This window comes from Miniopterus natalensis, chromosome 12 (assembly GCF_054644295.1).
Source record: "Miniopterus natalensis isolate mMinNat1 chromosome 12, mMinNat1.hap1, whole genome shotgun sequence".
NCBI lineage: Eukaryota > Metazoa > Chordata > Mammalia > Chiroptera > Miniopteridae > Miniopterus > Miniopterus natalensis.
The window spans coordinates 10,286,283-10,430,461 of record NC_142092.1 but is presented as its reverse complement, the minus strand read 5'-3'; the positions used below and the strand labels follow the sequence as shown (position 1 = coordinate 10,430,461).

The 144,179-nt window shown below is 43.9% G+C and overlaps 1 protein-coding gene across 1 annotated transcript; it reads left to right on the top strand.

The window, feature by feature from the left end:
- Nucleotides 1-74,416: 74,416 nt before the first annotated feature.
- ACO1 (aconitase 1) lies at nt 74,417-133,970 on the top strand. The gene is made up of 21 exons (XM_087822627.1): nt 74,417-74,435; nt 94,152-94,270; nt 95,327-95,495; nt 96,525-96,662; nt 108,236-108,305; nt 108,437-108,620; nt 109,116-109,255; nt 111,163-111,334; nt 113,858-113,958; nt 114,913-115,029; nt 115,804-115,963; nt 117,231-117,366; nt 118,129-118,213; nt 119,036-119,192; nt 120,366-120,490; nt 122,217-122,321; nt 123,048-123,190; nt 125,183-125,330; nt 129,049-129,171; nt 132,077-132,262; nt 133,106-133,970. The coding sequence occupies exons 2-21, from the start codon at nt 94,174-94,176 to the stop codon at nt 133,217-133,219; spliced, it is 2,670 nt and encodes an 889-aa protein (XP_087678753.1). The 5' UTR covers nt 74,417-74,435; nt 94,152-94,173; the 3' UTR covers nt 133,220-133,970.
- Nucleotides 133,971-144,179: the final 10,209 nt, after the last annotated feature.

Below are 144,179 nucleotides of genomic sequence, written 5' to 3'. Positions count from 1 at the left end.
TTTATTGCCTCGGTTTTCTCCAGTTTGGGTCACATGCTCACCTGAACCAATCACAGCAAACAAGTGGATGTGACTCTTAGTCACAAGCCTACTCTTAGAACCAAGAATGAGGTCAAACGCCAAGGCAAACTGGGGAGCTGATGGCAGAGGAAGACTGATTCTGGGTTAAAAAAGAAAACCAACAACTGTTCACTAAGGCACCGATCTGCTGAAATCTGCTACTGCTCTTTCTCTACACAGATGTACCCTCTCCAAAAGCAACAGCATGGCCATTCCTTAAAGCAATCGCAGTAAAACTGCAGGGCAAAGAACTGGACCCTCCCCCAAGCGTATTTTCCTTGTCATTTTGGGGTGTTCACAGTTTTATTATAATCTCTACAACATAATAAATTTAAAATACATTTAAAGCTATGTCAATTGGTAGAACTGCTTGCTTACTTTTTCAGAGAGGCAAGGCTTGACCCAACTATCTAATGACTTAAGAAAGGTGAAAATCATCAGCCAGTGAAAATGTAGAAGAAAAGTCATCGTAATGGTGATTAGAGCTCTGGGCAAGGCTGTGACATTTATGCATTTTGTTCCAGTCAGTGTCCAGTACTATCTTCTATGAACTAACACGGTAGGTTTTAGCTTTGGTCAAAGTTCCCAAAGATCTCTAATGCCTCTGGGAAGTGTGATTTTGCGTCAAGGAAACACTGATCACCCTTTGTATCTGAATAGTCTGGATACAGAGCTGTGGGCCTCATTTAGAGATGTTCAATTTTGTTCCCCACTACTCAACTCTCAAGTGAACTATTCTGTACAAATCTACTTTAATTATGTATTAATTTCAATATTATTACATGCAGTACACAACTGCTACTCATTAAAAATTAATCGGGATTCTATCGGTTTTATTTAGTATTCATTATAAGGCAGCGTTCACTTTTCTTTAAAAGGCCTCCAGATAGATGCCTTGCTCTACATAACCACGAGGTGATTTGCTAGAAATAGAAATACCTTAATAAGAATTCTGCCTGCCTTTTCCTTCCCTCCTCTCTTTAGCAGCTTCCTTCACAGCCATCAATAAGGAACTGGCAGCAGGAGGGACGGGCAAGGACCGCTTCGGGCAGCATCTGAGGGCTCTGCTGTTCCAGGTGGTGGCTGGTGCTAGGCTGCCAGGATTCTCTACTCGCTTTGCTAGTAAAAGGAAATATTCTATGTCCTTGTCTTCAACAGCCCTGCTCTGAAGATTCTGCAGCAGGGATGCCTTTGTTTAGGTGTTGAGAAGAAGCCCCCATGCTCTATTTCCCCGTGTCTATTACAGTACTTTTCCACGCAGATAGGTGTGAAGCAAAATAATAATAATGCTTAAATTGTGTGCCACGAGAATCACGTGGGATTAAAAAAAAAAATTTAAATCTCAAGCTGCTTTCTTTTGAATCTGAAAATAATAGCTAACATTTAAGGAGACCTTACTGTGTGCCAGTTACTGAGCACATATCTTATTTAGTCCTGAGGTGAGTACTCTTGTTACTCTCACAGTGAAGTTTGTGTTGTTTTCATAATACACATGTTCACAATTAGTGAGCGATACTTTCACAAAACAATATGCTAACCCTGAACTCACAAAGCCAAACAATTTACAGAGAAAACTAATTTTTGCAGCACAGTTGTGATCTCTTCTGATAGCATCAAATCAACTTTAAAAAAATAAGTTAAAGGATATATACTGGCTTGGACATTCTTGTCTTAATATAGGAATTGATGCCTCACTTTAGGCTATTTCATGAAAATACTGGCTTTAAACTAGAACTGATTCAAAGAGAAGTTTTAAAAAATAATGCTCGTGGCTGTTTCTCAGTGAGCGACACTTGAACAGGTCCCCATGCTACATTTTCTTTGAGTTTCTCCTTGGCTCTAGTTAACAAATGAGTGGAAGAGATAAAAAATGTGCTGGGTGCCCAGCCAGGCATAGGTCAGCAGCTGTGCGTCGACCTAGGATCCAGGAGATCGCAGTTCGATGCCTGGTCAGGGCACATGCCCAGGTTGCGGGCTCGGTCCCCAGTCGGGAGCGTGCAGGAGGCAGCTGATCAATGACTCTCATCATTGATGTTTCTATCTCCCTCTCCCTCTCCCTTCCTCTCTCTAAAATCAATAAAGATATATTTTTTAAAATGTGCTGGGCTAATGCATTAGTTGACTTCAGCCAACATAAGTATAAAATAAAATACCCGGTGAAGGATAGGGAGTCTGATTCAGGACAGTATAAGAAATCAAAGTCAGGGAGCATCCAGGCCCGAAGAAATCATGGGAACAAGAATGGGACGTGGCTCATCTGTGACACTTTCTACCCTGTTTGCAGACCAGTTTTCTCTGCCTCTCGCCCACATAACAGAAAATGGTCCGTCATAACTCCCAAGTCTAAATGGTACATGTTGGCCAAATAGGAAACTATGCTCTCTCCCTCTTTCTCAGGGCCAGTTTTAAATTCTCGAGATAAATAATGTGAAAGGCCCAACTGGAATCCGATGTCCAACTCTGGACTCTTCAACTGTGACTGGTAGTTGGGGTCAAATAGGACATAATGACTATAGGACCCATCGATGCAGGTTGGAAGACCGATGCCAAAAAAGAGGGAGTAGCTGAAATGGGTGGATGCCCTAAAGGATGTTTTGTTAGTCCAAGTTCTACAGAGAAACAGAATCCATAGGATATTGGCTCTAGCTAGATAGGTAGATAAATTATGAGTAATGGGCTTACACAATCATTGAGGCTGAAAAGTCCCAAGATCTGCAGTCAGCAAGCTGGAAACTCAAGAGCCAATGGTTTAGTTCCAGTCCAAGTCTAGATGGTATAAGTTCCCATCCAAGGGCTGGAAAAGCCCAATGACCCAGCTTTAGAGTCAGGCAGGTGAGGGTCCCTCTTATTCAACACTTTTATTCTATGTGGGTATCAGTGGATTGGATGGGCCCCACCCACATTAGGGAAGGCAATCTGCTTTACTCAGTCTACCAGTTCAAAGTGAACCTCATCAAGAAAGTAGCTCATAGTCACACTCAGAATAGTGCTCGGCCAAATATCTGGGCGCCCCATGGCCCAGTCAACTTGACACATGAAATTAATCATCACTGCCAACAACACAGTCTGTTATGGAATCTGACCATATAGACAGAATTAGAATATATATTTGATATTTTAATTTCTTACAATATAAATAATGTCAACAATTAAATTTTGTTAATATAAAATTAATTGCTACTTACTTGGAAGGAAAGTGGGATGTCAAAAAGTATTTCTAGAGTCCAACTGATCACAGATTCCTCTCAAAAAAGAGATTGGCACAAATAACCCCAACCAGTTTCCTCACCAAAGATGATGAAGTAATGACGAAGGAATTCCTCAGATTCAGACACTTTCAGGTCTTTTGGAGATTTCAGGCTTTTTTATGTCATCATAGTCTTCTGACTTAAAGATGTATATGCATGCCCCAACTCCAGATCCAAACTGATAGAAATTAACTTAAGACTTACCACAATGTGAATGTGATGATTTTTTGCAGTATCAAGATTAAGCAGAATTAAAAACACAACGTTTTAATTCTCTAATGTGAAGATAACTTATTAGTCTGTTGCTTGCATTATTAAGCAAGTTTGAAAGGTTAAGTACTCACATTCTAAATTATAAAATAAAGGTTAAGCTCATCCATCTCCTTGTTGCAGAAAGGATGTGTGTTAAGAGGAGGAAATATCAGTAATTTTGGATACTTATACTTTAAATAACTTATAATCATTTATTCACCGAATACTTGAATGCCTACTATGTGGTACAGTTGGCCCTAACTGTAAGAGATTTACTTCAAATGCAAAATATATGTCTTTTTTAGGTTGAGTTATTTGGCTCTATTAAATATTAGTGATATTTAAAGCCTTGTCTTTAAAACAAACCAATAATATTATTTTAAGAATATGTCAACTTTTTAAGTATTGAGCATTTACATACTCAGAATTATTCTGAGAAAATCAGGTTATATCTTACTCATTTTCCAGATGCAGAAAAAAATAAAAGAAAGAGCAAGCTAGAGAGAGAGAAAGAGGCTATGATCGAGCAGATGGGGCAAAATGTGAACAATTGGCAGAATCAGATAAAAGAGTCCAGGGGAGTTCTTTATACAGATGTTTCTCAACTTATGGTGAGGCTGTGTTCTGATAAATCCCCAATAAACCCACCATAAGTTGAAAATATTGGACGATGAAAATGCATTTAACACTGCACTCCAGAGTACCAGCTGTTTGCCCTTGTTATCACGGCCTGCCTGGGAGCTGCCGCCAGCTTCCACTGCCCAGCATCAAGAGAGAGCATCGCACTGCACGTAGCCAGCCCAGAAAAATCAAAATTCAAAATTCAAAGTACAGTTTCTATAGAACGCTTTTGGGCCATCATAAAGTCAAAAAACAGTAAGTTGGAAACTACCTGTACTATTCTTGCAACTTTTCTGGATGTGTTTAAAACTATACCAAAATTAAAGTTACCTTCAAAATAAACATATTTAAAAATAGTACTACCAAACATACAGCAATTGTACTTCTGGGCATATACCCAAAGGAGATGAAGTCACTATTTTGAAGAGATATCTGTACTTCGGTGTCCATTGCAGCATTATTTACAATAGCTAAGGTATATGAACAACATAAGTGTCCCCAAATCATGTATACACACTTTGAATAATTATTCATTCCAATGGGTTAAATCTGAAAAGAAAGAAACATCAGTTGAGCTATCAGCTGTTAAAGTGTGTATTCATTTTTTGAGACGCCCTGTATACATTATATATGTAATCAGATATATATGTGAATATTATGCAGCTATCAAGAGGAAATCCTGCCATTAGTGACAACATGGATGGGCCTTAAGGTCATTATGCTAGGTGAAATAAGTCAGACAGATAGACAAATACTACATGGTCTCACTTATATGTAGAATCTAACAAAACGGGATCACAGAAACAGAGAAGAGACTGGTGGCTGCCAAAGGCAGAGGGAGGAATGGGATTAGATGGTCAAAAGGTTTAAACTTCCAGTAATAAGATAAATAAGTCCTGGGGATGTAACGTACAGCGTGGTGACTACAGTTAACAATAATGTATTGTGTATTTGAAAATTGCTAAGAGAGTAAATCTTGAAAGTCCTCATCACAAGAAAAAAATGTAATTATGTGAAGTGACAGATTTAACTAAACATTGTGGTAATCATTTTGTAATATATACATATATCTTATTATGGTGTACATCTCAAACTAATACAGCGTTATATGGTTATATGTCAGTTACATCTCAATAAAACCGGGAGAGAACCCGGCCGGGCGCATGGCTCAGCGGTTGAGCATCGACCTAGGATCCAGGTGGTTGGTGTTCAATTCCCGGTCAGGGCACATGCCTGGGTTGTGGGCTGCAGCCGATCAATGACTCTCTCATCACTGATGTTTCTGTCTCCCTCTCTCCCTCTCCTTTTCTCTCTCTAAAATCAATAAAGATATATTTAAAAAAAAAAAAAAAAAACTGGGAGAGAAAAAGTTAATAAAGTTGGTAAGTTGATAACTCAGCCTTGAAGTCAGTTTGTGTCAATATAAGGCAGGCCACGATCTGGGAGGCACTGGGTGATTTATGGAATCATGGCATTTGCTTTTACTGAACCTAAATTTTAACTTTCCCCCAATGGGAAATGCATGGTAGCCATTGCTTACTTGTCCTGGACCTCTGGACAGCTTCAGAAGGTTCATAGATGAGCTCTCGGGCTGTGCTGGGCCTGCTCCGCTTGACTCTGTTTCCTCTTGGGGAGTGTCACATCTGGGGGCCTCCCAAGGGACACCAACGAATCTGTCACTGGGGAAGACATCAAGTAGGATCAAAACTGCATTCAAACTAAAAGTTATTCAAGTAAAACTAAGTTGATGAACCACATTTAAAAGCAGAGGCAACAATTTTTTCCCTTTGTCACGCAGAGGGTGGGAGGATTAATTAGCTTGTTTTTGTAAAACACTTTAAAGATAAATTGTGCTGTTCACTTGCCAACTGTCATGCTTATTCTGCTCATTTGCTGTGTCCTACATAAATATTCAGTGGTTTCCCTGGGAAAGTAACTCTTGTTTAATCAGACATCATCCTTTTCTTATTAGTAGATAGCATAAAACAGCCAAATTTCCCCCCTGAACTTATTGTTGTTTTTAAAAATGCCTCCAAGGTAGTTTCTTGTCAGCCAAGCAATAATCCACGAATAACTCATTAATTTTTTATCTCTCTTAGCAATGAGAACCACATAATATGGCAGAACATATACGTTAGTGATGCTCCTTCAAGCTGAAATGGTTGCTGATTTTCCTCTGCACCATTGTGGTCACCGTCACATCGGTCATTGCCAAGGGGAGCTTGTTAATACAGAAGACACCGTAAGATTCTGATTCATTCAGCTGATGCCACTGACCCTAACACATGCCTTATTGCTGGAAACCCGAGTCGCACAAATTAAGAGAAAACACTCTTGGTGTTACCAAAGCGCTAATTCTTAGCTAGCGTGTTTCATGTTCTGCCAATTAATCTATTTGGTGAAAAGGCAGAAGAATGACTACCAACACCTCTTTATATTGTCATTTCTGCTCTTAAGTGCGATCAACGCAGGCCCCAGGCTCTGGCCAGGGCTCTCAGCCCTGCTGCGTGGAGGGCCTGGCTGGCTTTGCTCTTGACCTGCATGTCCTTGGACCTCTTTGAGCAGCCTTGCGGGAGGAGCATCTTGGCCTCACGGGGCAGCAAGGGCAGGCCCAAGCGCACACACAGCACCTGGCACTGGAAGGCGAAAGGGCAGAAAGCTGGCAGATAATCCCTGGCAAGTAAGGTTGGCAGAAAAGTAGCAGGAAGTGAGCAAGGCGGTGATGATTAGGAGAAACCCTGTGTACACAGTCACCTTCATGGGCCACAGGATTATATGCCTGTCACACTTGCTGGAGAATGTGGGAACAGAGAGATGGGAGCCTAAATATGTTTTCAAGTGTTGCCAAGAAAACTCTGTCCCTAGTACACTAGCTCACGGTCCAGCTACTTCAGAACTCCTAACCCAAGGAACATGCAATTAATTCAAAAACACTGGGTAATTTCTTTCCGAGGAGAAGCCCATATTTGGCCAGCTCTGCCTTCATCAGTGGAAAGACCCTGGATGAGAGGTCAGGCTCCAAACACAGAAATGGAGGAAGCTACACTTGGCCCCATCACAGTTGTCTCTATTGCCTCAACCAAACCAGAAAGTCTGACCCAACTTTTCCCTCCAAAATGTCTCACAGCCACAGGCGGCAATATCGAGGTTGCTATCATTGCTTCCCTTCCCCAGGGCCTTGCCCTTTTTCCAGGCTGTGTGGCCTTAAACCTGAGCTCTTCCTTCGAGAAGCAGGCCTCCTTAGGCAGGTTGAAGAGCCAAGTCTGGGCCCTCGTAAGAGTTACGTTCACTCAAAGGGTTGGGATGGTGCAGAGGGTAAGCCTCATGCTTAGAGACCAAGCTGGCATTAGATCCTGGGCTCTTTCACTTAAGAGCCGTGTGGCCTCCAACAAGTTAATCCACATTTCTGAGACTCGGTTTGTTTTCTCACTTGCAAAATAAGGAAATAGTTTTGCAATAATTAAATGCGAGCTATGACCATATTCTTCATCCTAAAATGCAATTATATTTCAATGTGGGAACAGCAAACTTGACGTGAATGAAAAAGTGGCTGACCTTCAGAGTATAGATTTATTCATACAATAACGCATCACTCTGTCCTTGAGCATCATAACAAAAATTTGAGTGAAGCCATCCTTAATTGATAATCTAAAGACGTTTCTAACCCTTTGTAGCCATATTCTGTTACGCATTTTTCTTTTCCAAAACCTGTGCTCCTGAGCTTAACTTTATTGGCCATTTCAGGTTGGCAACGAAATTGCTGAGCATTCGGGGCTGAGCTGCTGTCTCTGGTTGTGCGCTGGTGATGCCCTGGCAGCCGTAGAAAACATCATTCATGTGGACCATAAGGACACGTCTGAAAACACCTCATTTTAGTCAATGAATCAACTAGTGCTGGAAACAAACCTGTTCTTCATGAAAACTGCCGGAACCTGGTGCATATGGACACACTTTCAGTCCCCCTGGGATCAATGTCTGTATGATGTGTAACTAGGTTAAACCAACCTCTTCCCTTCAAAGATTTTGATTTATTTAAGAATGTAGGGCTGGCTGATATTTTTCCTTAGTATGTTTTTATTGATCTCAGAGGGGAAGGAAGAGGGAGAGAGAGAGAGAAACATCAATGAGAGAGAATAATCCATAAGCTGCCTCCTGCACGCCCCCTACTGGGGATCTAGCTCCCAGCCTATGCATGTGCCCTGGCCAGGAATCGAACTGTGACCTCCTGGTTCATGGGTCAACACTCAACCACTGGGCCACACCAGCCAGGCAGGCTGGCTGATATTTTAATGAAATAATTGTTTGTGATCATAAGTATAATTATTTTCACTGCTAAAAGAGACAATGAGAAAGATACTTGGACTTTATTATGGTTTTAAAGAAACATCTGTTCTCTTGGATATTCTATTGCTGTGACCAACAATTAGTGTAAAGCAATTCTAAAACTCAATATTTACTTTCTAAATTATATATATATATATATGTGTATATGTACACATATATATACACATATATATATACATATAATTATTCAAAGTTCAACAGCCTAGAAGAAATATTTTCTGCAAAGTAATATTAAATCACTATTTTTATAAAGTATTTTTAAACATAACACATTTAACTAACCATAAAATATAAAATACACGTTACAAACAATTCTGGAAGGAAAAGTGAGCATATAAAAAAAGACTATTAAAATCACACAATCACATATACTATTACCACCCAGAGATGACCTTTTTAAACATTTTTTCTATTTATTCCCAGCTTTTTTTAAATGATATACATGTGCATATGTAATTTTTCTACAAATTCAAAATTATCCAGTCATATATATAATTTTAATAATATCATTAACATTCTATGAAATGTCTTCAAAATAACACCATTAATGATTGCATGTTAATATATTTTTAACTATTATAAATAGTGTGATGTATATCTTTCACATAAATCTTCGATGAAATATCTCCTGATTTTTATAGGATAAATCCCTAGAATTTTCAGGGATCCATAAAGGACTTTGTCACACACTGTCAGTTTTCCTCCATAAAGTTCATGCCAATATACATTCCCACCAGAAAAGTTAAAAGCATTCATTTATCACATTTTCATCAGCACTGTATATTTAAAAATATTTCTATCAATAAAATCAGTATCTCAAAGAGATGGCTGCACTCCCAGGTTCACTGTGGCACGATTCACAATAGTCAAGACATGGAAACAACCCAATGTCCTTTGAGACGTAAATGAATAAAGAAAATGTGGTAGCCGGGCTGGCATGGCTTAGTGGTTGAGCATTGACCTAGGATCCAGGAGATGGTGGTTCCATTCCCAGTCAGGGCACATGCCCAGGTTGCGGTCTCGATCCCCAGTGGGGGGTGGTGCAAGAGGCAGCCGGTCCATGACCCTCTCATCATTGATGTTTCTATCTTTCCTCCCCCCTCCCTTCCTCTCTTTGAAATCAATAAAGACATATTTTAAAAAAAAGAAAAAGAAAACGTTGTATACCATGGCATATTTTTCAACCATGTATAGAAAGGAAATCCTGCCATCTGTGACAACAGATGTGAGTGAACATGAAGGGTACTATGCTAAGTGAAATAAGCCAGACAGAGAAAGACAAATATCACGTATATGTGGAATCTTTAAAAAAAAAAAAAAAAAAAAAAGCCAGTTTCAAAGAAACAGAACAGAATAATGGTTGCCAGGAGCTGGGGGGAGGAGGAAATGGGGAGATGCAGGTAAAATGGTTCAAACTTTGGTGACTATAGTTAACAATATGGTATTGTTTAATGACAGTTGCTAAAAGTACACCGTGCCTGTTCTTCCAGACATGGAAAGAAGCAGTAAACTATGTGAAGTGGTGCACGTGTTACCTTGGTTTTGGTAACCATCCCAGCATGTGTATGTATATTACATTCATCATGCTGGACACTTTATGTAAACAAAATTACATTTCTCAATTATTCTTCAGTGAAGTTGGGGGAGATATTTCTATCATTCAGTTGATATTTACTGTATACCTACCATGGCCAGATTCTTTACGAAAGGAAGTGTAATGTAAGAAACAAAACACAAATGAGTGAAAGAACTGATGAACAAGGGAATGAATGCAATGTTTTACGGTAGAATATAACGTGTTAAGGTATGCAGAATGAGCTCGGCTAAGGGAAGGTGAGGCAACTGGCTGAGGAGAGAAGGAGCCTAGGTGACAGCAAGCAGCTGTGTAGCTCAGCTGAGAAGACCTTCTTCCGTAAAGATCTTCTAGATATTAAAACGTACTTCTGGCACATAATATTTTACATGTCATCCGCAGATGGGCACAGGCATAGGGCTTCCAAAAGTGGGCCAACCACTGAATGGAGGCCAAGCAACTTTAACCAACACTTTGTGCTAAGCAAGGAAAAGGGTCTTAACACACTGGGCTGTATCCAGACCTTGTGATGAGCGTGTAGAGAGCGAGTTCAAGGATGACCCAGTGGAGCACTTTCTGCTTTTCAGAGCAGCCTTTCGACAGTGTTAGGAGGACTTGCTGGACATTTCTCAGTAAAAGGCACTATCGTTTTTGTAAAGTTTCTAAAATCAGGAAAAACTTATTTAATTTGGAAGTAATGCAGGCAATTTTTAATGCACCTTGGACATTTAATTACAAAATTTTGTTGTAAGTTGAGTAAAGACTTCCTGAAGCTAAAATCAGCAAACCTATCAAGTGTAGAGCAGTACAGGTGACCAAAAGTGTTCAAAGAAAACATCGGGTAAAACCAAATTGAATAAAAAAGAATTAAAACTGCCAAAATGCAAAATTACACTTTCTTGCTCTCTTTTTGCAGCTAGTTGATCCCATTACAATCCTTTGACCTATTATTTACCATCACTTTTCCTCTTGGGATTATAGTTGTTCCTTTAATATGCTCTCAGTCGTGTGTGTGTATATCCCTCATAAGTGACCTCCAAAGCAACAAAAAAAGCCACCGTCAACAATAAATCAACAAACAAGTGGCGAGGGTGCGGAGAAGAGGGAACCCTTGTGCGCTGTTGGTGGGAATGCAGACTGGTGGAAAACAGTACGGAGGTTTCTCAAAAAAATAAAAAGTAGAACTGCTTTCTAACTCAGCAATTCCATTTCTGGGTATACAGCCAAAGAAACACTGATTCAAAAGAAGATGTGCTCCCCTATGTTCACTGCAGCATTATCTACAATAGCGAAGACCTGGAAGCAGCCCAAGTGCCCTCAGGAGATGATGGATAACAAACAAAGCTGGGGACAGTCACACCGTGGAGTACTACTCAGCCGTAAAAAAGAAGGAAACCTTACCTTTTGCAGTAACATGGAAGGACCTGGAGAGCATTATGCTAAGTGAGGTAAGCCACTCAGAGAAAGACAAACTCACATGATCTCACTTATATGTGGAACCCAATGAACAAAATCAACGAACAGAATAGAAGCAGACTCACAGATACAGAGAGCAGGCTGACAGCCGTCAGAGGGGCCGGAGGCTGAGGGGCGGGGCGAAATAGACGAAGGGATTAGGAAAAAACACTCATAGACCCAGACCGCAGTATGGTGACCACCAGGGGGAAAGAGGGTGGGCGAGGCAGAGGGAGGTAAAGGGGGTTAAATGGTGGCAGAAGGAGGCTAGACTAATACAATACGAAGAAGACGTATTATAGAATTGTACGTCCAAAACCTATATAATTTTATTAACCAATGTCACCCTAATATATTCAATAAAAATATTTTTTTTAAAAGCCACCGACCCTAATGCATGCCTGGAACTCTCTGCGATCCCTCCCACATCCAGAAGTGCTTGTGCATAGATAATCCTAACTGGAGTTACTGTCCAGTAACAAGTAGCAAAATCTAGATATTAAAGGGTGAGACACTGAGATGATACATCATTAAGTTTCAACATTGTGTGACTTTAGGAAATCACTTAACCTTTTTTAAACCTACAAAATGCGCACTGCCTAAATAACCCTTGATCTCAAGAACTGTTGATCTCAAGAAATGAGATAATGCACCTAAATATCATAGCAGATAGCACAATATTACTAGTAATACAATATAATCATTATTGTTGCTATGATTACTTAAGTATTATGCTCACAGAACAATTCCTAGTCCTCTTATATTTCACAGCAACTTGTTGAAACATCCGAGGAGTTATAATCATTCAGAGCTTGGTTTGCCCGAATCCAAACCTTGAGAAATGCAATCCTCACCTTGCGTGCGTTAGTTTCTAACGGCACGTGGTATTCGAAGCCTCGCTAACGGTTCTTATTCTCTTAAGTGTGTAAACCTCACTGAGGTCCATGACATGCCAGTGAAGAACATATGGATCTACAGCCTGCAGAAATGCATGCTTCTCAAATTTATTACACAGAATGCTTTGGTTCGGATGAAATTTTTTAAAAGAAGGGGAAAAAATGTGTCAAATACCACATACACCAGGCCATCTCTGAGGAGCGGGCAGGACAGCTTGTTCCAGAAGGATGAGGCCTTTGGCCAGAGACCCTGTCCCAGGTGATGGCTTCCCCAGGTAGACTGTGCTGACAGCTGGGTGAGTGACAGAGAAGTCTCATCAGTCGGAAGGAGACGACACCCTGCCGGCCCTCCCCTGCCGCCCTCAGTGAGGCCGATGCAGCAGGACGCCTGAGATTCCAGAGCCCACAGGGAGGGAATGAGGGGCTCGGGTGAAGCGCCAAGCTGGCAAGTCAGAGTTTACAGAAGACCTTGTAGGAGCTTATACCTAAGAAGCCATAAGCTTCTCGTCCACGATGAGAAAGGCGAGATTTGAAAGGAAATCCAGTAGCCAAATCTGCCTCAATCATGTTTTGAGAAATGATCAAAATGCAGTATTTGTGGAATAATGAAAATTCCTGGAGCAAACCTCTACTTTCTTTGTTTTCCACTCTGTTTTTCCATCTAGATCCTTGACCCACAGAGGTAGGGGAGCCCAGAAAGCCAGAGAGAGTGAAGCTGTTTAAAGGCAGGATCCTATGCTCCCTGGAAGTACAATCTGTGTCTCTTGACAGCAACCCAGCTCCGCTTGGGACAGCCTTCCCTCTAAATCCATCTTGGCAAAGGGATTTAGCCCAAACAAATGCATTCGCCTACTATTTTCTTAAACAAAAAGACTGTTGGTGTACCTTGGCATTCTGGAATAGTAACCCTCAATATTTTTCCTGCTGTGATTCACAAACTTTGACACCTTCCTGCCAGTAGCATTATACATGTAATTCATCAAAGCTTCAGTTCCAACATGAACGCCTCAAACAAACCTCTCTTGTGAAGTATCCTCCCTGGCTTTCTCCTGTTATATCCCTTCTAGTTAACTTCCAGCTGACTGACCTAGATGTGTTTTCCTTTTCTGCAACCATTAATCTTCACTGAAAAGCTGTTTAAATGCCTTCCAACAACTTCAGGGGCAGAACCTCCTGCTGGAGCTGGTAACTCTCATAAATATTACTGGGACCGTGTATGTATTTCAGGGAGAGAATTTTAACCCCAGAGAACATGAAAGAAACACCAGCAGTATCATTCTGTGTGAGTGTGAGTCATGCAACTGAGCACAGCAGAGCATTGGTGCAGAAAATTAGCTCGCAACTGAGAGGTGTTCCACGCAGGCTCTGCTTCTAGGGAGCTGCAAGAATGTCCCATTTTATTGTGTATTACTGTTACTTGTTATTGCCTCTTATCTCCTTCCGTAAATCATAAACTTCCTGCAAGAAGCATCTCTGTAGGGTTCATGAAATATTTGACAGGCATTCAGAAGATGGAATAAATGAAGGGATGAGAGGAGAAATGGGTGGCTAGATGGGTGGATGTGTGAATAGCTTGTGAAATAAAGCTTAGATTATTCATATGCCAAAAAAAATCTCTGGGGAGAACAAGCTCCCCAATATCAAGATGAGCAAAACAGTCCAAGTCTTTTTTAAAAGAACTCTCACATTATTGAGGGGGAGGGGTGTATATGTGTGTATGTGTGTGTGTTTATCCTGCAAAGCCACCCACATAATTTTTGCAGCTGACTTTTTTAGAAATTAAGAACACATCTCTATTTAAAAAAATCTTGATGTTAGCTGTCTGGACATGTGCTGGAGCCTTCGGAGCATTTTCCAAAGAAATATTGCCTGTAGAAATTAGTGAGGGAATTTCTGAGGGGCAAAATTATGATGGGGTAGAAAAAAACATTTTTAAGAAACTGGGTCAAAAAGAATCTATAATATCTTCCTTTAAAATTATACTCAAAATTATATAAATTATTGTTCAGAATATTTATATAAGAGCTAGAGCAGGGATAAAGCTCTTGTGATGAAGAGATTATGAATTTAGAGCTGTGGAATTAGGCTTAGCACATCTGAGTATGTTAGTGAGAATAATATTCTAGCAGAGTGCAGCGTGCTTCTTTTGCTTTATTATTTCAATTTTACTCCCAGCAAGCTGGCCCAGAGAGCTTGCTGGTCTGTCATGGTTCTTTATAAACTTCCATGGTGATAAGCAACTCAGAGCACTGCTTAAAACTATGCAAATTCCAGCTTCTGCCCCAGACATGAACTATTTGACAGAGAATTTAAAATAACTCTAATGAATATGTTGAATGTTTTAGTTGCAAAGATAGAAAGCATCCAAGATCAGAGGAGTAATTGCATAAGAGAGATGATAGAAAGAAATAAGACAGTAACAGAGGTAAAGAATGGCTTCAATTGCTCATTAGTAGATCAGCACAGCCAAGGGAAAAAATAAGCAGACTTGAAGAAATGTCAATAGTAATTACCCAAACTGAAAGCCAACAAAAAAAAAATAGAAAATTAAAAAAAAAAAAAATAGAACATCCAAGAGGGGTGGAACAATATTCCAGAGGAAAAAAACAGAGCAAAAGGGCAGGAGAACATAGTTAAAGAAATAAGGGCCAAGAGTTTTCAAAATTAATGACAGTCACGAAACAGCAGACCCACAAAGCCCAGACGACAGCAAGCAAAATAAATACTAACATATATTTATATATATATATATATGCCCATTATCATCAAAACGCTAAGAACAGAAACTGAGAAATTCTTGAAGACAGTCATATATAAAAGAACCATTATATAAAGAGGAAGAAAGACAAAGATTACAGCAAACTTCCTAACCAGAAACATCCAAGCTGGAAGACAATGCCATCATTAACGTAGTGAAAGAAAAGCTGTCAACCCAGAATTCTATATCAGCACAAATATCATTCAAAAAAGAAAGGGAAAATGAATACTTTTCAGACCATAACTGCAGAAATGTATCATCAGCACACCTACTCTACAAAAAATGTTAGAAGTTGTTCAGGCAGAAATAATATATCAGACTGAAAACTTGTTTTACAAAAAAGAAACAAAAATAAAGGAAATGGAATAAGTGAAAGTACAATTAATCTTATTTTTAATTACTCTAAAGCAAAAATTAGTAGCAATGCATTCTGTGTTTATAGCATATGAAAAAGTTAAAAGTATGAAAACAGCAAAAAGGACAGGAAGAAGGAATCGAGATATTCAGTTGGAAGGTCTTTACACTACACGTGGAGCAATATCGTATCATTGAAGATATTATTAGTTAAACATGTATATTATAAGCCCTAGGTTAAACATTAAAACAAATTTTAAAAGGAGTATGAATAGTAAATCCATAGAAGAGGTAAATTAGAATCATAAAAAATATTTTAAGCAGAAAAGGGGAGAAGCAAAGAACAGATGGAAGAAATGGAAAATAGAAAAATGATACATTCTAATTTAACCATATCAATAATCACACTAAATGTGATCTAAAGAAAATTGTTAAAATACAATAACTTTCAGATTGGACAAAAAAAGCAAGATCCAAATATATTCTATCTATAAGAAATCTACTCCAACTTTAAAGATGCTTATAGATAAAAAGGGAAAAGATGGAGAAAGATATACCATGCAAACATTATACAAATGAAAGCTGGAGTAATCATATTCATATCACACCAATTAAACTTCAAAAAATAATACCGAGGATCAAAAAGGACACTATATTATAAGAAAATCAATCCACCAAGAATGCGTAGCAATCTGTGTACGCACCAAACAGCAGAACTTCCAATACGAGTCCAAAACTGAGGAACTAAAAGAGGAAATGAAACCCACAATCAAAGTTGAAAACTTCACCACTTCCCTCAAAATTGTAGAGTGAGGCACAAAATCATTAAAAAACGAAAGAACTGAACAACACTATCAATCAACTAAGCCTAATTAATATACAGAACACTCCACCCAACAACAGCAAAATATACTTTCTTTTCAAGTGCACATGGAACACACACCAAGATTGATCATATTCTGAGCCATAAACATACTTCAAATGTAGAAGAGCAGAAGTCATACAAAGCCTTATTATCACCAAATGAGGGCAGAAATTTAGGCTCCTCACTCAGTTTTTGCTAACGGGGGTAGCAGGGGACCTGTGTCTTTCTATGTTTGGTTAAAGTAAGGCGATTATTGTTGGAAAGTTTTTTGTCCAGCTAAATTGCCCCTCTCCCAGTTTTTTAGCTAGAAAGAGCAGGATATTCTTTGGGCTTTTAATCTCTGCCCATTGATCTTTCCTGGGTGCAGGTTTCTCCAACACCTAATCTGAGATACATGGGAGGCGAAAATGCTTCTCAGGGGACTCACGACTATGTCATTCCTTGGGCCCTGAGGTTTCTAATCAGTCTGCCTTTTTCTCTCCACCTTTCAGTGTCTTTTTTTAAAAAGATAATTATAGTATGTTATAATATAAAATGTTATATATCATATTGTATTTTATAAAAATGGAAGATAAAGAGACAGAAATGCAGGTATCCACACTTCAAATTGAACTACTAAAATGTTGACACCATTAGACAGTGATACTTTAAATGTGCGTAACTGCAATCACTAAATAATCTATACAAAGAGATACATTATACCTAAATTGAAATGTAATCAAAATTAAAAATTATAAAATATGTTCAAGTAACTCAATAAAAGGCGGGGGGGGGGACACAGAAATAAAAAAACAGAGGAAAAAACAGAAAGCAATTAAATGGCAGGGGCTAAAACACCAACATATCAAAAATTACATTAAATGTAAATAGTCTAAATATATAATTGGAAGACAAGGATTAACAGGAGGATAAAAGTAAAATGGCTCTACTCTGTGCTGGCTAAAAAAACTCACTTTAATTATAACTGATTGAACATAAAATGATGGAAAAAGATATACCAATCATTAATCAAAAAAAGAGTGCATATATTAATATCAGATAAAGTAGGCTTCAGAACAAAGGAAATTACAAGTGACAAAGGTACATTATATAATGGTAAAAGGGTCACTCCACCAAAGAGACACAGCAATCTTAAATATGTATGCACCCAAAAAATAGAACTGCAAAATAAATGAAACAAGAACTGGTAGAACTAAAAGGAGAAATAAACAAATCCACGGTTATAGTTGGAGACTTCAAAACTTCTCTAGACAATTGATAGGACTATTAAACAGAAAATAAACAAGGACATAGAACTTAGCACCATTAACTAACAGAATCTAATTAACATTTATAAAATACTCCGCACAACAACAATTTTTTTTTTCAAGGAAGCCAGTATATAGGAATGCACTGAAGCATCTGCTACATGCTCTATACTTTCTCTATTTGACATTTTTCAAACAAAAATAGTAATAAATACTTGTTCATTGTAACCAGTGAGATAATACAATAAAATGATATATAAAGATCAATCTAATCATGTCAGAACCACTCCTCTACAATTCCACCCACATTGTTACTGTTGGCATGAATAACTGGCAGCCCATGGGGAAGAATAAATGGTCTTGGCACCTCTATAGCAGCAGCGAGAATAAGGGAGTCAGTGCAGCACACAGACCAAGAGTACAGACTTCAGCATCCTACACGCCTGGGCTGAAGCCCCACTCCTGAGACTTACTGGATGCCTCTGATTTACAATTCTCAGATTCTCTGAGCCCTCTTTCCCTAGCCTGTACAGTACAGATACGAATAGCAACTATATTATAGGCATTCTTTTTATCAGTCTCAGAGGCTGCCTGAGAGGCTGTCTCTCACATCTACTTCTCTCTAAATTTGTTCTTTTCTTCCTTCTGCAAACTGAAAAAAACAAAACAAAACGGGGATGACCTTTTCTATACATATGGCAGGTTTGTTGTTGTTTTTTCTGTTTTTGTTTTTTTAAATATAAATTTACTAATTTCAGAGAGAGGAAGGGAGAGGGAGAGAGATAGAAACATCAATGATGAGCGAGTCATTGATCGGCTGCCCTCCTGCACGCCCCCTGCTGGGGACAGAGCCCACAACCCCAGCATGTGCCCTGACCTGGAATCAAACTGCGATCTCCTAGATCATAGGTCAATGCTCAACCACGGAGCCACGCCAGCCAGGCACATATAGCAGTTTTAATGTTCTTACATAAATTTCAGTAAGAAAAAAATGACTATTGCCAATGAACATTAACAAGGAATTCACAAAAGAGCACATTCAAAGGACCAAAAAGGGAATGAGAACCTCAATTTAATTCAAATAAAATTAAAAACACAAGTGGATTAAAATATTTTAACCTAGTGACTAAAGAAATAAAAAGTAAAACTATGATGTCATTTTACTTATAAAATTGACAAAGATAAAATGAAACTAGTATTAAGCATGCAGCATAATTTATATTTGCTTATGCTATTTTTTTCATACCACTATGGTATTTTATTTTATTTTATTTTTTTTAATATGTTTTTATTGATTTCGAAGGGAAGAGAGATAGAAACATCAATGATGAGAGAGGGTCATTGATCGACTGCTTCCTGCACTCCCCCTACTGGGGATTGAGCCCAAAACCCAGGCACGTGTCCTGACGGGGAATCGAACCCTTACCTCCTAGTTCATGGGTTGACCCTCAATCAGTGAGCCACACCCGCCAGGCTGCTCATACCATTGACAGTGTAAATTGATGCAAAATTTCTACAAGAAATTTGGCAACACCTATTACAAATTTTTAGAGAAGTAATCCCTTTTTAGATGTTTATATATCACTTGTACTTACTTTAAAGAGTTATTATACTGCAGAAAACATCAGAGATTCACACAAAAATTTATATTAAGATACCACATTTTAGCTATAGTCTAACGCAGCAATTTGCAATCAGTGTGATACTTGTCTATTTAGTCGAGGGCACTGATCTCTATTCCCTTAGATTATCAAATAAAAAAATGATAACAGCCAGCACAACAATAACCATCCAGTGTGAATGAATCAAAACTATACCTATTTTTTTGTGAGATTTTAAAAATATATATTTTTGGTGTGTTGCAAAATTTTAATAGTTTATGTATGAGATTAAAAGCGTTAAAAATCGCTGGTCTAACAAAAAACTAGAAACCTACATTTACAAGGGAAGTGATGATGAAATGAATTGTGATACATGCATATGATATAATACCAGCCATTAAAATCATGTTTTCTAAAATTATTTAATGATATAAATAAATGAATACAATATAATATGAAGAAAAATGCTGCTTACAAGTCCTATGGAATATATGTTAAAAATACATATGTAAGACAAGATTGGAAGAAAATCTCAAAATCCTGAGGAGTAAGCTACTTCTGAGGGGGTGTGATTTTTCTTTCCTTCTTTATGTTTTTATGTCTCTTACAGCTTTCTCATTTAAAAAAATTATTAATCTGTTCGCTTCTCCATATTTTCTACTAGACTGTGGGCTCCTTGTGGAGGGCCTGTGTTTTCTTCACAGTGGCACCTTCCCTTAGAAACCAGCACAGTGCTGATACACAGTAGGAACCCCCAAAGGCTAAATTAATAAAGGAATTGCTTTTGTAACCAAAGAAAATGCAATGAGTTGTATTCTTAAATTAGTTATAATTTATCCAGGGAATAATTATTTAATTTAATTTAATTAATTTATTTATTATTTATTTATTTATTTATTTTTTAACCCTCACCTGAGGATATGTTTATTGAATTTAAAGAGAGAGGAAGAAAGAGAGAGAGAGATCAGCGTGAGAGAAACATTGATCGGTTGCATCCCATATGGGCCACCACCAAAGATCAAACCTGAAACCTAGGCACGTGCCCTGACCGGGAATTGAACTCCCAACGTTTTTAGTGAACAGGACTATGCTCCAACCAACTGAGCCACCTGGATGGGGTGGGAATAATTATTTTTATGTAAGTGGAATTATAAATGACTGAACCTAGTTTAGTATTTCTCAGTTGTTTCTGGGACTTCATATAAGTGGAAATCATAAAAGAGGAAGATACTATTGACATTACATTATAATAAAATTTAAAAGGTTTTTTTTTTAGTATTCATATTTTATACATTAGCTCTCACTCCAAAAAGAACTTAGGTGGTCTAGATAAGAATGTGTAATAATAGTTGTTTAATATTTATTAAAGGCTTACTAGATGTCAGGTTTTCTTCTAAGTGCTTTAACTCTATTAAGTTTTTTAATGTTCATAACAACCCTATTATTCCAATTTCATAAATGAAGAAACTGAAGCACAGTGTTTAGTGAAATATACATGATCACATATCTAATAAATGGATGAATTAGGATTAAACTCTGACCCTCTGCCTCCAAATGCCACACTCACGGGATCTACAAAACTGCCTCTATTTAAGTAGAGATTCGAGACCATCTGAATCAGCTCTGTTCTGATTTTTAAGCATTATGTGACTTCTTCAAGTTCAATATTCAGTCATTAGGTTCAACAAATTGAAGCATGAACCACACCAACCAAACGCAGAAGTGGACAATGTTCCTCTTTTTAGCTCAACCCTCCTTCAGTCCTTATCCCATCTCGGTGCCGTAGCCTTCGCTTCCCAGAGCACCACCTGTATCCCCATGTTCTCTCTGCCCTCAAGCAGCTTTCCAACGTGTTCATTCTCAAGCATAAGATGACTGACGTGACATTGTTACCCCCTCCAAAGAATTTGGGTTTTAATGATAAACAGATTTTTAAATCAAAAGACCAAATCTAACAGTGAGGGTCTCAAGGACCGACGAGAGTGTGAGAACATAGTTTGAATATACAGACTTTCTGGCACCACTATAATTATATTCACAAAAGACATCGGGCATCTGAAAACACCATAAGCTTTGGAGTCTACCATTTTCTAGCTGTGTGAACATAGAAAATGTAGTTAATTGGACCTCTTTTATTTTTTTATTTTTAAAAGAACACAGTGCCTACTTTCCAGGGATGTGACAAGATTTAGCGATAATTTATATAAATTAGCACCAGAAGTCTCTGGTGTAGGGTTAATACTCCATAAATTATTGGTATGGGTATTTAGTATTCATTTTGTTGTTAGCATAAGCATTAACATTTGTGACATTAACGTTAACATTAATTAATGTTAATGAAAAAGTACTGAAGCTAGTTAGCATCAGAAAAGCAGGATATGGACTTGAGCTCTGCCACTTACTAGCCTTGCAAGCCTGAAAATATCACTTGGCCAGTCCTGACCTTGTTGGGAAAGGCAGTCCCCATGGGCTCTGAACACCTACATGTTCTTGTTGGCTCTGCCAAGAATGTAAGGTCCTGGCGGCTCTTTATGGGAACCATTTCTCAGGATTTCTTTTGCTGCAAGCAACCTCGAAGGCTACGGTAATGTCTCCAGCTGGACAAACAGCAGATTTGCTGAATGCTCGCTGTAAAAACAATGAATTCCTCTTCTGTAACACAGCCCACTGAACGTACAGCCTGGACCTAGGTCCACTCCTGTCACCCCTCAGGAGCTGGAGGCCTTGGGGAAATGGAGCCAGCATCACACTCACACTCTCCGCTGCACTGCCTTCGTCCCTGATCCAGGGGTCTGCCTTCCGCCAGCATGCAGAGAACAGCAACAGGCCAGCCTGCCAGCTTGCACGTAGGGTAAAATCTCAGAGCCTTCAGAGGTTATAACAGACTCTGAATATTCTCCTTTACCCTAGAAGAATGGTACCACCTGCCCTATGTCCCTCACGGAACCATTGGAATAGGTATAAAAATGTATATTCGTGCAGATTATCCATTTTTATGTAAGATGCAAGACTAGTATTAAACACAAGTGACTGCAGACCATAAGGGGAGCCTGTGTCGTAGCATTGAGAGACTCTCAAAATACAGCAATACTTTGGTAATTACAAGTCTATATTTTTTAGGCTCTATCTTAAAAGCGTTCCCTGTGGTTTTGTTATCAAGAGATACCAAATGCCCAGAATAATGGCACGTGAGTGATGTTCTCCTTGGCATGCACAGGTAACTCATCAATTGAAACAGAACCAAAAGTCTCCAAAGCATCAGCTTTCCTCTACTGAAATTACCTCATCCCTTTTCATTGTAGTTTTGATGTAATAGCTTACACACTCATATTTCACTTGCTTAAATGAAATACTCTGTGGGGATCCTGCAATTCTTTCCATAAGTACCTCGTCTTTTCCTCTAAACTAAATTCACAGAGAAAGCTAGATTGACCACATGCGTCAAGGCCAAAGAAAAAACATCTGCTCTGAGCCTTAATGCCAACTACAAAGAACAAATGGAAAACCAGCGCCTTGGAGTGGTGCAAATGCTAGTTACAGTTTGAGTCTATCACATGATTACTGGATACGCACTGAGATGACCCAGAGGGTCCTGCCCAGATTCTGAGAACCATGGAATGTCGTTCAAAATCACTATAACTCGTACCCTTGACATTTACCAAACCATAAACCAAGCCTGGCCCAAGAGAATGGTAAGCGAAAAGTCCTTAACACAGCTTTACTATTTCAGAAGAAACCTCTGATTCAGGGTGGCCTTTGCTTCAACCATCAACCAGAATGATCAGAAATCCGTATGCGTGTGAGCAGGATGAATGTTGTATTAATGACAAATGGTCCAAATTGAGATCCAAACACACCTATCTGCAAATGTCTGCTGGAATAGCGGGAAGCCAAAAGGAAGTAGGCATTTGAATGAATCAGTTTGCAAGTGGATTTTGTTAGGTTGGTTTTGGTTTTGAGGGGAGAAAGAAGGAGGTTTTGTGTGGCACTTTAAAAAACTGAGAAATGGACAAGAGAGTATATATAGTGCAGGCACTGCCCCTTGGTCCCGGACTTGTGAGCACAGGCAGAGCTCAGAGCAGAAAGACTGTAGCTTTAACTCCAAGGGACAGAATGAAACCTTGAAACAGTCTCCCTTGCAATTAGGAATTGTGTTCGATAGCTTTTGTTGCTGCTACACTAACACTTTAACCATGTGTCTGGTCTATTTTCTCTGCTTCAGTGATCCCAGACAATAGACTTCAATGTGAAAAACAAGGAAACAGCTCAGCATTACTGACGAACACTACAATAATTCCTTCAGCGTTTGAGGAGATTCTTTGCAGCCTGCATTTCTCATAATAACCATCACAAGAGTGGAGAAAATGAAAGAAGAAAGGAGAGAGTGGGGGAGGGAGAGAGACAGACAGCAATAACTAAAAATTAAATTCTTAAAGCACTGTTCTTCAGTTAGTCTTCATAAACTCTCCTGTTTACCTTTAATTTTTTAAATATTGATGCTTTGCTACATTATTTTTTTTATTTTTTATTTTTGTAAAATATTGATTTCAGAGAGAGGAAAGGAGAAGGAGAGAGAGATAGAAACATCAATGAGGAGAGAGTCATTGATCGGCAGCCTCCTGCAAGCCCCCGACTAGGGATCGGGCCCACAACCTGGGCATGTGCCCTGACCGGGAATCGAACCCTGATTGCCTGGATCCCAGGTCGATGCTCAACCACTGAGCCAAGCCCGGCTGGGCTGCTACATAATTTTTTATGTAATTAATCTCTTCATAACTATAATATTGCCTATGTTGCTTCTAGTGTGGGACACGACCCCTCAGATAAACCCAATCTCTTCCTTTTCTGGGTCTTTTCCAGCCTCTGGCACTGACCTAGCACCCCGATCCCTCATATACTCAATAGATAAACTGCTCAAAAGTGAGGAGGTCAAGGTCATGCCATTCATGGGCCCTCAGAGAACGTGGACACTGGACTACAACCTACAGTCTGATCAGGTGGCTCAACCCTTCTGATGCAGGACCTTGGAGCTCCTGGATATGATCCTTTGTTCCACAGGAAGTAAATTTGGAATTAAGAGGTCAAAGACTTTTAAGAAGAAAGTGCAGAGAAGAGGGAGACAATTGGACATCCTGAAGGCAGGTTCTGCCTGGTTCTCCACTGGGGCTCTCTGTGTAATGCATGTACACTGCACGTATGTCCATGGACAAGACCAGTAGTGTGGCTGCCTCAGTGAGCTAGCAGAAGTTTGTCGTCATAGACTTGTTGCTCTAATTCTATTGTCTTTTATATCACTCATAGCTAACATGCCAATACAACACCAGACGGTGCTGTAAACCACCACTCCCAAGCCACATCAGCCTGAACACTCAATGAAGACTGTGAAATCTAGTAAGAAATTCGCAGGTCAGCCTCCCCAGCAGAACCAGTTCCCGGCCAAGGTCACTCGTCCCTTCTTAGTGAGGGAGGCTAGAGTTGTCTCCCATGTGCTCTGGTAGAGTCGTCCTCCAGCACCTCCCTGCTTCCTCAGCTGCCTCTGGAGCTCAGGGAGTGCGCTGCTTGATGCCAGTCATGGGATGAATTTTCCATCAAAGTTGAGTAAAAATGACCAGTGTTCTCTATACCTTGTCCTTGCCATGATTCACTGTGTTCTGCTTGATCTACTTTAAAACCACTCTCTGGCATGTCTTCCTAATATGATAGCTTTCGTGCTAGGTTTGTATCTTTTAAAATTTAGTGTCCCTCCTGCCTCTCATATTTTAGTACTATAGTTCCCTTGCGCAAGGGCGGGTCAAAAAGTACGGACAGTGAAATCATAGAAGCTGGGTTCAAGTCTGGGCCCTGCCACTTTCCAGGTGAATGATATTGGGCAATAATTTCTCTCCATCTCAAGTGCTTATCTATATGGGGTAATTATCTATCTACATCAAAGGTAGTTATCAGTTTTGTCTGCTACATTGTCAAATTCCCTCAGACACTGTAGAATTCCTCTTCTATGATGTAATTGAGACCAAATATTTGTGGGTTACTCAAGGAAGCCAGAAATATGGAGAAACCTTCAGAATGAATAATACATATATGATACAGTAAGCAAAACAGTGAGCTCCCAAAGAAGCCCACATCCTAATTCCCAGAACTTGTGAATATGTTATGTTACATGACAAAGAGGAATTAAGATTGCAGATGTGATTAAGTTACTAATCAGATGATATTAACATAGGAATATTATCCTTAATTATCCAGGGGGGAGGGGAGCAATGTAATTGTGAGGGTCCTTAAGAGTGGAAAAGGGGGCAAAAGAGGAACAACCAGAGAGATGAAAGCATGAGAAGAATTCAGTCTGATGTTGTTTTTGAAGAGGGAGGAATGGAGCCACAAGCCAAGGGGTGTAGGATCCCCTAAAAGATGGGAAAGGCAGGGAAATGGATTCCTGTGACCTACAGACCTTGTAAGATAAGAAATCTGTGCTGTTTTAAGTAACTACGTTGTGGACTTTGTCACAGCAGCAATAGGAAACTAAATAAACATATATTCAATATTTCAGATTAAAACATGTAATTCCTTATTCCCCTGCCAATCTTTTCATGGGGGTACAAACCTTTTACTTGAATGTATATCACAGGTTGGAGTTACATAAAGTTCTTTTCATTAAACTACATCCATATATTTGACTATAATTTCCAGTTCAATTTTTTAAAGTGAAGCAGATATCTGCTAAGATACTGCATCCAAATATAAAAATAACTTGCAACTCAAGAAGAAGAAAAACAAACCAACAAAAAATAGGCAAGAGTTAAATAAACATTTCACAAAAGACGTTCTGGGAATGGCCAATGAGCATATGAAGAGATGCTCAACATTATCATTAGTCCAAAAAATGCAAATTAAAATCACAATGAGATACCACCATGTACCCATTAGAATGGCTAAAATTTAAAATACTGACAATACCAAGTGTTGACAGGATTAGACTTTTAGTTATGCAGTGTTGTCTTAGAAGTTTCATCACTAGTTCAACTGACTCTACAATTTATTCAAGAAGCAAACTGATGGGTTTCCCAAGAGAACTTTTACTTCTTTTTTAAGATTTAAATTATTTTAAAACAGGTATTCAAAGAATAAATATATCAGAACAGCATGAGACTTCTTTCCCAAAACAGTATTTCAGAAGACAATGAAGCAACATGAGCAGAATTTTAAGGAGAGATTACTGTGACCTAGAATTCCTGTTCATGTGAGAGGTAAAAATAATAATAATAATAATAATAGTAATAAAGCATTAAAGAAATTCTGGTGAGCCATCTAACAAAGACAGAGGAGGAGTTGAGAGAGGGAGAGGAAGAAAGGAGAGACTGTGGGCGTGAGGGAGCAAGGGAAGGAGGGGACTTATTCCTTCGAACATGTTTAATAAAACAGGATATGTATCAATAATAATCCCTGAAAAAAAAGACAATATAAAATTTTTTAAATTACATAATAATAATGTAGATCTAAAATTATGTTTTAATATCTTAGGATGTAATTACTGATGTGCAAAGAAGAAAGTAAAAGCACACTAAGTTTCTCAGCTTTTACTCTCGGCCATAAATGCAATGTTTGAAATTTTCAAAACTTGAGGACTTTCACACAACTGTTATATAGTCATTAAAAATATGTATTTTTGGTTCAAGATAGCACAATAAATCCATTTCCCCTCAGGCCACATGGACCAGACTTGGTCCCCACCCCCACCCTAGACCTAACATTTGCAAAAAAAAAAATCATGAGTCATCCTGGGTCTGGAGTGAGGCTGATCTTCTGGAGGACAGAAGGTTTTACTAGGCACAGCATCAGATTCTGTCTTCAGTAAAGAATGAATAGAAGGATCAGCTGCTGAGAAACCAGTGAACAGTGTCAGTGTCCTCCAGGCAGATTCCCAGGAACACACCCGTAGGTGAAGGAGCTGGGTCAGCACTCGCCATGGTGCAGGAGAGCTCACGCATGGGAACCGTGCCTGCGGCACCTCAGCACCATTCATTGCAGAAGGTGGGCCTGGGTTAGGGGCTCGGGGTGGGTTAAATAAGCAGGACTTTGCCATGGATTGGATGCTCTCAGGAAACAGTGCTAGGCTGGATATCTTAATAAATCTTATCTGTAAGGCAAAAGGTATGAAGCGAGGCTAGAGTTGTGACCGTCACTCATAGTAGCCACGACAAGAGGATGTTTGGTATTTGTGGGGTTTGCTTTAGTCTGTGCCTAGAAAGGTTACCAAGTTCTCTCATTTTTTCTCTCTCACTTCTCCACAGCCACAGAACGCCCTCGTCCGATGTCCAGGTTCTGTGAGATTGTTTATGTCCAACAGGAGGACACTTTCTCAGGAGCTGCTGTCCTTCGTCATAATGGTTTTATCCAGATGGTGGGGTGAAAACTCTCCCAGCACTGTGATTTTTACCTAATGTTCTTGATGCACACGAAGAGGCACAAATTTGGCAAGATTTCAGTAACATTTTTTTTTAAGAAAACTATGTTTGTATCTAAACTAATGAAAGTTAATTTTCTCTGTGCAGGAGATGATGACCCTCTCCCACTCTTCATTTCCCATAGAGAATCTCCAGGGTGTTTCCGTTTGAAATAAAAGTGGGGCTTTGTTTGTTTACTTGGTCTGCCCTCATACTCACAAATATTGATTTATATCAGTAGACTTATTTAAAGCAAAAAAGAGCTTCCCTAAATAAGCCAAGTTTCTGGTTGGAAGGAATGTGTTTCTTTCAGTTTTAATTCCCTCCAAACAAGGTGCTGTCAGGGGGGCCTAAGAAACACCATGCGCAGCTCAGCTCCCTGTGGCTTACGTCGCATTCCCGCTGGGAAGAGCAGCCAGGTCTCAGTGGGCAACAAAGAGAAAAGAGTGCTTCTCAGAAACAGAAAAGGATGCTCTTCTGTCCCCAGTTTACCTTCAGAGTGTTGCCATTCTGAACTTTCTCACATTTTAACCCTCTTGGCTCAAGGAAACCAAATTAAGAAGAATGAACTGGCAATCACTAAGACAGTTAAACAAATATCCAAAATTGCAGTTTGGTAACGATCTTCTACAACCTCCTGAGTTAGACGGAGACACTATGGCACTAGTGTGCCTCTGGGGTACCCGCGAGCCCAGAATCGGGACAGAGCTGGACCTCAGCTGTGCCAGCCCACCCAGAGGTGCTGAGACAGCCGGTGGCACAGCCAGCCTGCCTGAGGACACGGCCTGCAGTTTGACCACTGGCAGGGCTGGAGAGTTCACTCGCTGCAGTTTCCCACCCTTTTCCATGCCCTGCTCTTGAACTGTCATGGGCATCTTCTCCATCCAATCCATGGTCCGGCGGTCAGAGCAGCCCTTCCTTCTGGTTTCTGTGGCATCACGCCACGACAGAGCCCTCCAGGGAAAGCTTCCCAAGAGGGTGGCCCCTGCCTTGTGTCTCTGATTTTGCCTTCCCCAGCCCCTCCCATCAGGAACACCTGGTGACCCATGTATAGCCCCAGGTCCCCATCTATAGCCCCAGGTCCCCATCTATAGCCCCAGGTCCCCATTTATAGCCCCAGGTCCCCATGTGGCAGGAACAGGAAGTACAGCAGCATCTTCAGATTTCAAGGTGGTGCCTGGACCTATCCTGTGGCCATGAACTTAGGATGTGCCCTGGGCCAACAGGGAAGCCTCTACTCACAGCTCTCCTTTCTGTCCCCCCCACCATCCTGCAGTGTTGATCCAGCCTCTGGGACGTGACTTCTTCGTTGCTGTTCCTGCTTATTACACCCCACTGCTCCCCAGGACCCCCTGAGCCCCAGGAAGCCTGTTTAGGGCCCAAAGGTCATGCCTGCCAGCTATTTCAAATAGCTGCCCTTGGCTGGGATCTCACTCACACTAATCATCTGTCCTGTTCAAAGTCGGGCCTTTCACAGTTATTCTGACCTGACCCAAGGTCTGCAGCCCTCTCTTCTTCCGAACATTCTGCACTGAATGGGAAACAAAAAGAATCAGATCCACAGCCTCTACAAACCTCAAATCGAGGGCTTGGCGTAATCGCGTCCATGCAATTAGAAAGCAGTTTGCTTGAAGGAGGAGTCTGGGCCCCGTTCTGCTCGATGCTGGTGGTTGGAGACGGCCCTCGGTGAGGAGGGAGCACACGGACATGAAACCAAATGCCTGCCTGGGAAATATCCACATGCCTACTTGTGTGATTAATCAGCTCCCCATAAAGGTCACATTATAAATATCACTATGTATGTAAAAGTTCAGATACGTGGTCCCTTCTGCCGCGGAGCCTCTCGCGTGCCCTGCAGGGGGGTAAATCAGGACTCCCAGGGGCTCACCCGTCGTCTCCCGTCTGCTCTTCCCTGGACGGTTTGAGGGCAGTGAGTTTGCCCTTCGGCAGTGATGAATGGGCGTTGTGCTAATTCTGGGAGCCACCATTATTCATGTCCCTGTCCTCTGTCCAGGCCTTTTACTGAAGCATCCTGGAAGTGAAAGAGAAAACTGCAGCAGAGCAAACTTCCATCTTCCTGATTATAATACCTGACAAAGGGCAGGTTTGTCTATTAATCTCAGGCCCCTTCCCTGGGGCAGGGGGTGGGGAGGGGACCCCTCACTCGTGGACTCACGGTGCCCGCGTGGAGCCCACACCCAGGCAGCATCACACAGACTCGGGCTCTGTGGCTCTTGGGATCTATAACTTTAGCCTGAAGAAGCTGAGCTGATAATCACATCACTCCACTGCCACAGCCTTAATCAGCCTATTACAGGGATAAATTAAGAATTTTACTGGAGAGAATCTGCGTCCCAGAATTCCTGACTGCCAGGACCCAGATGAGCTCTGCTGAATATAAAGTATTCCAGCAGATTCTGGCTCTCTCATTGCAGCCTTTTATAGCCCAATTCACGCTTATTTGAAATGCCCCGGATTTGTCAGTCACCTCTCTCTCCTTTTTAGTTCTTAAAGTAATACTCAAAAGAGAGTATTTGGTTACACAAATTATATCCAAAGGATATTGGCCAAAGATTTATTGTTCAATACATATAATTATAGTGATTTTTGTCATAATTAACAAAGAGACAGAACAAGTGACAAGCCCATCAGAGTGCAATAAAAGCATCAATTTGGGTTAGAAGACAGTCCATTACTGTAGCCGACGGTGGTTTCTGTTACTCTTAGTGCTACAAAGGTTGTAACTTTGCCATCTGCTACTTCATCAAATGGCTTACGGGTAGGCCTCTGGCCTGATGAAAAACTATAATGCACTGCAGGCCGCTTGCTCCTCTCTTTTTAAATTGAGACTTTTCAAAAGGCCTAGGATCCAATCCAAACTGCAGGGGAAAGGTAGATGACTTCATGTAGCATGGTGCCCACAAACCCTGGCATTCACCATCGTAAACGTTCGGCTGTGGCTTATTCTGAATCTGCCGTACAGGCGTGGCTCAGTCATGACTCTGCTTGGCTGTGCCTCACAGATGTGCTCTTTCTACAACCCTTGACCAGCAAGAAGACTACAACTCGCCGCTGACTCAGATGATGGTCTATGAAGTGTCTTTTAGCAATAAAGTATTTTTAATTAAGGTACGTACATTGTTCTTTTAGACGTAATGCTATTGCACACTTAATAGACTACAGTACAGTGTAAACATAATTTTTATAGTCACTGGGAATCCAAAAGCACATGGCTCACTGCATCGCAATAGTCACTTTACAGGGGTGGAGCCCAGCATCTCCAAGCTATGCCTGTATATTGGGCACTGTCCCAGCCACCAGAGGAACCTAGATAAAGGAGATACAGTGAGACTTGGGGTGTCTTTACAGTTATCCAGCTGGCAAGGCTTTAAATTGCTCTCTCCACACAGACTCAGCATATCTCCCTCCAGGTTGCCAACCTGGAAGCCACGACCCAGCAGCCTCTTTTTAGCTGCAGAGACGTTCTGAGGGGTGGGTAAGGGTAGGGTCTGCGCTCTTCCGTCTGCCCTGCTGCCCTCGGACCTGCCTTTCCTGAGTTCACAGTAGAGTCCTCTCTAGTCCAAGACCGGCTCTTAGAGCACAGAGAGATAGGAGAGAGTCACGGGGCCGTTCCCAGATTATATACAGACTAGTGTCCCTAAACAGGCGACTTCACGGTTTCTCTAAGTGGCTTAGGTTTTACTAAGTAAAGAGTTTTCATAGCTCTAGGGCTGAAGAGAAAACAACCAACTACAGCTTCAACCGATCTACTTAAAAAAGAGAGTCAGCGTCATACAGCATCAGGGAATTACTTGTTGATAGTGCTAGGAACTGACCATTTTCTGGCAAATGTCCCCCTTTTCTCAAAGGCTAAGGATATCTGGGGCGAAGCTGGCGGCACCGCCTTGTGGTGGGGCACAGGAAGGGCAGAAGAGATTCCCATTTGGTGGAAATGGCCAATGGCCTTTGAACAGTGGCTCCCTAGTCTATCTTTTGATCTCCTTCATAGAAGCTATAGTGTGTGTGAGTTGTGTGTGTAAACAGAGAGAGGGGAGAAGTTAAAACACATTTTAGAGTCTCTATTCCTCCAGGCATTTCACAGTCTAATCGGGGAAGTGGACAAGTAAATGGCAATAATTGCAAAACAGTGAATTATACTTCCCAGCAGAAGTGTTGTGTGGGCCCTGAGGGGGGCATGGGAAACTCTGGTAGGTGAAGGCAGAGAAGGCTTCAAGAAAGAGGCGATGGCTGACTGACTCTTGAAGGGTGAGTAGGAATTTCCAGATACCTTAGGGGGTCAGGGCAGTTCCTGCTCTGCTTAGGTGAGTGGTTCTCAAACTTTAGCATGAAGTCATGGAGAGTTTATTAAAAGCACAGATTGCTGGGCCTCACTCCAGAATTTCTGCCTGAACAGGTCTGAGGTGGGCCCATGAATCTGCATTTCTAAAGAGTTCACAAGTGCTGCTGATGCTGAGGGCTGGAGGCTTAGATGCAGGTTGGGAAGTAGGCAGGGCCTGGAGCCTAAGGGGCCCTGGGGCCCACGAGGAGACCTCTCACTATTTGGACAGCAAGGACCCACAGACAGGTTTTAAGCCACAAAATGCAATAATGATATTTCTGTTTTAAGAGGGCAGCTCTGGTGGGAGTGAAGAGGGAAAGGGCAGCTGGAACGTGGTTCCAGGCAGCAACTCGAGAAAGGAAGTTAGAACAAAGGCCCGGGGAGTGGTGGGAATGTTGAGGACAGATCTGAGGTTATTTACATGAAAATGAGAACAAAAGCCTGGTCTCCTGAGCTATCTTCTCAAAGAGGGGAAATAAATCAGTGGTCTCCTTTGCCTCCTTATTAAAATATGTGTGATGTATCTTCTAGGAAAGGAACACCGATTTTAAGCATCATTTACTTAATAGCTATAGTTTGTTCATTTTTTTAATACAAGAAGGGAAGCATCCTCACTTAGTGAAGTAAGAGTCCCCCCCTGGGTCTTCCACATGCATTTCTGTTATATGCAAAGCCCTGGGTTAAGGGTGCTTGGGAAACGAAAGGAGTAAAGTTGGGGGCAGCCTGTATGTTTGTAGTTTGGGCTAAAACAGACCAGAGGAGGCTGGAGCAGCACAGACTAGTGATGTAGAAAAGGAAAGAGTGGTAGAAATACCAAAAGTTGGTGCACCTTCAGGGACTGGAATGAGGATTCCTAGGAAGCCTGAGAAATATTCAGCAGGTGATTGAATTTCCTGTAGAATATGCTAGATGAGGGTAATATAAAATATTAGCAGTAACATTAATGAAAGCTAATATTTATTGACGGTTACTGTCTTAGCCTGGCTTTCCCAAGAAGCAGAACCTGAGACAAAGGCTCACATGCTGGTTGATTTAGGAATGGGACCCCAGAGAGCAGGAGTGCTGAAGTGGGGAGTGGCTTGGGATCGGGGAAAGCCAACCAATCTCCGGCTGCAGGATAGAAGTGACCACTGCTCACTCCATCCCATAGGACCTAGTTTGTGAAATGCTTCTCAGAACCCCCCACCAAGGGAAAAGAAGGAAACAGGGTTCAGCCACGGACTGCCTTCTCCTAGTGATCAAGGTCTGACCCACTGGGTGTTAAATCTCTTGCACTCCTGAGTTACACACACAGGAGTGTCCTCTGCAGGTGTCAGAGAAGCCCTGGGAAGGCCATGAGAATGCTGAGGAGATTTAGGTTGCACCTGCACAGTCTGTCAGCATCGGAGGTGAGGCCAAGAACACATGTGATGGGAAATGATGTGTCCAGGACACTTTCAATGGATCAGGTCCTGAGCCCATTGCATGCATTTCTTTTATTTAATCCATGCAACGGTCCTCTAAGGCAGGCATTGCTGTACCCCACATTATGGACAAGAAAGTATCAGAGGCCCAAGATGAGACAGCTGGGAAGTGGCAGAGTTAGAACGCAAATCAACTTCTTCTGGCTTCAAAACCCAATCTTAACCACGATATTAGGTTGTCCCCAACACTTCAAACTGGATGGTAGCTTAGAAAGTCAGTTGAGGAAGCCATATCAACAGACTTAAAATACTTATTAAGGTTATTACTATCTTAGAAATCTAACTTAAGGAAATAATCAGAATTGTGCACACATTGATATTTATCACAGTCTTATTTATAATGGATAAGATACACACATACATACATGGGTATAGATAGGTATAGATGGGTAGATAGCCACTATATAAATATACTTGTCTATGTATATGTACTGGAGAATCATGTATTTTTAAATGACTATTAAAAACAATAACATATAAAAATACTTACGATATGAGGTTATGAAAAAATATAGCCTATAGGACATATAAATGAGCTTGACAACACACCAAATATAAATACAGAGAAAAAAAGACTGAAAGGAAAAGTCAAAAACCTTAAAGTGAGTGGCAAGATGATACTAATTTAAAATATTTTTCTTTATACGTCTCAATATTTTTTTAAATAGTCCACAAAAACACATATAACTTTTGTGATCAGTGGCCTTTTCAGGTTAGTTTAGTATGCAGTGAGTGAAGTGACTGCTACCCCCCAGGGGCCCTGCACTAGCGCCCTAGGTCACCTGCCAGCACCAAGCGGGTGGTCTGTCCTGTCCTGTCCTGTACCCAGCACAGCAGCTGCTGTAACTGCTGTCACTGAGGACCCTTCATGGTGAAGGGAAGGCTGTGCGTCCCAGAAAGTCTCTCTCACAACACTGTGCTTGGAGCTGTGTCTCTACTCCTAGGCTCCAGAGACGTCTCTCCAGCCCAAGCTGGCCATCACCGCAGCCTGGCCACTGTGCTCTGTGTCCGCAGCAAGGCTGACGTCCCTGGGATGCTGTGTTTGAGAAGAACGTAGCAGGGAACAGTCCTGGTGCAGGTCTGTAGAGATGAGCATTCTGTCCTGGGTGAGGCTGGAGCTCGGGTACTCCCTGAAGTCCCCGAGTCGTCCTGGGCCCAGAGCAGGTGAGAATGTGGGAGGAAAAAAGTCATGGAATCTATACCTTCCCAACGTTCACTGAAACCCCCAGTGGCAGCTCTACTTTCACACCCTGGCCCAATTTCCTTCACTCCCAACCAAGAGATTCTTTTATCACTAGGATTTCCCACTTCTGAGTCTGCCAATAAGTTTCACCTTGTTTGTGCTTTTTTTAGGGATAGAGGCCGATCTCTCTCCGGTAGTTGCTGTGGGGCCATATCCATCATCAATTTATCTTTGGGATCTATTCTCTCTACTTCCCTTCTGGGAATAATTCCTGAGCACTATGCTCAGAATGGCCATGGCCCAGTGCTTCACAGTAATGCTTTGAAAGGCACACAGTTCCCTTTGGCCCTTTATATAAATGGTCAGAGCTGTTTCAGGGAAAACGGAGTTGCTCAGCGTAGTGTCCAGCGGAAGAGACAAAGCTGTAAATTCTGGCTATAACCTGAAGAATATTTGCCTTTCTGTCTCACTCTACATTATCGGACATCGAAAGAAGGTCATTTGGAGGAAACCTTGAAACCAATAGTTCGCTATCTTAGCAGCTGTACAGCATGTTTTAAACAGCATTCCTGTATACCTACAGAATTTCACACATTGCGAGTTCCACCTTCCCAAAGGAGATGGGAGACCAAAGTACCCAGCATCCTTTGCAATGATGTGATGGTACATGTTTCACAATTAGCTTTCCAGGGGGGGGAAAGAGCCCTGATTTGCAGCATCTGCCAATTTCTATGTTGTAAATACTCTTACTATGCTTATTTCAAGTTACCAATCGTTTTGAAATGGCTCTATAAAACCCCTGAGACTTTACAGTCAGCCCTCATGAACTGACGTGAGCCAGCTTCAGCATACAACTGGGCAGGCATATGACTTAGATCCCATAGCCAGGTGCACCTGCAGGAAACAGGCTTTGAAGAGAGAAGAGAGAAATACGGGTAAGCAAGCTCCACACGGACTCTGTCTTTTCCCAAAGCGGCAGAGGAAGGGTCCTGTTTGGCGTGTAGAAGACGCGATGGTCACAGTGCCCAGTCCTAGCACCAGGTGTCTGAGTTGCTGTGTCTGTTCCTGTAGCAGCGCCGTAGGAGCATCGTTCCTGACCTCAGGAGCTCTTGCCCTCCTGGAGGTTCTGTGAACGTTTTCACTCTCTTTAGTGAATCCTTTTGGTGCAGCGACGGAATAGAGTGGATTCTCTTATTTGCAAATAAGAGCACTAACTGATTCTGTTTGAGGCGGAGATAGATACTTGGAAGCAGAATTTAGTATTGCTTCCATGAAATCTGTCTTTAGAGTCTGATTTTCCCCATGGGGGTGAGTTCAGGTTTCGCTCAATCCTGTGCCCTCCCCATGGATAGCAGTGATGGACGGAAACCACCTCAAACTCAGACTGCTCTGCAGCTCAAGGTGAAGGAAGGGGGCAGCCGGCCTGCACGATGAAGCATCTGACAGGGGTGCCCCGAAGACTCGGGCGAGCAAGGAGCAGCTCACCCCACCTCAGCAGTGCCAGTTCCCACATCTCCAAAAGAGCGTGAAAACTCCTCTGAAGAGCAACACAGAAACAGTACAGGTTATCTGCCATGTACAGTTTGGTAACTCTGACAAATAATTAATTCCTCAAACCTAAGAGATGGTTCCAGCACTCTATGAGCCACCTGCCTTTGAGGTGCCTGAAATCTTGGCAAAAATTATTTCTGCCTTGTCAGATCTCCTGAATCATAATCTCGGGGCAGAGGGGAGACCAGAAATTTACGTTTTCAACTTCTGCTTAAAATGTTTGAGAACCAAACATATTAGATGACCAACATCACAGAAAAGGGAACCCCTCCAAAAAATATACGTTAAAAGGTTTAACAGAAAATACCAGATATATAACACAAATTAGTACTTGGATCATTACTAAAGCCCACATCTCTTTGTCAATCACATGTTCATTCATTCCTTTTACACAAGTCCCTTCAGCAAACAGCTCCGAGGCCTGTGCGTTTGCTTTGTGTGCACACATTCAGCAGGGCACCACTAGACGCAGGCGGTGTGTACGTGTCATCAGGCCTGTGCTCACTTTCTTTTCAAAAGCCGTATCTGGGAGTTGCAGAGGTATCCGCTGCCTAGGGATGGGGGAGTCAAGCCATCTCTTCCTCCAGGGTCTTTATCTTTTTTCTCCAGACAGCAAGAGCATGATTTCCTTCCACATGGGAATAAGTGAATGCAGAAAGTTTCCCTTCCATTTACAGCTTCCCTCCCATCCTTCTGCAATCGGGGCATGGGCCACCTGGCTCTCCTGTCACTCCATATTGTGCTATCTTGAGACTCTGTCAAGAACAGAGAGCAGGAAATCAAGTCCACATCCAGAGCCACACCGAAGAGAAAAGCAAACTCAGATAAAAGACTGTGCCTGTGCTGGTGACCGAGGACCGCCAGCCCCATCCGCTAAGGTAGGACTGACCGATGCGTTTCTAAAGAGACGTTACATGGATCTCATTTCCCAGCTTGCCCCAGTGCCCCGGAGGCTGGCTTTTTTCATGTATTTCTGACACTTATACATAGGAATAAATGGATTGTTTGATCTTTCTGGATTTCCCTTTCAGTGACTAACCAAGGAGAGAGAAAATTTAAATACATAATTTTAAGCCCTCAAACCACCAGTTGCAACTGCAAAGAATAAGAAATGAATAGACTGTTCTCGAACCAACCAACATGTTTACCATTTACTATGTCTTATATGCCTAGCTGCAAGCCCCGCCCTCACATCTCCTGGACGAGGGCAGTGTTTCTCAGTGTCAGCAATACTGGCATTTGGGAGGGATAATTCCTTGTTAGGGGGCTTTTCCTGTCCATTGTACAGTTTTGGTGATACCCATAGCCTCTGCTCACTGGATGCCAGTAGCGTGCCCCACCGCCATGGTGCCAACCAAACATATTTCCAAACATAACCAAACTGCCCACTGGGGTAGACAGGAATGTGAATAATGAAATGGGAATTGGTGGGAGGCAGAAACATATCACATGCTACAGTAAGGAAAACTCACTCCGCCAGGGAAAACGGAAAACAGAAAGATGACAAGTGAGCTAGATTTAAAGCTTTTGTAAGTAACTCCCTGTTTTGAACTCAAATTGGCCTTCTTACACAACTGCTGTTCTTTGCTCCGGACTCTCCCATTTCATCCTTTGCAGTTACTAAATGTGAAAACTAGTCATCTATACGAGTATTTCCCAGCTCACGTACCACTGTCTGACGTCACTGCTCTGGATCTGGCCTTGAAGGAGAGGAGGTGGGGACGGACCCCTGGTGGAGCCTCAGGCGCTGTGGAAGAAGCGGGGGGGGGGGGCAAAGAAGAGAGCAGTCCCCGGAGGGAGCCTGAGGAAGCATAAATGGATGGGGTATCAATCGCTAAGCATGGGCATCCAAGTTTACATTTTTAAAAAGTCTTGCCAAGAACTTTAATGAAACAGAAGTGGGCTGTAGCTATGGAGTGTTCCCATAATTCCAATTCTTTGATCCCGAATAGATGCGTGTTCCCTCTCATTTCAGCTTCTTTACTTCAGGTTAACACACTAAAAGATGCTCTTATGATCCGCATCACTCAGAAAACGACCAGTTTTAGCAGCTCTGTGCTAGGATCTGGGGGCAAAGACCAAATATATATTTTTATTATATCACAGTATCACAGGAACATATCAATTCTTTCAAGGAAAAGAGAGATTAATTCCATGCAGGCAGAAGGGCACTGGCCAGGTCACCCTGACTCTGTGCTCAGGGTCTGGTGCACAGTAGGCACGCAGTGAATGTTTTATATAGATTTACCGATCAATCGACACGGCAACTTTAAGGAGCCTCTGCAAAAACCAAAGCAGAATAACACTGAGTGGCCAAGCTGTTCATCAGTCTCAATGGACATTCAAATAAATGAAGGCAAATATTCCCCATGAAATACATGATTCAAGGCTATAGGCCCTCCCTTCATGTATGGAGGTGTGTTCATTGGTGTTAGCAATAAGTCGTAGAGGAATGAGGGTGGAGAGATCACTTAATACCCAAAATTATCCAACATCCGCTTATTCCTACCATTCGTTTCCCCACCACCACAATACTTTTAAAAATATATATATATATATGTTTTTTATTGATTTCAGAGAGAAGAAGAGAGAGAGGGAGAAAGAGACATCAATGATGAGAGTCATTGATCGGCTGCCTCCTGCACACCCCCTGCTGGGGATTGAGTCAGCAACCCCGGGCATGTGCCCTGACCGGGAATCGAACCGCAATCTTCCAGATCCTAGGTCAACCCTCAACCGCTGAGCCACGCTGGCTGGACAACAATACCTTTTCATAGAACCACTGATAAGGAAGGAGGGAAACCGTGCCCTGACTGCTCTCCCCGCAGGGGGCCCTGAGGGCGGCTGGACCAGCCCCCGGAGAATGCGGAGCACAGGGAGTGGGTAACCCCCCCTCTGCGTTTGCTAGTCACGCACTGTCAATTTCTGACAAAAGATCAGAGCTGCGCCCAGGCTTCAGCAAGCTGGGCGCCGGCATTCGGGGTTCTGCACCCCCAGTCCCGCCCGCGCAGGAGGCTGCCGGATGCGGGCTGCCTGGCCGCCCGAGAGCCAGGCTGCCCTGGGAGGTTGGGCCCAGCTGTCAGACACCCGGACAGCCGCTGAACGCGCCCTGGGCACTGTGGTGCACAAAGCAGCCCACGCTGCACTTTCCTTCGCTGGAAATGTCCTGTTGGTGTGCTCAGGGCAAACTGCCTTTTCTACGAGCCGTCAGTGCCTGTGATGCCTCTATTACATACACAGCCTCTGGCACCACGGGCAGGGCTGAGTCCCTGCCCAACGCGAACCGCGCCAGAGCAGATCAAACTATGAAGCCACGCTTGCGGTGAGCAATCCGCAGGCACAGGCTCCTCCCTCTTACCGCCTGCCTTGCATCTGTCCGTAATGTACTGTAGCGGCCTAACCGGGTGCAACACCACCACCATCCTCCCTGCTCCCCAAAACCAGTATCACCACCAAAACTCACTGGGATCCCACTGCATCATACAGAGCTGTGCTTCAGGTCCTAGCAGAGGGCCAGTGGGAGCACAGCATGACCCCTCCCGTTGCCAAGCAGAGTCCCCTCTGAGGGGTGCTTGCTTTCAGGCTCCCGCTCTCCCGGGCAGTTACCTGCACACCCCGCTGGAGAGAGGCACTTTCCGGCCTACAGCAGCCGCTCCGTGAGCTGCCCCAGAGGTTGCCTCAGCTAAAAGCCAGTGTTTATGGCGATGCCCACAGACTGATAAAGCACATGCAAAGAGACAACCCTCCAAATAATTAGCCTTCCTATGCAGACCTTGGAAAGTCATGCCTGACCCAAGACTGCCTGCAGCTCTGGCTCCTTTAACCAGCACAGGGGTGAGCGAGCAAGGTCTTCTGTTACAAACTTTCAGTGCCTTTCTTACAGCACAGGGGAGAAGTGCAGGACAGAGTAGCTTCTCCCAGCTCTTCCCGAAATGGGAATGGGCTGCTCTGTCTGAGCTGGGAGGCAGCAGGGGGTGGCCATCAGAGCTCCCAACTAGAATGAACCCTCATCAGGGGAGAGGGAGAACAGGGACTCGTGTTAGACTCTCTAGAATCCGTGTGTGGGGAGGCAGGAGGAAAGGGATTAATAATAGGCCTTGCTGGCATTGACTCTTGCAGCTGTTTAAAAAATAATGTGTTTCTTATTATGAAAGTTATTAATGCTCACTGTAGAAATACAGACAAGCGTAGGAAGAAAAATAAATTAGCACTAATCCACTTACCGAAAGTAAATCACTTTTTTTAAAAGAATTTTTTTAATGTCTTTATTGATTTCAGAGAGAGGAAGGGAGAGGGAGAGACAGATAGAAACATCAATGATGAGCTGCCTCCTGCACGCCCCCCAACTGGGGGTCATCGAGCCCACAACCAGGGCATGTGCCCTGACCAGGAATCGAACCATGACCGTCATAGGTAGACGCTCAACCCCTGAGCCACACCAGCCGGGCAAAAGTAAATCACTTTCAAAGTTTTAGTGCAATTCCTCCTTTCCATTCACGTGTTTGTGTGTATTTTCTGTTGTGAGTACTACTTGGTAACTAGTGTCTGTACTTAATAAAACTTATATGTTAATAATATCTCTGTATATTCTTTAAAAGATCATATGTATGAGTACTAAAAATAGCTAACATCGACTGAGCCAGGAACCTCAGTGTATCAGTTATTGTTAAAAGATAAACTGAGGCATTTAACATTTTTTAAGAGTTTATTTGAACAAAATCAGTTCAAATAAGGCAGTGTCCAAGGGGATGTAGGCAGACGCACTCCAGCAACGGGAGCTGGGAGAGCCTTTACCGAGACAGGCGCACTCCACCAGGGCTGGGAGGGCCTTACAGAGACAGAGGCACTCCCCCAGGGGCTGGGAGGCCTTACAGAGACAGGAGCACTCCCCCAGGGCTGGGAGGGCCTCTACAGAGACAGAGGCACTCCCCCAGGGCTGGGAGGGCCTCTACAGAGACAGGAGCACTCCCCCAGGGCTGGGAGGGCCTTACAGAGACAGAGGCACTCCCCCAGGGGCTGGGAGGGCCTTACAGAGACAGGAGCACTCCCCCAGGGGCTGGGAGGGCCTTACAGAGACAGGAGCACTCCCCCAGGGGCTGGGAGGGCCTTACAGAGACAGGAGCACTCCCCCAGGGGCTGGGAGGGCCTTACAGAGACAGGAGCACTCCCCCAGGGGCTGGGAGGGCCTTACAGAGACAGGAGCACTCCCCCAGGGGCTGGGAGGCCTTACAGAGACAGGAGCACTCCCCCAGGGCTGGGAGGGCCTTACAGAGACAGGAGCACTCCCCCAGGGCTGGGAGGGCCTCTACAGAGACAGGAGCACTCCCCCAGGGCTGGGAGGGCCTTACAGAGACAGGAGCACTCCACCAGGGGCTGGGAGGGCCTTACAGAGACAGGAGCACTCCCCCAGGGGCTGGGAGGCCTTACAGAGACAGGAGCACTCCACCAGGGGCTGGGAGGCCTTCACAGAGACAGGAGCACTCCCCCAGGGGCTGGGAGGCCTTCACAGAGACAGGAGCACTCCCCCAGGGGCTGGGAGGCCTTACAGAGACAGGAGCACTCCCCCAGGGGCTGGGAGGCCTTCACAGAGACAGGAGCACTCCCCCAGGGCTGGGAGGCCTTACAGAGACAGGAGCACTCCCCCAGGGGCTGGGAGGCCTTACAGAGACAGGAGCACTCCCCCAGGGGCTGGGAGGCCTTACAGAGACAGGAGCACTCCCCCAGGGGCTGGGAGGCCTTCACAGAGACAGGAGCACTCCCCCAGGGCTGGGAGGGCCTTACAGAGACAGGAGCACTCCCCCAGGGGCTGGGAGGGCCTTACAGAGACAGGAGCACTCCCCCAGGGCTGGGAGGGCCTTACAGAGACAGGAGCACTCCCCCAGGGGCTGGGAGGGCCTTACAGAGACAGGAGCACTCCCCCAGGGCTGGGAGGGCCTTACAGAGACAGGAGCACTCCCCCAGGGGCTGGGAGGGCCTTACAGAGACAGGAGCACTCCCCCAGGGCTGGGAGGGCCTTACAGAGACAGGAGCACTCCCCCAGGGGCTGGGAGGGCCTTACAGAGACAGGAGCACTCCCCCAGGGCTGGGAGGCCTTACAGAGACAGGAGCACTCCCCCAGGGCTGGGAGGCCTTACAGAGACAGGAGCACTCCCCAGGGGCTGGGAGGGCCTTACAGAGACAGGAGCACTCCCCCAGGGCTGGGAGGCCTTACAGAGACAGGAGCACTCCCCCAGGGGCTGGGAGGCCTTCACAGAGACAGGAGCACTCCCCCAGGGGCTGGGAGGCCTTACAGAGACAGGAGCACTCCCCCAGGGGCTGGGAGGCCTTACAGAGACAGGAGCACTCCCCCAGGGGCTGGGAGGGCCTGACAGAGACAGGAGCACTCCCCCAGGGCTGGGAGGGCCTTACAGAGACAGGAGCACTCCCCCAGGGCTGGGAGGGCCTTACAGAGACAGGAGCACTCCCCCAGAGGCTGGGAGGCCTTACAGAGACAGGAGCACTCCCCCAGGGGCTGGGAGGCCTTACAGAGACAGGAGCACTCCACCAGGGGCTGGGAGGGCCTGACAGAGACAGGAGCACTCCCCCACCAGGGGCTGGGAGGGCCTTACAGAGACAGGAGCACTCCCCCACCAGGGGCTGGGAGGCCTTCACAGAGACAGGAGCACTCCCCCAGGGCTGGGAGGGCCTTACAGAGACAGGAGCACTCCCCCAGGGCTGGGAGGCCTTACAGAGACAGGAGCACTCCCCAGGGGCTGGGAGGCCTTCACAGAGACAGGAGCACTCCCCCAGGGCTGGGAGGGCCTTACAGGGACAGGAGCACTCCCCCACCAGGGGCTGGGAGGGCCTTACAGAGACAGGAGCACTCCACCAGGGGCTGGGAGGGCCTTACAGAGACAGGAGCACTCCCCCAGGGCTGGGAGGGCCTTACAGAGACAGGAGCACTCCCCCAGGGGCTGGGAGGGCCTTACAGAGACAGGAGCACTCCCCCAGGGCTGGGAGGCCTTACAGAGACAGGAGCACTCCCCAGGGGCTGGGAGGGCCTTACAGGGACAGGAGCACTCCCCCAGGGCTGGGAGGGCCTTACAGAGACAGGAGCACTCCCCCAGGGGCTGGGAGGGCCTTACAGGGACAGGAGCACTCCCCCAGGGGCTGGGAGGGCCTTACAGAGACAGGACCGGAGCGAGGTGAGCGAGTGCGTGGCTCTAGCTGAAAGCTGGCAGCCGCTGCGGCTGGGCGTCCTTGGGCATCATGGCACTTTGGGCACCGCGGGGCTCCCATTCCGCCTGGTTCTGTCTAGGCCTTTCTTGTTTAATTGATTTAACACTTCGCAAGGACTCCCCCAGCTGCGTCTCACCGCTTAGAAATGAGGAGGCGGAGAGGTAGAGAGGAGCTCTGCATCTCTCCCCCGCTCCTCCTTCCCCGCCCCTCCCGCCCGGACGCCCCTGACGCCCCGACGCCCCGACGCCCCCTCACAGCCAGCAGACGGAGGCGGCTTCCCCTCCCTCCTCCGGTCTCTGCAAAGCAGCCGCGCAGCCCGTGGTCAGGCCCCGGGCTCCCGCAGGCCCCTCTCTGCGCGGGCGGAGCCCCCTGCCGCCCAGGCCGACCGCGCCCCCTACCGCCCCCTCCTGGCGCTGGCGCTCCCGCTCCGGCGCCGGCTGCGCGCCGCTCGGGGTCCGGGCTCGCGCGGGGCCGCGCAGCGCCCTCTTCTGGGCAGAGCTCCCGGGGCGTCGTTTTCAAGCCGCCCCGCAGGGCGCCCGCGTCGGCCTCGCCGGGCCCAGACCCACCCACCGCGCTTTCTCTGGTTGCTATCGCCTTCTATTAAAGGCGTCGGCTGTTCACCTCTCGCTTTGGATTCTTTGTCCCACGTCTGTTCCCCGCATTTTCATGGCCGCGCCGTCCTTGTCAGGCCCAGGGCCTTCGCCCTGTTCCCTCTGCGCCCCGCGCCTCTCCCCCCGCCCACCCCCACCCCGGGCTTCCACCAACTAGCGGTTCCATTCCTGCAGATGGCACTCTGCTGTGGCCGGTGCCCTTCCTCTTTCCCTTGGTCAAAGCTGGTCCGGCCACATGGAGGAGCCAGCGACACCCAAATCGACAGGCCCCCTCTCAGCACAACGAGGCGGTGGGAGGTCCCCTCTGCAGGCCCCGCCGGCGGCTGCCACGCAGGGCACACACTCGCCTGGCCCAGCGCAGGCAGGTCCCTGGCTTTCAGTTCCTCTGCATTCCTGCTCCCGTCGGTTCCCCCACAACCCAAACCAACAGGACATTGGGATGCTAAGGGGTGCTTCCCAGAGCCGCTCCCCTCGGTCAGCATCTGGCTTCACAACAGGTTGTACCTCACAAATGCAAATTCAGGTAAAGCGCGCAGAAAGGTCCCCGTGCACCCTACAGGTGCCGTCTGGGGTCAGCGCTGCTGGCTTTCCGACAAAGGCCAGGCAGTGTCACTGCAGCCGGTCCTGCTGGCGAGAAACCGGCGCCTACTTTCACTGTCAGCGAGAACTCAGGTTTAGGTGGCGCCGGCAGCCTGCAGCCAGGCGGGGCCGTCGAAGCGCCGTCACTCGGCCGTGCGGCCGGCTCTCCAGCAAGGCTCTAGGGAGCGCGTACTTTTCAGTTTGCTTATATTCCCTTCCCGCTCCAGTGTCTCCAGATCCTCCTGTCTCTCCTCCGTGGCTCTGCTGCCTCCTAATTTTCACACGTGTGCATGCACGCAGACACACACGCACATACACCCAAGAGTGCAAGGATTTTCCAGACATACTCACCGATAAGAACCAAGAGCTGTTTATAGCAGGTCTTTCATCGTTGTTGCTTTTCGTTTGTACCATAATAGAAAATGAAGAAGAGACTTAAAGACAAGGAGAGCTTATCATGAGGACCGATCCCTGCTTATCCGGTGGGACCCGACCCATGCAAGCCTCAGAGGGCTGGACAGCCCCCCAAACTGGTGGCCACAGGCTTGCCGCTTCAGTGTCCCCAGGTGCTGGCAACACCACCTGAAGACAATGAATGAGCCAAGGCGGCATGTTGTGGCTACTGGCAGGGTTTGCTTTCTAGAAGTGAATCCAGCCCTGACCTGTCCTCCAGTGGGAACAGGGGGAGCTACTTCACAGACACTGGTGTTGCAGGGAGTGGTAAAAGGCTCTCATTTAAATAATATAAAGTCAAAATCCTGTTGCTACTTTATCGCAACACAGTCTCTGGCTGGAAGCTAAATGGCAGTGGCGCAACTCTGCTTTTCACCGAGGCAGGAAAGAATCTGCATGATTTTCTCGAGGATGACAGATACATGAAAACTAAGTCAGAATACAAATATCTCACATAAGGCCGAGTGCACAGGATTGACACAAAGTCTGTGGAGAAAGCAGAAGCGTTGATTTGGGAGGATTTCAAGCAGGTGGGAGAGAGGGGCAAGGTTTTAAACAGCTACTGCTATCTATAAAAATAAGTGACCTGTGAATTCTTCTGACTGTGGGTTTCCTGAAACAACAGAGACAGAAATATTCCTGAAATCCTAATGCAGGGAAAGCCACTGCCATACATCCCTTCTTAAGGGAATCGATGCATTAAGAGGAAGCATTTGCAGACTAAAAGCTGCATGACACACAGAGGTCGCATCCTGACAGCATACTTGTTAAAAGAATCCATTTGTGGCTCCAATATTCGGGGTCAGTAATTTCTCAGAAAAAGGTTAATGGAAACAAAACAGAATTCAGGCACATTATCCCAAATACTCTGCAGAAATATAAGCAAAAATACACTCTTAGCATATCCTCTGGCTATAGAATGGGGAATTATTGCAACACTGTATTGAGTAGAATTTGCAACCAGTATGTTGGGGAAAGAGGGAAGCTGGAGGTAAGGAGGCATTTGTGTGTTGTCAACATAAGAAACATTCAAACCTGTGAAGAATTTTTGTGAACTTATTTGAGCCAAACCGTTGACAATTGCCAGGAAGCAAAATACCAACGAATTGAAATAATGCTCCTGAGAATGGCAGTTTTGCACCTTGTTTTATACATTCCAACCAAAAGAGGAGACGCATGTAAGTGGGTTACATGAAGTCCATGGATGGTAGATTAGGGAGGCGGGAGAGAGCAAAGCGGGGAAATCTCTGGGATTGGGTAAAAAGTAAAATGTGCTTTGAGGGGTCTAGAAAAAGGAAAATTACTTTGACATTCCATCGCTATGTTATTGTAGATGCAAAAGACAATAGACAGGCTCAGTTAAGGCGAAGGCTGACCTTTGCGAAGGAAGATATCAGGCTAGGACATGACTACCCACCATAAATTGCTTTTAGTTTTAAAAGTTTTAATTTCAGACCATCCTTTGTGGTTCCTTTAGGTCTCCGAGTGTGCAAGGCCCCCATGCAGGCCTTCCCTGAGCTAGTCAGGTTAGCGTGTGGCCCCTTTTCGTCCACAGTGTGATTGGCAGGTGGACTACATGACCCCTCGTCACTTCCAGCCTGAGGTTGCAGTGATTCCATGTTTAAAAGCAAAGAGCATGGATGTGAATGAACCACGTGGTGACTGGATGGAGCCATAGAAACTTTCTCAAGTCAACTTCCAACCCAGAAGCTGCTCTGAAACAAATGTGTCGCAGACTCACAGATATCAGGGAAAGTTGATAGAAAATGAAGCCATAAAACCTGATGGCCGTGGTCCAATCTTCCTCCCTGGGCAGCAGGATTCCAGGAAGGCAGGAATCGGGCTTGGGTTTCAGGGTCTAGAGCAGCGGTGTTCTCTGGAACATCACAAGCAGCAAAGGGTCCGACAGACCAAGAAAAGAATCCAGCCTGAGAATATGTGGGAAGGGGGCCTAGGAGCCCGCGGAGAGCATAGGAGCCTTGTGCACTGAGGTCGGGATTGAATGAGCAAGCACGAGGCTGGAGGCAATCCTCCCAGAAGGGGCGTCAAGACTATTCCAGTTCAAATGACTTTTGGAATATACGCCGCAGCATCGGACAGGCCACACAGATATCCACGCGAGTCAGCCACAGCAGGTATTTTGTGTTCTCTGGCTGAGGCCTGCGCGTGATCCCGGCTTGCCATGAACGGACTTTAATGAGGCCTCACTGCCCGCCAGGCTCAGAGCGAAGTGCTCTGTACACAGCATCTTAGTCTTCACAGCAGCGCTCCATCCTTAGCAAACCACCCAGCTAAAGAAATAATATCTATTGAGGTTTGATGGATTCTAAATTGTATCATCCGATTTAATTACAAAATCAGAAAGCTACTCTACAGGAGTGTTTGGGGGTACATGGTGCTCACCCTCTCCCCACCTCCAAACCCTTTCACTCAATGATCTTCAATCGGGGTGCCACAACACCTCACTATTTAGTCAGAGGCACTGACCTCTTCTTCCTTAGACTGACAAATTAAAAAAATGACACCAGCCAGCACAACAGTAGCTGTCCAGTGTGAGTGAATCAAAATTACACCTACGTAGTTTGTCAGATCGGCAAAAAATGTACTATATTTTTTGGTGTGCTGAAGAATTTTAGTCATTAGTTTATGTGCGCCATGAGATGAACAAGGTTGGAAATCGCTGCTTTAATGAGTAGCACTGTGGCATTACCCACCAGCTGACACTGAGGAGCAGTCATGTGAAACGTCTCATTGTGTTTAACGTAAGCATATCATCTATTGCATTACATACTATCCTCTTCGTGAGTGCCCAAGGGACATAGCTCCTGATCCTAGTATAAGGATGATTATAGCTCTCCTAGCACCTGGCATGTTTTATATGACAGACACTAGACCACGCAGCTGGTCCTATTTCCCTACTTGCATTAGCTGCTGGGAATCCCAGGCCAGATCTGTGGCCCAGCTCAAGGCATGCTGTCACCCTGGTTTCATCCCATTCTTTCTTGCCCCGTTTTTTCAATTTAGTTATGTTTTATTCTTTTATTCTATAAAATTTTGCACGTTGTTTAAACCCCTCTTTGTACAAGATCAGGTAAAAACACATATATACATACATTCGTATGTACAGATCTGAAAGTGCCAAGGCCAAGTTGCAAATACAGTGCAGGCAATAATGGTTTCATGTACGTATAATGGAAATCAGTGAAATCCCTCTCCTCTGTTAAAATTATTTCTTGTTAATATTTATAGGTAACCCGGTTTTCCTGCTTCACATTCTTATTGAGTAAATCCATTTCCAACTTGCCAGAAACCTGAATTTCTTTATTACTCATGGAAGAGCCAAGCCTTCTGATTTATATGGAACAACTTCTCCATCTATTGGCACAATTTAATATTGCAAATAATATCTCGAAATCAAATGTTTCCTTATTACTCTATGAAGATTTCCCCTCATTAAGTCTCTTAGAAAGTCCCCACTATCAAATATTAAATACATTTCTGCTGCCCAGCCAGCATGGCTCAGCAGTTGAGCATCGACCTATAATCCAGAACACTGAGGCTCGGTTCCCAGTCAGGGCACATGCCTGGGTTGCAGGCTCGATCCCCAGCAGGGGGTGTGCAGGAGGCAGCCGATCAATGACTCTCATCATTGATGTTTCTATCTATCTCTCTCTCCCTCTCCCTTCCTCTCTCTGAAATCAATAAAGATATATTTTTTAAAAAATACATCTCTGCTGCAGTAAGGGCTTTGCCTTCAGAGGTTACAAATTCTATAGAAATTAAGTTCATGGCATTACCCCTGGGCTGAGAAGCTTCCTGGCTCACAATCTCTATCTCCTAAAGGAAGTCAAGCCAAAGTTTCCAAAATAATAGATAAAGGAATGAAGAGATATTAGACATAGATAATCTAAATCAGGTTAATATGTGATAATCATTTTTAAATCAGGTTTAAGGGCTGAGTGAAACATTGGACATGCCAATATTTCTATCCTCATTGGGAATAGCTTATAAGTGACAAAACATATGTGCATTCAAAAGGGCCAATCAATTGTGTAAGTCTGTATCATAGATCAATATTGACTATTGAGATGGAACCACTCTCACCACTCCTCATCTACCAACAAATCTCTACTTTTTTTTTTTGGAGTATTGGTTTAGTGATGATAAGCTCCTTCAGCTTTTCCTTGTCTGAGAAGCTCTTTATCTGTTCTTTGATTCTAAATAATGGCCTTGCTGGGCAGAGTAATCTTGGCTGTAGGTCCTTCCTTCTCATCACTTTAAGTATTTTATGCCAATCTCTTCTGGGCTGCAAACTTTTCTGTTAAAAAATCAGCTGACAGTCTTTTTTTGTAAGTATTTTTAATTAAACTTATTGGGGTGACATTAGTTAATAAAATTATATAGATTTCAAGTGTACAATTCTATGATACATCATCAGTATGTTCATTGTGTACTCACCACCCAAAGTCAGACCTTCTGTCACCATATTTGACCCCCTTTACTACTCCCACACCTCCTCCCGATGGTAACCACCAAAATAAATAAATAAATAAATCAGCTGACAGTCTTATGGAAGCTCCCTTGTAGGTAACTAACTGTTTTTCGCTTGCTGTGTTTAATATTCTCTACTTTTGAGTAAATCATTTCCTTTATCTGACTAGGCAATCCCACTTTATTGTAAATGAAATGCATCATCTCTGAAATTTTTAAGGCATAAAATGTTCTTAAAATCCCTGTAATGTTGCAATCTCTATGTGATTCTGTATGTCTGCTGTGGATTTATTTATATGTACACTTCTTGAATTATTACCCTACAGATCTGAGCTTAAAACCCCATTTCTTTCATTTATACGAAGTTTGCAGCCTTGAGCAAGTTACTTTTACCTTTGTAAACTTCTTTTCTCATGTGTACATTAAAACAATAATGATTACCTTGTAGGACTGCTGTGAGCATTAAATAACATTTAAAAAAATATATAACACTGAGATGTCCAGTCAAGATGGCAGCTTCCTCCCACATCTACATCAAAATTACAACTAAACTACAGAACAACCAGCATTGAAAACTTCCTGAAATCTGGCTGAACAAAAGTCCTATAACTAAGAATGTCTTTTTTAAAAGCTACATCAAGACTGGTAAGAGGGGCAAGATGCTAAATGGGCTGATCCCACACCCACATGTGGAGTTTAAAAATCAGGAAGGACGTCTTGACTGCAGAGGTCACCTCTGAGGAACAAGGGGTCCCAGCCCCACCCCAGGATCCCCACCCCAGTGTTCCAGTACCAGAAAGAGAAGTCCCCATACATTCTGGCTGTGAACACCAGACAGGAAAAAGCAAACAGAAGAAGGAAAAAATAAAAATTAAATCATAAATCAATGAAATTAAAAATAGGAAATCAAAAGAGAAAAATCACTGAAACCCAAAGTTGGCTCTTTGGAAAAATTAATAGAATCAGTAGGCCTCTAGTCAAACTAACTACACAAAAAAGAGAGGAGACACAGAAATGAAAGAGGGGACATCACTACAGATCTCATGGACATTAAAAGATACTAAAGGAATAGTATGCCTATAAATTTGATAATCTAGGTGAAATCAGCCAATTCCTTGAATGATGCAATTTTCCAAAACTCTCTCTCTCTCTCTCTCTCTCACACACACACACACACACACACACACACACAAAAGATTATCTGAATAGGCCTATAGATATTAAAGAAATTGAATAAAAAATAACCTTCCAAGACAGAAAGCACTAGGTTCAGATGGCTCTAAAAAATAAAGTGTATTAATTTTTTTTTAATTCCTGTATGTTTCCTGACAGGTAATAATCAATAAAATATGAAACATACTTTCATATGGTGACATAACAAGGAAATAACAAAAGGTTAAGTTACAGAATGTGACTGGGGGGGGGGTGTCTCAATAATTTTCTTTTATGATTTATGCTTTTAGTGTCATCTCTAAGAAATCTAAGCCTAAACAAAGGTAAATATTTTCCTTCAGATCTCTTATATTTGAGATTTTAAATTTAAGAATATCATCTACTTTGAGTAATTTCGGACTATGATACCAGGTATGAGTTGAAGTTGATATTCTTACATACAGATACCTAATTATTCTGACATTTTGCCCATTGAATTGCATTTGCACCTTTGTTAAAAAACTGAATTATATATATACAATTCATTTATTCGATTATATTATATATATATAATCTCCAGACTTTATTCTCTTGCAATGATCTAGGTCTCTATTCTTTTGCCAGTACTGCACTGTCTTGAATAGTAGAGTTTCACAGCAAGTCTTGAAATCAGGTAGAGTAAATGCTTCCTCCTTTTCAAAATTGTATGGCTATTTTATTTAACTTGCCTTTCCCTATAAATTTTAGAATCAGTTTATCAATTTCTACACAAAATAAAATCCTGCTATATTTGATAGCTATGGCACTGAATGTACAGTTCCATTTGTAAAGAACTGACATCTTCACTATACTGAGACTTCAAGTCCATGAACATTGTATGGCTCTCCATTTATTTAGCTGTTGTTGTTTTGTTCATCAGTGTTTTATAGTTTTCATCATACAGATTCTCCCCATATATTTTTTTTGAGATTTGCACCTAAGTATTGTATAATTTTGTGATATTATAGATAGTACTGGTCTTTCATTTCAATTTTCAATTGTCCATTGCATATATGTGTATGTATATATATATTAAACTGGATTTTCTATGTTGACCTTATATCCTACAATCCTGCTAAACTTATTCTAGTAATCTTTTTGTAAATTCTCTGGTATTTTCTACATAGTCATTCATGTCACCTGCAAATAAAACACAGTTTGATTCCTTTCTTGCTGGTTTGTATGCCTTTTACCCTTTTTCCTGACTTATTTCACTGGCTTGAAGGGACAAAAAATTGAATAAGAGTGATGACAGTGCACATGTTGCCTCATTTCTAGCCCTTCAGGGCAAGCATTCAGCCTTTCACCGCTAAGTATGATGTTAGCTATAAGCTTATTGTAGATGCGCTTTATCAGGTTGAGGAAGTTCCCTTCTGTTCCTAGTTGGATAGTTTTTATTATAAGTGGATGTTGAATTTGTCAGATGCTTTTTCTCCATCTATTGAGGTGATTGGAGTTTTTCTCAGTCTGTTGATAAGGTGAATTACACTGGTTGGTTTTCAAATGTTGAACCAGCCTTGCTTTCTTGAGACAAATCTCTTTGTTCCTAATTTACAATCCTCCTTATGTGATTAAATTGGCTAATTATTTTTGGAGAATGTGCCTGTTCTAGACATTTCATACAAATGAAATCATATAATATGCTGTCTTTTGCGAAAAGCTTCTTTCATTTATTGTGATGTTTTTCAGCTTCATCCATGGTGTGCTTTGTATCAGTACTTCATTCTTTTTGTTGCCAAATAATATTCCCCTATATGGACATACCACTTTTTGTTTATACATTCATCAATTAATGGACATTTGGGTTGTTTCTACTTTGGACCATTATAAACAATGCTTCTATGAACATTTATGTATACATTTTTATATGAATATCTGTTTTCATTTCTCTTGGTTATATACCTATAATTGGAATAGCTGGTTCATATGGTAAGTATATTTCTAACATTTTGAAAAAGTCCCAAACTGTTTTTAAAGTGGCTGCACTGTTTTACATTCCTGCCAGCAATGTATACAAGTTCCAATTTTTCCGCATCCTCACCAACACTTGTTACTGTCTGCTTTTTTATTGTGTTTGGTTTTTAAATGTTTCTGCTTTAAACACCATATATTTCTACTATAACCCATGTACTTCCAAAATAATGTTTTATATGGTCTGTTTAATTATAAAAAGGTACATAAAGCCATAACCAGCTAGTGAAATATTATAAAATGTAAATATAAATTGTTGATTACCTATGTTAAATGAATAAAATTTTCTGCTTTAAAAAAGTTTTTAGAAATAGTCTCAAGGAATAAAGATCAGTGTGCCACTGGAGAACATCTTACTGACAAATTAGCCAAATCCAAATTCATGATGACAAAAAATAATTAAAAAAAAAATTTTAACTAGAACTTTATTCTCCAACCTGAGTAATATTTATACATTTTTCCCAAAGAGGTAAACCAATTTTTCCAGCTTTACTGAGGTATAATTAAAGGACTAAAAATTGAATATATTTAAAATATACAATATTATGATTTGGTATATGTATATAATGAGACATTATTACCATGGTCAAGCTAAGTAACACACCCATAACCTAATAATTGCATTGTGTATGTGTGGTGAGAAAACAGTATCTACTCTCTAAGTAAATGAGACCATGACAGTGATGAAAGAATTTGAAGTACACACAAATACATTAAAAGATATCCTGTGTTTATGGATTGGAAGAATTAATATTGTTAAAATGTCCATACTACCAAAAGAAATCTACAGATTCAATCCAACCCTTACCAAAATTTCAATGGCATTTTCACACAAAAAATGGAAAAGTAATGCTAAAATTCACATGGAACTGCATAAAACTCTAAATATCCAAAGCAGTCTTGGGAAAGAACAACAAAGATTGCATCACACATCCTGCTTTCAAACTATATTACAAAGCTATAGTAATCAAAAGAGTATGGCACTGGCTAATAATTACACTTTAAAAAGTCGAGTTTTTGCTTTGGCTGGGAAGCTCAGTTGGTTGGAGTGACATCTGGATGCACCCAGGTTGTGGGTTCGATCCCCGGTCAGGGCACATACAGGAATCAACCAATGAATGCATGACTAAATGGAACAACAAAATTGATGTTTCTCTCCCCCCCTTCTCTCTCTCTAAAAAATCAATAAAAACTTTTTTTAAAAAGATCCAATCAAAGGATTGTTGTTTTTTTTAAAAAAAGTTAAGTTTTTAGCTTTGCTCTCATCTTCTTAATATCACGTAATGACTATCTCCGTGCTTTATACTTTCAAACTATGCACATTAATAATTATTTTTCTTCTCAAGATTCCTGTTACTGAAATGTGTGGACTCTAGTTTTAACTATCATTCCTATCAAGGCTAAATCAGGAACATTTTGGTCTTATAATTTTATTTACAAATTAATGTTCAAGAAATGTAAATTTTCAATGACTAATAATTATTATTTTCTCATCAAATAAACAAAAATATAATAATATCCAGCATTGTTAAGGATTCCTAAAGACAGTTATTCTGCCTCAGCCAGTGGAAATTTAAACTAATACAAGTTTTCTGGAGGACAATTCGGAAACACATTTTAAGTGTTTTAAGAACGTGCAAACTCTTTGACCCAGCAATTCTTTTTCTAGGAATTTGTGCTAAGGAAATAATTAGAAATACAGTCAAAGTTTTATGTATAAAAATATTCATCTTTATAATGACAAACAAGGAAATTTTTTTAAAAACTGGAAATGGGGGATGGTCAATGGTTAAATAAAATACAATCTATTGATTGATGTAGTATTATAGAACAAAACAAAAATCATGCTTTCAATTAACAATTAACTTTCAATTCCCTAAGCTAAGTTTTTGATGTTATGTTTTAGAAAACATGCAACATATGAAACTACCTACGGTGTGCTCCCCACTTATTGACATAAGACAGGCTGATAGAACTAAACATGTTAACAGTAATGTCATCCATGGGTGGTAGAATCATGGGTAGTTTTTAATGGAGTGTGTGTGTGTTAATTGCACACATGCGTGCGTAAATATGGGTATATTTTCAAAGATTCTTTTTCAGTGAATCTGTTTTACTTTTATAATGATAATGAAAGTGATGTAAAAAAATGTTCTTAATTTCACCTTGTTTAAAACCAGTTGTTTTTTTTTATTTTACTGCACAGTAATAAATTTCTCCTTCAAGAACACCTCATTTTGCTCTCCCCAAAAGCTACAAAAACAGCTTAGATAATGAGTTTATTTTCAGGAATAACATATTGGGTCTATTTAGGGAACTAGCTCACGGAACTTTTCCCTGTGGCAAAACGGAAATGTCACACACAAAGTTATTACAGGGTTTATGCTAACTCTGGCATTTTACATGCTTAAGCTCCTTATTAATCTCATTAATTTTATGACTGTTAATAGCACTGCTATTTACATGATGACTTAACCTTTACAGATTTCAATCAAAGATTTGAAAACTCAGTGAAGAATGTGCCTAGAATGTAATAGGATGTATCTCTGAGTGGTTTTCCCCAGTGGGGAGCATATTTTTATTCTCAATATATTTAAATGACTGGGTTGCCTAACCAGAGAAAAGCAAAGTAACAATTATCAGTAAAGGTATAAAACTCATGAATGACGAATTGGTTTTCATAAAAAGATGTATGAATGTCAAATATACATATGAAATGAAAACAACCTATGGGGGTATTTTCTAGATATTCCTCTTTATGTATGTGATCTTAAACTAGGCATGTAATAAGAACTTTTCAACAAGAGCCTTATTTTATAGCAAGAGCTGCTCTAGAACTAAATCTGAGCAGGATAAACTATAAAATTCACAGGGATAAAAATACAGAAAATTCTTATGCTAAGCAAAATAAGCCAGTCAGAGAAAGGCCAGTATCACATGGTCTCTCTTCTATGTGGAATCAAATGAACAAAATAAACTGATGAATGAAATAGAACCAGAGCCGTGGAAACAGGGAACAGACTGACAAATCGCAGAGGGAAGAGGGGAGGGGGCGGGAAGAGATTAACCCAAGCCCTTAGATGCACAGCAGGGGGACACAGGCAATAGGGTGGGGAAGGCCTGGGGCAGAGCGGAAACCGGGTGGAGGGGGGCAACGGGGAAAAAAGGGGGACATCTGTAATACTCTCAACAATAAAGAATTTTTTAAAAAAGGAAATTCTCTGTTTCACTCGTTAAGAATACAGCAGGGACGCCAGTGTCCACTTTTGCCTGCAGATGGTTTCGGTGGTCCTGCCCAGTCCTCACAGTCTTCGTGGTAATCGTTGTTCCCTATGTTTCTGTAGAGTTGTGAAGTGTTTTATAAGCATTGTTAAAGCCACAAAACCATAAGAACTACCTTGTCTTCCATCTTTTTATGGACTTTAGAGCAATTTATAAAGCGTGATCATTACCTGTTGGTTAAAAGAACCATCTGCTGGTGAAAATTTTAAGTTTGACTGAGGCTGCGGTGCAGCAGGAACCGAGTGTGGAAGCTCCAAACCTACCCGTTTACACTCTGCTTCTTGATGCTGGGACCAGGGCTCGGCAGCCACTGTGCTGTCTGTCAGGCCGCTCGAGGTTGGGATATGTCTATAGGGCACCAGAGGGCACCTGAGGGGCTAGAGGAGGGACTTGCTCTTCCCTGTCTGTTTCCTGCCTGTGTGCTTTCGGTTTTCCCCGCACATGCAAATCCTGTTCCCCAGAGACATCGAGATCAGCTGGCCCCCTCCTTCTTCAAGATCTGGGTCCCAGTCAGGCCGGCATGGCTCAGCGGTTGAGCATGACCTAGGACCCAGGAGATCGCGGTTCTATCCCCCGTGAGGGCACATGCCCTGGTTGTGGGCTCGATTCCCAGTGGGGGGCGTGCAGGAGGCAGCTGATCAATGACTCTCTCATCGTTGATGTTTCCATCTCTTTCTTCCTCTCCCTTCCTCTCTGAAATCCATAAAGATATATTTTTAAAAAATAAAAATAAAGATTTGGGTCCCAAGCCCCACAGGGCTCCCCATTTCAAACTCAGAACGACCAGCTCCAGTCAGCAGTACCATCTCCTCAGAGATCTGGGCTGTAATTCCATGGGACCCCCTCCTCTAAGTTTTCTCAGCTGAGGGCTGATGGTTGCTTCCTACACTTCTGATTTTTGATACCTTAAAACTTCTCTTTTTTTACCCTCTCAGTGATTACTAACACTATACCTAGTAAACAACTCTTCATATTAAATTCCATTCATTCAAATAACTTGTGTGGTTTCTGCTTCCAAGTTGGGCCTTGTCTTAGTTAGTTGGGCTGCTTTGACAAATTATCATAGACAGAGGGCTTGAAAAAATTAACATTTATTTCTCACAGTTTTGGAGGCTGGAAGTCTAAGATGAAGGTTCCAGCATGGTCAGTTCTTGTGAGGACCATCTCCTAGGTTGCAGACGCCTGATGTATCCCCACATGGCAGAAAGAGATCAAGCTAGCTCTCTACCCTTTAAGGAAGGCACTAATCCCATTCATAAGGGCTCCATCCTCGTGACCTGATCAACTCCCAAAGGCCCCACCTCCCAATACCATCACTTTGGGGGGTCAAATTTCAACATCTGAATTTTGGGGGACACAGTCAGTCCATTGAATACCCCGATACAAAAAAATGAATTTGGCAATATCTAGTAAACATGACATGAATTTACCCTTTGATCCATCAATACCACTTCTAGTACTCTGTGCAAAAAGATTATATGGTCTAGCATTTTCTTTGAAGTGCTTTTTATAAGAGTGATTATTGAAAACAAAAATGTCTATACATGCACATAATAAAGTATCATAAAGTTACTGAAAAGAATGAGAAAAGGCTCCACTTATTGCTATGGTGTGATCACTACGACATGTGGTTAGGCAAACAAATAAAAAGTTAGGGGGAGAAAATATTTGTAGGATGCTGCTATTTGTCTACAGAGGAATAAAATAATAGCATATGCAGACAGGGGGGAAAAGACTGTAGCCTACTAAGGAAACCCCACTAAATATCATCAGATTTCTCAGTAGAACCATAAGACAGACAAAGGAAATACTATTCAAAATACTGAAAGAGAAAAACCATCAGCCAAGGGCAATATATCCGGCACAGTTACCCTTTAGATATGAGGGAGAAATAAAGCCCCCACCACACACACACAAAGCTGAGGGCATTAGCAACCGCAAGACCTGCGTTACAAGGAAGGTTGGAAGGAGATCTCCCACTGGAAACAAAAAGACAAAAGATACAAAGCTTTGAGTAGGATAATTAACTAAGAGACAGAAGCAAGAAAATGCAAATCTACTACAGAATTGGTCATTAAACACTTAATTATAACATAAACGTTAAAGGGGAAAAAAGAGGACATTAACTATAACTACAGCATTTTGTTAGCATATACACCACATAAAGGGTGCAATTTATGACAGCAAGATCGTCCAAAGAAGACAAGGAAAAGGCCTGGATGGGCCCAGGAAAGTGATGATAGAGGCAATCAGAAGAAAAAGAGCTACTGTATGTATGAGACATTTTACACAAACCTGATGGCGACCACTAAACCAATATTCAGAGCTAAGAAGCTAAATATTTTTTTTTTTTCCAAAAAAGAAATGGGTGCCCGGCCGGCTGGCTCAGCGGTTGTGCATCAACCTAGGATCCAGGAGATCGCAGATGGATTCCTGGTCAAGGCACATGCCCGGGTTGCAGGTTTGATCCCCAGCAGAGGGTGCGCAGGAGGCAGCCGATCAATGATTCTCATCACTGATGTTTCTCTCTCTCTCTCCTTCTCCCTTCTTCCTCTGAAATCAATAAAGACATATTAAAAAAAAAAAAAAAAGGAAATGGAGAAAAATATCCTGGAAAGCCACCAAACTAAAATAACAGACAAAATCACAAGGGGAAAAAACAATGGAGATACAGAGAAACCAGAAAACAAAAATTACAATGGCTATTGTAAGTCCTCATATAACAATAACCACTCTAAATTTAAATGAACTGAACTCACCCATCGAAAAGCACAGAGTAGCAGAGTGGGTTAAAAACTAAGACACAACTATACATTACCGTCAGGAGGCTCATCTCAGCTCCAAAGACACAGGCTTACAGTAAAGGGGCAGGAGATGATACTAAAGCAAATGGCATCCAGAGGAAAGAAGACAGAGCAGCACTTATATCAGAAAAAAATAGACTTCAAGATTTAAAAAAAGGTAACAAGAGACAAAGATGAACATTTTATAATGATAAAAGTTTATCAAAAAGGCATAATGATTATCCATATATATGCACCCAACCTGGGAGCACCAAATATATAGAGCAATTACTAATAGACCTAAGGGGAGACACTAACAAAAGTACAATTATAATAGGGGACCTGAACACCCCATTGACAGCAATGGATAGATCATCCAGGCAGAACATCAATATGAAAATATTGGCCTTAAATGACACATTAGACCAAATGTGCTTAATCAATATTTTTAGAACTTTACATCACAGAATGACAGAATATGCATTCTTGTCAAATGCACATGGAACATTCTCAACGACAGACCATATGTTGGGGCACAAAACTACTCTCAATAAACTTAAGGAAACTGAAATTATACAAAGCATATTTTCAGACCACAACAGTATGAAACTGGAAATTAACTACAAGGAGATGCTGGAAAAACCACAAATGTGTGGAGATTAAACAACATTCTTCTGAAAAACTATTGGATCAAAGAAGACATGAAAGATCAAAGATGCATAGAGACCGATGAAAATGAAAATACAACACACCAAAATTTAGGGGGTGCAGTAATGATGGTACTAAGAGGAAAGTTTATAGCACTACAGGCTTACCAAAAGAAACAAGAAAGATCTCAAATAAACATTCTAACATTATATCATAAAGAGCTAGAGAAAGAACAAAGGAACACAAAGTCAGTAGGAGGAAAGAAATAATAGAAATTAGAGCAGAAATAAATAAAATGGAGAACTGCAAAGCAATAGAAAAAAAATAATGAAACAAAAAAGTTGTTTCTCTGAAAAGATAACTAAAATCGACAAACCCCTGGCTAGGCTCACTAAGGAAAAAAAGAGAAAATACTCAAACAAATAAAATCAGAAACAAAATGAGGAGAAATTACAACAGACACCACAGAAAAAGAAAGAATAATACCAGAATACTACAAAAGACTATATGCTATCAAATTTGATAATCTAGAAGAAATGGACAAATTCTTAGAAATATATAACCTCCCTAGAGTGAACCATGAAGAACTGAAAAACTTAAACAGACCAGTCACTAGCAAGTAAACTGAAAGAGAAATCATAAACCTCCCCAAAAAAACAAAAGTCCAAAACCAGATGGCTTCATTGGTAAATTCTACAAAACATTCAAAGAAGGCTTAATACCCATTCTTCTCAAAATCTTCCCAAAAACTGAAGAAGAGGGGGCACTTCCTAACTCATTTTTATAAGGCCAAATTACCCTGATGCCAAAAACAGACAAGGACAACACAGAAAAAAGAAAATTCTAGGCCAGTATCTCTGACGAACTAAGATGCAAAAATTCACAACAAAATACTAGCTAATTGAATACAACAGTACATTGAAAGGATTGCACATCACAGTCAAGGGGGTTCATTCCAGGCATGCAAGAATGGTTCAGCATCTGCAAATCTATCAGTGTGAACTACACATTAACAAAAGGATAAAATCATTAGATTATATCAATAGATGCAGAAAAAGCATTTGACAATATACAAAATCAATTTATGATTTTAAAACATTCAACAAAATGGGTGTAGAAGGGAAGTACCTCAACTTAATAAGGCCATAGATGACAAAACCTCAGCTGACGAAATACTCAGGGGTGAAAAACTGAAAGCTTTTCCTCTAACGTCAGGAACAAGACAAAGACACCTACTCTTGCCACTGTCACTCAGCACAGTACTGGAAGTCCTAGTCAGAACGATTAGCCTCTCCCCCAAAAAATGAAAGGTATCCAAATTGAGAATGAATAAGTAAAACTGTCACTGTTTGCAGATGACAACATTCTATACACAGAAAGCCCTAAAGACTGCACCAAAAGATGACTTGAAACAATAAACAAATACAGTAAAGTTGTAGTACACGAAATCAACATACAGAAATCTACTGCAGTCCCATATATAAACAACAGAATATCAGAAAGAAAAATAAAGCAAGCAACCCAATTTACAAATGCAAGAAAAATAAAATACCTAAGAGTAAACATAACAAAAGAGATGAAGGACCTGTACACTGAAAACTGTAAGATTCATAGAAAGAAACTGAAAACACAAAGAAATGGAAAGATAGTCCATGCTCAAGGATTGGAAGAATTAACATTGTTAAAAATGCATGTTACTTAAAGCAATCTACAGATTTAACGCAACCCCCATCAAAATCCCAATGGCATTTTTCATGGAAATAGGAAAAAAAATCCTCAAATATATATGGAACCGAAGACCCTGAATGGCCAAAGCAGTACTCAGAACAAAGAACAAAGCCAGATTATTACAGTCCCTGACTTCCAACTATACTACAAAGCTACAATACCCAAAACAGCCTTGTGTTGGCAGAAAAGAGACACACAGACCAATGGAACAAGAATTGAGAGCCCAGAGGTAAACCCACACATATATGGGCAACTATTTTCAATAAAGGAGCCAAAAGTATACAATGGAGAAAAGAAGAGTCTCTTCAATAAATGGTTCTGGGAAAACTTGAAAGCCATATAAATGAAACTAGACTGATATCTGACAGCATACATATAAATTAACTCAAAACAGATTACAGAGTTGAATTTAATACCTGAAACAATAAAATACATATAAGAAAACATAGGCACTAAACTCAGAGGGTTTTTTGTGAACTTGACCCCAAAGGCAAGGGAAATAAAAGAAAAAAATAAATAAATGGATCTACATAAAACCAAAAAGCTTTTGCCTATCAAAAGAAACCATCAACAAAACAAAATGGCAACCAACCAAAAGGGAGAAGATATTTGCAAATGATATCTCCAATAAAGGACAATATCCAAATTATATAAAGACCTGATACAACAAAAAGCAATCTAATTAAAAAATAGCCAGGTCTGGCCAGTGTGGCTCAGTTGTTTGGAGCTTTGTCCTGTGCACTGAAGGGTCTCAGGTTCGACTCCCCATCAGAGCACATACCCAGATTGGGGGTTCAATCCCCAGTCAGGTTGCATATGGGAGGCAACTGATCAATGTTTCCCACATTGATGTTTCTCCCTCTCTCTTCTTTTTCCTTCCTCTCTCTCTCTCTCTCTCAAAAAAAAAAAAAAAAAAAAAAATCAATTAACAAAACATATCCTCAGGTGAGGATTTTTTTAAAAGTTAAAAAAAATACTTTTAAAAAATGGGCGGAGAATCTGAATAGACAATTCTCCATAGAAGACATACAAAAGGCTAATGGATATATGAAAAGATGCTCAACATCACCAGTTATAAGGGAAATACAAATCAAAACCACAATGAGATACCACCTCACACCTATTAGAATGGTAAGACAAGAAATAACAAGTGTTGGAGAGGATGTGTAGAAAAAAGAACTCACACACTGCTGGTGGGAATGTAAATTGGTATAGCCACTATGGAAAACAGTATGAAGGCTCTTCAAAAAATTAAGAATAGATCTAAAATCTAACTAGAGATAGCATCAGATCCCACAAGTTAAAGGCTCAGTCCTACAAGACTGCCCCCCCACCACACACACACACACTTCAGATATTAGTCACAAGTCCAGGTTATCACCTGGGCTTCTGACTGACCAGCTATAGATTGGGGGTTCCAACAACACCCTCCCTGGGTTCAGTTAAGAGCCTAGAGCTGCTCACAGAACTCAGAGAAACATTTTACTTACTACATCACCAGTTTATTATAAAATCATATAACTCAGGAGCAGCCAGATGGAAGAGAAGCATAGGGGAAGGCTGGAGAAAAGGTGTGAAGCTTCCATGACTTCTCCAGGTACATCGCCCTTCCCAAATCTCCACACATTCGCCAAGCCAAAGGCTCTCTAACCCTGTCCTTTGAGGTTTTTATGGAGGCTTCATTACATAGGCACAATTGATTGAATTATTAGCCACTGGCAACTGATTCAACCTCTAGTTTCTCTCCTCTCCCCAGAAGTCATGGGGTGGGACTAAAAGTTTCAACCTTGATCACATGGTTGGCTGCTCCAGCAACCAGCCAGCACCCTGAGGTGCTTTCCAAAATCTACTTCATCAACATAACAAAGTTACCTTAATGGTATTCAGGATACTCTCAGCACTCAGGAAATTTCAAGGGTTTTGGGAACTCTGTGCCAGAAATGGGAGGAAAACCAAATGCATATTTCCTATCAAATCACAATATCACAACTTTGAAATCATAAAAATAATTTACATAATTATAAATAAAATTAACTTTAAAAAACAATGTACTTTGCAAACATATAAAAACTCTATCCACTGAAAGACATTGTATGTACAAATACCAACCCAACAGCAATGAGTGTCAAGATCATGTCTCTGTTTCCCACTAAGAGGAACCAGAGCTCCATTTTAGAAATGACAGGTCTAGGTCTGGAGGAGAACATGTACAAAGTGAGTGAAGAACTTCTTATTACACCACAACGCAAAGAAGCTATTAAGCACAGCTGGGTTATGTCAAAAGGACTCAAGAGCCAACTTGAAGAGATTCCATTAGAACATCTTCATTTGACCTATAATGAATGAGTCTAGGCAATGATTATCAATGCCTGGTCATATCACCAAAAAAAAAAAAAAAAGACAACCAAATATTAGGTACTTCCTGATAAAAGTAGACAGAATCATCTACAAAAGTATTCTTGTGCAAAACATGGAAACATAATCATGCTTCAAGATACATGTGCTATCCCTGAAAACAAAAAGTTCACCAAGTGTTAGACCAGTAGAGTCAGACCAACAGTGGTTCAGCAACCTCGGCACTTGAGTTCTGGGTAAGAAAGAATTCAGAGCCAAGACTCAAACTATAAGAGAAAGTTTATTTAGACAGTCACGGTAGTAGAAGTGAGTTGTAGAAGAAATGGTCTCAGTGTTATCAATGAAAGCGGGGGATCCCTTTCCCCACTGGGTGCTATGGGTCAGGTTCTTACGATACCTTAAAAAAAAGAATTTTCTAAGACTTGCATGCGTGGGATAATGAGTGACTTTTATTTGTGTGGGGTTACATCCCTCAGTTTCAAAAGTCCCATTTCCCTGAAACCAGTCCCGGAAAAGGTGCAGCTGGGGATTCAGCAGAGCTAAAAGCAAAGCCAGTGTCCAGAGTTTCAGTTCCATGGTGGAGCTGGTAGGTTTCAACTCAGCCAAACCATCATTAACCAGGCCCAGGCGCTAAGGTGAACCTCTGTGAATGGAGGTCCCCCCTGAGCCAGCAGCTTTACTTCAGCAGCGTAATGCAAATAGGTGCCCCTTTTTCATATAAACTCAGGTGCTGGTGGGACCAGGCCACTACACCCCTAATATTCAATTTCCATTTGACAAGTGAGGTATATTGAGCCTTTTCCTTATTAGCTGTCAAGCCTAAGTTGATGCACCCCACAATGGGGACCTGAGCCTGCAGTGTCAGGGGCCTCTCCTGGGCAGCCGTTTCCCTTCAACAGGAGCTGGGCAGGGGTGTAGGTGGTGCCTGCTTCCGGCAGGTGGCGGTGTTGTATTAAGAAATTGCCTCTAATTCAGCAGCTGCTGAGCCTTGAACTAAAGCTGTGACTTTCCTTTCTTAGATTTTGCGTCCCGTCTCCTAGAGAGCGGGGAGGACTGCCCAGGTTACCTGTCTGCGTGCCATGGTCCCTGGATGGGCGAATACCTTCTGGACCCCATGAGCAGTCACTTTACTCCACAGATGAGTGGTACATGGATAATATTGAACACATGACTTCAATGTGTTTAGAACTATCAAGGTCATGCATATAAAGAATTCAGACATCCCTTCAAGAAGAAGATAGAGGTTTGCAAGTCCCACCCCAAGGGGACCATCATAAGTGGCCTGATGGGTATCTCTCAGGCTCTGCCTCTCATTCTGTCTGTCTCTGTCACAGACAGACACATTGTCTGCCTGCTGAAAACACGGGTATGAGGTCTAACAGCTGGGATCCTGGATGCAGTTGGTCCCCATGTCTCACATGAGAGGACCCCTGAGGTCTTTGTCTATCGGCACATAGAGACCCCTGCACCCACTTTAGCAGCTGCTCTGCTTCCCTCGTCCAAGTGGCCCAGGATCTGTGGGCCCCATCCCCTCTCCATGGACATTAGTGTTCTTCCCAGTTCCTGCCATTTCATCGGTGCCCTGAGGGGTAGCCTTGAAAATGCAACTTTGAAGTATTTTCAAGAATTCCTGTGGGGTGACTTCCTAGGGTGAGCCCCGCCAGGGGCAGGGGCACCTGTGGAACTTTGACGGGTCCTGCTCCCCATTCTCCCAGAAGAGGGGCCTTTCCCACTTCTCTCCAGGGGATCTGCTGGGGCCTCCGCTTTCTCACTTGGTCCCCAGGGCTGGTCACCCAGACCAGAAGCCTGCCAGTCTGGTGGCAACAGTGCTGTCTCCCCAGTGCAGACAGTGCGTGTGTCCCCGTCGGGAGGTCGGGCATCTCTGACATGTACTGGCATGTGCTCTGCCTCTCCTCGGAGGTGCAGGTGTTTGCCCTCTGTCCCCTTAGGAAACACCGACTTTCGAGAGTTTTCTGCACCACAGGGATGTGGCACCTCTCTCTGGCCTTGGGCTGTGAGGAAGGCTCTCCAGCCTGTGGTCTGTCTTCCCAGCTTTCTGCATTTTTCTTGTTATTGTTTTGGACACAGGGAGAGCCAGCCACTGCCTCCCGGGCTCCTGGCCCTGGGGCTCCACAGGATGTGCAACAGGCATCCAGGGAGGAGCCGGCTCTGCCTCCTGGGCTGGTGCTGGAGTTCCCAGAGGGGAAAAGATCACCCCAGTGCCTGCATTCCCATGTGCCCCCAAAGACGGGACACAGCACAGCCCAGGACCACAGGATGACCTTCGGACCAGCAGGCCAGCAGATGGGTGGGCTGAGGCCTGGGCTTATTTACCTCCGGGTGTGCTCCCTGTGTGTCTGGCACCGACCCCTCCCCAAAGCTCACATGCGTCTCCCGTCCCATCCACCCGCCCCTCCCCCACTTTCTCAGCCTTGGGCTCCGTCTCCGTGGGCTCCAGGTGCCTGGACTTGGTTGTTTGGACTTGGACTCGGTGCTGGAGGCTGGAGTCGGAAATCAAGAGCTGCCTGTGGAGCCCGGGCGGCTGTGGGGGAGGAATCCCCCTCTGGTCAGCCACACGCCCTGGTTCCCCAGACCCCCGGTGCCCACACTGGCTTCGGGCCTGCTCTGGCCCTCGGTGGTGTGACTTCCCTGCTTCTCACTGGTGGAAACTGGGTGGGCGTCTCCATCCCCAGCTGCTCCCCAGTGTCCTGGGAGGTTGAGCTCTGCAATGAGATTGACAGGCAGCTGGTCTGGAGGTCTCAAGCTCTGCCCAGCTCTAGTTGCTGCTGCTTCTGTCCCCTGGAGCTACTGCTCCCACATTAGTCCCAGCCCTGTGTCTGCAGACTTCCTCCCAGGGGCAATGAGATTCACCTCCAGGGCTCAGGATAAACCTCAGGCAGAGGGTGCTGCCAACAGTCCCTGTCCACCCAGCCAGCCTCGACCTGGGCTGTGAACATGACAGGCCCACCGGGCTTCTGACCCTCTCTCCTCATCCTATTTCTGCTCTGGGCAGTCCCTCTCCACATGAACCCCCATTACACACACACACACACACACACACACACACACACACACACACACACACGGGACATCTCAGACATGTACTGGTGAGCGCAGTGCCTCTCCTCGGAAGTATATGTGTTTGTCCTCTGTCCCTTTAGAAAAAGCTGACTTTCAAGACTTTTCCTTCAGAATTCATTACAATAATAAACATTTATTTTTCTTGTGGTAAATCCTTTAAAATAATAACCAAATAATGTACTTAACTCCACAGATGAGTGATAAATGTATGACACTGAACATATGACTTCAATATTTAGAACTATCAAGGTCATGCATGCATTATAAAAATTTACACATCCCCTCAAGGAGAAGATAAGAGATTTGCAAGTCCCATCCCAGAGGGGACCATCATGAGTGGCGTGGTGGGTGTCTCTCAGGCTCTGCCTCTCTCATTCTGTCTGTCTGTCTCTGTCAAGGAGACTCATCCTCCCATATGCCTGTCTTCCTGTTGAGATCACATGTATGTGTTCTAACAGCTGGGGTCCTGGATACAGAAGGTTGGTACAGGTGTCTCTCTTAAGAGGACCCCTGAGGTCTTTGTCTGTGGGCATGTAGAACCCCCTACACCCACTCTAGCAGCTGCTGAGCTTCCCTCGTCCCTGGGACCTTTTCACATAGAAAACTATTTGATATAGGGAAAGAAGCATGGCGACTGCAGTCACAGAACTTGGCTTCACAGCTCTTCTTTAGGTTGTTCACGTTTCTTGGTTTTTCTTATCTTAGTTTGCTCATATCTTTGTAGGGGTATTTAATAATCTCTTGGATTGCAGTGAGAATTAAATAAGAAAACATACATAAAGCACCTACGATAGGTGTTGGTTCTTTGCAATCATTAAACTATGTTAGCATTTTTCTTCTTCTTTTCAAAGTTCTCAATTTAACCCAATTATCATTGTTGCCAGTGGAGATTTACAAAAATCCAAATTCTGGAGACTGACTTTTGGATTGTGTGTTGCATTATCTTAAGAGATATTTCTTTTTACTATAGGACCAGTGATTGTTTTTGTGCTAATCCCCTCACTTGACTACTTATTGCAGTAATAAAACAGTAGGAATTCTACATGGATTTCTGACTCACAAATCCCAGAGTAATAAAGTGTGCATCATGTTACATTAGATTTGTAAGAAATATTGGACATCCCCCATTCAACCATGTCATCTTGAAATCGAAGAACTTGAGGCCTAAAATGTTTTATAACACTTAAGGTAACACAGCTAGTGAGGAAAGAGATGGGGTATGAACTCAGTTCTCCTGATTTCAGTTCACCACAACATGGCGCTACCTACTTGAACTAGGAGTTTCAACCTCAAATAATCTGATTCTTCTCCGTAAAGATGTGAATCATTGGTGTGTTAGGAATGTCTACTATGGTGAATGGCACACTGTTGATATTTAGTGAATTTAGAATAAGTGAATAATTTAATCATATAAGGTGATTCTTTTACACACCGTGACTGGATAGAACTTCCCATCCATATTTACTATGATGGGTATAGATATGGGTATAGATTCCAATTAATAATATCTCCAGTTCCAACCCCATGGTCAAGCTCCTTTCTGGCTCTCACCCCTTAAATGATCTGGGTTTTCACTTTTTCTCCAGACTAGAGTAAATTGGGTTAAACACCACCCATCAATTTTATGGTTTAGAAGGTACAAAGTCCTCTTCAGTAGTTCTGCAAATTCAAGGTACATTTTCATGGCTACCTTAGTCTCTTGGCTCTTGTTTCTACTCATGCAAACTTTCCTCTTCATTGCATACATCCTGATGAAAAATTGAATGTTTGCTTTCATTTATATGCAAACACATACACAGGCACACAACCTTACACATACACACATTTTCAACTGAAGTAGCTTTATTTATGATTTGGAAGGGAAGGAACATCTCAAAAATGCAAATAACTTTCAAAAACGTTGGCGTCATTGTTCTTAAAAGCCTTAGTCATCCTTCATCATGGAATTTTACTGACCTTCCTCTGCAGCCTGCTTAGCCTCTGTGAATCTTGGAGACCTTGCCTGTCACTTCTGCTTTTCTACTCTCTCCCTACTTTATTTCTAGTAAAAAAAAAAATCAGTATGCTTGTCTCATGCAAAGCAGATTTGTCCTTTCAGTTGACATCATGAGTAGGCTACAGCCCCAATCATGGGGAGTAGAAAAGATTGAGAAAGTGTGAATGAAAGCATTACTTCTTACCTCCCAAAAAGTCATGTCTCTGCCTGCATCCCATCTTGTCACTAAAACTTGCAGGATATGAGATTTTACTCTACACAAAGCTAACAATTTAGCCTGTCACCATTTTGTGGATATTGGCAGAAGACATAAGATTCTTGGGTCGGAGATAAAGTATTTTATTACTCATACACTATTAGTAGCCCAGCTGGATGCTCTGCATATAGTGAGAATGCTTTGTAGCTGAGGGACAATGAGCTCAGGGAATCCACTGCTTTTATAGTAACTGGAAGACAGGTCACTAATACCCAGAATAAAGGGCAAAGAGACTAAAGCATGGGAAAGAGTGAAGAGACACAGATGCTGTAGTAAGACTTAAAAAAAATAGTTACACTACTATGTGAAAGCAGCCTTCTCACAAACTGGACATGGAAATGAGTCCTATTAGTGACAAATGTGATATCTTTTTATTTTTATTTATTTATTTATTTTTAAAGATTTTTTTTTTTTAAATATATCTTTATTGATTTCAGAGAGAGGAAAGGAGATGGAGAGAGAGAGATAGAAACATCAATGATGAGTCATTGATCGAGCTTACAACCTGGACATGTGCCCTGACCGGGAATCGAACCCCGATCGCCTGGATCCCAGGTCAACGCTCAACCGCTGAGCCACGCCCTGCCGGGCCTGTGATATCTTTTTAAACTCTTATTTGTTAATGTTACCAAATCACTGTCTGGGGAAAAATTAATTAAATAAGCCATCAGCAGCAGCCTCTGAGCAGTGACATTACTGTGCCCCCAGGGTGAGGAGCATCGTTCCCCGTGTGGCACCTACCGTACAGGGCAGCGCCAGGGCCTCTGTGCTCTTGTCAGGGACAGGCAGCCCTAAAAACAAGTGAACAGGGCCTTCTAAGCCCTCTGGGGACAGACCAGCGTTCCCTCCCAGAACGTTTAAGGTCTTCTCTTGGGCAAGGGATATATCATTTATACCCTTAGGGCATCCAATGATTTCACTTCAGTAAAATTGTATGTGGTTGATGGAAGTTAAAAACACAAGCTCTGGACTTAGAACAGCCTTTCTTCAAATCTCAGCATCACCGTTTACTAGTTATGTGACCCGAAGCAAAGTACGTGACCATTCTGAATCTCATTGTGAAAAGGCAAGAGTCACCAACCTCAGAGCGCTGTGAAGATTTAACGGGCCATTGACCCACATGTGGCTTTATTATTAGCTGTGGTGAAGGGAATGGTACCTAATTTTTAAGCAGGTGGCCAAATGATCCAGGTTGCCTGGAAAGGCAGCTCAGGAATTTATAAAGGCACTTAGGCAGTTAAAAAAAAAGAGTACAAAAATGAACACTCTCACAGGTGTGGAGGGCGGCGACACTTGGATATTTTTTGGGGGGCCAAGATAAGACTAAGAGCTGCCTTTCCTTATTATGAACATAGCATTTTTTAGAGGAACAAAACACTGATTTCAAACTTCCTTTGGTGTGAGGAAGACGTCACTCAGTGCTGGATTTTGGTGTTCTAAAATCCCTTGAAACAGGAATTTCAGGAGAGGCTACCTTATACTTCATTTATTGCTAAAAAGATGTCTCTCTCTGTGTTATGATAATACTGAACAGCACACAGGCCAACAGGGAGCAATAATCCAGGGGGCAGAAGAAACTGACAAAAGTTGGTCAACAAACTTATTTAGCACCTACAATGTGCCAGGCTCCGTGTTAGGGGTGATGGAAAAACTGACGTGGCCGCACCCTCCTGGGGCGTATATTTCCAGGTAGCAGCTCCCTGGTGCCAATATGTGGACGTGCTAGAGCAGAGCCACCTGTAGCATTTAGATTCCTCAGACTCTGAGCACAATCCCACTGGGACCTAATGAATCAGACATTCTAGGAGGTGAGAGGCATAGGAGGCTGTATTTTTATCATTTTTTAAAAAATCCTCACCAGAGGATATGTTTTTATTGATTCTAGACAGAGAGGAAGGGAGAGGGAAAGAGAGAGAAACATCGATGTGAGAGAGAAACACTGATCGGTTGCCTCCCGAATTCACCAGACCAGGGATCAAACCCGCAACCTGGGTATGTGCCCTGACTAGGAATCGAACCAATGACCTTTCAGTTTATGGGTCGATGGTCCAACCAAGTGAGCCACGCTAGCCAGGGCAAGGAAGCTGTATTTTTAATAGGTGCCCCCTGGTGATAATAAGGAACATCTGGTCTCGGGCCCACCACTGGTGTTTCTCAAAGGGTGGTCAGACTCTCAAACTTGCTCTCTCTAGGAGTGCAGACTGGGATGTATGTTTTCAATGCACCAAGAGGTTTGGGAACTGTTATGCTAGACTGCCTTTCTCTTACATCACTTCCTTTCTGTTAAATAATATGTCTCAAAGTGCATTATGAACTGCAAAGCTGTGGAGGAGAGACGGTTCTGTGACGTGACTGCTCCTGGGACCCTGGAGCTGGACCTGAGCCAGAACAGAGATTGCTTACCACCCCCACACCCCCAGAGACTGCCTGATTGCAAGCGATGTGATTCTGATATAAATCAGCCTCTTCGCCTGCCTCCGCCTATATGCTGGTTCCTGGAACAGGCCTGATCCTGACCTGGTCAGGCATGTGAAGCAATACCCCCCATCTGGTAACTTTCACTACTAGTATTTATGATTATCACCCCCCCCCCCCGCCTTACCCTATGAACTTCTCTGGCGCCTGTCAAGCAGTGCGGAGAATACCCAGTTTGTCCTGCAGGGGCCCACGGTGCACCTGCCGTGTGAGTTTCCCTTACTAGGCCCTGTTACTTGCCAGACTAGAGTGGCCTGCCTCCTCCTTCAGTCTTTTCCTGCCCTCTGCTGCTGGAGGTAGCTTTTCAGTCTCGGGCCTTTTCCCTGGGTATGCCTGTAAAACCAAAAGCATGATACAAAGTTAGTTGGGTCCAGGTTTTTGGACCTTTTTATAAACAGTCCAATTTATATGAGTCACTGGAGTCCGTCAGAGTGTAATGAGACATTCCTAAGATCTTAACAGGCCTCGAACCAAATCCTCATGGTTCTTATGGCAGCAGGAGCTTCTGGTGGAAAGGCTGTTAGTAAGAATGATGCTGGTACCTCGACTGGAGACCCTCTGGCACTGGGCTCAGATGTGAGGTGCATGAGCTGTCACCTCCCCTCGCTGGCTTCCTCTCCGAGGGTCCACTCCTCTGGACCACTTGCAGAATCTTTTGTGTATGACAGAAATATTCATCAGGCAGACCCTGAATGAACACAGAATATGTCTCCAAGCCCCTATTAGATGTTTAGCTTTCTCAACACACCATGAGAACCCAGTTCAAGAGGTAGCGTTCAGGATGAGGGGAAAAACTGCATGGGTGGGGGGGACAGGCAGAGGGTGACAGAAGACACCGAATTCCCATGTTAGATGCGATGAATGCCAGGTGCCACTGGAACATCCAGCAGCAATACCCCACAAATGGCTGGAAATAAAGAGTGTAGAGATCCGAAGAGGGTTGAGAGCAGTGATAGAGAGGCAGCAGGCCCCAGCTATCTGTGGCAGGGAGTTGGCATTAGAGGCAGACGAAGAAAACTGTGTTTGGGGTCACAGGGAAAGTGAGAGTACAGAGTGCCATGAGAGAGCCTAAGAAAGCGGTAAGTTGGGAGAGCAGAGGGCTCTAAAGCCAAAAAGAGATTAAAATTTCGAAGAAAGACCAGTCACCAGTGTCAAATACCACATGGCAGTCAGCAAGGAGAAGCACAGAAGAGAGGCCACTGGGGTTGCAATACGCACGCCACTGGTGACATTCCCAAGAGCAACGGGGCGTAGAGAAGTAGGAACTATTTCTTTCATAGGTTTGGCCAGTGTTTACTCATAAATCTCAATTCCCTTTATAGTTCTGACTTAATCACTTTCTGCCAAGGATTACCAGTTATCATATTATATGTCTGTTTTCATTGAACATTAAGAAATTTTGCTTTCTGAAGGGCTGTCTCAGAATCAAAACTTAGCTGGAAAATGCTCTCTCCCTACCTCCCTGCCTTCCACCCACTCCTGCTGCCTCCCTAACCTCATATTATTTTTCAGAGTTAGCTCTGAACTTCTGGCATATGGTGGAAACTTATGGGAAGTTTGTTCAGTGAATGTGAATGGAAGGAATTTAGAAAGTGGGTGGGAAGAGTCTTCCTGATATAGGAAATACAGGAAATATCCCCTTTCAAATGAAATATAACCCTTTATATTGAAAATTAAATGTAACTAGGGAGTAGCTGTACTCTATAGTGTAGCGTGATGAAAAAGGTGTGGTCTTCACTCAGGCCTGAGGACTGAGTCCCGGCTATGGGACATTTCATATCTGCAAAATGGGATAATGTTCCTCACTTCACAGGGCAGGTGGAAGAGCTCATGACATACTATGTGGAGATCCAGTCATAGGCCCCGCACAGAGTGGGAGCATCGCAACAGGTGGCAGTCGGTATGAGCATGAGCGAGTTTCCATCTTACCAGCTGTTTATTCAGATGCTCAGGATAGAAGACGACATTGTCTAACCACTATGCTGCACACCTGAAACTAATATAATATTGAAAATAAAGGTAGAAAACGACGATAGCTTTCCATGTAAGTTGGGCAGGAAAACCTCACCGCCTTTCATCTAGAGAGATCTAATCACCTGTTTGGGCTCGCAAGTGCCTGAGGGGCAAAGTTCCCACCAGGTCCTGGGCGGGAGGCCCTGGGGTCGGCTCCCAGCCACTTCTCCCACTTCAGACAGGAGCGCAGCCTGCGCTATAAAGTGTTTCCACAGCGTTGTTTTTTTTTTTAATCACACCTAGAAACTGCGTTCCTAACCGCGGAAACCTTGAAATAGTCCTATCATGTCAGCCTGACCCTGAGGCCCACTTGGCACGCTCTGCGAGGAATTAAGGCGCGCGCGAGTGTGTGCGCGCGTGTGTCTGTGTGTGTGCGCGTGTGTCTGTGTGTGTGCGCGCGTGTCTGTGTGTGTGCGCGCGTGTCTGTGTGTGTGCGTGTCTGTGTGTGTGCGCGTGTGTCTGTGTGTGCGCGCGTGTGTCTGTGTGTGTGCGTGTCTGTGTGTGCGCGTGTGTTCGCGTGTGTCTGTGGGGGGGGGAAGGGGGACGAGACGGTGGGAGGAGCGAGAGGATCACATCACCCTGGCAGCCAAATAATCCAGCCCTAGCGTGGCGTCGCGGCCAAGTCGTCTTTAACAGCTGCGGTTCCTCCCCTCGCCTTCGGCTCACTTCCTAGCGCGCGCCGGGCAGTCGCACTCCAGGTCCCAAAGTGAGCTCAGGTCACCCTGGTCCCAGGCCCCGGGCACGCGTGGTTGGGCCCGGGCCCCGGGGGCAGAGGATCCGCTAGCGGCCGCGCTGGGTCAGCAGCCTCGCTCCCTCCCCACCCGGGCGAAGTCCCTCCGGGGGCCCCGCCCCTCGGGCCACCTCTCGGGCGATCCCGGCCGGATCCTCGGCCCCGCCCCTGCCCCGCCCACCGGGGGGACAGCCGGGGCGGCGGGGGCGGAGCCGGGAGGCGGGGGCCGCGGCTGGAACCGCTCTGCTCGCGGAAGCGCGCCCGCAGCGCCCGGAGCGGCCCCGCAGCCTGGAGTGCGCCTGGCCGAGCCCGCCGCGCGGCCCGCGGTGAGTACCGACTAGGCCGGCGCGCGTCGCCGGGCTCCGGGGGCTGCGGCCGCCTCGTCCCCGGGGAGGCGCGCGAGCCTCTTCCGCGGCGCCCGGGCACGTTCCCCGCGGGCCACTCGGGCGCGCAGGGCGGCCCGGGCGGGGAGAGCGCGGGAGGGCCGAGGGGCGCCCCGGGACTGGTTCCCCCTGGGGTGACCTCCTCGCGCGGCTGCAGCCCGCGCCGCGCGGGGAGCAGGGCCCGGCCGGCAGTGGCCCCCCTCGGCCTCGCCGCCCGGTGTGCGTGCGCCCGGCCTCCCGCCAGCCTCCCCGAGGCCGCGGGCCGGCCGCGCCGGGACCCAGCGGGAGGGTGTGCGGGCCTCGCCGGTAGGCCTCGCCCAGCCCGGCCGGCCGCGCGGGGCCATCCTCTCCGCGTGCCGCGGGGGAATCCACACCGGGTGGTCGGGGGAAGATGGGGCGGGGGGAGGGGGGTTGGGCACAGAGCCCACCCTACTGCGCTTACAGACCCAGCGGGGAGCGCGGGCAGCCTTTCCTCGGTCGGCCAGCGCGGAGCGCGGCACATCTTCAGGCGCACCCTGCAGAGCCCTCCTGGGGCGAGGGCCGCGGGGCGCAGCCTCTGGGACAGCAGTTCTCAAACTTTTGGGGAAGACTCAAAACCCCTTTACACTCTTAAATATTAGTATCCTAAGGAGCTTTTGTTTACAGGGGTTATATCTTTTGATATTTACCATATAGAACAGAAATTTTTACTTAATTTAAAAACAGTGAACCTGTTATATGTTAACATGTTTTCCTGAAAGTAGCCGTATTTTCCAAAACAGAATGTTACTACTGAGAAAAGTGGCACTTTATATTTTTGCAAACCCCTTCGATGTCAGGTTTCATAGTAGGCAGCTAGATTCTTAGATCTGCCTCTGCGTTCAGTCTCTTGCAATATCAGGTGTCATGTAGCCTTGGAAAACTTCACTGTGTACTCCTGAAAACGTGAGATGAAAAAAGCAAATAGTATCTCTGTATTATTACAAAAGTGGTTTTGACCTTGTGGCTTCCTAGAGTGCCCTGCAGCGCACCACGGGTGTGGGAAATGCTGGAGGCTTAAATCATTGGCCCCGCTTCTTGTTTGTGATTCTTCGTCTGAATGGGAACACGCACCGCCCCACGCCTTGGACAGTGTTAACCTCTGCTATTTTAACATCTCTTTGGAAACCAAGTGCTGGGGCCCCACATAAGTGACAGTGCGCCCTCCTGACCTCCTGAAAACTCAGCAAGGCTCCCAAGTGGCTTTGCTTATTTGTGGGCCTGCAAAGCTGACCGGCCGGTCTGTGGGTCTCGGTTGCAGCCGTGATGTGTCAGGCAGGACCCCGGGCTTCAGAGAAGAGTCCGCCCAGAGCTCATGCTGAGTGCGCGGGGTTCGTGTGAGAGTCATCCGAAGCTGTTTCTGAAAGAGCAGGGGTGCGTGCATGCTTTCACCTGCCTTTCCTCCATGTTCATTTCTGTTGGCAGTCGTGAGGCCTTGAGTGCGTTGGAATCTGACACCCCAGTCTTGGTGCTCTTGCACTTGGCACGTTTAGAGGTGTGTCGCTGTGAGCGTGAGTGGCCCTTTCTCAGACCTGCCAGAAAGCAGAGTGCTGGCGTGTGGTAGGTGGCATCCCTCTCTGGGTTATTTCTTAACTTCACGCTCTGTCAGCGCAAGTTCAGACAGAAATCACATACGTCAAAGAGAAGCAGTTCTGTCCGTCTGTTCTCCCTGTGCTCCATCCGCAGAGCCTCGTGCTCCGCAGTGCAGCCTCTGCCGGGAAACGTTGCAGGCGCACGGGCCGGGTGCCTCTGTAGTTTCAGTGTCCACAGATGGGAGAAGCCAGCGGATCTGTTGACCTCCTACTTATCACCTGCTTACCAAGTGCCCAGCTCTGCACTGGACGCTGGGGAAAGTAGGAGCAAAAGCAGATGCGGCCCTGTCTTTCCAGAGCTTCCAGTCTGGTCACTTAGGGAACTGCTGGTTCACTGAGACAGCGCCCGGTGTGTGTTCCCATGAAACGGGGTCCTGTGTGGAGAAAATTCCCTTCCAGATGCGTGCGTCAGAGCATGTGCTGAGAAAGCCAGAGTCCCCAGCTGTGAAGATAGTAATAAAACCAACACTTATTGCCACTTGCCTAGCAAAGAACTACCTTTGTCTTCCTTCTTCCACTCTTTCTTTTATGGAGGAAGTCACTCCCTGTGAGGCTGCCAGACTCTGCAGGGAAACGAGCTCCAGCCTGGGCCCAGTCACTATGCCAGTCCTGGTCAAGACACTTTCTCTCTCTGGGCCTCAGTCTCTTGGTCTTTCAGGTGAGGGCTTGGGCCACTGATGTCCGAAGGAACCAGTGTTTTGCTGGAGCTGGCTTGCGCCAGCGTTTGTATGCATTTCTTCCCAGTTTTGTTCAGTGGCATCACATTTTTTATCTTTAAGTAAGCCACTGTGGGTATGCTGACACCATGGAAGTCGGCAGATGCTCTGAGTCAGGGCTCCTCCACTCTCAGCAGGTTGCTAAAGGTTTACCAGCACACCATTGCTGTTGTCAGAGCCAGGGTGATTTTTCTTGTGTTTTAATAGAAAACAAACTCTTTAGCCAGGACAAAAACACTGGAAATGGGGGGTGTGATTCAAGTTCTCGAAACTTTTGATAGGAAAAGCACTATATTCTATATTCTGTTTTCACTGTATTCTAGAACGTGGTTCTGCAGGCCTTTCTGTAAAGGGTCAGGTAGTATTTTACACTTTGTGGGCTCTCCTGTCTCTGTTGCAACTATTCAGCTCTGCTGCTGTAGTGTGAAAAGAGCCATAGACAATATGTAAATGAACTGGCACAGCTGGGTTCCAATAAAACTTTATTTACAAAAACGGGTGCTAAGCTGCAGGTTGCTGACTCCTGTCCTAGAATGTCAGAACAGGAGCCATGCTTCAAAGAGGTAGTTTTGTGGAAAAGGAAATTCTTTAGACTGTATGCATGAGTGCCAGGGACTTGGTATTCCAAGATAGACACAGCTAGAGTGACAGCTGCAAACGACTTGGAATCAAAGAAGAATCCATAGTAGGCGGTTGAATGGAAGGCCACATATGTTCAGGGTTTGAGGACACAGCCGTGAATGGAGTAAGAGGAGGGTGTCTTTGTTCCCAGCTGTCTCTCTGGAGCCATCTGGGACTTTCTGGGATGGACGGACCTGCAGTCTAACCCAGCATTTTGGGTGTTCTTATGCAGAAATCAGTAGTGTCTCTAAGTTATTCTGATTCTGGGGGCAGGGAGAAAGGAAATGTTTAAAATAGAAAAGGAGCCCTGGCTGGGTGGCTCGGTCAGTTAGAGCGTCATCCTGTACACCAAAAATTTGCGGGTTAGATCCCGGTCCAGGCGCGGTTGGGACAAAACTGATCCATGTTTCTCTCTCACATCGCTATTTTTCTCTCTCTCTCCCTCTCCCTTCTTCCTTCCTTCCCCCCCTTCCTCTCTCTCTAAAAATCAATAAAAACATATCTTGGGTGAGAATTAAAAAAAAAATTCATATTATATGTGTATATGTTATACACTGTGTATGTACATTGTGTGTATGTGTATGTAAGTGTATATGGGTATTTGAGTACCTATGTATGTACCTAAGTAGTATGGGTGTGTGATTACATATTTCACGTATTTAAAATCGCCTGATAAATCTTTGGAAGACAGACATACCAGACTACTAACCATAGCCAGTTCTGGGCAGTGCCGAGTGGCAGAAGGAAGACAGAGGATTTTTACTTCTTTTTGTAATATCATGTGTCTGCCCTTCCTGCAGCGTTCACTTTTGCTTTTACAACCTGAAAACAAAACTCGAAACTAAACTCCCAACAACTGATACTTTTTTTTAGTTTATTTTTTATTGTTCACCAAGGAAGATGGTTATTTCTCTAGTAAAATGTTACTACTACCACCCCTCCCGCAGTAAAACAAATTACGTTGTCACGTCACAGCTCTGAACAAGCGCGCATCGTACTAGTGTATATTAACTCAGTGAACCTGGGGAGACCCTCTCAGACCCGAATATTCTGCTAATCAGTGTTGTTTGACTTCGGCCCCGGGTCAGAGTGTCTTTGATGAACTGTCACGCAGCCCTTACGGTGGTGGTGTAAAATGCTTTTTGCGAAGTAGCCAGAAGTACAGTATTTCCGTTTCAAAGCATGCTGTCCAAGAATATCTCCCTGTGACCTGTTTCTCGAGGCGAGGTGCAGAAGTGCCACCGAGGCACAGGCTCTGCCACGGCCCAGCGCTTCTCTCTGGGCGCTGGGGCCCGGCTGGTTTTCACGTTTTCTTCACTTTGCTTGTCAATATCAGGTATAGTACTAAATAAGTATTAAATTTGATGCGACAAGTATTAAATTTGACATGACCAAAAATGCCCCCTACAGTTACTTGTGCACACAGTACATTGAGACCCACACGGTGGCCTTCGTTTTCCTGAGACGGACTTACCACGACTACCCTGCTGGCAGACCCCTGCGACTGCCTTTGTCCCAGTGGGGAGTGGAGAGATGGGCCTGGGGCACCGAAACCAGGCCGGCGGCCAGGCCCTTGTCACCTTGTGCTGTGTCTGCTTCCCCGTCCAGTGGGCTCCAACCTCCGTCCGCCCTCCGCCTCCAGGTGACCCTCAGGTTCGAGGGTTCTTCGTAAGATTAGCACCATCACCCGAGAAGCCATCAGCTCACCGTCTCCCTAGATCTCCTGGCCTTCATTTCTGTGTTTAGCTGCTTTTAATGGAAAATTTCAGACATACAAAGAAGTAGACACCTCCAGCTCCCGCCAGGAGGGACGTCAGTGTTCGGCCAACCTTGTTCCACCTGTACGTTTCCTCACACTTGCTGCTGCTCCCTCTATCAGGAGCTGCCATCTTCATTTTCAGCTGCATAAGTTAACAAAAGAAAATTATTCTTTGCTGTGTCTTTTTGGTAAGGAGCCTGGACTGACTGCTGTAGCCAAATCTGTGAACCCTCCTGCCCCAGTGCCAGCCCGGCTGAGCCACCGTGGGGACTTTGCACACTTGCTGTGCCGTCCTGTTCTCCGTGGCTGCGTTTGCGCGTCCGTGTAAACCAGGCGGGCCTTCCCTCCTTCCTTCCCGCTTGTCTGCAAGGCCTTTCTCCAGCCCTCCAGCGACAGCTGTCTTCCCGCCTCCCTCCTTCCGATCCTTACCCTCCTGTAGTGTTTTGTGTGCTGATCCTAGTCTCCTGCTTAGATTTATTTGTGCAAAGCAAAGGAGTGTTTTCCTTACCCCCCGTGTTACTTAGCAGTGCTTAGTGAAGGAGATGCTCAAAAAATAGATGCTGCGTTAATTTGAATCCAGTACATTGGAGGGAAATTTGTTATTGTAAAAGAAATGCATCACATGGAAAGAAAAATTTACAGATGCTGCCTGGGACCAAGAACATTTGATGTCATCTGCGAGGATTTTAAAACATTTTAAAGAATTGTGATGAAAAGACTCTTCAATTTGAGCCAACCTAAAATGCCAACTTTTTTGAGGAAAATAGTTTTCTTTAGGGTCTGTTGTCATTTTTTCAAATACATATCTGGAGCCTTTAGGTCTTCTCAGATTTTATAATGTTTCCCCCCCCAGTAGATAAGAGTGGCTCTGGCTATATTTTAGAGTATCCACAGTGTTTTAAAATGTCGATTTAAGTCTTCAGTAAAGAAATAGGTGATACTGAGGGCCCACGTGCCGCATGAAGTAAGTGGATGTCAATCTCATGAGTAATGGTGGCTCACAGGGATAGGGTTCCCAGCGTGCACTGCGCTTCTTTCACCTGTCACCTTGCTTAGTTGTCACAGCAGCCATGGTGAGCTGGGCAGAGCAGTGCAGGCCGGGTATTGTTACCTTAAATCTGCAAAGAAGTGAACTAGTTTAGGGAGATGAGTGAACCTTGAATACAGCAGAAAATGGCAATCTGATTTTAAGTGTTGGTTGGAAACCAAAGGGCTTTGGAATTAGATGTTGCAAGCATGCGAAGACGGAGCTGTCATTCTGAGCTTTATATGTCTTTGGGATACATACCAGGTCCTTGAGGCAAGTATGTGTCCCTTAATACCATAGAACTCAAGTGTATCGCACTGTCTGAGCCAGTCCTTTCTCAGATTCCTCACGGCCTGCGTTAGCCTATGTTTTAAAAGTGACTCCACCTTCTGATGCATTAGCAAGGCCAGTGCGTGAGTGCTGGTGACTCTCACGCCCTTCCCTTGACCTGAGGAGGAGTCTGGGCAGGCCCACCCTGGACAGTGTGATTTGCGCGAGCAGGTGTTTATGGACGGCTGAATTCTTCCGTGTCTTTCTCACCCTTTTATGACCGTCATAGTGAAGTTGCGAAGCACAGTCCTCGTTGCGGCAGGTTCACAAAGAGGCTGTGTCAGTCTCAGACAGTGTCCCCTTTCCTCGTCACCAGGCTTGAATTTTCGGTTGAGGAAAAGTGGAACAGTCATGGCTGACAGCCTGTTACATGCAAGAGCTGTGCTAGGGCAGCCGTCAGAAGTACAGTTCTGTAAAGTGGTGGGACAAGACCAGCGTCAGGATTGGTTTTCAGGACGGTATGCTTTACAAAACCCCCATTCGCCCAGATAAGGAATCAGTTGCATTTTTAGTGCTGGTGGTATCTATACTATCAACACCAACCCTTCCTTTAAAAGTTTATTGTACAAATTTTGCCCAAATTAAGGATATTTGGGCGAAAGAGAGGTTGACTAGTTGGTCCTCACATATGTACCTTTGAGTGTGAAGATTGTTTTAAAATGAGATTTAATTTTTTAAAATCCATTTGGTTAGTTTGAGTCCTTGTGTGAAGAATGACTATAAAATGCCGTTACTTGTGCAGCCCTGGCACCAGGGGGCCTGGGTTTGACTCCCAGCTTGGCCGTGTATCAGCAACAAACCTCTGATCCTCAGTGTTCCGCCTGTAGAATGGGATGGCGGTGCCTTTCTCACGCAGTCTCTGAGGGACCACGTTACACAATGTGGGTGAGGTGCCTGGCACCCCACAGGCACTCAGCACAGGCTCGGTGCTTATGGGATGATTGCGGCACTCGTGGCACAGTGCCTGGGAATTGCTGCTGTTGTTCCGAACCTCGTCCCAGCCCAGAGCTCCTGAGCTCCAGGTCAGGTGTGCAGCTGCCTGCTGGGTGTGTCATCCCAGACTCACCCTATCTGAAACCAGCGCCCTGGTTCCCACCTTAGTCATTGGCTCTGCCTGCTTGCCCCAGAGAGGGACCTAGGAGCTGTCCTAGACCTCCCTTTCTTCAGTGCTCACACTCCGTCCACTCCTGACTTTCTAGGATCTAAAGTGTCCCCTCTTTTCCTGACCTGACTGAAACAGTACTGCATCCTGCCTCCCTGACACCAGTCTAGCGTCCATCCGTCCCACAGTCCCCACCACTACCAGACTGATCTCTGAAAATCAAATCAAGTCTTGCAGATTCCAGCTTGGAGCCCTTTGCTGGTGCATCTTTGTCTTCAGGATAGATCCAACCCTTTCTGTGAAGTCCCTGTGGTGTGGGCCCTGCCTCCCTTTCCTCTCCTCAGCCCTGCCCAGCGTGCTCCCTGTAAGACTCATGGTGCTTTTCTGCCCACAGTATTCTTTCCCTGGCTCCCTCCCTCCCTCCCATGCCTGATTAAGGTCCCTCCCTGGAGGCTTCTTTGTCACCCTCCATCTGCCACTGCTGGAGGCTGCGTGATATTGTCATTACCTCCTGACCAGTCTGTGTGTGACCAAAGCACGAGGAAGACCTTTCTCCCTTTATCCTGGTGGTTAGTAAATGTCATTAAGGTCACGAGTCTGCGTTAGTCCTGCTACCAGATGTGCCGTGGCCCGATGCCACTCTTACGGCTTGTCACATCTTCGACCCAGTGAAGTGACCGTTGCGTGTGAGTGTCATGCTGCTGCGTGGTGGGCACCACTGAGATGGACTAGAGCGCAGTTGCTTAAGAGCTGGGCTTTAGAGTCTGGTGGACTTGGGTTTGAGTCCCAGCTCGCCTGCAGTCTGGCTTCCAGTTTCAACTCCGAACCACACAGCTGCACTGCTGTGGGGCCGGAACGTGCAGGTCAGAAGACAGGAGCATCGGGTCCTCCCCACCGCTGCATTTCTCCTGGAAAATCAGTACCTCTATGGGTTTATATCTCAGGCTCTGGGAACTTGACTATCATGAGTCATCATTCTTGAGTCCGAGCAGTTCCGAGGTGGGTGGGGTAGAAGACCTCAGAAATTGGGTGAATTCATGGAGAAAAATGCTGCCTTGTGAGACTTCTGGCAGCCTCACACCCAGCCTCTAGTGGTAATACTCTTTCTCTTCTAAAGTTTGAGTTAGAAAACGTGAAGAAACTATGGAATGAGTCCAGGAGCTTGAGGGAGTCAAGCCTTCGTAAAGAGTGGGTGCCAGCTGAGCACGCTCTGCAGTGGCCTGCTCCCCTCCACTCCTCTCACGGCTGGGATGCAGTAGGACTTGGGTGGGGTCTCTGCAGGTGTCAGTTTAGAAACCCCACTGAGGATGGAGGGTTGCTGCAGGGTGGGGGACCCACATTCTGAGACGGGGCTGAGGACTGACCTTACTGAGGGAAGGAAGAGGTCAGGAGCAGAGCTCGGGCTGGGTCAGGATGCCTGGTTCCGAGGGGCCCTGTCCAGCTTTTTTCACTTCCCGGCCAAATGTTTCCTGACCCCACGATGACTTTCTTCCCAACCTCAGTGCATCTCTGGAATTATAAATTCTCAAGTTCACCAAGACTCTTTGTGAAACTCTGCTTACATTAGCCTACTATTCCTGGCCTTTTGAGTTTGTGCTAATGCAGTTAATATAAAATGAGCATAAAGGATGTGTTGGGATAGCCTTGAGAACTGCACATGATATTGTGCCGTCCTGGCCAGTGAGCCTAGAATTGAGGAGCCTCAAAAGGGGCAGATCAGGCCTTACTTTCTGGCCAGAAAGTAAAGAGCAGGGGCTGCTGGATCAGACAGCGCAGCGGCCATGGCCCCGGCTCCCCAGATCCTGACCTTGCCTTTGGCAGTGGCTGTGCACATCTGACGGGTGAGTCACAATCATTTTATGATACATCCTGGAAATTTCCAGTGTTACTTAATAATGAAGTTCAGAAACAGAAGGGTTAGATTTAAGGAAGTAGCCATTTTTAAATGCAACCTAATATTTTTATGTAACAAGTTAGTTTCTTACCCAACTTTAACAAATTCTGATGTTGGAATTCTACAATTTAAACCAAGTGTAAAGCTAGGAGAGTATTTTGTAGTTTGTCTTTAGTAAGAATCGCTGGTGGCCTACTCCGCTCTCCTCGTGCCCTCTTTTTCTGCACTCATTCAGTCTGGCCTTCTTGCCTTTCTCAGACCACCTCAGGGCCTTTGCACATGATCTTACCCCTCCTATAGATTACACATAACTTTTTCCCTCTATTCCTTCAAGGCTGTGCTCAAGTGGCTCCATGTCAATGAGGCCTGCTTTTCTCTCCTGACATCCCCAAGGCCCCAGCACCCCCTACTGCTCTCATCATGTTTTATCCACGCAGCTGGTCACTGTCTGACATTCTGTTTGTATATTTATTTATTTGTTTAGTCTTTCTCCCGCCACTAAAATGGAAGCACCATGAAGGCAGAGACTTTGTCAGTTTTGTTCCCAAGTGTATCCCAAATGCCTGAAACAGTTATTGGCACATATTAGTTGGTTAATATAAATGTGTATGGAGTGAATGAATGAATGAATGAATGAATGAATGAATGAATGAACAAGTCAGAATCGACTAACCTTATGCTACAGATTAAGAAACTGAGGCACAGGAAGGTTATGAAAATGAATCTTTTAAAAACTGTTACAATTCTTTAAAAAGATCTAGGAATCTATGTGGAGCATCCTGTTCGGTCACCTAGGATAAGACAGAAGAATAAGTGAAAACAGACTAACTTAGAAATTTAGCAAAAAGAGACAAGTTGTGTGATGGCAAAACTCTCTGATATAGAAGGCAGAGTCTCGTTCATTTTTGAAGCGTAAAGTGTACCTTGCATGTAAATATAAAAGAAAAATTTGTTGATGGATTTGCTTATATTATTATAAAGCCATTTCTTTCTCTAGGCCCCTCCTTCTGCACTATTTTTTCTTGTTTTCATTTTCTACCATAACAAGCAGCGGCTTTTATCGTTCCTCTTGCAAAATTCTTTTGGTTACAGGTACCACATTTAAGAGATTTTTGTTTTATTTTTGTCTTTTAAAATTACTTTTTATGATTCTAAGAGGATCAAAGAGGTAATCTGGTCTCTGGGAAAATTGAGAGATATTTAGGTTACTCCAGTTTTCTAGATGCATCTGCAAACAACTGCTTTCTAGCTCCCTGCTTTGTGAAAGAACCAAGCTGACAAGCTGTGGTGGTTTGCTGGCCTGAACGTGCTGACCTCAGCCTTGTTTATGCTCACATAGACATCCTTGGAATCCCACTTTTGTCAAAAAGTTGTTTATAAATAGAATGACACTTAGATACATGGCAGTCAGTTTACGAGTGGGACCAATTAATTTCTCTTTAAACAACAGAAAAAAGAAGCTTACCTAATTTTTACAGTGCACTGAATTAAATGCTAGAGAGTCAATGATATTTGACTTTGAACTTGGAAGCCATGATAATTCAGGAAAGTGAGAAGAGAGGAAGAGAGGTGGGTAAACCACATGAAACACAGAAGAAATCTCTTTTTGTTGTTTGCATAGGTTTTAAAAATCCACTCTTGTGTGTCTTTCGATATACTAAATAAACAATTCGGAGGATTCGTTGTCTGTACTTTAGACCCTAGAGTGGTGATTCTCAATGAATTACCTGAAAGCTCTTTGAAACTATAAAAGCTCTCCTGGAAACTGATATGCACACTCCACACCCTTCCCCAGCCCTCCCCCCGATTAGCTCTCCTCCCCACCCCATTACTAACCGGCCTTCTGCTGCTCAGGGTTACTCCTCTGCTCCTTCCCACAGTGCGTGGAAATCCTGTGGTTGGCTGTAGGGTCCACTCATATCTATGCCTCTCTCTGTGTCATTGGACAACCTAAGAGGACTCACCTCTTGACAGCAGGAGCAGCTACATCTTGGACTTACATTCTCCAAAGGCAGGAAAGAGACCTGAAGAAGTGAATCTTATTTTATCCGATCACTGGCATTTAGCCAAAGCCAGGTTATCGAAAGACACACAAGAGTGGATTTTTAAAACCTATGCAAACAACAAAAAGAGATTTCTTCTGTGTTTCATGTGGTTTACCCACCTCTCTTCCTCTCTTCTCACTTTCCTGAATTATCATGGCTTCCAAGTTCAAAGTCAAATATCATTGACTCTCTAGCATTTACAGGCCTGGCTGTGCTGTAAGCATCGCCATGTGGCATTCCCCGGCGCCTGGGTGTAGGGCCTGAGACGGTCTTCCAGCAGGAGGGATGGTGTAGCAGCACACTGCCCGTGTGCTCTACTCGGGCTCCCTCCTAAAGCACACGTGCAAGATCGCTGCCTGGGCTTGGACGTTCAGGCTGGGTGACAGACAGCAAAGCGCCCTGACCCAGGGGGATTTCGCCCGCGACGTAAGCTAATTGACCGCTTACCTTGCTCTACCCAAGGAGGTTCACAATATACCGGAGCATGGAGTGAAGCTGTGCATCAGATTTTAGGGCTCCCTCCATGTAAAGGGGAATGTTGTAGACTGCTCTGAAGATCAGATAGAGGCCAAGAACAGCCCTTGCTTCTCCAGGGTTAGAGTCTCATCCACATGATTAGCTCAGTCAAGTCCCCTCAGAGATGAGAACATTTGGTCACCAGAGGCCATCTTCGCATCACTCAATTTGGCCTGTCTGGCAGACACGCAGTTTACGAAAGAAGAAATTCGGATGTCTGACAGGCAGATGGAAAAGTATTCATCTTCACTAGCAATTAAAGAAATACCCAAGATTAGCCTTTTAATCTCTCAATTTGGTAAACAGTAAAAACGAAATTATGTTGCCTGGTTTAGGCAACTCCATTGACTGCTTCAGACAAGGGTCATGAAACGGGACAGCCTCCCCGGGCAGCCTGGTGCTGTGTAGCTGACGGAGACGGGCAGATCCTTTCACCCGCTGTCCTACTTCTAGGAATTGAAAGCTAGCAATTTATTTTAAGGAGATGGATCAGGAACCTGTCCAAAGACGTGTGTACAGAGGTTGCAGCATTGTTTGAATGTAAATATTTGGAAATAACCTAAATACAGATATTCCCCAGCTTATGATGGTGGGAAGGCCATACACATTCAGTAGAAACCATACTTTGGATTTTTAATTTTGACCTATTCCTGGGCTAGCAATATGCAGTGTGATGCTCTCTCATGACGCTGGGCAGCAGCAGCAAGATGATTTTGCCCAACTGTAGGCGAGTGTATGTGTTCTGAGCACGTTTAAGGCAGGCTGGGCTAAGCTGTGGTGTTCACTAGGTGTATTAAATGCATTTTTGACAGGATATTTTCAATTTACAATGGTTTTATTGGGACGTAACCCCATCGTAAGTTGAGGAGCATGGGTATTTTAATAAGTATTTAAATAAATTGCTATATATCTGAATGACAAATTTTTATGGTGTAGTTAAAAGTGATATAAAATATCATATGATTGCCTAGAAAGATGTTTGTGATCTGTTGCTGAGAAAAGCAATTTACAGAACCATGTGGGTTCTGATCCATTTTGTTAAGAAATCATGTTAAATGAAACTACAGCCATAATTCAGATTGACTATTTGTTGTTGTTGACCTGAGGTTTTTTTAACGTTTCTACAATAAGCACCTATTTCTTGGTGTAATATTTTTAAAGTTATCACCACCCAGCAAGATATGGTTCAACAACAGGCTTGGTACCTGCTAGGGTTCCAGAGGGAGGAGAGGAGGCTGGGCTGGGGGGAGAGGAAGGGGTCTAGCTTGGATTGGGATGTTGGACTTGCATGAGTATGGAGCTGTCCATCTAAAGTTAAATGTGAGCCACTTCCCTGCATGTTGGATAATGCAGGACATATTTTGGGGAACAAGGTAGGTTTATCTAAAAAGCAGTCGTCACAAGTTTACTTTTAAATAAATTCTCATCAGACATTATTAAAAAAGAACTGCATATTGTAGTTCAGAAACTTTGTGAACTAACTGTTTTAACTTCTTTTCAAAAGACGTTCCCAAAGCTGTCAAGTTCTCATTTTATAGAGACTCTGCCTTCCTGTGTGAAATATCCTCTAAAGATATTTATGTAAAAATTTAAAATGGCTACTTCAGCTTTTAAACAAGTAAATAATAAATGAACCCATGCATGTGGACAATAGAATTTGGATTATATTCAGAGGTATATAACATACAAAGTTAAAGCCCCTCCTCCTCATGCGGTGTGTTCTTCTACTTAGGGATAATCAGTGTTAATTTTATATCTTTCCTTCTTATTTTCTTTAACTCTTCACCTGAGGATATGTTTTCATTGAATATTTTTTTAGAGAGAGAGGAAGGGAGAGAGAAACATCTATGTGAGAAACATTGATCGGTTGCTTCCCGGGTGACCCCAGCCGGGGATGGAGACGGGAACCTTTCAGTGTACAGGATGACACTCCAGCCAACTGAGCTACCCTGCCAGGGCTATTTCTTTTTTGTATGCATTTTTTAAAAAATATATCTTTATTGATTTCAGAGAGAGGAAAGGAGAGGGAGAGAGAGAGAGAGAGAGAGAAACATCAATGATGAGAGAGTCATTGATCGAGCCCGCAACCCGGGCATGTGCCCTGACCCGGAATCGAACCCCGATCGAAGGATCCTAGGTTGACGCTCAACTGCTGAGCCACGCCTGGCCGGCTTTTGTATGCATTTTTATATACAATGGCATATGTGTGTGAATGAATATATACTAATAGTCTTCAAAGATTTTAAACTTAAATTTAATTCTAGTATATGTATGTTCTGTAACTTTTTTATTTCACTTACTATCACTTAATGTGAGTCTTGACTCACATTTCTTATGTGGAATCTACGTAAGGAGCTGTATGTTTGATATTTATGTTGATAAAGTTGACTTGCCCTTATTCCTCTGCCTCTCTTGGAATAAACTGGTGACCCAGGGCAGATTGTCAAAACTTAACTGTAAGTTGTTTTCCCAAAGCTTAGCTGTCAGTCAATCTCTGGAATTCTGAATACATGGGAGGTTCAGTAAATGATTATAGAACTAACTCACAAAAGTGCCAGAAGACTGCGATATGCCCAAGTAGCACTTTTTTCAACCCTACTTATAACATATTTTTAAGGTGGGTTTTTTTGCTTGCAGGAAATTTGCATTTCATTGTAGGGAAAATCAGCTGTATTTTCTCCCACATTCCTGTGACCCCAGGCAGACACTTTCTTCTCAGGGCCTGTCTTCCTCATCAGGGGAACCTTTACAGAAGACTCAACATTCTCTGATTCCCTCTCATACTTCCTTATCATCTGAGGTCAGCATGTCCCTAGAGTGATGATGGCTTAATGCCTGTCCCCATATGCACAGGTGAAGGTGCCTCTGCAGGTCACCTGCAAGTGACCTAACTTGAGGTCAAAAGGCCAGTTGGCTGCAAGACTGTATGTAGTTGGGGAAGAACCCCAGCTTGGACTCTCCATCTTTTTGCTGGGAGCATAGTTCATTTGTTAAATATCTCAGATCTGCCTGCCTGTGCCTACTATTTGGTATTTTTCACGATTTAACTTAAAAATCTGGTGTTTGACACTCTCTTTCCCCACCTACTCTTCCATGCACAGAATGTACCTGTGAGGATCATGATATTTTACAAGTCACCCAGCTGGTATTTCAGTCAGGCTTAGCTTTGAAAGACATTGTTTCTCTACCAGTCATTTTCTTGACTTTTGAAGGTGAACTAGGTATGGTGAAGGGCTCCCGGTGCAGTGGACATGTCTCTTTGGATTTGTTTCACATAAAAACTGTTCACGTGTCCCCTGTGATGGCTGGTCAGGAGCCCGAGCATTCTCCTAAAATATTCACACTGACTGTTTTTTGTTAGCATTGAATGGGGAGTAGGTAAAACAGAGAAATGTAGGACAAAGCAGAGCTGAGAGGGTGGGCGATCAGAGAAAGGAACTGAAACTGATCTGTGCTCTGTGTGAATGTGGGAAGTAGCCAGTTGGTAGGTTCCTAGACAAAACCCTAATCTTGGGATAATTTTGGAGTCAGCAGGAGCCATGGCATTACTCAATGTTTCGGACGGGGTAGGATTCTGGGCAGGGTGAGGCACACCAAGGAGCACTCACGATGCCTAGATTCTGCTCTGGATCCCAAACAAAGGTCTTTCCCCTCATAGTCTCCTTCGAATGCTGTTGTGTTTTGGCTTCCTCTTAGGATTCCTAAGCACTGGGAACTCCTGTAAGGGGATTTGAGACAAGGGTCATAGTATGAGTGGAACCTTGGAGTGGCTCTGCTTTTCAGAGTCCTCCAGGCTCCCATGGAGGGAGTGTTTCCCAACTTCCAAGCAAATCCACTTTGGGGGGTTGCCCAAGAGCTCCACAGCTGCTGCTCTTTTCCATGACTTGTGGCTCAGTATAGGGTGGCCAGAACATGAACATGGCTGGCTCAGACCAAGGTGATGGGTGACCCCTGTAAAGATGTAAAGGCAACTCCAGTTTCAAAATTGATTTTTGTGGGAGGCTTTTTTTTAGTTCTTGAGGTTGGTTGGTGACCTTAGCCAGCATCACCTTCAGAGCAGGAGTTGCCGCACCCAGAGAGGTAGTGTGTGTGTGGGGGGGGGGGGGGGAGTGGGGGGGCGTAGAAAGGGCCAGAGTTCAAAACTGAGCTCTGCCTTTTGTAAGTAGATGCCCTTAGGCAAGTTTTTCATTTCTCTGAGTTACAGGTTCCTCAACTGTAAAATGATGCACTTTAATTTACGGAGATGTTGCCAGAGTTAAAAAGATTGTGTAAAGCACTTGGATTGTGCTGGTACTTTGTTATTAGTAACTGGCTCCTCTCTCCCCTAATGTCTAAGAGTAAAATTGCTTCATTAATGTAGAGAAACCAGACAATTATGTAGTTTCTGAGGAAAAGGGGAGGCAGACATTAGAGCACTTGACACAAGCCATTTTCTATAAGAGCCGTATGGGTCACTGTATCCATCCTGAAATACCAGCTGGCTCTGTAGGCTCATGGGAACAGCAGGAATCGTAAGACTTCCAGAGTTATGCCCAGGGAATTTGTGAGCCACAGAGAAGTAAGTTGACACATTTTGTCCTCATGCATCATAGCAAATATGGGTACAGCTTAGCAGCTGGTCCTGTTGGCAGCAGTGAAGATGGCACCAAGTGTTAGACCGTTGGAGTCAAATGGGACCTGGGTTCAGCAACCTCAGTACTTGAGTTCTGGCTAGGAAGGGATTCAGAGCCAAGACTCAAACTATAAGAGGAAGTTTATTTAAAAAGTCACAGGGATAGAAGTGAGTGGTAGAAGAAATGGGCTTAGGAAACAAGTTATAGAGGCGAAAGAGGGGCCCTTGGAGCTTAGGGGAGGGCTAAAGGGAACGCATCTGGAGGGGGAATGGGAGGGAGATTGGAAAAGGGTGGGTGTGCTCCCAGAGGGAGAGCCCACTAGGTCCTTGGTCCTAAGGGTTTTTAAGGGTGGAGATTTTAGGGGAGGTCCCAGGAGAGGATCTCAATAGAATATTCATCAGCTTTCCAGGTGTGTCCTTTCAGGGTTGTGGTCTACACTCATTGGTCAGTGCAAGGCAGGGGGTCATTAGTCAGTGCAGCTGGTCCTGAGGTCAGCCTTGGTGCAGCTTGTCTGGTTTTGCAAGGCTGTGGTTGATGGGGTCTTTTCTGGGTCTGGACCTGGAACACAGCTGAGGCCTAGATGTATTTGATGACCAGTATTATGCTAGGAGAGGAAAGGTCATCCTGGGGGTGAGGTCCTTGTTTGCCCAGTTTTGCCAGTTGCTAGGCACCTGGGGCTTTGTGCCCTGGTGACCTTCTGTACCTGACCCACCACAGTTTGACCATAGAATTCTGCCACACTTGGGGCCACTGACCACTGTAGAACTTACACAGCGATAGGGGTGATTCAGAGACTTAGGCTTTTTAGAGATGTGAATGACCCTGCCTGGTCCTGCATGGGTTTCCCCATGTCCCCTGGCTGCGGGGACTCTGACATAACCCACAGCCTCTTTGGAGACATTCTTCTGTCCAGGCAAACAAAACAACAGTTCTACCATTTCAGTTGCTACTGCTTGGGGTGGAAAAGTACCATCAGTGACAAATCAAAGGGACAGTAGCATGTTTGCCTTTTTAATTTTTCGTGTTCAGAATGCTAGTCGGTGGAAAGGTTCAGTCTCATTTCTGAGCCCACAGATTTGCGAACCTCTCCTGTAGACAGGCTGGCCTGTTTCTCACTAAATAGTGTTTCCGAGGTTTTATCCCTCCTGATTGGCTTCCCATTTAGGCGGGATGAATAACAGATCTCTCGCATTTGTGTTCCACTTCATCTTAAATGCGCCCTCTCCTCGAGCACTGAAGCCACAGCCTCCTTCACACCCGGAGGCCAGCTGCATTTCTTCCCCCCCGTGACCCCCACTCACTCAGCTGCCCTTTTCTCTGCTCACCTCCACCATTTCCAAAGTTTCCTCCCCGAGTGTTCTCTGTCCGGTTACCCTCCCATTCCTCTGGGCCAGCACATCTGCCAGGTCGGGTTGGGACACAGGTCACAGATTATGGACCAGCAGTCAAACAGGGTGCATGTAAAAATCCAGTTGACCAGCCTTGCTTGAAAAAATGGATCCCTCAGCACTGGGCCAACCTTCCTACCTGCAGACCTTGGCTGGAGCCAGAAGGCTACTGCCCCTTAGACGGGCACACTGCCAGGCTGCCTGGCCCCTCTGCCCATGTGTGTAGGTTCCCTGCCTGAGCCATGCTGGCATTTGGGTTGTGGCCCTCCTTTTTTCATCCACTCTTCATGGTACAATTACATGTAAGTCCCTCACCCAGCACCCCGCAGTATCCGGCAGACACTTGGGGGATTAAAGACTGATTCCTGCCGTGACCCTACCCCCCCCAATCCTTACTTGGTAGTACAGGGGGGACACTCAGAAATACATATTTTTAACAGGAGAGATCCTCAGGCAGTTCTAATGCAGATTCTAGGGTACAGGCCCTGGTAAGCACAGCTCCAGCGTGTCCCGGCATCCCTTGCTAGCCTTTCTTAGTTTCAGTTCCAGAATCCGTGAAGAAGGAAGTTGAGTCGCCCAAATGGAGTCACATATCCCTCCCCTCCCTCCATGGCTGCTCCTGCAAAAACCACTTGGGACCAGGGGACAAAAGCCATTCCCAGCAGAGGCTCCGGCACACCTCTCACTCTTTCCTTGGGTTTCTCTTGTCCCCATCAGGTGTCTGGCTTGTCACCTGCACTGGTAACCCCAGGAAGGCAGGGGCTGCTTCTCAACCAGCTGCCTCTCCCCAGAACTAACTAGGACTGGACTTTAGACACAGTTGATGTACAAATATCTATTTATTTTCAACTTTTTACAAGTTTTCAAAAAGTTATATGTGTACACAGTTAAAAAGGCAAACCGTACAAAAGGATATACAGTGAAAACTGAGTGTTCCTCTCTGTCCTGATTGGGGGCCTCTGTCCCTCTTAAAGGATCCAGTCCCTTTTATGTCCATGTAGACAAGGGCCTGTCTATGGAGATAAGTCCCATTTGTAAGTTTGTATGTCTACAAATAGTTGTTCCCTGTACATGTTTTAGGATTTTTTTTTTTCATTTTACAGTAATATGTTGGTCATTCCATAGCATTCATCCCAAAATTATGTTGAATGCTTAAGTATTTACTCACAAAAACCTTGGATTATTTAGGGAAATAAAACTATTCTTACCTTAAAATTAAGACTGTTGTGGAATGGATTGATTTTTGCCCAGGGGATAGAACTAGAAAGCAAATCTCTGACATCCACCCCCATGTGTTCTGCTCTAGGTTGTGTATTATTTGAAATCGCTGTTTACCTGTGTGGAGGCCAAGAACAGTGTCCTCCCTTGTTCACAGCTTGTAATTTATAAAAAGATACACCAGAAGTTCTGCCCAGAGCTGGGGTAGAGGGTCCCCTGCAAACCTATCTGGGGAGTTTGGACCTTGATGCCACCACAGTGTTACCTTAAAGATTCCTTGATATAAACACTGTTGCCGTCAGATGCAGAAATGAGTCAGGAAGACTTCTCACCAACATGTTTATCATTAATTTAAAATGCTGTGGAGACTTACAACAGAAAGCAACTGCCAAAGTTCAGGTTTCATACAATTGCATAATATCACCTGCCATGAACCTCTTACTCCCTATCACGTGAGACTTGAGTCCAGCTCAAAGGTCTATTCAGATAGTCAAGATTTACCATGAGACACATCCTTCAGTTTTTCTTCTTATCAGTGGGAAAATGTTGGAAAACTGTAGAAAGAAGACAAAAGAATTTTAGGATTTTATGCTCTCTTCAGAGGTGAATGCTGGCTTTCACAGTAGCTTCACAGAAACCCATTTTATTGCTAAGAATGTCATTTTTGTATTAATTTATGTCCCACCTTCCCCTCTGAAAAACTAGTGAGTGATTTCTTGAAGTGAATGTATACCATAATTGTTATAGAAGGCAAACGCTCATCAAAATAAATGAGGTCCAGCTTTGTGAGTAGAAATTAAATGTTCTTGTTCCTTTTCAGGGACACGTGACCATCGGGAACCATGAGCAACCCATTTGCACACCTCGCTGAGCCTCTGGATCCTGCACAACCAGGAAAGAAATTCTTCAACTTGAATAAATTGGATGATTCAAGATATGGTAGGTACATGGCTCTATGATGTAATTGCTTTGACAGCAGTTGGTATCTTCTATTGCATAATAATTATGCTATGTAATTAGTTTTTAGGAGAGTTGAAAGAGGGAGTAGCAGAAGCAGAGAACAGTTGAATGATCTTGGATTAAGCTTTACAGACACACACACACATCTTACATTGCTCTTTTTTAAGTAGGTAATGATTGTATACGTGTAGCATTTAATAGCATTTTATAATACATAGAGTGTTTTGTACATATGTATTATGTCATTTAACCTGAATAACAGCCTTAGAGGTCATGTTTATAAAGTGTAACAAATCCTGAGGAAGCTGAATCTCTAGAGAGGGTCAATAACATGATCAAATAACAACTATGTGGGTGGCAGAATAGGACAAAAAAAGTCTTTTTTATTCCAAATCATGTGCTTTTCTACCTTTATACTCTTGTCTTTTCCAGATAATATTGGTGAATAATTTTTATATATCAGGATGGAACATTTCCTTTTTAAATGAACAAAGTAGTTTTTCTTATGAGTTACCATCGTTTTATCCTAAAAATCTCAGTTACCACACTGTATGCTATTTGGGGTTTTATTTCCTTTGAGAGATGTATGTGACTATACATTGGTCTTAATTACAGTAATTGAAAAGGAGTTATTTTCTCATTTCTTAGACACTAGTTTTCATGAGAAATATTACTGTATGTGTGTGACTTGCTAACATACAATATAGTAAATATCTACACTGATTTCTTTCATGATGACTTAAGGGAAACCCGATCATTGGAGTCCAAGGCAAGGCAACCATTTATATGAATGAATTAACTCTAATATTTTATTTTTACCTAGTCTGTGGCTATTTTCCAGTACTGAATGCTTTCCTAAACCCATTCTTTACCTTCATATTTTAAACTTAGATCAGTTTTCATTTACCCTCCTTCCCTGTTGGAAGAATAGTCTTGATGCCTTATATCAAGATTATACAGATATTGGCTTTAAAGAGGTATTATAATAAGGTGTCTTATGATTTTTGTTTTGTTACGCTTTCTCCTTTACCCTAGGACGCTTACCATTTTCTATCAGAGTTCTCCTGGAGGCAGCCATTCGGAACTGCGATCAATTTTTGGTGAAGAAAAATGACATTGAAAATATCCTAAATTGGAATGTCATGCAGCATAAGAACATAGAAGTGCCATTTAAGCCTGCCCGTGTCATCCTGCAGGACTTTACGTGAGCCTCATGTCACTTTGCTCTCTTTGCCTCCCTTGTCAGACTTTAAAGAAAGCTTTAAAAAAAAAAACCACACAAATAAAACCTCAGTGACCATATAATTTATCACCCAATATCCAGACACTTTTGAAAATGAAAGGGAGCTATATATTTACCCTAGACAGCAAGAGATTGTTTCAGGCAAATTGGGATATATAATTACTCCACCTCTTCCATTGGCAAAGGTCATTGTCTTGGTCTTGAGGACTGTGGTTCTAAACACACTGGCGAAAGGTGAAAGAAGCAGGAGTGAAGTTATCTTGAAATCTTTTCCCCCCACGTCCTGTCACTCAGGGAAATGGGTTTCCAACAGCTGTACTTGAACACTGATGTGCAGTCCCCTGAGGGGTGATACAGAGTTCACAGGGCCTGACCTGTGGCTGTTAAGCCTCAGTTCACATCCTGCTACTCCCGGAATCCTCCTCATCTGACCTCTTTTTCGAGATAGCACTCACTACTATTCCATTTTTAAATGACGTTAATTTATTCCTCCTAGAGACCAAATTTTACTTTTCTAGAGGAAGACACCCAAACTTTATACTCTAATATAATAAAAAGGAAGGATTCACTTATAAATTTGATTCCCAGTCTACCCATTCCTTTAAGTTTGGTCTGAAGTGGAATATGTGTTCCTGTGTCTTCTCCAGGTCTTTGTCAGCCTCCATATGAATGGGAAACAGTCATGGCAGTAAAAATTCCTGAGATTTTAAGCACCGGCTTTCCCATAATTTCTCTATTTAGACCATATTGGTTGTTAACTTTAATGCAGTGATAAAATTGCATATAGAGATACCACTCAGTCATGGCACTTACTACTTATGTGATTTCTGCTCAAGGAAATGTGTTCAGAAACTTTCACTTTTCTAAGTCATTCATTGTTAGCTCCACTAATGAGAGAGTTTCATTACCAATTTTGTCAGTGGGAACAAAAGCTGAAAAACTACATGTGTTTGATAGATTAATCTTCTGCTTAATTCCTTCTTTTCTTAGGGGTGTGCCAGCCGTGGTAGACTTTGCTGCAATGCGTGATGCTGTGAAAAAGTTAGGAGGAGATCCAGAGAAAATAAACCCAGTCTGTCCTGCTGATCTTGTAATTGATCATTCCATCCAAGTGGATTTCAATAGGAGGTGAGAAATTAAGATGAATACCTGGTTTTTCTGCTTTGCACAAAATTTTGGAGTGTAAGTCTATTTTGTGTGTGTAGTTAAATAAATGAAGAAAATATTTAAAACGTATATTTAAGAAAACTCAAACTGAATATAGATTTTCCAGTGAAGATGCTTTTGGGGGGCTGGAGATAAATTTAAAAAAATATATTTTTTCCTATTTACTTCTTGGGGTGAGTGGCCTGTGTTTAAATTCAGCTTGAAGTCTGGCTGTAAAGCACTCACATGAATTTCTGCCATGAGAGTTTATAAATGCTAGTATGTGTTTGAGTTTAAAAGAGTTTTGGTTTTTGGTGATGGCATTTTTTAACCACTGGATGCTTATTTCTCTTTTTGATCCCAAGTAATTATTTCCTATCTGGCTATCTCCACCTCTCCATGTAGGTCTCTGTAATGCCTATGCCTCTCTTTTCCTTTTTCTTCCTTCTGTTGTTTGTGACATTCCATTCCCTCTTCCCCCAAATTATTCCAGTAACCCTAAATTCTCAGTGGTAATCAACAATAAGAATTTATTTCATACACATCTCCAAGTTGGTTGGGAGGCAACTGATCTGAGTGCAGTGGGGCAGCTCTGCTTCATCCTGCCCTGGCTGGCTGGACTGCTGACGCTGCACTGCACATCTGCAGGGCCGACTACTGACGCTGCACTGCACATCTGCAGGGCCGACTACTGACACTGCACTGCACATCTGCAGGGCCGACTGCTGACACTGCACTGCACATCTGCAGGGCCGACTGCTGACACTGTACTGCACATCTGCAGGGCCAACTGCTGACACTGCACTGCACATCTGCAGGGCCGACTGCTGACACTGCACTGCACATCTGCAGGGCCGACTGCTGACACTGCACTGCACATCTGCAGGGCCGACTGCTGACACTGCACTGCACATCTGTAGGGCGGTTGGGACAGCACCATTCCATGTGTGTTTCTTTTGGGGCCCTGGCCGAAGGAGAGAGCGGCTATTCACAGGCTCAAGAAGGCAAACAGGAACCCATAATATATTGAGGCCTAGATCAGGACTGGCATAGGATTACTTCTAGCCACAAGGACATTAATCAAAGCAAGTAACACAGTCAAGTCCAAAGTCAGAGGTAGAGGGGAGTACATCCATACTTTATAGAAGTAATTGCAAGATTACGTAAGGGAAGGCTTCCAGGTCCTGCTAGAAGGCTGGTATCTTAACCTAGAAGTATAGCTAGGTAAAGTTCTTATCAATTATCAGTGAGGAAAGAGATCATTATTCTGCATATAATGCTGGAAAAATTTATAATTTGATAGAGGGAGCAGTTCATATGAATTAAAGCATTAATATTTTAAAAATTAAATCATAAAGTTTAGAAGACAATTCAAGAATATATGTGTCGAATACGTTGATGAGAAATATCTAAATTTTGAAGCAATGAATAAACAAAAAGGGAAAATTTTACAGATTTAATGACTTCAAAGTGAACAGGAAATAACTTGAAAAATATTTGCAACAAATATGACAAAGGGTTAATATTCTTCATACATAAAGAGTGCATGGAAGGTGATGTCAGCAGCATGGCCTCATCGGAGGTCCTCCTGGTCTCCCCTTGAAGTTAGAAGTTGAACAGCTATAACTCAACAGAGGATTCTCTGCTTAACACACAGGCAGTCTGAGAGATCCACACACATTGACGCATCTGAAGGTGAGTGAGTCAGCGAACAAGAGGAGGTAAAGGGGAAGAACAGAGATTGGGGTCACAGATGCAGCCTGGACCTCACTACAGGGACTCAGGAGCTGGAGAGGAGTTGTTACAGTGGGCACACTCTACAGTCCAGAGGAGTAGAGGGGTAGAATCAACATTCCTGCCTGAGTGGTCAGCACATACCACAGCTAAACCCAGTAATGCCAGAGACAGAACACAGGTGGAGCAGCTGTGGATAAGCAGCTGCCATTACCAGGCACTAAACAAAGCCACAGAGCCTCACTGCCTTGCCTCACCTTCCTCTTGCAGCTGCCCTCAGCAGAAGTTGTAGCATTGCTTGTTGGGTTACAGAGCACAGCATCTGCAGCCCTGAGATCTGGAGAAGCAGAAACATTCCCCCCTGAGCAGCAGGACACACTGCAGCTAATCCCAGTGATATGTGGAAATACAGAGGTCCAGCAGCAGAGGTCTGGCAGCTGCTATTAGTGGGAGGAGAACAAAGCCATACATGCACAAATTGGCTTCTCTCAGCCCATCCCGCCCTGACCCATCACAGCTGAGTATAGCAGAGGCACCTGGGATAGCTCAGACAGTACAGTGCTGCCAGCAGCATCTAGTTGCAGGATGCAGCGCTGTGATTTCACTGGCTTGCAACATCATTGCCCATCACATTTATCCCACGAGAGTGGTGCCCTGAGACCAAGGTGACCTGGTGACAGGGGATACCCACCTCTGCAGGGAATACTGGGCGTTTTCCACTGCCCTGCAGAGATCCGAAAAGCCCAAGAAGCTCAAGAGAAAATAAAAACATACATCATTGCCACCTACTGGAAAACAAAAGCAAAAGAAAGACCTCTTCCTATCAACCTGCTAAAGAAAGAAGTGCCAAACACTCTTTAAAAAGGCAGATTTCATTCCCATAAATGTCTAGTCAGAGACATATCCCATCAAATACCATGAATAACCAAGGTAACAAAGCAGCTCAGAAAGAAAATGAAAAATCTCCAGAAAATAAAGACAGGGAAATATGTGACTCAAATGACAGAGAATTCAGGATTACAGTTCTGAAAATACTCAAAAAGATACAAGAAAATTCAGGCAGTTTAATGAACTCCGAAGTAAAATCTGTGAACAAAAGGAGTACTTTACCAAAGAGATTGAAACTTTAAAAAAGAACCAAATAGAAATTCTGGAGCTGAAGAGCTCAATGAAAGCAATGAAGAGTGAACTAGTGAGTTTAAGAAAAAGAGCTGACTAGATGGAGGAAACAATAGTAACATCAAAGATAGAAACCTAGAAATTACACAGATGGAAGAAAAAAGAGATTTGAGAGTAAGAAAAGAAAGAAAGAAAGAGAGAAAGGAAGAACTCTATGAGAACTGACTCCATCAGAAAGAACAATATGAGAATAGTGGGTATGCCAGAAGGAGAAGAGAGGGAGAAGGAAACAGAGAGCCTATTCAAACAAATAGTCATTGAGAACGACCCAAAGCCAATGGAAAGATCTGGATCCTCAAATCCAATAAGCTAGCAGAACACTAATTATCTCAACCCAAAAAGACCTTCTGTAAGGCATATTATATTAAAACTGTCAAAAATTAATGACAAAGAATTCTTATGGCAGCCATGGAAAAGAAAACAGTAACCTGTAAAAGAAATCCCATTAAATTATCGAATTTTTTCAGCAAAAACCCTACAAGCTAGGAGAGAGTGGAATCAAATATTCAAATTATCAAAAGAGAGAAATTTCCAGGCAAGAATAATATATCCAACAAAGTTGTCCTTCAGAAATGAAGGAGAAATAAAGACTTTTTCAGACATAGAAGCTGATGGAATTTACCACCACAAGGCTTGCATTACAGGAAATACTGAAGGAGGTTACCTGAAACAGACATGTCTAAGATGACTCATGACAGACAGAAACAGGAAATTGCAGTCCTTTTTTAGAATAGGATATTATACACTTAAATATAACATAAAGATTAAAAGAGGTAAAAACATTTTTAAAAAGAGAAGATATAGCTACTGCAATTTGGAAATGAACTCAGCATAAAAAGATAATTTGTGACAACAAAAACACATAAAAGAGGAGGGGGTAAAGGTCTGAATTTGCACAGGGCAATGGAGATAAGATGCAGCCAGAAGCAAAATCACTGCTGTGTATATGATTTTTTTTTTTTTTTTTTTACATAAACCTAATGGTAACAACAACAATAAAAATCTAACATAAAAAACAGGAAACAGGAAAAAATTATAGAATACCACCGAACTAAAATAACAAACAGAAGCACAAAGGGGAAAAAAAAAAAAAAAATAGAGACACAGAGCTACCAGAAAACACAAGGTTTAAAATGGCTGTAGAAAATCCTCATACATTGCCCAGCCAGGCGTGGCTCAGCGGTTGAGCGTCGACCTAGGATCCAGGCGATTGGGGTTCAATTCCCGGTCAGGGCACATGCCCAGGTTGCAGGCTCGATCAATGACTCTCTCATCATTGATGTTTCTATCTCTCTCTCTCCCTCGCCTTTCCTCTCTCTGAAATCAATAAAGATATATTTTTTTAAAAAAAAGAAAAAAAAAAGAAAATCCTCATACATCAATAATCAATGATGGTCTGAATTCATCAATAAAAAGGCACAGAGGCTCTGGCCGGTGTGGCTCACTGGGTACAGCATCTGCCCCTGCACCGAAGCACCTTGGGTTCGATTCCCAGTCAAGGGCATATACTTGGGTTGCAGGTTCGATTCCTCTGCCCTGGTCGGGGGTGTAGGAGGCAACCAGTCAGTGTGTCTCTCCCCACCTTCCTCCTTCCCTTTCTCTCTCTCTAAAAAAATGAATGGAAAAAATATCCTTGAGTGAGGATTAAAAAAGTGGTTATGTTACCCAAAGCAATATACAGATTTAGCATATTTTAGTGCAATCCCCATCAAACTCCCAATGGCATTTTGAAAAGCAATAGAACAAAACATCATCAGATTTGTATGGAACCACAAAGAACTCTGAATGACCAAAGCAGTCCTGAGAGAAAAAAGCCAGAGGTATCACACTCCCCGACTTTAAATTATACTACAAAACTACTATAATAAAAACAGCATGGTATTGGCAGAAACACACACACAGACCAGTGGAACAGAATTGAGAGCCCAGAAATAAAACCACATACATATGGCCAAATAATTTCCGACAAAGGAGCCAAAAATATGGAGAAAAGAAAGAAAGCCTCCTCAATAAATGGTGCTGGGAAAATTGGAAAGCCACATGCAGAAGAATGAAACTAGACTGCTGTTTGTCACCGTACGCAAACTCAAAATAGATAAAGACCTAAATGTTAAACCTGAAAAAATAAAATACATAGAAGAAAACAGAGGTACCAAACTTATGGACCTCTGTCTTACGATTTTATGAATTTGACCCGAAAAGCAAAGGAAGTAAAAACAAAAATAAATGAATGGGACTATGTCAAACTAAAAAGCTTCTGTACAGCAAAAGAAACCATCAACCCAACAAAAGGTGATCAGTCGAACAGAAGATGAGCACAAACACCACCTCCAATCAGGGGTTAATATCTAAAATATGTAAGAATTCACATAACACCAAACAAACAATCCAGTTAAAAAATGGGCAGAGAACCTGAACATACACTTCACCCAAGAAGACATACAAATGGCCAACAGGTAAATGAAAATATGCTCAGCTCCATTAACTGTTAGGGACCTGCAAATCAAAACCACAAGATACTGCCTCATACTTACTGGAACGACAGTTATCAACAGGACAAGAAATAGCAAGTGCCGGAGAGGTTGTAGAGACAAGAAGCCCTCATTCACTGCTGGGGGAGTGTAAACGGGTACAGACACTATGGAAAACAATCTGGAAGTTACTAAAAAAATTAGGAATAGATTTACCATATGTCCCAGCAATCCCTCCTCTGAGTATCTGCCTCAAAAATTTGAAAACATTTATTTGTAATGATATATGTTCATTGCAGCGTTGTTCACAGTGGTCAAGACATGGAAACAACTGAAGTATTTTTTGATAGAGGACTGGATAAAGAAGATACAGTACATATATATGTGTGGGTGTATGTGTGTGTATATCTATATATCTATAGTGGAATACTACTCAGCCCTAGGAAAAGATGAAATGCTGCCATTTGTGACAACGTGGGTGGACCTTGAGATTATCATGCTAAGAGAAAGAAGACAGAAAAAGCCAAGAACCACATGATTTCACTCATATGTGGGATATAAAACAAAGCATCAAATGAACAAACAAGAGAAACAGAAACTCAGACACAGACAGGAAAAGGGGGGTGGGGTAGTAAAGGGTAAAGGGGGTCAAATATATGGTGACAGGAGACTTGACTTTGGGTGGTGAACGCACTATGCAATATACAGGTGATGTATCATAGAATTGTACACTTGAAGCCTATATAATTTTACTAACCAGCGTCACCCCAATAAATTTTAAAAATATATCTACAACGTCCTCCAAAAAGAGTGTGTATAATCTGTTGTTAAAAAATAGTAAAACCCAGTGGATACATGGGCAAGGAAAGTTGACATTTTACAATAAAAGAAAATGCCTGTGGTAACGGTACATAAAGCCTTTACAAGTCATAAAAACATTAATTTTTGAGATCCATTTTCTCTTATCAGTATAATTAAGATTAGAAAATAAACATTATTAATTATAAAGGTGCCATGAAGGAGACACTTTTATGCACTGTTGATGGCGCTGTAATTTAGAAATGATGAAAGCAACCTCTAACCAGATCCTTAGAAACTGTGATAACCTTTGTCCTGGAATTTCCCCTTCCAAGCTTACCTGGTACCGATACGGAGAAAAGCTTAATGACTTAACAGTGTTCATTAAGGTATTATTTATAATAATGAAAATCTAGAATTTTACATTAAATTCTAAATGTAAAATAAAGGAGAATGATTTATTATAATACGTCCTTCAAGTGAATTACTAGGTAACTTTACGGTTATATTGTGCTCCATAACACTTGGACCCTGCTTATGTCATGTAGCTCAACAAGCCAGGGGTGAATGGCATTTAGAGAGTGATCCCAGCTGGATGAAAAGTTATGCAGAGATTAAAAGATTAAAAGCGAGGTGCAGTTGTTTCTGGGATTGTAATTGTTCTTTATTTTTACAATAAGAAGCTACTGTTTTATAATAAAACATCATTTAATAATATGAAACAATCCATTCAAAGGGAAAAAGGAAACCATTATTTACTTCTTTAGGGATTTAAGCAGGTGCCATTACAACCTCAAGAGAAAGGTAAAAACTGGTCATTCTCCAATTGACGTTGCCAATAGCCAAACCAGATAACCAGATAAATCCAAGATAAAGGGACCTGCTTTGTCCGTCATTGATGGTTCTTGGAACAAACAGACTGGATGCTTGCCAGCTCTTTCTTTCCTTTGGACTCTAAACCCAGCTTTAGGCAATAGGTCTTCCCCCTCCCCCCCCAAATCACATGAGCTTAATTTAATGTTTTGATTTCAATGGAAGAGTTAAAAATATATGCACAAAATGTTATCCTATTTGAAATTAATGATGTTTTCCTAAAGTTCCACTTCAGAAGCTATAAAAAGTGGCCTCACACAATCCTGGCCAACTTGATCTTTCTTGGAGACTCTCATTGGTGTGGATGGATCTCTTTTTGCTGGCTTAGTGGAGACAGAATTGAAATTGTTTTAATGTCTAAAGTCTTTGGACTCAATTCTTAGAGCTCCTGACGTAAGCAGTTAATGATTTTTGGTTATCACCAAGTTCGATGTGATTTTTTTTTACTCTTTTAAACTGTCACATCCATCAACTCTGGTTTTAATTTTATATGGATATTTTTCATTTACACTATAGCACAGAAAACATTCTGAAAAATATTGGTACCCAAATCTAGCAAATATGTTTTTTTTAATAATTAAAAAGAACATTTCTGTTAGAAGTGTTTTCATTGATGGTGCTCTGTTTTATTTCTTGAGTTTGGTTTTGCAGTTTGACCCTTAGTCTCTTTCCTCATGTTTGTAAGGAATTGAATGTGATATGTCCCAACCTTTGTGGAACTGTGTGCTGTGGGCTTATTTCCAGCTGTTTCCAGAAATGAAATAGAAAACGGGGCAAGAGGTGGTAGGGTGGTAGATTTTCTAAGTTAAATCTTTCTAAGCTCTTTGCCTGGTTTGAATAATATTAATTCCCCTCACACCATCTTTAGGAATTGAAAATCTAACTAACACATTGTAAAGTTTTACAAAGTTATCTCAGAAATAACTTTTAAAAATCTCAACAAGAATATTGTAACAATTTCTGACCAGATTTCATGAGTGTGAAAACTAACTCCTCTATAAGTACTGTTTGTGAATTTCTAGAGTGCTAGTAAATATAATACTCAGACACACTGAAATACATCCAAATCTGAATTCAAATTGTGACACTAAGGAGAAATTTCCTCTTTATAGTCTGCGAGGCCACCACAGTCAGAAACCTTAGTAAAAGCTCAGCCAGGCTGGGTGAATTTGGGGACATTCTGAGTGGTGCAGAAATCTGAATTCTGGGACTGTTTATTCATATCACTAACTAGCACTAGTTAATTGAGTCAAGGTTAGCACAATTGATGTTTCATTTTCATAAGTAAATAGGGTTTTTATGTGGAATTAATAGGTCACAAAATAGCCCAAGCATTTCTGACTTTCCTTGTCCTGTAAATGTGGTATTTATATGACACTGACGTTCCCAGTGTCCTCTGGGGTAGATGTTCTGCTCTGTCCCGGCCTCTGCTGTGATAAGTTCGGATCCCCTTCTGGGGCTGCAGGCCAGAGGACAAAAGACGGCGACAGGGCAGGGCGTTAGTTCACCGACCGGCTAGTTCATAGGCACTCAGAGAGCAGAAGCGGTGGGGGCGCCAGAGGCAGGGGATGTTTCAGAATGGTGTCCCAAAATGCTTTTTAAAAAAAAAATTAAGCCCGTTTAACACACTTACTGTGTACCAGTACTTGTCCAAGGAACCGGTCAGCTTGGAAGAGGAGAGAGATTAGTAAACACACAACTTTAGTGCGGTTAGTAGGTGTAGTAACCACAGAGCAGAGGCAGGTCATCCTTCCTCCAGCTGGCAGAAGGTCCTTAACCGTGTCACTTGATCTGGGTTCTGAAGGGTGTTTATCACAGAGAGAAGAGCCAGGAAGGGCGTTTTATGCTGAAAGAAGAGAGTGTGCGCAGGCAGGAGGACAGGCCTGGGGAGAGCATGAGCGCTACAGTGTCTGGAGTTGAAGGTTTGTGCTGGAGCACAGGAGAGGGCTTACGAAGGAAGGCTGAAGGACTTTTTTAAACCATAGATTTGGGCCTTGTTTAGAAAACGGGAAGACGTTGGCAGATTCAAGATGGGCCGTGACCTCTTTTTTAGGAACTGAGTGTGGTGACATTTCAAAAGGTGGGTTGAATAGACTGACAGAGACTGGTGAGGAGGCTGTTTCGGAATAAAGACTTTGATGGCTATAGCTGCCAAGTAGAGAACAGGAGGTCAGGAGGTTATCAGATGGGGACAGGCGGAGCCGAGGACAAGATTTAGGAAACCAAGCATCATGGTTTTCCTGCTGAGTTTGTGGCGCCCGAGGTATTCCTGACACAGATGCCCCAGGTACATCGGCATGTGGACCCGAACCTGCGGAGACAGGTGGGACTTGGAAGGATGGAGCCCTCCGTGTCCTAGTGGGGAGGAGGTGGGTGCCCTGCGGAGTAGCCGCACCCGACCCAGGGGGCCCAGAGCGTCTGCTGATCTGGGGTCAGCAGCCGTGTCCTGCCTCGTTCCATTATACTAGGCTCTCTCCTTTCTCCATTCCCCCCTCTTGCTTTTCTCTAACATACCCGCCTTCATAGACATCCATCCGCTATGTCAGGAACCAGCCAACTTTTTCTGTAAAGAGTCAATGTTTCAGGCTTGCTGGCCACATTCTGCCTTTATTCACATAATTTTTTTTTGACCTTTAGAAATGTAAAAATTATTTTTTGCTTGAAGGCCAAACACACAGCTGTTGGGCTGCATTTGGCCTATGGGCTATGGTTGGGGGACCTGAGGTGAGGCTCTCTCAGGGATTGATGCCATTAAAACTACTAACTGTTCTTGGAGGGTTTTCACATCAAGAGAAAAGGGGGGGTGGGAACCAGTGAGGTAACTGAATGTGTTTATTGTAGAGTAAATAGTGAGCGCCTCCAGTTCCTTTCTTCCCACAGTGCCTACCCATTTTCATCGGGTTGACCCCTCACCCTTGAGACTGCATCGGCGTCATTTCCTCTTGGAAGGCGTTCCTCAGCCTGGTCTGGGTTTCTGTCCCTTTCTGTGTTCCCCCGCCCGGTGTGTTTCCTGAATCGTGACATTGATGGTCACACTCCTCAAAGCGCCTGGTTGAGTTCTGCCTCTCTCACCAGGTCTGAGCTCCAGTGGCCGGTGCATGTGTTGCTTGCACACCGCGTGGCACAAGGTGGGCTGTGTAGGTCACCAGTAAGTGAAGGAAAAGAGCGGTGAGGAGCGTGAAGGTCAAAGTGGCGGCCCCAGGACCATGAGGCCTGGGTTCAGCTCTGATTTACATGCGTCTGACCTTGGACAAATTACCCAAACTCTCTGTGCCTCAGCTTCCTCTTTGCATCAGGGTGATAGTAGCACCTCTGTCGAGGGCTGTTGTGATCGGCGGAGTTCGCGTGTGTAAAGCACTTGGCGCCTGTGACGTAACCTTGCACTCCAGCTCCTGCCGTTACCGTGCTGGTGGTCACTCCCACCGCCGTGGCAGCGCCTGTGGCTGTAACTGCGGCCACAGGAGAGCGGTACGGAGCGGAGCAGGGAGTTAGCGCATCGACACTGGCGGCAGACTGCTGGGGTTTCAGTTCCAGTTCCCCCCTTTACTAGCTGTGTGGTCCTGAGCAAGTTTCTTACCCTCTCTGCGTCCCAGTTTCCTCTTTGAAAAACTGTGGATATTAGCCGCGCCTAACTCAAAGGGTCATTATGGAGAATAAGTGAGAGAGTAAGTGTAAAGCATTTAGAATAGTGGCTGGTTCCTAGTAACGTCCATAAGCGTTAACTAGTAACGAAGTCAGACTTGGGTCTTAGCTATTAATTTTACTCTCCTTTCCCATGTTCACTCGATCCCAGGTACAGTTTATCAGAGCCTCCCGTGTGCCTGACCTGCAAAGTTGCGATGATGGCTTACTCTACCTTGACTCAAAACAATGTAGTGTGATTATAAAAATCCTGGGAAAGTTTCTGGATGCCCCTCGTCGCCAGTGTCATGCCCAAGGGACTGAGTGATTTGGAGTAAACCTCAGCATGCAGTCTGGGCTTTCCAGACATTCTCGGGTGGCCCTGTCCTCCTCACGGACCTCTGCTCGAGAGAGGAGATTATGATTCTGTAAATGCCTGTCCCTCCCAGCATCGCTTGCTCCCTGTCTCCCAACATAAACATGAAAATGCCAGCCCAGCCATGGCGCAGTCCAGAGAGGTGTCGTCACGAGGAAGCAGAGAAACAAGGGTTCTTTAAGTATCCAAGCTGCTGGCATCATAACATCATAAATGCCTCCAGTCTGTTCCTGTGGGGCACACATTGTGATTGAGTTCGTTTTAACTTAAATCCACTTAATATTTTCTGCCCACCATGTTTAAAGGGATTGTAGGAATCACTTTAATGAAATAATGATTTGTTTTACTTTTACGAACTACCTCTCCTTTCCCATGTGAATGAACGTGTAACACCACCCCACAGCCTGCAGTTAAAGTTACCATTTTGTTTTTTCATCACCAATAAGTTTGACAAATAACATGTAAGCCTTAAAACTTACACGTTTAGTTTTTCTCTCTGACAGGGTGGACAGTTTACAGAAGAACCAAGACCTGGAATTTGAAAGAAATCGAGAACGATTCAAGTTTTTGAAGGTACGCGACGCATTTGGCCCAGCGGCTGGGTCTTTCCGCGTGCGGGTCCGAGGGAGGGGTGCGGGTGCCGGGGAGGTGGGCCGCTCGGGGTGGTCAGCATCCTCAGTGCTCTTTCTGTTCTTCAATCCTAGTGGGGTTCCCAGGCTTTTCGCAACATGCGGATTATTCCCCCTGGCTCGGGAATCATCCACCAGGTGAACCTGGAGTATTTGGCAAGAGTGGTGTTTGATCAGGATGGATATTATTACCCAGACAGCCTCGTAGGCACCGACTCGCACACGACCATGATCGACGGCTTGGGCGTTCTCGGTTGGGGTGAGTGTTCGTCCAGATGCGTTGTACTAAAGCGTGTCCCTTAATTTAGGTTGGTGCCGTTACATCCCAGGAGCACGAATTTGCATGACTCCAAGAGTCAGAGAGGTTTCTTTGTCCGCTTTGTTTGCTGCTGTATTTCCAGTGCCCAGAAAAACGCCTTTGTTTGGCAGAGTGGACTGGAATAAGAGTTAGGGATCTCTAGAGTACGTAAGTGAAGGTCACCTGGGGTGTTTGTTACAAGCGGAGATCCCCAAACCCCAGTCCACTTGGTGTGGAATCAAGGGGGTTTTGATACAAGTGTTTGGGGCCCACACTCGAAGAAACACTCATTAAAAATTCTGTGACGGGAAATAGAGAAAAGATAATTGCTCCTTTTAGAAACGCAGCTCTGTACTAGTTGAAACTGGGCTTATTACCTGTTAATGATACTGCACCGTGCCTGAGGGATACGGCGAGAATTCACGGAAGCGTTGTTTGTGCTCCCGCCCCTCGCAGGTGTGGGAGGCATCGAGGCCGAGGCTGTCATGCTGGGTCAGCCGATCAGCATGGTGCTGCCCCAGGTGATTGGCTACAGGCTGCTGGGAAACCCCCAGCCTCTGGTCACGTCCACGGACATCGTGCTCACCATTACCAAGGTAACGAAGCCGCCTCTTCTGCGGGCTTGGAGGGAAATCCGTGCTGCAGGCTCTAGGCCTCCGTTTGTTCTGGAAATGCCAGAAAACCATATGATGGTGACTTTAAAATGAGGCAGGATAAGGGAGAAGTATGTGGTTAAGTCTTAGGGAATTATGTTCATTTTACTCTTCTGTTGCTGCATGGACCTTTTTCTTTTAAAATCTTTTTTTTTTTTTTTTTAAATATATCTTTAAAAAGAGAGGGAGAGAGAGAGAGAGAAACATCAATGATGAGAGAGTCATTGATCGGCTGCAGCCCACAACACGGGCATGTGCCCTGACCAGGAATCGAACCCTGATCGCCTGGATCCTAGGTCGACGCTTAGCCTCTGAGCCACGCCCGGCCGGGCTAAAATCTTTTTGAAATTATGAAATAGTTCAAATGCACAGAAGGGAAAGTGACATTCATATGCCTACTACATAGACTTGACAGGTGATAACATTTTGCCATATTAGCTTCAGAGCTCTCTCTGTATATTTTTTTAAGAAATAAAATGTAGTATTTATGGCTTATGCCATCTTCTCCGTCCCTGGAAATAACCACTATCCTGAGGTTGTAAGAATCATTCCCATGCATCTGGCTACACTTTTACTACATCTTCCCCTTAGGTCTTCCTTATATGTAAATAACAACCTTTTTCTATGAATAATATTGGATTTTTTAATTCCCTTCTCTGTACTATAAGTTATATTGTTGTAACGGATGTTTCTCCAAACTGGAAAATACTGTTTTTTCCCTATTTCATTAGCCCTTTTAGGAATTTTTTTTTTTTTTAATGTGATTTGCTTGCTTTGCAAAAAGAAGGCAGTTTTATTTTGAAAGATAATTGAAAAAGTAATTTTTTATTATCATAAACATAATTTTTTTCTGGTTGTATAGCTTGGAGGCTTAGGGGATTTGGAATGGACACTATACTGGTAAAGGCCCAAAAAAGTTTCTCTTTGATTGACTCTGTATGGAATTTGGAATTGTTTTTTTGTTTAACACACTAGCTTAACATAGAGGTCCGTGTGTTTTTCTTCAAATGTGGAATAATATAAGGCTTGTACACAAAATTTGGCAAAATTTCACATAACCAAAAGAGCCTGTCCCTGTGGTTGTCCACAGTTCATGGAACTGGCTTCCTGTAGGGCCAGGTCCTCACTGCGGGCCCAGCCTTGGCCAGGGGCTTGCTTGGAAAAGATACGGGAATCAGACTGTCTGGATCTTTTGTTTACATTTGACTTGTACCTGTGTTTAGGAAATTTGTTCATTGTACCCTTGAAAATAACCATTTACTTACTCAGCTAGTACAAGTCATCATTTATTTCGGTTTAAAAGAATTTTTTTTTTTTGTTATTACTTCTAGGCATTTCCAACGATCTCATTAGAGAAAAAGAATGTTTCTCATTTTTAAAAACTTTTCTTAATATTGTTATTTGTGTTTATGGCATTACTTGTTTTTTGGGAGAAGTGTTTTGACATAATTTTAGATTTACAGGAGAGTTCATGTAAAGATGATACCGAAAGTTCCCGTTACCTTTCTCCCAGCTTCCCCAAATGTTACCTGGCATAACCACAGTACAGTTATCAAAGTGAAGACTCTGACATTGTGATGAATGACACTATTAGGGATACTAGAAACTTTGCCAGTTTTGTGACTAACGTCCCTTTTCTGTTTCAGTATCCAGTCCAGGATACTATGTTATATTTAGTTGTCATTAGTTTTTAAGTTTTATTTTTTAAAGTAATCAAAAACATATTGAGGTTACTTACTGTTTCTGTTTACTTACAAGGTTAGTTTATAAGACTTACGAGGTGATAGGTGATAGCTCTGCATTTTAGATATGGCCTATCAACTCTGAAACCTTTCTGTTCTGCCACTCAGCACCTCCGCCAGGTTGGGGTAGTGGGCAAATTTGTCGAGTTCTTCGGGCCAGGAGTAGCCCAGTTGTCCATTGCTGACCGAGCTACAATTGCCAACATGTGTCCAGAGTATGGAGCAACTGCTGCCTTTTTCCCAGTTGACGAAGTTAGTATCAAGTACCTGGTGCAGACAGGTAAGTGTAACACCGTGAAAAGCAGGGGCCCTTTGTAAAGTTTCACGGAGCCCTGAGAACCAGAGCACCGCCTCTGCCACTGGCCCCTGGGGTCAGATTTACAGATGTGTCCTTCTCTTTGTGGAGCCAGAAGAATTGTTGGGATTTCAGAAGACGTGAGGTAGACAGGGTATGGCCAGGAGCAAGAGCTCAGGTACTCTAGAAGCACAGACGGTTGCCCTGCTCTTCTACTCCTCGGTATTTGACATGAAACAAGTGATCTTAGTAATGATGATGGCTGTCTGCCCCGTGCCAGGCACTCGTATGCGTTTGCTCTCATCTTTATAGATGGATAGGGTAGATTGATTGATTAATTAACTAATAGGGAAGAAAACCAAGGATTAGAGAGGTGGGGTAAATACCCAAAGCTAATGAATATTGGAGCTAGAATCCAAACATGAAGTTGCCAGGCTCCTAACAGGGACACCACTCCATGACATCCCTCTTAGGGCTGGCTGTCCAACAGGTGAAGTGAAAGACCGAGTCTGAAGCCATTTCTGAATGTCAGTGGTTTTTTAATAATTATAGGATAGTGGAGAAGAAAGCATGGGTGTGGTTGGCTAGCCTGAGGTGGTATTTTATACACAGAACATCAGCAAAGGGCTCTTGGAAGTGAAGCTTGAACCGTGTTGGAGTAAAGTTGGGGGCACGCTGTGGGAAGTAGGGGAGGAGGAACTTTCCAGGCAGAGGATCCACAAAGGCCCAAGACAGACAGGCTTGGGTGTTCAGGGGTCCACAGAGGGACCTGTGTCACTCGAGTTCAGGGTTGAGGCCATGGAAGGTGAGGTCAGGGTGGACAGGCAGGGGCCAGATCCTCACAGTCTCGTGGGCCACATGATCAGTTAGGATTTTATTCTAAATGTTCTAGGAAGCCACTGGGTTATATTGAGCAAGAAGGTAACATGAAATAATTTTATTTTTAATACCTCATTCTATGTGACAAAGATGGAGGAGACCTTTCATTTCCCATCTGACTCTTAAAATCACAACTGAGTTATTAAGGAGAAAGGAACACGCTTCAGCCTTCTCATTGTATCCCGTGTTTACTACAGGTGTCTATTGCAGTAGGAGTAGTGGGCATTCAAAGTAGGAGCTAGGTGCACATCTCAGTGAGTCTCATAAGAATCGTACAGACTCCTAGTGACTCTGAGTCTTCTCCCTGGCTTTCCTGAGGAGACGCCTCCTCGTGGAGTAGTTAAGATTATAATGCAAAAGCTTATTTTTTAAAAAGTGTTTATTAAATACAACCACATTGAAATCGATGAATGATACTTCCCTGACCTCCAAAGGATTTGAAGTGAAAAAGATACATAAGTGAAAGAACAGAGTGTCAGCCTAAAAAGGCAAGATGGGAGGGAAAGGGAGGAAAGCTGCAAAATACATCAAGAGCTAGGATTCATTTCTGTGGCTCTAGAGGTAGCCGCTGGGCTTAACAATCTGTCACCAAATTTGAAGCCTCTGTTAAATTGAAACAAGCATGTCCCTTCAGAGAAGTGGAACTCATTCTCGTTCCTAAGTAAGACAGTTCGCCTGTGCATCTCTATGAAGGGACCTCATGGGATGTAATGAGCAGTGGGCCCAACAACAGGCCATGACACATACATTAATGCTCAGACAGTCAGCTTTTGTGAGGCCCATGCTGAAAGCTGATACCTTTGCAATTCAGTTCAAAGAAACAGGCAAATAAAAAATGCTGATCTGTTGTGGGCCCAAGAACCGAGCTTTCAAACAGCCTTATTCAGCTGTCAGAGAAATGGTGGACTGCATGTCCTTCGTGAAGACTTCGAGAGCATTATCTCCTACGGCCAGGGTCTTGTGATTCAGTGCAGAGCGTCCAGGTCACGTCCCTGGTGGTTCAGCATCATGAGTTAAGACTTTGGACTTTGAGTCAAACTCAGGTTTGGATCCGGGCTCTGTCATTTACTGGCTATAAAAGGTACTTAATCCTCTTGAGCCACCGTTTCCTCATCTGTGGATGAGTGTAATAACAGTAGTTGTCTCCTAAGGTCATGATAGAGGATTAGAGATTGAGATAACACATTCAAAACCCTCAGCACACAGTGCAGGGCACACAGGAGGTGCTCACAGCTGGTGACTTGTGGTGGGAGTCAAGGGGGATTATTACTTTAGCCATAATAGTGTGCAATGCTGAGTCTGGCCAGTTGAAGGCAGAGGCCGAGGTGTGCAGAGGCCTAGGATCTTCCTAATTGCAGAACATAATAAAGAGAGGGGGGAGTGCTTATAGGTAAGGGTAGACTCCCATCGTCTCTTTCTTGGGAACAACAGGTCAGTTAATGGCCCCTAGTGAACAGCAGATCAGCTGGAGTCAGACCGTTAGCCTGAGCACTGTGGTATCAGCAGAGCCACTGTGTGTAAGTGAAATGGGTGTCACTTGTATAATTGCTGGTAGAGATAGTAGCTCATAGTCTTTAACCAGGAAAAATTAACATCTATTGCTTGTTACCTCTTAAAATGCTCATTTAGGCCGCAATGAAGAAAAAGTTAAGTACATTAAGAAGTATCTGCAGGCTGTAGGAATGTTTCGGGATTTCAGCGACTCCTCCCAGGACCCCGATTTTGCCCAGGTACGAGCGCCTTCACTGAGCATGTTTCCTCTTCCTGAAGGCGTGATTTTAATACTGCATCGTTTTTCTAGGCGACGGGGGAGGGGTGCTTGCAGAAAATTAGTCATTGCCAAGTCATCGCAGGAGAACGGGGTGTTCAAAGGCCAAAGCATCCAAAACCGTAAACATAACAAAACAGTGCAACTTCTTCCATTCCTCCTGGCCATTACGTTGGGTTGGGCGTGCTCCCCTTTCTGAACAACTGGTTTGCTCTTCTTATATAGATGAGCTTGGAAGGGCTTCACTAGAAGGACTAGAGCTGTTTAAAGGCTGAGCTCATTCATCATTATTAAAGATGGGGAGGGGAGAGACATGGAGGTGCGAACATAGCAGTTAGTTCTGGTTTATCCAATGACTAAGCCGTCATTCATTTTCTAGGGTGCTGGCCGAACCCCCGTGTTTCTCAGCAGCCAGGATCAGAGGGCGCCCTGGCTGTGGGGCCCTGGTTCTCTTTGACAGTACACTGAGGGAAGGAAGTGCTCCATTAGGCTGAGGCCACTTCCTGGCATTGATGACTTACTGGCTTCATCCCTCCCAACCGTCTTAGAACAAGTACAGTGGGTCCTGTGTCATTTCAATAGAAAACCCATCCCAGACCAACTTAAAATAAAAAGTACATAGGAGCTGCTTTTCAAAGGTGGGCGAGTGGAAGATGCTGGGCAGCAGCTGCAGTCCCCACCCTGGTCTTTCTGCGAGTGGCAAGGTTGCCTGCTGTCCAGTGCCACCTAAGTGACCTTCTTCATCTTTGGAAATCTATCCCTTAAGAGTTAAAGTGAACATTGACCTCCTTGGTTTTGGATGTAGTGGCTTAGCTTGTTTTTATTGTTGTGGTGTGTTAAGTTCTCGGGCAGGGCTTATGTTTTTTCTTTGTGGGTATGACATCAGTTCCACATTTCCTTTTCTTCTTGGGGACAGGTGGTGGAATTAGATTTAAAAACAGTAGTGCCTTGCTGCAGTGGACCCAAAAGGCCTCAGGACAAAGTCGCCGTGTCCGACATGAAAAAGGACTTTGAGAGCTGCCTTGGAGCCAAGGTAAGTGCCTGGGAGGGCAGGTGGAAATGCTCCCGAACCCTGGCCTCCAGTTCTTGGTGCTCGCGTCTGTTTACCCCACTCAGTGATGACTTCCTAAGCCTGCCAGTGAGGGGTGCCTCCTCCATCCCGAAGTCCTTAACGCCTCCCCCATTAGCCAGGCGCCAAACAGCTTCCTAAGAGAACCTGACTATTTATAAATGTAATGAGCCCACCCTTTAAAAGCATGTCAACTTTTCACACTCTCTCACATCAGAAGTATATTCTGTTCATTCCATCCCCTGCCTGCCTGTCCTGTCTGCATGTCCCGGCTCCTCCACAGGGTGTCCTCGGATCTCGGGGAGAAGAGTCATCTCCTTCTTTCACCTTCCTGGCACTTGATTAGTTGAATCTGACCAAAACGGCACCGTTTTCTAATTTCCATGTGGTAGAATCAGTGACCTCAGTCCATGTTCATTAAACTCTAATAATGTCATTGAGTTCTACTGAGGCTAACTTTGAACTAAATTTGTAGTTTTACATTTCCAGTTTTTAGGTAGAAAGGAAGTAATTGTTTATTTCAAAGCAAGAGTCAGATTCAGAATTATGACTGCCGTTTGTAAAGATTTTTAAAGACTAAAGAAAGCTAATTTTTCTGTAGCATTTCAGAGTTTATTGGCTAAGATATCTATGTTTTGTTGAGAATTGGCCTTTAAAATTATAGTTTCCAAAGTATTTCTTCTTTTAAAGGGAGAACTTTTGAAAAAATATATATATATATTTTTGTTCTTCCTATAGCAAGGATTTAAAGGATTTCAGGTTGCTCCAGACCACCATGACGACCATCAGACGTTTGTCTATAATAACAGCGAGTTCACCCTTGCTCACGGTTCTGTGGTCATCGCCGCCATTACTAGCTGCACAAACACCAGTAACCCGTCTGTGATGTTAGGAGCAGGTAAGTGCATTTGAAACCTTCCTCATGGCCGTGTGGACATGCGCGTGGCAATCTCCCAAGACGTGACCTAGGGGCTTAGCATGAACCTTGTCTTTTCCAGATGTAGGAATTTATTGGCCCAGAAATGTTTACACAGTTAATAGTGTCCAAAGCAAACTATTTAAAGTAGAACACATAGTACATAATCGCCTTTTGAATTAACACAGAAAATAAGCAGAAGAAAGCAAAAAAAGATGAATTTCTGGTAAAACCCAGAACCTTGTCAGACTTTAGAAGGAAAAAAACCTGTTTTCTCATTGCAGACTGTTCTCTGTACAACCCCTGGTGGGCTTTCTGGTCAGTGGAATTCAGTGTGTCTTATAGTTAGTGTCACAGGCACCTGAGTTAGGCACAGGCGCTGGTGGATGAAACCCACCTGCCTTTTATGCAATTATGGTTGAGAAGTTAATGTTTACATACAGAGTTTCGTCACTACAATGTCTCTTTAGTTTCCACATTTTTGAGCATCCCCTACAGTCCCTCTTATGTCCTTAGGTCATGGAGTTACAACAGCCCTCTCCTTACGAAGTGGACAGTGCATAGGAAAACCAAGTCCAAGAAATCGGCTGTTGCCAGCTAAGCTATTTTTGGTGCAAACCAGTTTCCTTAAGACAAGTCACCAGCACGTCTGTAGCTTTTGGTGTCTTCACTCACCCCCCCACTCATTTCTCTTCTACCTCTGGGATACATCCTAAGACAGCACCCAGTGTCCTGCAACTTGTATTTGTGAAGGTCCAGTGGCCCAGGAGCTGTTGATCTCCCACTTTAAGAACTATCTGAGAACTAGATTTTTACACTTCAACTGACTGTGTTCCTCACCGGCCAGTACACGATTCAGATACTTTAAGAAAGGACCATTCCAATTAGAATTTTCATCCAAATAAAACACAATTAGAAAGATTGCTTTCTCTCCCCAAATTAAAAACTCATTCTATAATATATTCCTAAATGGTTTATTCCTTAAAACACATGCATACACACACACATACACACATCTCTCTCTTCATTTTCCTGGCTGATTGTGAGTTTACTGTCTGTGTGAATGTCCTTGGGCCATGAGCTTTGGATTTCTGTTCGGCAGCAGAAATAGCGGGAAGTGCCCATATGAACAGAGCTTTGTCCGGCGGGGGCAGGAAGTGCAGACTGAAGAGCCAGTGCCTTTCTGAACTGTCCCTGGCACCTAGAGCAGGCGGCCACCCACACCGTGTCTGCGTTTATCGTTTCACAGGCTTGTTAGCAAAGAAGGCAGTGAACGCCGGCCTGACCGTGAAGCCTTACATCAAAACAAGCCTGTCTCCCGGGAGTGGCGTGGTCACCTACTACCTGCGAGAGAGCGGAGTCATGCCGTACCTGTCGCAGCTTGGGTGAGGGATTTTCTTGTCCACCCTTGCCTTTGTTGTGTAATCTTCCCCGTGTATCTTGCTATGTCCCCTGTAACAAATGTAAGCTTATCTGATGGTACCTAATTACTTAGTTTCATCAGATGGTGAGTGGACTTCATCCTTACCTTCCAGCAGAGTAGGGCCCTCCTGTAGACAGTTGCACAAGTTCATCGTGCAAGGGCGCCCGTGAAGGCAGAGCAGGGGACGGGACCCAGCCTGTGCGTTGGTGGGGTGCTGCACCTTCTCTCTGCAATGGGCCAGCATTGGCTCTGCTCTAAAAGGCTGCCCTTTGGTATGAAAAGCAGTATTTATCATGGCTAAAAGTGTTCTCATTCCTTCAGGTGAATTAGTTCTTTGTTGCCAGATACAGTTTCTCCAACTTCCCCATTCATAATTTGGATGGCAGATTTTTTTCATGAGCATCATAAAAGTCAGAATCCTTGGGATTATATAATAAACGTAGTAAATAGAGACAGTAAATGGCATATCTAGTTTCAACTTTTAAAAATTCTAGATTATTCACTTAGACTTATTTTTATAATTTACTCAAAAAGGAGCCTGATGGAGTGATCTAGAATGGATGAATAATATATCGAAATGTTCCTGGGAATGAAAACTCTATAGGATCTGCACTGCACTGCACTTGCTCCTTGCACGACTCTTCTCTTTAACTCGGTGGTCCCTGGGAACTGGTCCAGCAGGGGGCTCACTGAGAATACTGTCCTGTGTTTTCTTGGCTCCCAGGTTTGATGTTGTGGGCTATGGGTGCATGACCTGCATTGGCAACAGCGGGCCCTTGCCTGAACCTGTGGTAGAAGCCATCACGAAGGTAATTCCAGGCACCTGTGGGTCTTCAGAGCCGTTATCTCTTGTCATAGGATGTGTGACCAAAATGCTGGTAATCTCAAGAAGATTCAGAGAAGCAGGGGATGTGGTTAGATGTATGGTCCTTGCAGTCAAGCTAAACTTACTAGTTAGATAGCCTTGAGCAAGATAATGAACCTCCTTTACCTGAGTGTTCACCCTGTAAGTTGGAGATGATCATAGTGCCTGTGTCATAGACTGTGAGCACTGAGATGGGAATGCACACCAAAGGTTTAGTGTGGCGCCTGGACACAGGTGCTCAGTAAATGTAAGTTTTTACCCCAGAGGGCTCCAGATTTGTTTGTTCCTCATAATCTGAAAACTGGTTACAAGTCCGGGAAGTCTTCACTCACATGGATCTAAACTGAATTGTGTTGGCATGGTTTTTGTCCCATAAATTCTGTAGCGTTGGCAAATACTATTAGGTTTGCTTTGCATGAACTGCAGAATCCATGTAAGTCTGCGTGGCTTCCTCTAGCTTTCAGCGTTTAGTCATTCCCACCTGCTCTTAGGCCCCAGGCAGCAAAAAAACTAGAACGTTGCCTTCTGACCTACCTGGTATTTTCTCATGAGCAGAAACCAGTGAACATGCCTCTCTGAGTCTTCTGTCCCAGAGTGTCTTCCACAGGGACACCCCTGTGTGCTCTCCTATAGAGGAGAGGACCCGTGACAGGGAAGCTTAAAGAGCTACATCCAGGTGATGGGAAAACTTTGGCAAATGGCCTGAAACAAGCAGCCTGGGCAGTCTCTCTTCCTGGTGACCTGATTTTCCTCTCGCCTTACGCAGGGAGACCTTGTAGCTGTTGGAGTACTATCTGGAAACAGGAATTTTGAAGGCCGAGTCCACCCCAACACCCGGGCCAACTACTTAGCCTCTCCACCCTTAGTAATAGCTTATGCGATTGCCGGGACCATCAAGATCGACTTTGAGAAAGAGCCGTTGGGTAAGAGTTTGTTTATGTGGTTATAGGTTTTTTCCAGTGAATTTGAAACTATTATTGGAAGAGAAACCGTGCTTTTTCCTTAATAAATAATGAAGCCTAGGACTTCCAGAGGTAAGACGAGAAGGAGAGGAGTCTTTCCTTTATTCCCTAATACACAGCTAAGACACACTGAAATAATAAGAGTTTACTAAAGGGCAGGGAATGACAAGAAAGAAAGAAATACAGAAAGTAATAGAGAGCGTGCTCTTCTGGCTGCTTCTCCAGCCCTTTTCCTGCCTCCTGTTTGAATCTCATGATAGGCATTGCTTTCATATGTCCTCGGGGGAGCACATTCAGATAGTTTAACCTCTCAAAATCCAGAGGAAAGGAGGCTTTGTCTCCTTTCCTCTGGTTTTCTTGCCTCCTATCCCCTCCTCAATCCATCCTAAGCAAATTAGATTATATGAAAACAACGCCCATTCCGTTTATCTATAGGAAATAATAACTTCAGAGGTACCGGTGATCTTCATTGCATGTGGATTCCATATTTGCAGATTTGCCTGTTCACTAAAATGTATTTTAACTCCACAGTCAGTGCTCACCACGCTCCCGCGGTCATGCACAGGCGCACGCAGCGGGAAAGCTTGGAGTCCCTGGGCGTGCCCTTCCCGGGGGGAGTCAGGGCAGCCCTCTGCCTTCTGTTTTAGCTGTCGTGCTGGAAATAGTGTCCTGTTCTGGTCCACTCACGCTGTGCTGTTTGCATTTTTGTGCTTTATTTATTTTTGTTTTGGTGATGTCACTGTTTCAGAGGGCCCCCAAGTATAGTGCTAAGTGCTTTCTGGTGTCCCTAAGCCCAGGAAGCCTGTGATGTGTGTCCTGTTGAGGAGCCTTCATCAAGTAGGAGTCTGTGCTGTCGGCAGTGAGTTCAGTGTTCATTCATCAACAACATATATTAACTGAGGTGCCTATAAACGGAAACACACATAAAGCAAGGTTATATGGTGATCGGTTGTGGCCAGAGGCTCTCAGACACCCGACCTGTGTTTCCTCGGGCAGTGGTTCGGGATTCACTGCCGCAGTGCAGCACTGCCGTGAGAGTACATTAACTCTCGCGAAGAACGAGACACAAGTGTGTGTAATAAAGAAAAGGGCTGTTAAATGAAGTTTTTCTCATTAACACATTTTTTTCCCCAGGGGTAAATGCGAAGGGACAACAGGTATTTCTGAAGGATATTTGGCCAACTAGAGAGGAGATCCAGGCGGTGGAGCGTCAGTACGTCATCCCCGGGATGTTCAAGGAGGTCTACCAGAAAATAGAGGTGCGGTCCCGCCCCCTGCCCCCCGCCCCCCGCCCCCGAGAGCCTCTGTGTCACCCCTGCAGACCTGGAGGCCGCCAGGGGTGTGAGCTCCAGAGAGGAACTGGTTTGTTACTCCCTCCTCAGAGAACTGGGGGAGTGGCTCTCCGTCACTTTCTCCTGTGACTCACATTTTTACAAACCCACACTCCCCAGATGGTCCCCAATTTAGACAAGTGGACAAGAAGAGAGGCCTCAGGCTGTGTGTGATTCCTGGCCAGCTCTCCATAACTCTCCTTTCTCAGACACCAGGGGTGTTGTGGAGCGAACCACTCACAATTATTTGGATGCTGAAAAATAAATAATCAAACAAGCAAACAAATTAGTAAAAGCCACTCAGTAGAAAGCACCAAACTGCTTAAATAAATGAAACGTTCTGTGCATTTTACAAATAGGGATAAAATGTATGGGGCTTAGTATTATTATTTTTTATTGATTTCAAAGAGAGGAAGGGAGAGGGAGAGAGAGAGGGAAACATCAATGATGAGAGTCATTGATCGGCTGTCTCCTGCACGCCCCCCACTGGGGATCAGGCCCGAAACCCAGGGATGTCCCCTGACCGGGAGTTGAACTGTGATCTCCTGGTTCATGGGTTGACACTCAACCCCTGAGCCACACCGGCCAGGCTTAGTATTTTTTGAGACCTTTGGATGTTATTTCTTTCCCTGTTTTCTGTGTTAGGCTGACCCAGGGACTGCTGACAGGCTTGGGGTTGAAACAAGAGAGCAAACTGTGCAGGGAGAGGGGTCAAAGGGGATTATATCCATGCTGTGCCCTCCCAGCAGTGGCTTGTTGGGAAGTGGTCTGAGGGAGTTTCGTGGGCACTGGATTAAATACATGTATTCAGAGGCTGAGTTAATGGGCCTATGGAGAGAATTCAAGCTAATTTTTCTGCAAAGCAGCTGTTATTTGCTATCCAATGACCATGTCACCTGGAAGTCTACTTTCCAAAATCTTCAGAGAGTAAATAATTTCCCCTTTGGTACAAATCTGAATTATTTCTTAAGTTATATTCATAAGTATAGGGATTAATAACCTATTGCTGTACAACAAATTGCACCAAAACATAGTGGGTTAAAACAGCAAGCATTTATTATCTCACAGATCTGTGGATCCAGAGGGGGCCTAACTGGGTGGCTCTGCCTTCACAAGGCTCCAGGGTGTCATCTGGGGCTGTAGCTCCTCTGAAGGCTCAGCTGGGGAAGATGCACTTCTAAGGGCGCTCTCGTGGTGTTGGCTGGGTCAAGTGCCTCACCAGCTGCTGGACCAGGGGACTTAGTTTCTCCATGACCATTAGCCAGAGCCTTTGCTAGTGGGTCTCTGCATAGCTCACAGCATGGCAGCTGGCTTAATCGGGGCGAGCAATCGAGAAAGCAAGAGAGGGTGAGAGACATAGATGGCAGAGTCTTTCTGTAACCTAATCCTGGAAATGAGTCACTAGGTTCAGCCCTTTAGGATGTGAATGGGGGGAGTGGGTAGTCCTTGGAGGCTGCCTGTCACAGTGTGTGTGTATTGTTGAGTTATTTAGCATGGTACTATCTTAGCATAAAGGAACTCCTTTGCATGACTAGAATAAGAATCGTTTTTATTATACTCATAGCTTGAATATGTGTTTTATGTTTCTGTGTAAAATTTTTCTTAGAATAGAATGTAATTGGATTGGCCTTTTTCTATCCTTTTTTTTTTAAAGACTGTGAATGAAAGCTGGAATGCCTTAGCTGCCCCATCAGATACGCTGTATTACTGGAATCCCAAATCTACATACATTAAGTCACCGCCTTTCTTTGAAAACCTGGTATGACTTTATTTTTAACAAACTGAGTTCTTAAAACGTTTTCTTTCCTTATAGCATCTACTTTTATTATCCCACACCCTTGCTTTTACTACCTGTTTCATTCAAACCACTACAAAAGCAAGCTAATACTACTGGGGACAGTTTGGGGAAGCTGGGATATTGGCTGCAGTGAGCCTACAATTCCTCTGTCAGGGGTTGTGTGGCTCTGTAGAGACACCTGGTGATCAGGTGCCATCTGGACGTAGAGACTTGGTGAAATCTGAGGGACTGTCCAGGAGAACCTCCCAGGGCCTGCCATCTTTAACCCTGAGACCCACTCAGACGAGAAACTGCTGGTCGAGGAGTCCATGCTCCCCAGGGTGGGTCCCTGTGGTCAGGGGATGGGAGAAAAGCCAGAATTCCAGTTGTCCTCAGCACCTGAGCAGTTCTGTGGTTGTGGAGAAAGAGAATGTCATTTGCAGCTGCCTCCCTGTTGCCTTGAGGGGACAGAGCCAATACCTCCCCTTCTCTTCAAGGGTGATATGTGAATGTTTGGAGTAAATTGACCTTACTTTTCTAAGTACCCCGATAAAACTGAAAACAAAACAAAGCAAACTAGAATTATCTACGCGCTGATTAGGGCCATCACCTGGCTCAGGTCCAGGGGCCACTGCTGTTGAGAAGACTTCCCTCATGACTTATTGGAGAAAACCTGGGCCAACCCTGACCTTTCATGTTCTCTGCTAGACCTTGGAGCTGCAGCCCCCTAAATCTATTGTGGATGCCTATGTGCTATTAAATTTGGGAGATTCAGTAACAACTGACCACATCTCTCCGGCTGGAAACATTGCAAGGAACAGCCCTGCTGCTCGCTACTTAACCAGCAGAGGGTAAGTGTGAGAGGCGAGGACCGACTGAAGGCACGCGGGGAGTAGATAGGCCGGCACTGCTCTTCCGCCTCCGCTCTGGAATCACACTGTGGATTTTCACTGAACCTTGGGGCTTGAAAACCAGTCAGTCTTTCTCTTTGCCTCTTCGAAGCTTCCGTGGGTGAATCCATCAACACGTGAACCCCGTCGGGGAGGGGGGACAATCTTTGAGCAAGTGTTGTACTCATTAGGCTCAGCTGCCATCTCTGCCCCCAGCTTACCCAGTGGTTAAAGCACAAGGGTTTGCTCGTAGCCCAAGGCAGAGCCTGGCTGTACTTGAACCGCTCAGCAGGAATATAACCTGACAGGCACAGTCATTCCTGGTTCAGAGACACTCCTTACAGAGACCTGCTTTGGGGATTGGCAGTTCATGCATTCATCCAGCAGTCCCATCGTGTACCGATTTTAGCAGGCATTATACCAGTGTTATCTGCTATTATCTAATATAGCCATATTAATCAAAGTCAGTCCCAAATCTTACTTTCCATGAGGATTATTTGGGGAGATAAAAATTCCTGGTTCCCATCTCTACTTCCCAAATCGGTTTCCTCAGGGATGGGGCCCAGAGCCAATTCAAGGAACAAATCCAACACCGTTTTTTGATTGGTGAACGTTGACCACTTTTGAGACATGGACTCTTTAGGGAATTGAATGAAAGCAAATATAATACCTTTCCAGAAAAATGCACATATCCACAACATTTTGGATATCATTTTTTATTTGCTCCTGAAACCCATTTATAGAGTCTCTAAATCCTCAAAATAGACCTAACCTTTCAATCATAGTAACACACACATTTTCCTGGCATTTTAAGAAACAGCCCAGTGAGCTGGTCACTGTGTTCATTGAAAATATTCCTGACATTCCCCTTTCATTGGAGCCCACCGAGATTTTTCTCTGATTTCAGGATCAAGAGAAATAGTTGTTCTGCCTCCTTGGCACTGCTTTGATTTTTATCTCATGAACTTATAAATCATGTTGCCAGTTGTGTGTCTTCCCTTTCAATTGACTTCCTGATAACTCGGGATAAATCCGAACCTCCTTCTGGTTAGTTCATGGAACCTATTCTGTGTTCCCCCCATTCTTGGCTCCACCCGACTAGATTTCCCTGATTCTTATCTCTGCTTCCTCTTTCTGACCCATTTTTTTAACAAATCCTCACCCAAGGATATGTTTATTGATTTTAGAGAGAGAAGAAGGAAGAGAGAGAAAATTGATGTGAGAGAGAAACATCAACCTGTTGCCTCCTGTATGTGCCCCGACCAGAGATTGAACCCACAACCTAAGTATGTGCCCTGACCAGGAGTCAAACCCACAACCCATGGGACAATGCTCCAACTAACTGAGCCACCCGACCAGGGCTTTCTTACCCTTATTTTTTGTGAAACTTTGTAGGCTGCCTTAATAAATAAATGAAATAAATACCCTTATTAGAGTTCCTCCTGCTTTTTCTACCCAGATTTATAAGACGTGGGAGAATATTGAATCCACCTCACGTATGTCTTGCCTCACACTCTGCCCTCAGTGGAGGCTGTGGGAAGTGTTTCTGCATGGAGAACAGTGCTTGGTGGATTAGAGAAACACTGAGGTTCATGTTGTTGTTGGTTTTTAATGTTATTTTCTACTTATTTTTAATCCTAGCCTGAGGATATTTTTTCCATTGCTTTTCAGAGAGAGTGGATGGAAGGGAGGGAGAGAGAGAGAGAGAGAGAAACATTGATGTGAGAGAGACACATCGATTGGTTGCCTCCCACATGGGGAAGGAGCGTGCAACCGAGGTACGTGCCTTTGGCTGGAATCAAACCCAGGACCCTTCAGTCCACGGGCCGACGCTCTAACTGCTGAGCCAGACCACCTAGGGCCGAGGTTTATGTTTTCTCTGTCTTCTGGTATAAGCTGAGTTCCACCTTCACTCTCTCCACTGATCTGGCTTTTCTCCGGTTGCCTTATTAGCCTGACTCCACGAGAATTCAACTCCTATGGTTCGCGACGCGGTAACGATGCCATCATGGCCCGGGGGACATTTGCCAACATTCGCTTATTAAACAAATTTTTGAGCAAGCAGGCGCCGCAGACGATACACCTGCCTTCTGGAGAAGTTGTGAGTATGGTGTCTTCTGCTTCCCCGAGCAGCAGCATTCGTCAGGCCCTGGGTGGTTGGGTATCCACACAGTCACTACTTTCCTTCAGTCTTAGTTTCCTTCACAGCCCCTCCTGCGTCTTGCCACCTACAGTCCCTCTCGCCAGGTGTTCCTGTGTGGAGTTTGTCAGGGACAGGGACGCCCTTTAACCTTTGAAACCTCCTCTCCCTGCTCGGAGCTTCTGCCTCATGGCCTAACTGAACCCACTTTCCTGGAAGTTGAGCTTTTAAAGCCTCTGATTGACATACTCCTGGTTCGGAGTATTTGCGGGGAATTCCAGGGTAAGGTAGAGGACCTTTATCAAGAAATGCTGTTTTATGACTTTATTGGCATTTAATTGAATTCACTATCACGACTAGGGGAAGGAAGAATGTAGAGGCTTGTGGAAGCCTGCTTGGGTCCTAACAGGAACCCTTTGGTGGGCATATTACAGCTGGAATTGCCTGATGGAGGCACATGAGAGGCCGGGAGAGCCTGCCCTTTGAGTCAGACAAGCCCGGGTTCAAGCCCCAGCTCCACCTCAGACCAGCTGTGGCACCTACTGCAGTTATTTCCCTCTGAGCCTCATTGTTCTTACCTGTGAAGCAGAAACACTGTAGTATCTACTTCTCCAGGCACTGAAGCTCAAATGTAAGTGGAGTGACATGGGAAACAGCTGGCCTACGTCTGGTCCTTACTGTCCCTTCCCTTCCCACTGAATGCTGCAAAGCTGCCTGAAGAGGGGTTAGGCTACTCGAGAAATAACCTTCTCAGCTTATTTTAAAACAATAACAGCTAATATTTATGTAGAACTTACATGTCTCAGGTACTGTTCTAGGCTGTTTGCATATAATTGTCTAATACTGGAAACAACAGTTTGAAGTGGGTTGCCATAGTTACCTACATTTTAAATTGGGAACCTGAAGCACCCAGAGCTCATAGGAGACTGAAGCAGAGAGGGACGGACATTTGGGCCAGTCCTTGAACTTGAAAGATAGACCTAGACCAGGGACAGGGGAGAAAGGGAGAGACAACAGATAATGCAAAGAGTGGAGGAAAACTGAGGAAAAACATTGTTTCCTCCAAGTGGCGAGATGGTTTTCTGTTGCTTTAAAGTAATCAGAGGACAGGAAAGAGCTCTTTAAATTAAAAAAAAAGCCCCGGAAAAACTTTGCAGGAAAAGCTGATTAGTTGAGAAAATCCCTCAGGATATAGAACAGAAAGCCAAAGGAGAAATTAGAGAAAATACAAGAAAATTACAGGCTGAACTGAGGAGGCCCAGCACTGACTGAATAGAGATACTGAAAAGAGAAGAGAGGAAGTTAGGAAGTTATCACAGACGTAACGTAAGGAAAATTCTCGACTGCAAGATCGAAGACTCCAGATTGAAAGGGCCTCTGGGTGCCCAGCAGAGTGACTGGAGGTGACCCGTGCCAGTCACATCACTGTGGATTTAAGAGCGGCAGAGCCCTGGCTGGTGTGGCTCAGGTGGTTGGAGCATCATCTGTGCATTGAAGGGTCACGGGCTCGGTCCCTGGTGAGGGCACATACCTAGGTTTCGGGTTCCACCCCCAGCCCTGGTCAGGGGACGTGTGGGAGGCAACTGATCGATGTTTCTCTCATATTGAGGTTTCTCTCTCTTTCTCCCTCCTCGTCTCTAAAAATTCAATGAACACGTCTTCAGGTGAGGATTTAAAAAAGGGTAAGAGCTAGGGGCTCCCCGAGAGGGAAAACCAGCTCACGTACAATGTGCTGGGGATCAGCGGCGCCTGAGGCAACTGGAAACAGACTGAGTTCCCCTTAAAACCCTGCCCTCTGCGCCGCCAGCGCTCTGAAATTAAAGTAGTAACACATTCAGATACTCGAAATCTTAAAAACATTCCTCAGGTCCTGTCTCAGCAAGCTACTTGCTGAAAGTGTTCCACCAAAGTGAGGGGACAAACCAAACAGAAGGCGGTGCTGGGAATCCCCAGTGTGGGGGGGAGGGTTCCGGGGTCACGGGTGCACATCTGGAGAGCCGTCAGCCCAGAGTGGAGCAGCGCCGGGCCTCCAGGGGTGGAGGCGCCATGGAAGGATGTCTAAGTGATAGGTTGCCTGATGTGGCTGAATGCCTTTCAAGGAGACCTGAACTTTAGGCGGAGTGTTTGGGGATTAATTAATGGGTAGGAACATAGAAACGTGAGCACACACACGCTGAAAATTAGTAATTCCAGTGAAAATTGTTTTTAAATTGCCAAGAAAAGGAAATCATAGCACATTGCATGACTCAGCTGTAAATAGCATTTATATAATCATAATGCAAACACCAAATATTGACATACCAACCGTATGACATAACTATATTGGGAGGTTGGGGAGGGGGAGGGAAGGGGAACCCTTGGGAATAGTGCTTAAGTGAACCAAATCCTCATCAAACTAGGAAATGTGATAAAATTGGAGAAACGGAGAACTGACGGTTTAAACATAATTCCTAGAAGATAGAGGCACAGTAACACAAGAAACAACAATGTCTTCTTAGGAGAGGGAGCGCAAAGAGCTCCCCCTCTGTGACCTGGTTAGTACTCAGCATGGCTCATGTATGGGAGCAGCCAGGAGACCGGGATTCTGGAGCTGCTTGGTCCCTCTGACCTTGGGTTTCATGACCTGCTTTGCCATGGCATTGTCAGCTTTGCAGTAGTTTTGAAAGCACATTAAAACTCACACTCCCACATTCTTAATTCCCAAAGCTAGTGATAGATATCTCTGAAAGTATCAGTCAGGATGTCTCTTTTTGGTCTTTGAAACAATCCAGACTATTTGGTTGGACAGAGAAGGCTTTTACTGTTTATGTAAGTTTCTGTATTCATGAGCTCAATCCAGCTGGACACATACAGATTCCTACCCAGATTTAGCTAATACTCTGGGATATTAACCACAGGCTTCACTGGTCCATCAAAGTAATAGTTTGTAAAAACTTGCTTGAAATTTTTACAGCTCCTTTCAGATGAAACCCTCTCTAGAGGGATTTTATTTCTGACTTAGTAGCCATGGAGAACAACTCTTTCATTGCTCCACCACCAGCTGTGATATCAGATGCGTCTGTGAAGTCTCAGCTCAGCACCATATTCAGAGTTCCTGTGACAAACAAATGTTTGTGTGAGATGCTTCTCACATGTACTAAAATATTAGTTAATCTCCTGTCCTCTAGTGATGGGCGTTTCCATCAGTGTTTCTACTCTCTCTGCCTTGACATCCATGCAGAAGGGTGACTAACAAAAGTTTGCATTTTATACCATTTCGAGACGTTACCTTCTTGTGGTTTGCTGCCTTCACAATTGACCATCCCGGAGTCTCTGATACTGAGTTGAAACCCAGGTTTAGGTGGGATTCTGTTTTTTAAAAGCTTAAAAATAGGTTAGGCAACAGAAGAGAAAACACAATCTAATCTCCTTTCCTTTTTCCCTTGGTGCCTTAGGATTTGAATGTTTTTTCTAAAAATCTTCACAATTAGCCATTTCAGCTACACAAATATAAAATACCATTTGGTCGGTGTAGGTATGTGGAGCTCACTGGGACTCTAGAGCAGGCGTGCGATTGGCTGAGTTTTCCGTTGGCTTTGCGTTGCCTGGCTCACTGCAGACCCCTGACCCTGCGCGGCCCACCAGGACCCGCGCTCAGTGCCTTCGCTGCGTCGGTGACACCTTCCTTTTCCTTCCTCAGCTTGATGTGTTCGACGCCGCCGAGCGGTACCAGCAGGCGGGCCTTCCCCTGATCATTCTGGCCGGGAAAGAGTACGGCTCGGGCAGCTCCCGGGACTGGGCAGCGAAGGGCCCCTTCCTCCTGGTGAGTATGACGTGGGGTCGTCCCAGCAGGCAGCTGCCCTCTGGACCAGCAGGGAAGCCGGGAAGGGGCCGGGAATCAACTCCCGTGCTGTGCTTCCCAAGATGTCGTGGGAGAGCGGCTCAGAAGAGCATGCATGTTCGCTCCCCTCCTGCTTCGTGACCCGGCTTCGCTTCTCTCTGCAGGGTAATTGAGAGTTGAACTGGTTCCCTCAGGTCGGACATTTCCTGGGGACCATGGGTCTCTGTGGGTGTCAGCAGAACAGCTGGAGGGGGCTCTGTGCAGTCTCTGAAATTATATCCAAAAGCTTGTACGTATGTTATTTTTACAGGGAAAAATTCCATGGTTTTCATAATGTTCCCAGAGGTTGAGGACCCCAAATTTATTTAAGGCCATTGTCTCAGGTGAACCTGAGGAGTAAGCCAGGGCTGCTGCCCCTGACCCGTCCGCCGGGCTCATGGAAGGGAAACAGTAAGGAGCCTGAGCTGTGGGTAAACGCAGGGAAAGGACTTTCTCCGATTGCTTCACGGCCTGTGAAACCCACCTGTAGACTCAGGAGGGAAGGACGCTCTCGCTGAACGTGGGCAGGGTGCCCTTTAGACCCTTCAGCGCTTCCAGGGCTTGACCTGCTGGACGCTCCCCGGGGCAGGGCTGCGCAGGCATCACAGCGCGCTCACCCCTTCAGCATGTGCTCGCCCTGAAAGCAGAGCAGAGTCCCGCTGCCCGGCTTCAGTCCTCAGGGCAGGATACGGTGGCTTAGCCAATGTCAATTTAAATAAATGTGCTCGAGCCATTTAGTGCGCTCAGGGAACACTAAATAAGTGACATCCACAAGTACAGTAAAAAATGTGGCTGTCTGGCAGGCAGCCCCAGACGTCCAGGCCTCTGAAAATCTGTAAATATCACCTATTATTTTGTTTTTTTAATCGTTTTGCTCTGTAGAGAAAATAAAGTTCTCTGATTACTTGGTAATATGTCAGGGGCCTGCTGAAAAGAACCAGAGAAGAGAAGGAAGGGATTTTAGGAAGGGAGCTGGGTGCTGACAGTGGCAGTCGGGTGGGAAAACTGTAAGATCTGTGGGAAGGGAAGGAGAGCTGGCACCCAGGGGGCGCTCCGGAGTCTAGACTTCTCTACAGAGCGGCTCCGAGTCCTGGCTACCGGAATCATACACGTCACCCTGTGGCTGCCCAGCCTGGGCCACTCAGGGGTCCTGGGCTGAACTCACGCAGAGAGGGTTAGACCGTTGTGATCTGTGCCATCTACAAACCTGCATAGCCATTTATGCAGAGCTAGGGATGTGAATAGTATGCGTTTACAAATATTTCAACTTTCCCCCCAAATTAATACATAATACAGATATCCAAAAATCTATACAAAATATCTAGTATCCTGAAGAATCTGCCCTTCCTCCATAAATTTGTTTTTAAATTTGGAAACACCTGTGGGTTTTTTTTAAATACCTGTGCCTGGATCTCATCCCCAGAGATTATGGTTTAACAGGTAAGGAAAAAGGCTTGCATGTCAGGATTTTAAAAGCCTCCCTTGGAGATTCTAATATGCAGCAAAGTTTAAGAACCACTTCTCAATAGCCTTGCTTCCCATGACTTACAAGAATCACTATCTTCAGGCCCTGGCCAGTGTTTCTTAGTGGGTTGAGCATCCACCCATGCACTAAGAGATCGCTGGTTCGATTCCCTGTCAGGGCACATGCCCGGTTTGCAGCCTTGATCCCCAGTAGTGGGCGTTCAGGAGGCAGCCTATTGATGTTTCTTTCATCCATGTTTTTCTCTCTCCCTCTCCCTTCCTCTCTCTCTCTCTAAAAATCAATAAAAACATATTTAAAAAATTTTTTTAAAAAAAGTATGACTATCTTTCTCCTGCTCCTCACTGCCTGTGTGAGATTCTGATGCAGTAGATCTGGGGTAGTGCACAAGATTCTACATTTTTTTTAAAAGGTTTATTTGTTTTTATTGATCATAGAGAGAAAGGGGGACAGAGAGAGAAACATCAATTTGTCGTTCTACCTATTTATGCATTCATTGGTTGCTTCCTGTATGTGCCCTGACTAGGGATCGAACCCACAGTCTTGGCATATTGAACGACACTCTAACCAACTGAGCTACCCAGCCAGGGCTCTGAGATTCTACATTTTTCACAAGCTCCCTGACTAATCCTTATGCAGGGAGGTCTTAAAACTGTACCCAAATATCAAGAGACCCTGTAGGGGTACCTAAATATTCTACTTAAGAATGGGGTGTTTTAGTTAATCAGGTATCCTAGTTTATTGATATTGTTGTATATTGTCAGTTATAGATTACCCATAAAATGTACTTTATAGATAGCATAATGTCAAGATGATTTGATCCTTGAAACAGGAGGTATAAAAGCAGCGCACAGTAGGTAATCCTTGACTTTCTTTGTAGTATGCTCTGTAAGTTGCTTTTTGATTAAATCTTCCGTGTCTGCCAGTACACCTACAATTATAGCAGAATTGAAGGGTAAGAAGTGAGTTTTCTTCATGTTGTTTTGCGATGTGGATTTCAGTATGGTGGAAGTTCCTAGGAGGTGTTGCGTCACAGAGTGGCGGTGTGTGTGGTCAGGCTGCATGGCTCAGGATACCAGACACTCCCCTGACCACCTGGTAATAGCATCTGCCTCCAGGGTTGGCGGAGGCGGGATGAGTCAAATCATGGAAGCACGTACCATGCCTGTACCATGTCGGCAATCACTGAAGACCGACCGCTGCATCGTTTATAGCTAGGGGGTAACATTTTGTGTAAATGACTAATTAGTACTTATAAAGAATTTAGGTGTGAGAAGAGTTTTGACTTAAGAATCCTTTTGTTAAGTTTCTGTGTGTCTAAAGAAAACTTGGAACTGTGTCCACACTTCTCTCTCGGCCCATCAGGGAATCAAAGCTGTTCTTGCTGAGAGTTACGAGCGCATTCACCGCAGTAACTTGGTCGGAATGGGGGTGATCCCCCTTGAATACCTCCCCGGGGAGACTGCAGACACCCTGGGACTCACGGGGCGGGAACGCTACACCATCAGCATCCCAGAAAACCTCAAACCACAAATGAAAGTCCAGGTCAAGGTAAGCCGGGGCCTCTCCACGCCAGGACCAGCTACCTGTGTTTGTAGTCAATCTTGTTAGAAGCAGATCCGTGGGACTTGGAAGAAGGAAACAAAAGAGTAGGACTGCGTTAGACTCAAGAGTCTTACTAGCACCTTTCCTACCTGCCTCACAACAAACTCTTTAGTGCTGTTCACTCATAAGTGTTATCATAGGTTCCATTCTTACCTCCAAGCTCTCTCCCACTCCTCCCAATCTCAGCCCAGAGAACAGTGATGAAAGCTCAGGGTTAGGACATAACCTAAAAACACACCTTCTTGTTATAATAAGGTGAACAGCAGACACTCCCCGTCTCTGATTCCTACACCAAAATGCCAGCTCCCTCTGCAAGGAATGGACAAAGTGCCCAGCACCAAGGCCCCCGGGGGGTTTAGCCTCCCAGGCGCAGGCAGCTGCTGAGGTCTGTGTCCCAGGCTGAGCGGCTGGGCCAGCTGCCTGAGGGACAACCCTAACCAAACGTCTGCTGGCCTGAGACACTTCCACCTGCAGAGAGCACTGAGAGAGGCTTTAGAAAATGCCATCCCACAGGTCACCAGTCACTGCTGCCCGGAGGGGCCGTTCTCATTCTCGGATGCCTCTCCCTTCCACACGGAGGAGCCTGCTGAGGGTCTTGTTAAAATGCAGCTTCTGGCTCAGCGGGTCTGGCCTGGGCCCAGAGACTGTGCATGTTCCCGGGTGCTGTTGGTGGTGCGGGCGTGAGGACCGCACCTGCACCGCACCCACACCCCGGGTGGGCTCTGGCTCCTCCGGGAGCTGCCTCACCTTCTCCCGCAGTGACTCTGATTTGCTCCTCTGTCCTCACAGCTGGACACCGGGAAGACCTTCCAGGCTGTCATGAGGTTTGACACCGACGTGGAGCTCACTTATTTCCGCAACGGGGGCATCCTCAACTACATGATCCGCAAGATGGCCAAGTAGGCCCTCGATTCTTAGGGGACATGTGCGGGGAGCTGCCCAGGGAGCACGTGGAGCGCCACCAGCCCGCTGAGCCCCTGGCGCAGAAGCGTGTCCCCTCTCCAGGCAGGGCGCTGCCTTGCAGACGAGCACATGAGCGCTGGCTTTCCGGTGCCACTCCTCTAGGCACAAAGTCAGCCAGCCCTACAGTCTCTATTTTTGTTAATCTTTTTATCTTTTTCTAGAATTTGGACACTAGCGTGGTGGGAATGTCCATAGCGCCAGAAAGAACTGAGCTCCTCTTTAAATTTACTGATCACAGATTGTTGATTTTTTTTTTTTTTTTTTTTACTCTTAGCCTGTTAATGTTCAGCTGAACACAAGTCTTCTGGGAAGGAATTTCCTGCCCTCTGTGTTTCTCTGTTCCCCTCAGCTCAGTGAAACCTCTGCTGTGCCTATTACACCAGTGTTAACTGACATGGGCAGATCTGAACTTCTTCGCACTTCAAATTACAATGGGGATGCGATTCCCTGCCCCCCCCCCCTTTTCTGAGGAGTGAATGATCTGGATACCTTGTGGACAGGTCACATGTTGAAACTTTTGGATTAAGTACTTTTTGATAGAAAATGTGAAGTTTTCTTTTACCATCTTTTAAAAATTTTCCCCAGAAAATTTTTTCACTTGTCAAGAGGATAACTGTGTTTGGAGGTGATTTTGCAGGTAGACACAGAATATTTCTAATTTGAATAAAATTAAATCTATTTTCAAGGAAAACTTTTTGACTTTGGAATTGAATTCTGCCGTGTGTGTGGCTCTAGTTTTGGGCTATTTAGAACAGAGCAAATCTCAGACTTTAGCTTCCTGAAGCCTAGGTGACCTTCAAATTCTTCAGTTTTGACAACCACACCAGTGCTGTGCAGGAAACATGGAAGTGCTGAGGAACCAACACGTTCTCTGCCCTGTTTGCGAGCAGACCAGGAGGTAGCAGGCAGTAATGTGAGTGTAGTGAGAAGATCATAACTTTTTGGTTTTCCTGTCCTGTAGTTTATCTGCTCATTTTCATCACTGACGTTGTTCCAGGGCACGTCTCTTAGTCTGCACCAGCTGCCATAACAAAATATCATAGACTAGGTGGCTCAAATATTAAAAAAAATATTTTCTTATAGTTCTGGAGGCTAGAAGCCCAAGGTCAAGGTTCCAGACAATTCATTTCCTGGTAAGTGCTCTTTCTAGGCTTGCAGACAGCCAGCTTCTTGCTTTTTCCTCACATGCCCTTTCCTCAGTGCATGCAGGTGAAGAGAGAGAAAGAACTAACTCTCTGGTGTCTCTTCTTATAAGAGCACTAACCTTATCAGGTCAGGGTCCCACCCTTATGACCTCATTTAATCTTAATCGCCTTCCTTAGAGGTCTCATCTCCACAGAGGCGCACTGGGGGGTGAGAGCTTCAACATGTGAATTGGGGGGGGGGGTGGAGGACGACACACACACAAACATTCAGTCCATAACAGGGCAAACTTACAGTCTAAAAGGGTCACTTTCAGGAGAAAACTCACCCAAATTGGAGCTTAAAGGACCTATTACAGCTAAAGAAGCAGAAAGGTCTGGTGACATAGCAGTATCCCCCTAATATGCTTCCTTCTCAAACAGTTGGGCTGATTAGAGACTTTAGCTTTCCGAAGACCAAACAGAACTCTGAAATAATCTCATCATCTGAACCAGCCCGGCACTCCACCCTACCCTCCATCAGCAGTAATAGAGTTTCATCCAATTATTGTCTTTGGAGATTTTTCTAACCCTTTATCTAAAAGTTTTAAGGAAAAAAAAAATAGAGAGAGAAGGCTGACCTGAGGACATCTTGTTTTTAAACTAAGGAAATGTTTTGTTTTCATTGTAAAAGTGACCATAACCCCAAAAGAAAGTTTGGAAAACATAAAATAGTACCAAGAGAGAAAAACCATTGAGTCTGACTGCAAAATAGTAATATACTTCATATATTTCCTTTAGTCTGCTTTCTGTTTTTTGGTTTTTCTTGTTGGTAGTGGTAATGGTATTGCTGCTATTATTTCTTAGAGCTATACTTATAGCATATTTACAATTTTGTATCCTGGTTATTTTTTCTACTTTACCATTAGTAGGGAGTTTTTTTACTATACTACATAAGCTCCAAAACATTTTGTTTAATAAAATTTACTTTGGCATAATTTTAGATTGACAGATAAGTTTCAGCTGTAGTCCAAAGAATTCCTGTATACCCATCACCCAGTTTCCCTGCATGCTGATGTCATATATCATAGTATATTTTTCAAAACTAAGAAATTAATATTGATACATCACTACTAACTAAACTACAGATATTACCACTTTTTCTAGTAATATCGTTCATCTGGGGAGCCATTTTTAAGACTATTTATTGTTGAACATTAAAGATTTCTTTTTAACTTTTTAGCTTTTGTAAAATAGGTGAACCATGGCCACGATAACAACAGAAATAATAGTAGTCTTATTATAACTATCTCACCAATAGACAGTAAGTTTTAATTCGTGCTAAAAAATGTAGAAAAGGCTGCTTACCTCCACCCACACCTGACAGTAACATGGAGCCTGTGCTGGTATCAACAGAGGCTGAAAGGGGAACCAAGACTTCTACCCCACCTAGCAGAGATGAGACAGTGTCCCCATCTCCTCTGCCAGAAGAGTGTCAGGCAAAGCCAGCTAACACAGAAGTTTAAATCAGATCTCAAGTCTCAATATAGTATGAAAATGTGGATTTCAATAAAAAATTATTCATTCCCCAAACCAGAAAGATTTAAAACTGAATGAAAAAAAGACAATCGATGGATGCCAACACAGAGAAGAGATGTTAAAATATCTGAGAAAAATTTTAAAGCAGCCACAATAAAAATGCTTCAGTTGGTATTTACAAGCACTCTTGAAACATGAACTAATATAAAATATGAACTCAACAAAGAAATGAAAAATATAAAGAAGCAAATATAAATTTTAGAACTGAAAGATGCAATAACCAAAATAAAGAGCTCAGTGGATAGGCTCAACAGCAGAATGGAAGGGTCAGAGGAAAGAATCAGTGAACTGGAACACAGAACAATAGAAATTATCCAGTCTGAACAACAGAAAGAAATAGACTGGGAAAAAAAACAGAGCCTCAGAAACCTTGAGAACTAGTTAAAAGATCTAACATTCATGTCACTGGAGTCCTGGAAGGAGAGGAGAAAGAAGGCAGAGCTTAAAAATTGCTGAAAGAAATAATGGTTGAACAATTCCCAAACTGAACATAATGTAACATAAACTTAACAGATTCAAGAACCTAAACAGCAACAACAACAAAACCGAGGATAAACCCAAAGAAACCCGCACCAAGACACTTCATAATTAAACTTCTGAAAATTAAAGACCTATAGGAAAAAAATCTTGAAAACAGCCAGAAAAAAATGACACCTTGCCTGTAGGGGAAAAATAACCTGAATAACAGATTTCTCATCAGAGACCATGGATGCCAGAAGGAAGTGACACAATATTCTTTCTAATGCTGAAAGAAAAAGCTGTCAACCCAGACTCCTATACCCGACAATATATCCTTCAAAAATTAAAGGGAAATCTAGATATTCTGAGATGAAGAGAAACTAAGAGAATTTGTTAACCAATAGAACATCCCTACAAGTATGGCAAGGATATGTTAAAAGAAGAAATCTTGAAACATCATAAAAGAAGAAAGAACATGGTAATTTTCACAGAGTCAGGTGTAGAATGATCTGCCATTCACCCTGGTTTGTGGTGCTGCTGCTTTTATCAGACCATATTTTCAAGTGTTTCACATGGAACCAGAGAACCTAGGTGCAAATCCTGTTCCTACCAATTACCAGATGTGATTTCAGGCAAGTGCTTCAGTCTCCTCAAATACAAAATGGGAATAATAACAGCATCTACTTCTTGGGCTGTTGGAAAGAAACACGAGCTTAGGATCGCCTGGCACAGGTTAAATGCTTGTCAGTGTTATCAATCTGTTAAGCTAGTCTTATACTAAGAACCATGAAAATGTTAATGATACTGTTTTGTACTTTAATATCACATAGGGCAATCCCCATTCATCAGTAATTTTTTATAAATATAGTTATTTTCATTCTTCTATATAAACTCTGGAACCATTTTATTAAGTTGAAAATATTGTTTATACTTTGATTCTAAGTTGTGATAAACCTGTAAGTGAGTTTGGAGTGAATACACATCTTTAAAATATTCAGTCATTTCATTCAAGAGCATAGCATTTCTTTTCTTTTACCATAATTTACCTCATATCTCTCAGTAAATGTTTTGTAGTTGTTGTTTAGGCTTCAGACATTTTTGGTAAGTCAGAAGGTGCGGTAATTAAACAGGTGGGCTCTGCCAATTCCACCCCTAACTGTGATCTACTGGCACTGGAGATCTTCATGCCTGTTTCTCTCCTATAAAATGCTATAATAAGACAGTTTACTGTAGGGCTTGATGGAGAGTTTATGTTCTGCATGTATGAGTTGCAGTTATTGTCACTGTGAGTGGAAATCACCCTCCCCCTTATATCTTCTAACTAGTTACTGATCACTCATAGAGAATCCATTGATCTCTAAAGCACTTCAAATTCAAATAAAATTTGAACTTATCAAAATAAATTTAGGCCTAGAATGTAGGCTAGGAAAACAAAACATGATTTTCCCATCCCATACTCCCTGCCCCATCCCACCTGAAATTATCTTCATTGTTTTTGTAAAAATGAAGGATGTTTGTGCCTCCTATTTTTAATCCCTTTGTTTACTGCTGTGAAACTGGTACATTATGTATATTTATTTCCATTATTTCCTTTAGGTAAATTTCTAGAAATGAAATTCCTGGGTTACATGGTATACCTTTTCCTATGAGCAGTTTTAATTTCCTTTCCTCAGATATGGTTCTAATAACTACTGGGAGTGGAGGGAATATGAGAAGAAAGAAGGTAAAACAAACATACCCTTTGGGCATCCAATTTTTGAAAAATGTTCTTGTATGTAATGATATTCAATTAAATACTAAAATTCAATTAGATACTAATAATCCAAAATATTTTAAATGTTACTAGAGGCAATAAATCCCAACAGGTTAGAACTACTACTGCTATACTTAAAACTAAGTAAAACTCAGTAACTGGGTAAAGAGGCTCAATCGGCATCACAAATCACATCTGTAGCACACTGCCCCCCCCCCGTGGCTGAAGAAGCGGCCCCCTTCCAACGGTGAGCAGGGGAGAAGCTAAACTATGAAGCCCAGGCTGTGTGTGCTCATGGCTGAGCACAGTGTTGGAAGGTCTCCCATCAAAATGACTTCCTCTCATCCCACATCATGTTCTCTACTCCATGAGGAAGGAGAGTGGGCGTCCTCGGTTGGGTTCCAAGTAACCCTTCCCAACCAGAACTGTGAAAAATACTCCTCACACCTTATTACTCCAGAAAGACATACTACAAAATCCTGAAGCTCCCGTCCTGGAAATCAGTCTACAGATTAAAACGGCTGCAGAGTAAGCAGGTTCCCTGGGAACCAGAGTTCCTAGGAAGGCTGGCTACATGGGGGCAGTGGACAGAGAGGCTGTGGGCTGGGAAGGAAGGTGTCCAGTCTCCTCCATGTCCTCGGAGATTGCCCCAAAGAGCTGCAAACTTCTTCTCTTCTGCAGAGTTTCTTCATCTCGTTAAAGCTGATATGCAGGGACCAGAGTGCTCAGGTCCAATGCCCAAGACCTTATCGAAACACCACAGAAAGGGGGCTCACCCCAAGAACCATAATGCCTTTAGTTTAAAAAATACAAGGTTCTTCCTACCTTATTATACTTCAACTAAGCATTTGAAAGCAAAGCTTTCCTCTTTCCGCAGAGCAGCTGGGGATGGTCATCCACGATAGGCTACAGGTGATCCCCAGACTCTGGGCTCCCCCTCATTCCTCACCGTCTCTTCCCGCTTTCTAACTGCGCCTGCCGGGCATCCCAAATGCTCCTCGAGCCTAATTCAGCGGATACCTGCTTTCACTGCACTGCCCTGCTTGACCTGGTGTGCTGGCTAAGCAGAATGTCCATGCCTGGTCCAGCCTCCACCTTCCTCAATAGACTTGTACTCTGGCCTCTGCCACGTATGAGTACAAGTAGTTTGTCACCCAGTGGAGGGGATGAGCATTTTTCATGGCTGTTGAAGCTAATGTGATTTTGATGCCTTTATTGGCAACATCGCCATATTCTATAAAACGGGAAGGTGGTCACTGAAAACTTCGGTCCTCAGTAATGAAGAATTAAGAAGAGCTGAAGAACTTCTCACTGGAAATGTGGAATTGGTGTTTTCAAATATCTTGGTCTCCAAACTTCAGGAAGAAACATTTTTTAAAATGAGTCAACACTGACCTAACATAATTCTGTCCTAAAGTGATCATTTATTGGTCTGCAGAATTGTAAGGTTCATCTTTCTGAGTTAAAGTATGCCTCACACCTGTCCAGTAACAGCTCCCTTTCTGAGCGCTTGTTTTATACCAGGCACTGTGCAAAGTAATGCATCCGTCTCATGTTATTCCCCAAACTGCCCTGTGAGTTAAATACCATTATGTTCCCAACTTTACAAATGAGGAACTGATGATTTAAAAGACAGAGTAACTACCTGAGGTCACATCTTGTATGTGGCAGAACTGGTATTGGAACCGCTGGTTCTGATGGCAAGGGTCTCCGCCAGCTCTGCAGTGCTCAATGCTTCCAGAGTCCAAGGTGAAAATGTCCGCAAAGGACGTGAGAAGGTGTGGGTGTATGTGCATGTGTGTGCGCACATGTGTGTGCCTTGACTCTCCCCAACCTGGTTCCATGTTTCTGTGTTATAAAGAAAAGTACAGTAAAATGAAGGTCACTACCAAGAGGCTGTGCTGAAGAGGTGGCCACTCCAAACTCTACATTATTACCCTTACTTACAGTTAGGCATCCCCACGCCTGCACAGCTCAATGAGGGCGCTTCTCTGAGGACTCCAGAAGTCAGAGAGAGAGGAGATCTGAGGGGAAGACTAAGGGTGTTGTCCTCAAGATGAACTGTCAACTGAAGAGCAATTCTTAGCTTGGTTTGCCTTTTAGATCTAAAAGCATAATTCCAGGTATTAGCACTAATAAAATATATTTTAAATTCATTGAGACTTATAAACAGAATGAATTTGATGTTCACTGCAGGATAAAATTTCAAGCATAAACGTATTGTTCTAATGCCACACTCAGAGCAACCTGATGACAGGTACCAACCATGCTCACATTCCACATTGCTTATGGTCAGATTCTGACGGTAACACAGATAGGGAGACTTACCTTTTCTTTACATGCTGCTTCATCGCATGTCTAAGGCTGCAAATGGAGTCATTCATCATTCTTTCTTTGTATATGTTTCTCTTTTTCAATTACAGCATTATTACTAGTCAGAAAGAAGCCTTGCTGCCTCTTGCCCATCAGAAAACACAGGGGGAATAAATAGTGATGGAGGGAGACTTGACTTGAGGTGGTGAACATACAGGGTACAGATGATGTGCTGTAGAATCGTGCACCTGAAACCTGTATGATTTTATTAGTGTCACCCCCATAAATTCAATAAAAAGAAAAACAAGACAAAGAAAAAAAGTATTTTATTTGGTATCTTTGACTTAACCCTCTAATAGAGCTGGGAACAGGTAAGCAAAGGGATGGGGGCATTCCTAAAATTCCACGTTGGTTCCCCGAGCCCTGCTCTCCTCGGAAGCGGGGCTGTTAGAGCGAGGGCGCCCCTGCGGGGGGCACCTGCACGTCGCACCTGCGGGCGCTCACCTCAGGCTGGCCCCGGGGCCTCCTTGGTGGGTGTGATCAGTGCCCAGAGACCAGAGATGCCGCTTTGAAGACAATCAAACACAAACCCCCAGGGCGACGCTGTGAGGGATGTAAACAGAGCCTCCCCCAAGCGCCCTCTAGGAAATGGGGGTGTGAGCTGTATTCCCAAGGCCCGGAATGTGGTGGGAAATGCGAGGCTGTGAGAAGGGAGCTGTGAGGGTTACGGGCAGTCAAGAGGGACGGCTGCTGGGGGGGATTCGGGCCAGGTCTTCCCGCGTGGACGCGCCGGAGAGGGCAATGAAGAGGGGGGCATCGGTAGGTAGCATCACATGGGCAACTAACTCCTCCAGCAGCAAAAATAACGTCGGGTCGGCCGAAGTGAAAATGAACAAAGGGGAAGAATGGGGAATGAGGGTGGGAAGGTAAGTGGGTGCTGGATTTGCAAACTTTAACACCAAGAAAATGGGAACCACTGGAGTTTCTACTCAGGGAAGGGGCGTGCTCAGAGCTGTTTTCTAGGAGAAGCAGTGGGGCAGCTGTTGCTATGGATATTGGAAAAAGGAAGAGAGACTGGTTAGGAGGCTGTCCAGTGCGGGTGGGACAGAAGAGCTCCTTGGAGTGTCTGCTCTGGAATACAGGGCCCAGCAGCACCGCGAGCAGCCAGGAACGCGTCACCCGTTGACCAAGGCCTCAGTCCAGTGGGAATTATCCCTCCGTAAACATGTCAGTCAGTGTTGGTCAAGGTTCACAGTATTTGTTATGAACAAAAACTAAAGTGGGGTATATGTTAGTAGCCACCCGACCCTGACAAGTAAGCCACCTTTAGGGTCAATGATACCGGAGCCTACTGTGCCATTGACACACACCCAGCTATGCCTCGGGGAAGGAGAAAGGCCAGAATGACAGACACTCACAAATCAGACAAATTGGCAGCCATTTAAGAATGGCATCAAAACTCTCACCTCTGCTTTGGGTCATTCTGATGATAGTGCCCACATACTCAAAACTGAGCAGACTGCACCGTGCCATGTCCATGCCTTCATCAGCCACTGAGGCGGCGATCAGAATCTTGTTATCTCTTTGGTTCTGAATGCTTTCAATCCGCATTCTGTGCTGGGAGGGTCATCCCTGGGTCAGAGAGGGCATTACACAACTCACCAGAGGGAATTTCTCTCTTAAAAATAGCTATTAGTTATGAAATGCTTGCTACATGCCAGACACTGTGATATGCACTTTATATTCGTGATCTCACAGTGACCTTGGGTGTAGGGCCTATTCCTATCCTTGTTGTAGAAAGGGCACCTAGGGTGGAGTCTAAGAGCTTGGACTCAGCTATAAGATGCCAGAGTTCAAACCCCAGCTGCAGTACTTACTAGCTATATGGCCCCAGTTATGTTATCTCAAAACAAATCGATTTTTATTTTTTTTGGCAAAAATATAAACTAATCACAATGCCCTTGCATGTGTATAGGATTTATAGTTGACAAAAGAGTTTCACATCTACTTACTCACTGGAACTTCACAAAGCCCTCCTAGGTCGATGTGGCAAGTGCTGTGACTTTACTCTAGGGATGACGACCTTAAGGTTTTGGAGGTGTGGTAAACTGACAGGCTGGCTTGTGGCAGAACCGGGCCTTGAGTTTAACTCTAGTATCCTGATACGGTGCAGTTCCCAGCCGCTGACACATGAAGAGAAGAGTTTCAGTGGTCTCCACCTCAGAGTTAATAGAATTTATAGAAGTTCCCATTGTTTCCAAGTGTATTGGAAACCCAAACCCTGAGATATATTTTGTTAAGGCCAGAACGATTTCTTTTCACCATCGTTTGCTACTGAAAGATGAACATGCCCAAGAGAGACACTATTTCATTGATTACTGAACTTACTCATCCATTTGTTCATCAAACATTCATTCAGCAATTACAGCTTCCCAGAAAAGGGCGGTTAAAAGGGCCACTTTCATCTACATGGAGCTCAGCATTTGTGGGAGAAGAATATAAATAGGAGCCTCTAATTCAATGGGATGAGCAAGGAGGTGAAGGCAGAACTGGATGCTGTGGGAATATGGGAGAGGGACACCTCAGCTAGCCTTGGGGGTTGGGGAAGGCTGCTGGGTAGAAGCACAATGACTGCCACAGAGTAGGTTCTAAATAAATGTGGATGGGTGGGTGGGTGGATGGATGGATGGATGGATGGATGGATGGATGGATGGATGGATGGATGGAGGGTGGGTGGATGAATGGATGGGTGGGTGGATGGATGGATGGATGGATGGATGGATGGATGGATGGATGGATGATGGATGGATGAACAGATGAATAAACAAGAAAATATTTTTTGAGTGCTTATTTGTGGAGGAAAACAGTTTGAAAATCAAATTGGATTCATGTTGGAGTCAAACTGCAAAGAACTTTGAATTCCAGGCACAATAATGTGGTGTTGGACTTCATTTCATAAACTAAATTTTCAAAAAGTACATTTATTTTTTTAGATTCATAAAATATAAATTTTGCGTAAGGGGAAGGCGCAAGGTGATGACTGAAGACTGACAGGGTGGGGATTGCTTATTATAAAGAACAGGAAATCAGAGGAACAGAGTGAGGAACTGCCATTGCTGGTTGCTGAGGCATGAGAATGTCAGGAGAGGGCTGGCCACCTGGGATCTTCCTGGTTGACACAGAGGCAACCTTTCCTCCTTGACCACCCTCCCTAGATTTCAGGATTGTCTGCTTGGACTATTTTTAAAATTGTAACATATATAATACACACAAAAGTATCTACAGTTTAAAGAATAACAATAAAATAGAAATAGCACATTTCTATTTCCAATTAATCTTAATCTATTATTGTTTGAGAATTTGAGCAGGAGAACGGCACCCTCAGACACAGTTTTAAATGTATTGGGGTGACATTGGTTAATAAAATTACATAGTTCCACTGGTACATTTCTATGATGAATCATCTGTGTATCGCATTGTGTGCCCACCACCCAAAGTCAAACCTCCTTTAGTCATCATATGCTTGACCTCCTCTACCCTTTTACAAACAACCCAGAAAACCAACACTCACAGACACAGACAATAGTGTGGTGTTACCGGAGGGCAAGGCAGGTAGTAAAGGTTACACAGGGTAGAACGCGTGGTGACAGAAGGA

Excerpts from the sequence above, each read along its gene's own strand:
- ACO1 (XM_087822627.1), top strand. The coding sequence starts at position 94,174 with ATGAGCAACCCATTTGCACACCTCGCTGAGCCTCTGGATCCTGCACAA. Across the intron at positions 113,959-114,912 it reads AGGACCCCGATTTTGCCCAG|GTGGTGGAATTAGATTTAAA; the intron begins GTACGAGCGCCT and ends TCTTGGGGACAG. Across the intron at positions 117,367-118,128 it reads CCGTACCTGTCGCAGCTTGG|GTTTGATGTTGTGGGCTATG; the intron begins GTGAGGGATTTT and ends CTTGGCTCCCAG.